Source organism: Pieris rapae, chromosome 10 (genome assembly GCF_905147795.1).
Source record: "Pieris rapae chromosome 10, ilPieRapa1.1, whole genome shotgun sequence".
In the NCBI taxonomy this organism is placed as follows: Eukaryota; Metazoa; Arthropoda; class Insecta; order Lepidoptera; family Pieridae; genus Pieris; species Pieris rapae.
In genome coordinates this window covers 9264601-9403845 of record NC_059518.1, presented here as the reverse complement: position 1 = coordinate 9403845, position 139245 = coordinate 9264601, and the positions used below count along the sequence as shown (strand labels likewise).

Here is a 139245-nt window from a genome sequence, read left to right as displayed (position 1 = left end):
TTATTAAACATATAGTACACCGTCTTATAAAACAGTACAAGCTGCCCCGGCGAACTTTGTTCCGCCTTAATGGCAATAAATAAGCAGTTTGTTTTTTTTATTGGAAAAAATACAAAAAAATTAAATACCTACATTAATCATTCATTATTATTTCTGTATTTTAGTACATAGGTTGTTCTTCACTTAAGTACCTTGTGATACACGACATTTTTTGTTTTATTATCAGGCGCAAAAACAAACAACGCTGATGGTCTTCCGACCCGTGAACATGCCACGTATAATTGACCATGGGAAAAACATGAATGTTCTAGATTTAAACCACAAACTTTTAAGCTTTGGCCTTGTGATTTGTTGATGGTCATGGCAAATGCAAGACGTATCGGAAATTGAAGTCTTTTAAATTCAAACGGCATATCGGTTGGGATCATCGGGATCCTCGGAATAAGAACTTCCTCACCTTTGAGATTTCCTATCATTATCGTAGCGTAAATTACATTGTTCTTCAATTTTCTAACCACCAAACGCATACCGTTGCAAAACTGTGCAACGGTTGGTTTATGTTTCGAAGCATGATTACTACGGAGCCAACCTTTAGGCGTAAATTGTGCGGTGGTAAGCCAGGCACGTCCAAAGAGTTTAAAAATTCAATGGGATAGTTGGTGGCTTCATCTTCATTTGTGACGCAGTCAATAGATTTGAATGAAGCATTGTTCCAATGATCTTATTTTGAATTATGTAGTTCAGGTCATCTACATCTTTATTCTTAGCCGCTAAAATTGCTCGCTCACTCAACCATTCATTATTTTTGTAGTTAGAAATAATGTTTGGAAACACATTGTTAATAAGTTCGTCTTTTGATTCCATTCATCGACAGGTACTTGACCATTACCGATAGTCAGCAATTGCTCCGAGAAATCTTCAGCAGATGTATCATTAAGCAATGTAACTCTCATGTTTGTTGTCAGCTGCAGTTTCTTCACATAGCGCCATAGGTTTGACGATTTGAGGCAAGTGTTTATTTCGTCGACAGCCGTAGATCTTGGAATTACTGGCAGTATTTGGCGGAAATCGCCAGACAGTAAAATCATTGCTCCTCCAAAACATCTTGAGTCATTGCGTAAATCTTTTAATGTTCGGTTAAGTGCTTCTAATGCACGTTTATGCGCCATTGTGCATTCGTCCCAGATGATGATTTTCGATGCCGCTAAAACTTTTGCCATTGCTGAGTGTTTTGCAATATTACACGTTGGTTCTTCAATAGTTTGAAGATTTAACGGTAATTTTAATTCTGAATGAGCCGTACGGCATCCTTCTAACAATGTGACTGCTATTTCAGAAGAAGCAACTGCAACCGCTATGTTGGATCTCGCCCGAACAGTTGCTAAAACTAATGACATGAGGAATGTCTTGCCATTTTCATCATCGTTTGCCTTCATTAAAGTATCATAAACTTGCTGGTAATTCAACAGGGTTACATTCGTTTGAACTACTAAGTCTAATTCCTGGTGATCATATTCACGTTCCCGCTCCAATACTCGATTAAATGCGTCTTTCGACAACAACAACAAATAGAAACATTAATCATTATTTGGATGAACTGAATACAAACGACCATGTCGAGTTTTATAGTTCTCTTCACTGTTTATACGAATGGGCAATGGCACTATCATTACATTTAATTATTTATTTAATAGAAATATTTTGAATATTGATTTCTTACAAATATCAAATTGTCATATATACGTCATTACATAGCTGTCATTATACGTCAATTACATAGCTATCATTTGCGTTTTATTATTCTTTTTTGTTATACCACGTTTTATAGTGACTGACGTTTCATGTCAAGTCCCACGGGAACGCTGCCGAACGGGATAAAAAGTATCCTATGTCCGTCTCCTGGCTCTAAGCTACCTCCATTCCAATTTTCACCCAAATCTGTTCTTCCGTTCTTGAGTTATAAGTGGTGTAACTAACACGACTTTCTTTTATATATATATAAGATTAATCAAACGGAACGCCATAGTTTCATACAAGGTAACCCCAAACGCGCTTTTATGGCTAACTAGCTAAAAAAAGTTTTTTTTAAATCAATTTTGACATTCGCACGTGAGTCACGCGCTTAGCCCGCATTCCACCGTTCACCCTTGAAACATTATCACTTAAAGTTATTACATGAAATCCTTGTATAAATAATCATTAAAACAAGAATTACTTGATAGGCATTTTGTCTGCGACTTTGCCCTAAGCGACGCCAAATTAATATCGTTAAATTACAAGTCCATTAAATACACATAGAGTATAAGCTCGGTTATGTAAATTAATTATATGCTAAACATAGTAATAAAAAATATTGGTTCCTGTGGCAGTGTACCTTTAATGCTGGCAGCATTTCCGCATAAAACGAGGAAAACACCAGTTATGGGGTCAACGATACTATCTACAAAGTTCCAACTTAAATCTTTAATTAGTGTGCACTTTAACTGATAGCACAGCCCAATAGTCTCTACTCCAAATATCAAAATTGGAAGAAAGACGAGACGAGAAGTTATGATTGAGCCGTTTATTACTTTCCGTCTTACTGACTCTGCTTCTGAGCTTGCCCGAGATACCCGTCTCACCCGAGACTAATAGCATCCCATAAAAAAGGCCCACCCCATCAGTTTTTATTTAAGTGGACGCCTGGTGGAAAGTACTGATGACTACAGCATGGAATGCCTGGGAACCCTGACAGAGGTATCTTTTACTTAAAAGGTACCTGTACCTACTACTACCCAAATCTTATAAATTAAAAATAACACCTGAAACTTCCTGTTTCCATTATAACTATTATGACAAGATTCTTTGTTTAACAGTTGTACTCATAACAATTATCAGTAAGACCGAATAATGAAGTGAGGTATACCAAAGGTTCACTTTAATTAATATTAATCATCTAGTTCATTATATAATAAAGAAGCGAGAAGAGTTGGTTCTTCGTAACTATAAACTGTACTGGTTGCTCGGAAGGATATGAGTCTACACTAAATTGATAATCAACGAACAAGTCCCGATACCTGCATGGGTTTATGGTTGCCAGCTGTCTTACTGGTTACAGTAAGAGTCACATCCAAAAAATCCATCGATTAGTACTGTATTAGACAGTACTCACCGAGTCACTGCTCCCTGGTACATTCGTAATAATGATCTCCATCGTCAGATTAACATAAAAGATTGCTGGAGCCCACAAACAAAGGCTTTACTATCACGTGAATTACCAGGCTATTTAACTTCTTGACACCAAGGTTCTAGAGAGAAGATTGAAAAAGACAAAACGATTTGATTTAGCAAATGTTTTTTTTAAGTTGTAATTAGAATTAAAAATTTATCCCATTTAATTTATCACTTTTTTCAAATTTAAATCAATTATCCAGTAGTATTACAATTGCATACGGGAAGTAGTGTCAAACAGAGAGAGACACCTTCAAGTTAAATGTATATCAAGGTCCAAATATTGCACACGCTGATGCGGAAGCGCATTCTGACCGCCCTTGAATTACTACTTTCACATTGACGGCATGAAGCTATATGGATTAACTACGTGATTTATAAATCAAGTAAACCCGTCAGGTTAGCCGAAGAAAGGGCAAGCAATTTTTAGTAGATATTTTTTTGCACCATCGGTTAAGAGGGAATATCCAAAATGGCGACCAAAGACCACATTAGCAGCCATCTTGAATTAGCTCGCAATTTATTTTTATAACCATATCTGTATTTAATTTTTTTGACCTTCCTAGTAATGATAATAATTAAAAAATGATAAATGTTTTTTTTTTTAATTTGGTATTTGGACCTTAGCAACCTTAATAATTAATGCATAATAAAGGTAATAAATTTTTGTGTTGCTTTTAAATGATTGGTTTACAAAATAAAAGGTGGAAAACAATTGATAGTTCACATGCAAAGTCACTGTTATTACGGTTATTAAATTATAACTATCTGTGATATAACTCTAGCTTAACATTTTAGTTAGTACCTGGTTTATACCAGTCCGCCTCCAAACCACATTCTTCATCACAAAGGAATCATAGCAATAAGTTCAAGAGTCACTGTATTATTTACGCCCAACAGATCTGGACAAGTTTTATTTATATAGTATGATCTATATTAAATTTCTATGGCGCATGGGTCATATGCATTTCTGTTGTGTGTAAAGGCAATAGGTAAATTATATTTTAAGTTGTTAAAAAAATGTCCTATAAAATTTAGATTTGTTATAGATATTATATTTATTTGATCTAAATATTATAGTATTTCCTATTCTTAACCTACATAGTTATAATAATTATTAAAACTTTATGTATATAAAATTAACACAACATTAAAAAGTATGGCCAATGTGTTGTTTTAATGCTGGCAACATTACCTCTCTGTATTGCGATATTTATTCATTGAACAAGGAAAGCACCAACTCTGTTAGTTTTTTTTATAATAACTATATTGAAGTTATATGGAGCGGTTTTTTAGGATGCGCGCGCACACCAACACCTAAATTCGACATCGTAAAGTAAGGTCTAGGTGGCGTGGAAATCGATAACTATGTTCAAATTGTTTATTCTAGTATTTTTATATTTAGAACACGAGTTTCGTAACAGTACAATTAAACAGTGTGAATAAATAAATATTATTTTGGTGTTTTTAAATCAATTTCATATACGAGGGTGATCGTATTTACTAATAATTTATTTATTTAATTAAAATCTTTGTCGATTAATTTTAATATTTACCGTTAATCAATACTGCATTTTAGTAATTTTTTTCCATATGCCAAAGAACTATAACTTCTAACGCATGTACCAATAAAATGTACACAAACTTTTTTTTAGATTATGTACATTGCATAGAAATTATAATAAAAAAAATTAAATGATGGTGCGTTTCATTTTACAACAACCTAGCTAATCATAGACATAAAAAATGGCGTCTTTAAAAAAAACAGTAAATACTGCAATTGCAAACTTAGAAAAAACCGGATAGTTAATTAATTCAATTAAATAACAACTTCCTTTAAGTGGTTTCAATTTCCGTATCCTATTACCTGATATGCCTTTGCAAATTACCTTTCCCCATATGATCAGTACGCATTCTTTGAAAGGGCTTAAACTATAATCAAGTGCTAACCAGTTGTTCTTTAAAAGCTGTTGAAAGACATAAAAACCTAAGCCTTTTTCTAGAGATGACCATTAAAGCAACTTTTATGTTCCTATGAATTATGATGAGTTGGTGTTAGGTTTTTATAGGTAAGGTGCTTTTATAGCGTGGGCGAGTATCTAGATTATAAGTTTAACACCAATTCTAATTAACTTAACATTCCTATTATTACGACATTATGTAAATGCTTCTATTATGTTACATAATAAAATTAATGACATTTGCATGCCGATTTATATAAGGAGGATTGTGCGGATTTTTGTAATAATTGTATTTAATTGTACCACTATCTTAGCAAATAAACGATTTCATTTCATTTTAAAGTATAGTTTAATGCATGAATATGTCGTTGTCATGTTATGCGATTGCGATTATTCTGTACTCTCTGAATCTGACATATTTAGGCCATTTTAGTCTAAAGAAATATTTGAAAAGGACTCCTTTAAGATCTTAACTCTACCCTTGAAACAATTAATAATTCCTGTCACAATTCACAAATACCTCGACCGCAATGGTCTGCGGCTAGGATACTGTTACTTTTATTAAGATTGTGTTATCATATGTCACTTGTCACAGTATTGTGCCTGCTGAATTTATAATAGCCTTGTTACGCAAAAAATGCAAAATGCAGTAAAGTAAGCATATTAATGAGTTGGTTGATTTGTTCTATAGTGAAAATACTTCTTCGTTTTGTGAGAAATGTAATAAGAGACTTAATAAAAACGACCTTTTTTGTAGTTTTACTTTAACATTAAAAGAATTTGAAGGGTTATGTTCATATTTTTATAGAGATATTATTTTCTTATATAATAACGATACATCTAATTAAAATAAATATCATCTTCTACTTAAAGTTATCGGCCACTTCGACACAGTTACTTTCAAATGTAATATTTTACAACTATTATAATATGTGCACTGTGAATTATATAAATGTAAAAAGCAGATCATTATAGGTCGCCATCTATTGTAGTTTCAAAGTTATATCACCGCTCTATACAGTTGCATTAGGATGTATGAAGTTTCCAATCAATAGCAATTTAGTTAATGAGAATGTTCCAATACATATATCACAATTAGTCTGCACGCTGCGCTTAGATTATGTTATTTCATGGATTTAATTATATAAACAATAACGTTTGCGGTTCATAATAAATATTTTACATAATATATACATACAAACAGTGGCGCTTCAAGCTTTTCCTAATGTAGTAAGATAAGTATAGATAAGTCGGTGATCAACTTTCTATAACCAAAACACGCCGTCGCCTACTAATAAGAATAATAATTTATTAGTTTAAGCCAATTCTTTTACATTTTTTTACTTACAACATTGTCCAATATATGTACTATATACCTAATATTTTATTTAGATTAGTTTCAAAGTATATCAAGGTTTTTAGGTTGTCACGATGTTTTCATTCAATGTATGAGCGAAATTCAAATGCGAAGAGCGTCTGTTAGTGCACAGGGTTCGAACCTACGACTTCAGTTATAAGAGTCGTACGCTCAAGCCACGAGGTCAACACTGCTACAATTTATTAACAAAAAATCTCATAATTTATAGGGAAAAAATAAAAAAATTCCAAATGTAGTAATGATTTAGTTGTAATACATGAAAAACAAAACTAATAATCAGCTCCAAAGTACGTTTTTTCAAAATCATAAATGGAATTAAATTACTAAATTTTGTCTATTATTGCTGAAAAGTGCATTTCTATGTTGCAAAATTCGTGGCCTCGCTGATTTTTATCAGTCAACTGTCAGACAAATAGATAACAACAGATAATAGTGGTAATAATGTTTTTAATTAGGTTTTTATGCTGACATTTAAGTGTTTATAAGCAATTAACGTTGGTTAACAAAGTATATTTCGTTTATCGCGCATACCTAAAATGATTTTAAAAAAATCTGTACGTAAGTAGAGATTACTTATTCGTATGCCTTTGTATATGTAATTAAAATGGACAAATAAATATATGTAAAAATCGGTATAATAGTGTCAGAAATTACTGCCTAAAAAGTCACCGCTTTATATATTTTTCTTAATTTTATAGTAGGGGAGCCCAAGAGGGGATTTCGGGATTTACTCAAGCGCGGCAGATTAATATACAGGGGGATACCTTGTACCCGGTTAAGTACCTCCACCAAATATGAGGCCCATTTATAAGGCCGCCCGTGAAGGATACAGGATCAGATTAGTAAAAAAAAATTGATCATCAGACATTCTCGAGCGCGTCAGATTAAGGTAGTGTGAGTTAATCACATCCTAAAAAGTGTATATTCCACTAATCTGACAATTTGAGAGTGACGTAAAGAGAGGGGAGGGCAGCAAAGTTGTAAAAAAAAATCGTCATCTTGACATTCTCGAGCGTAGCTAATTTTTTTTTTATTTTGAATAAAATAATTCAAGAATATTGAAAAATATATAATCTGACGATTTCCGCAAGCCGAAATAACAAAATTTCGTTGATAAAGTTCGTGCGATAAACGCGTGCAGCTGCGTGATGCCTACATTTCCTTCTCCGCATTTCCCTCAAAATTAGATTTCATGTGAATTTGAACCGATTCGGACCGATAGATTTTGAGAAATTTTGAAAAATCTAAAAAAATAACAATTTGTTTTTTTGAAAGTGTTTTTTTGCAATAACTTTTAAACGGCTTTATCCATCAACTTCAAAAAACTAATCCACCTTTAAGCTTGAAAAACGACGTCGATTGCCACCAAACTGGTCAAAATCGGTTGATTCGTTCGAGAGATATCGTGAACGAAAGAAAACCGAAAAAAGGGTTTCTATCACATAACTTCGACATTTCATATCGGATTATCGTTTTTGATGAAATTAAATAATTAGAGATTAAAAAATGCGTCGATCGCCTTCAACCGCGGGAAAATTGCTTGATCCATTCAAAAGTTATTGGGGTTTGAAAATTTCAAAAATAGTGTTCTATGAAACTTCTATCAGACTTTCGAGCTGGGAGAACTCAAACGCATAGAAATATTATTTCTTTGAACTCAGCGAGCTCATAAGAACAATTTTAAGTGCCCAGGAATGGAATTGCAGGGATGGCCTTTAGGGTGAACCGTTTTTCTAATATTTTTTTTGTCAGATCAGGCAAATCCCTCTAGATAATCGTCAGATTATGAGACAGTACGTTTAGAATATAAATCTGAACCATATATATCTTAATCTGACGCGCTCGAGTATTTCAAAATGGCGAATTTTTTTTGCACATTATAATAATGGCTGCGAGTTTGCGTCAGATCGAAATCGTCAGATTATTGAATGAGAGCTTTTTTTTTGGTGCACTTAACACCCCCTTAGAAAATCTGACGCGCTCGATTAAATTTTTTTTTTTTTCATTTTTAACCCTTACGTACAACCACCCCCATCATGCAAATGATCAGATTAACATACGTACATTATTAAAAATACGTAGGACATTGATGCTATCAATATCTGACGCGCTCGAGTATGTCCATGCAACAGTTTTTTTTTACATATTTAAACATCTATAGCCGCTTTCCCCACCGATGAAAAGGTATATATCATATAACATTTTTTTCTTCTTATCATCTAAGCTTTGCAACCCAACAGGTCTCCACGACGCTCGAGTAAATCCCCATTTAGCATCGTGGGCTCCCCTACCATATAGAACAGACGGCAAACTTACAGGAATCTTATTCTAATTGATACCGTCGCACTGCCGAAGGCTCGCAAGTGCGCTGTAGGCATTGCAATTTCAATAATAATACCGAATAAAAATAAAAATTTATTTATTATAATATTTATGGATTTGGAAGTAATATACATACAAAGATCCTTTTATGCATTTAAAAGGCAATATAAATGTTGCATACAGTCTGCCAAGTAAAAAATGGCGGGCAATAAAAAGGTAAATTTTTACAAAGATAGATATTTGAAGAATCATTCAGTGTGTTCAACAAGCATAATTTTAAACTCACTTTAAAAAATTATATGTTCAAGGAACCTTTTAAAAGATATGAGTGAGTAAAACAGAGTATAGGAGGTGCTGCACTAGAATGCCAATACTTTTTAGCACGTAAAGATTGTGTTTTCTTTTAGGAGATTCCTGTTTTTTTCATTACACATTTATTGACTTAGGCAAATAAATGTGGTTAACAATTTCTCTCTCACACATTTAAATGTTGAAATAATGAAACACGATCGAATGTATAGATGAATTTAAATTAGATATTTGAATTTGGAACATGTTGCATACAGAAACAGCCCGCCATCAATGCAATCAGTTGTCTATACAGACCATAGATACTAATGCGCTTTCTATGGAAAAAATGAATGACTTTAAGAACACAGATAAGTACGTAATATCTAGATATATCGTAAATGTGATATCTAATAATGATGGACCCTTGATGTCCAGTTACAAAAGTTCTAGTTTAATAACATTGCAGATAATATATGAAACAATGGGTTACAGGTTTCCTTCGCTAAGTCCTTCATGGACATGAACGCATGTATTTAACATAAATTTAATAATTAACTGTAGCATATTTTTTCGAATACAAACACATATTCGTTAAAAGAAATCATTAAAATGCCCTTGAGAGTTACGGGTTTTCAAATAAACTTCAACTTTTATCGGACGAATTGTGAATTGTAAACAAATATTTATAGTGAAAAATAAAAGCATTTGGCTGCTCTATAAATTCAGTTATTTATAGGTTATTATTTTTATAAACTATAATAAAACGATACCGAGGAAGTTGATAAATTGTATATTTTAAAATTATATATTGAATTCTTTGACAATCCTTTTTTATTCCACCTTGAAACCTGCAGAATGCAAGAGCAATGTTTCATAATTTATCAACGACATTTCTTTCATTTCTTGGAGTCGACAAATTAGGTATTTATGTTGGCAACACTTTCAGCTAAACTTCATGAGGGTTCATGTATAGGAAGGAGGCTCATAATGAAAATATGGACATTACATTTCTAGAATCTTTGCGAGAGCGTTATATATAATCGATATTATTTTAGGAGAATAGTATAGTTTAGAAATTATGACAATAAATTATTTATGATAAAAATTATTTAATATTTTCATCTAACTTAATAGATTATCTAATTTAGATCAATTTAATCATAAATCAAAATATTTCCTATTAGAAACGATTTAACTTACCTATATTTACTCATAAATTAATAAAACAAATGAAAGCAGTTCATTTGTTTCTTAATAAGTGAGGTAGCCACAGAATAAATGATTTCCTTACGTCTGAGACAATTATCAACGATGGAGAATCATTATAGTAACCTACGATTAAAGGCATTGACCGTAAACGCATCCATGGCATTTAAGAAATTATGTCGTTAACTTCTGCCAATTTATTATCTTGAACTTTTAATAATTCAGTTTTACAAAATAGTGTCTCACATTACGGAGGCCATTTTATTTTTTGTATTTTTGAACGATTCTGTGAACTGTGGCATCGATTCCATTAGGCTTAAATCCATAAGGTTTTTAATATAAAGGAAATAAAATATGGCAAATAATACAGGAGATAACAGGCTTGTTAATTTAGTGGTTGAGCATGTGATTTTGAACCTTGGTGGTGCATTATCATAGTCATAATCAGTCAATAAATTTATCTAAAACGATGTATGAAGTGTCAAATGTTCTCTTCAACAATTTCTTGCTTCATTTGCAGAAAATTAAGATAATTTAACCCAAAACACTGGTTTATCAATAAGACCTTAGAAATGTAGACGTCCAAATTATGTGAGTGTATAGATTGCCAGCTAGATGTGTTTTTAAATTTCACCTTCTCCAACCCTTCGCCAATGCGAGAGTAAACGAAAAATGAATAGTGATGATACTTTGGCTTAGAATGATTACAAAGTAACAATAATATATTATAAAAATATATAAATTTTATATCGGTTATATTATGATTGTGCTGTATTGTAAATTTTAAGGGTTTTAAGTTTGTAGTTTTTACGACTGAGTTGTCTAAAAAAACTGCTTTTAAAACATAATTTATTTTCATTTTTCTTCTGATTTTTGTAGTTGTGATGTAAATAACATATTATGGTCGCAGAAACTTTGGGTTTAAACTGAAAAATGAGCATATTTTTTGAGGAAGCTAACATCATGCTAAGAATTAACTTGGGTAAAACAGTGTATTCTTATTTAAAAACTATTTTCTGCTAGATACCCCAAAATTCGGTACGATGATTAAAAAGAAAATTACGTGTGGTTTAAAATAAAAAAATCTCTTTGTTCGACATATTCTACATATAAATTTCTCAAAACAGCATTTGTACTTTGGCTGTTGTATATGAACTTATTGAAAATTATTATTTATGATAATATGTATTGTATTGATTGACCTTTACAAGTTGTAATATTAAATGTATCAAATAAAGTATAGTTATTATGACCTAGGCTACACATTAGGTAAAAGGTTGGTGGACTCAATTTCCTCACTCAGCCTCTCTCTGGGTCTATCCTAGCTCTTTTTAGAAGCACAGAAGTATCCTGGGTACACTCCATCACTGCTCCAAGGATTTCTGTACTTTGATTAGCCACAGTTGCATTCCAGGTGACTGATTCCTCTGCGCTGAAACAGTCTCTGCACATGGCGCTGTCTGTCGGATCTAGGCTAAATATTTGCTGACCTTACCTTAAAAATTCTTACATGAGCTAATGCTACAGTTTACGTATTTCTCATTACTTACTCCTTTTTAAAGTACCAAATTAATTGATCTTTTTTCTAAGGATTTAAGAAACGACCTAGACTATTTAGTATATTTTCCTCTTCCCCTCGGACCGCCGTATGGTGTAGACGTTCACACGAGCTGTTATTGAATTTAAAGAAAAAGTGATAAAAATCAAATTTCAATTAAAATTAAAATCAGTGAGATAATAGAAGTGCATGAAGCGAAAGAGGTGTTAAAGAAGTTGACAAATACTACGTGAGTTACGGGAAGATACACTCATTTCATTAGCTTCTGCTGCCCTAGTAAATCAGACTACGGACAACCAATAAGCATACATACTCGTTGGTCACGCCCTTGAATTCTAATTGGCCGCTTCTTCTAACAAATCAAGGTCGCGCGCCGCTTCTAACAAGTAACGCCTCCTAAAGTGTCATTGGTCGCTAGACCTGCGCTTGCGCCGCCTATCAGCTGTGATTGGCAGGTAACGCTACAGACCATAAGTGACCGATTGTAGTGACAAACTGACTCCTTGTTTGCATCACAACCTAGTACTCACGGGTTGAAATGGATAGGTCTAGCTCTGACTCAAATATTAGTGAAATGATGAATAACACACCCCCTAATTTCATGTCCTCGCGTAGTAAAAGAATGAGGGATGAGGATCTTCCTGGGGAATTTCTTACATTTAAGGATGAAATAAAAGAGTTATTTACTTCATTCATGAAAACCCAACAAAAGGAACTAAAAGCTATCTCTACTAATCTCAAAGAAATTCAACAAACTAACAATAATATTGAGAGTTCTATTGCATTTCTAACGAGTCAGAATGAAGAATTTCGTCAGAAGATAGAATTGCTTGAGTTGCAAAGAAAAAAAGACCACGAGCATATTGCTGTATTGGAAGACAAGCTTGAAGACCTGCAGAGGAGTGCTAGGAAAACCTGTATCGAGCTGAAAAACGTTCCTAAGATGCCTAAGGAAAGCAGTGAAGACTTGACTAACATGGCATTGTGCCTCAGTAAACATTTAAATGTTAATATGGACCGTCGAGATGTCAAGGACATTTACAGAATACCAGTTAAGAAGGATGGGTCTTCAAACACCCCTATAATTGTGGATCTAGGTTCTACTATTTTAAAGAACAACCTACTAAAGAGCTCGAAGTCTTATAATATCAGGAACAAGACCAAACTTCAAGCAAAACACCTCGGAATAACGACAAAGAACCCGGACGCTCCTGTATTTTTATCTGAACAATTGACGTCTAAAGGCGCTCGCCTATTCTTTCTAGCCCGAGATTTGTCAAAATCTAAGCAATATAAATTTTGCTGGACATCATATGGTCGCATCCTAATAAAAAAAGACGAAAATTCCCGTGCTATTGTCATCAGGAGCGAGGCACAAATACACCATTTGCTGCAGAACGCATGACTAATACGTCTTTTGATTTTTATCGCTTTGTTTTTAGTACATTTAATTACATTGTATATTTTAAGTTTAATTAATAGTTTCTACACAAAACACTTACACAAAATACTTACAGAATATCTCAACCGCACTCATTCTCAGCTCGTCATTAGAATAATTCAAGTCTTAAATTTTGAAATAATCGTGGTCTGTAAGCGTGATCACGTAAATATAGTCAAGTGCAGCTGTACGCAGGTGTACATTTCTGTCGATCGTCACAACCAGGTGAATTTGGTGAAGCGCTATTCGCTTGCTCTTTTCAGTAATGGATGGTAACGTAACTACTTGTCAGGAGTTGGACAATGCTGAAATTGGTAAGTCTGTTACCTTAGACATTGAACACTTGCCTACATACCTGCAGCAATATAACAATAACTTGACAGTATTGACTCAAAATATAAGAAGTATCTACAGCAATTTTGACGATTTTGTGGCAACATTGTCTCGAATAGATGTTGAGGTTGATGTTTTGATCCTGACCGAGTGCAGACTTAACTCTAAGAAACCGGTACCAGTGTTGAATAGTTATTCTGCATTTCATACCACTAGACACATAAATCAAAATGACGGCATTGTGGTTTATATTAAAAATTGTCACTTACCCCAGGTAAAGGAAATAAATGTTAGGCACGCTTCCGCTTTACAAATTACGATCTCTAACTTCACGATAATTGGAATATATCGGTCTCCATCTAACGTTTCCGCGGATAATTTTATTAATTCACTAGATCAACATCTTCAAACTATTCAATCGCATAAAAACATAATCGTTACAGGAGACATCAATATAAACCTAATTGAAAGACCATCGGATTCGGCACGTTTGCGGGCAAATAGGTTATCTTATTTAAATATGTCGGCTGTTCACGGTTTTCTTCCGGGACACTGCCTGCCTACCAGGGAGGACAGCTGCCTTGATCATATGCTCTTAAAGTTGGATAAAACTAAAAACTCTGCATTAGTCGCAATTCTGAATACATCCATAACTGATCACTTAACGGTACTATTGACCATATCCCACACATACCAAGCTACATCCAATAAAAAAACTATTACTATTACTAACTTTGAAAAAGCATATCAATACCTAGAGAGTGCAGATATATCTTTCTTCAACACATACGTTGACCCAAATACTCTTGCTGACAGGATAATAGATGTGATAAAAACAGCTCTCCTTCTTAACACTAAAACCAAATCAGTTACCAGCTCCAAGCGTACTTTAAAACCCTGGATATCTACAGGGGCCCTGAGATGTATCAGGCTTAGAAATAGAATGCAGTTGCAAGCCAGAAAGGATCCATTTAATATTATAATAAGAGTAACCTATAAGCGCTTTCGTACGTTTTGCTCTAACCTGATTAAGAAATTAAAAAGAGATTATCATAAAAAACTAATTGCATGTTCTATAAAAAATCCGAAAAAGCTCTGGCAAAATATCAATAGTATAACTCATTTTAAAAAACCGAAATCATCTAATGTACGTCTTCTTCAAATCACACCACATCCTCCAGATTCCTTAAACCGTGTCAATAATTTTTTTGTCACAATTGGTAAAACACTAGCAGAAGACATAATGACTTCGACTGGGTTTCGTCCTAGTTCAGTTATGATTTCTAATTCTGGCTCACAGAACTCCTCTTTTGTATTGTTGGAGACTGATCCAGTGGAAGTGGACTGCATACTCATGGCTCTTGATTCGGGAAGTGCATCCGGATGGGACGATATACCTATAGGCTTCCTTAAATTGTCTAGGGACGTCGTAGTTCCTCTTATATGTCAACTGGCCAATTTATGTTTCGAATCGGGAATATTTCCGAAAGCATTGAAGCGTTCCATCATTACGCCCGTGCACAAGGGGGGGGACACGGGTGATGTCAACACTTACAGACCCATATCTGTCTTACCTGCTATTTCTAAAATTATAGAAAAACTATTAAATAAAAGACTTATTAGCTACTTGAACAAATATAATATACTTTCTGACTCGCAATATGGATTTAGACAAGGACGCTCGACACAGGACGCTATTACAGCACTGACAACTGAGATTGTAGGTAGGGTAGACAAAGGATATAAATGCTTGACAGTATTCCTGGATTTAAAGAAAGCTTTTGACACCGTTTCGATCCCCATCCTTGTGCAGAGACTTGAGGCGATGGGTATAAGAGGCACAGCTCTGTGTCTTTTTGACAGCTATCTTCGAGATCGGACTCAACAAGTTAAAATAGGAAACCTTTACAGTGAAGAAGAAAATGTTTTATTTGGTGTGCCGCAGGGGAGTGTGCTTGGCCCAACGCTGTTCCTGGTGTACATTAACGAACTATGTAACCTGCTGGGCAGCGGAGGGAAAATATTCTCCTATGCGGACGATACAGCTATTGTCTTCCATGGAGAAACTTGGGAATCCGTACGCCAGAATGCTGAACGAGGTCTTGCCGTTATATTTGACTGGCTAAAGGCTAATTTGCTGACCCTAAATATTCCAAAAACCAACTTCATTTGTTTTTCTCCAAGTCGGAGATCTAAACCGGGTGCTACTTTTGGGCTTGGGATACATGAGTGTGCGGACCACTATACACAGAAGTGCAACTGTCAAATTATTCAGAAAGTTACCTCTACAAGATACTTGGGCATCATTATTGATGAATGTCTATCATGGCACTCACACATTTCTACTATTATATCACGAGTCAGGAAATTGATATGGATTTTCAAGACGCTACGCCATGTGATGTCTCCTGTGATACTGAGTAATGTTTACGTTGCATTAGCTCAATCAGTAATTACGTATTGCATACCAGTATGGGGTGGTGCCACAAAAACTAAACTTCTTGAGCTGGAAAGAGCGCAGCGGTCTCTAATAAAAGTGATGTATTTTAAACCATATCGATATCCCACAGTTAACTTGTACAGATCAAGTGGATTGTTATCGGTAAGGCAATTATATCTTTTAAATGTCACCTTATATCTGCATAAATGTGTTCCTTTTAATTCTGCTAGCCAGGATACAAGACGGAGTGGTAATGTGGCCCGCTCCGTAATGGTCCATTCAAATTTTGCCAGCCGTCAGTACGTGAGTCAGTCTGCATATATTTACAACCAATTGAACTCTAAACTCCGACTTCATCATAGAGTTTTGTATGATTGTAAAAAGGTTGTAGTAGGGTGGCTGAGAACTCTAACATACGAGGAAACTGAGCACATTTTGGTGCGAGTTCGCTAGTTTGAGACGGGCCGTATTATGAACTTGACAGCGTGCACACTCGCTCACACACAGCACACACATGCACACATACACACACATTCACACACATGCACACATACACACACATTCACACATTCATAGATTAAGTTAATTTAGATTTAGATTTAGTTAAAGTTTGTTTAGTTAAGGGAAGTAGCGAGCCAACCCCAACACAAGTGTCTCTTGACTACTTACGGGGGTTGTCTCATACTCATTTAATGATGTTAAAAATTTGAGAAACAATAAAAATTTTATTATTATTATTATTATTTATTATTGAATAATGACATTGACCACTGCAAGCTACCGTGCAATAGTGAATTCAATTAAAGTACTTTACGTCATTAGCACTAACTGTATTGAAAGTGCTTCATCATTCAATTATTATTTATTAATGTAACTAAACATAACAATGAAATTTACAGTATTTACAATTTTATCAACCTACATTTTTATTAAGTTTTGTTTTTATCAGGGATAACATAGGATACAAGTCAATAATAAGAATTAAGATGTATTTGGGTAAGCCAAAGCAGTATTGGCGTCCGCTGCGATTGTTATCCCTGAGATCGTAGGTTCGATCCCCGGCTATGCAACAATAGACTTTCTTTCTATGTGCGCATTTAACATTCGCTCGTACGGAGAAGGAAAACATCCTTAGGAAGCCGGCTTTCTTGAGACCCTAAAAGCCGACGGCGTGTCAGGCACAGGAGGCTGATCACCTACTTTGACAAATTATCGTTAAACAGATACAGAAATCTGAGGCCCAGACCAAAAATAGTAGCACCACTGATTTTTTTTCATTTAGACAACCCAAAGCCGTAATATTGCCCAAATGTAACTGAAAATTTTTTTGTCGACTTTGACATATTTTTACTGTTTCGAATACTTATCAAATGTCAAACGAAATAGATCTTGGAATTAGATCAGTTTGTCTAAGGGTGCCCAGCACCCCTTGTATTGCCGAATTAAGTGAAAGGTGTAAAGATATAAAAGTAGCCTGCGCCGGCGCCGAGCCTCCGACTCGACAACATGACAACGGTAGTGCGACTGGTATGTTCATTTTTGGCTAATTTATTTAATAATAATTTTATATAAACTTAAGATATTTTTCTTAAATTTCATAGATTATTTTTAATAATTTAAAAACATAGATATATATTCTCTCTTATCTCTTTAGATATATTTTGGTAATGTGCAGTGATAATAGTGCAGTGAACTTAATCAACTACAAAGTGTACAGTGATGTGTTATTGTGGACTTTTGAGGAAATTTAGTTAATCTACAGCCGCCATTAATTCGTTATATAAGAAAGAGACCGTGAGAAAATATGCTGATTAATAGAGGTTCAGAAGAATTTTATTACACGTGTGTTTCGTTCTTTAACGATACTTTTTACCCAATTATTTTTTGCTTTGTGAGGCTATGATCAAACTCCTTTTTGCAGTGAATAACAGAAGAATATGATCAGCCTGACATTTATACATTCTGGTTTCGAAATTTATTCTAATAATAATAATACGTCTTTTATAGTTTATCCTAAGTAGAACAATCAAAATATATTATACTTTAATTTTAATTGAACTGTATATTCGAACAGTAATATACCACAGATAGAAAAAAATATAGCTAAAATATCTAACAATAAAATGTTATATCTTTTTTGCATAATCATAAATATATAATTTTTCCTTTCCCATCCATAAAAGGTGCCTTGCTCTATTTTTCCGTTCTCTCAAGTAAATGGACATGACCATGAATTGATAATAATTATGATTGAAAGCTACTTTTCAAGCTTTTGCGTAGAGCTTACAATCGTTAACCTTGGACTTTTTTCAAGATTTGTAGTTATTTTATACTTCTTAGGCTTACTTAGGCCTTTCTTATTCGAGCTTATATCACATGGTGACGCATTTTATTTAATTCATTATTGTATAAAGTAATTTGGTACGTCCGTGGCAGATAAGAGAATATACAATGACATTTTCGTATACCTATTACTCTGCTACTCTCTGATTTATTACAATATTATGAACGTTAATTTTTTAATGTATGTTTAAATTGATTCATAAATGTTTTCTTTACAACAAATAACAATTTAGTGACATTTATCTCCCACTTAAAACCAATATCGTTGATTTTCCTGAACCCTAATATTCTATGACATATTCTTTTTGTCAAAAAGTTTAAAGCCATAATAATATAATATAAATAAATACATTTTGAAAATATTTATATAAGAATTTAGCTTAGAACGCAACAATTGTATCACTTTTCGAAATAATCATGTCGTTAGTAATAGCTTCTATAAAATAACAGTTGAATGTCGTGTCACTTTTACCCAATGACCTTATACGCAACAATCTTGTTATTTATTCGTTCCGGACTATTTCCCTAATGCATTTTACTCAATAATATATACCTTCATGTAAAGTGTTCGTCCATTCCCTTTAGTCGCAATTCATATTCAGTAAAATAATTTTTAAAAGCATTTATACGAACTGTGTACCATATGCTTACAGCAAATCGTATCTTATATCGACAATTCACAGAGGCGATGAGAACTTGGAGAATCTGATCGTGTTTGGTAACACAGAGAGCAAAAAATCACGTGGCTGTTTACCAACCAGATGGACCGATCAAGTTGGAAGACTCATGGTCCTCTATCATAAGAGAGGGCCTGGACAGAAACCGACTCAGAAATGAATAACAGTGTGTTTAAAGAAATGTTTAAAGCAAGGCACATGACTAGAGTTAGCTGGTTGAATTGGAGAAAAATTATTACAGAATGGCATGATGGAAAAATGGATAGACGAAGAAAAAGATGGGCAGACGATGTAAAGAGAGTAGGAGGTACAACATTGACAAAAGAGATTACATTAGAAAATAATGGGATCAGCTGGAAAAAGCACCAAAATCAGCACATCTGTATTAGATTAAGTTAGGTTATGTAAATTAAACAAGAGGCTGTATAATATACTACCCAGTATATTCAGTCAGTCTATACCCAGTATCGGCTCTAGGGATAGTTGTTAATTATGGAATTATATGTACGACGTATTTTTACTGGTGACGAAGCGAAATCATACTTTTCTAATAATCAAAAGACCAACATTATTACTTTAAGAAAATCTATATGGTAAATTAATCTGATATCATCAGCCTCTTATTTGGTACTTTTTTCGGTCTTCTAGTACGCCCTGAACTGGCCTCTGCATCCACTGAGAGCCAACCCAGTTTTTTTTTAACTTTTTGTAAAGACTAGGAGGAAACTGGGTATGCCTAGGAACGCTTAGGAAACTCGTTAAACGTTTTGTTTACTCACTTGACTGACGGACTTTTAGCGACTTGATTGAATATCGATCTTTATTTAACTGTCTAGAGATTCAATAAATTCACTGATTTAACTACATTACCGAGTATATATATTGTTACACAATTGTTACTGTTAGAATACAGATTTAAATCGGTAATTTAAAATGTGAAATGTTAAAATTTAATCAGCGAGAGTGTGCTAGATTCAACCTTGCACATTACTCATAAATGCGAGTTCAAATTAATTAAGAATTTATTGTGTCAGTAATTAATATAATAGAAATATTTTGTGAACGACATTGAGACATATCCGAGTCTCGTGCGGCACGTGCCGGGTTTACATTCACTTTAAATACCGTCAGCAACTTGGTAATACATTATATTAGAAGATAGTATACATTTGGTTTTTATATAGGTACAAAATCATTTTAAAAAATCTATGAATTAATTTAATTGAGTAATGCATTGTCCCGGATTATTTCTCTTCAATAGCTGATATTTTTTATCCTTTTTTGTATTATAAGATACTAGATAGTATATACATTTGGTTTTTATATATGTACAAAAGCATTTAAAAAATGAATTAATTTAATTGAGTAATATAATGCATTGTCCCGAATTATTTCTCTTCAATAGCTGATATTTCTTATGATTTTGACATCGCAATTCATGAATCCGTGATATTGGTGTTTTGTATTTTTTTGCATTATTCTAGATTTAGATCGGTTTTATAAGATTTGGTTATCAACTGCACTTTACGCATCATATTTCTTTTTTTAGTTTTTTCCTTACTAAGGTGGAAGGGAAAGAAAGGCCGCCCGTTGCATTCCTTATAATTCTTAACTATTATTTCATTTGTTTTTTTTCTATAAATGTAACGAAGTGAAAATAAATAATTTAGAACAAAGCAAACCGACTTAGTGTTAAATGGATTTGCTGACGTTACAGGGTGGAGAACTAACAAGAGCTGCCTATGAGAATCTAGTACACAATTATTTATTGATTGCCTGCGATTTCTTCATATAACGCTTTTATCGTTAATGCATTATTGGGAAAAAATATGTGATTTATTATGTTAGTGTATATACCCATTGAATACGGCTCACTCGTTTTATAGTACTGCAGGTATAATAGTTCTGCTGAATTTTGAAAATTCCTATTTCGCGAATGCTTATCAAACGGTCACTTTACGGAAAAACCTGTTTTTAAGTAATTTAATAATAAACAATTTCTTATATTAAATTGTCCAATTATATAAAAAAATAATGTACACTTTTGAACATCAAAAAGTAAATTATATGAAATGCTTCTAATTTTATAAATACTGCCAGTTCTAAAATCAAGGGGTAGAATGAAAGAAATGTAGAGGTAATAAACCTGCTACTCTTTTAAATTGCCTAGTTTTTTGTTTAACACAACGTTTGTAGGGAGCTGCAGCCCTTACACCACATGACATCTTGAGTAATTAATAATAATAATATATTTTCCTGAGGCCTCGTGAAAGAGGAGCACACACTTACATTCTACTAAGAACAACACGTATTTTTTTTTTACTTAGGTTGAAGTTAATTTTTGTGTCATCCCTAATAGTCCAGTTTTTAGTGTAATTACTTAATTATCAGTACAGTATATGTACTAACGTTTATTTCATATTAATATTACGACTCGTTGCGTTTATCACTAGTATTTTGGATATAAGGCCCGGTGAACAACATATTTCCTAGGTGAAGTGAGTGGTGGTCAAACCGGCTCTGTCCTCTAAGCAAACGCCCTTTGTGCGAACAAGTTGTTTTAAAAATATAACTATAATTCAGCCTATAACTTGTATGCGATTTATTGTGACAACACTTCTTCAATTTTAATGTATATTGAATAAGTCCGTTGCTTATTATTTAATAGTATGGGAGCTAGCAACGTCTTCGAGAAAGAATTTCAGCTCAGCTGATTTGTGATATGTCGTCCTTCTTGCACTGTCGGTTAGAGTCTGGACTATATGGCTGGCGGTAAAGGTTGCGTTCATTAGTGCGAATCCTACCTGTCCAGGTACTATATATTAAATAGTACTGCTTTTAAAATCATTTCCTTTTTAATTTTTTGTTGACTTGACATACTTTTTTTATTGACATACATTTTTGACTATGCTATGTGCCATACGCGACTTTTACTATAACCGGAAGAGGAGGGCTCAAATTCAATATGAGATGGATTCATGTTAGCTTTTAAAAACTTATAATACAGTAAATTATATTAGTAATGATTATTTACCTAAGATACACCTTAAGCTACATTTTTCGAGGATAATTTACATATTTGTCACAAAATTAACTCCGGTTATTAAATTGCAACTTACTGAATATATTTCTTCATGCAAGTATGACCTAACTCCACTACAGATTAAGTATTATATATAGTATAAGTATTATATGTCAAAATGTACTTTCGACTTTTAAGTGTACACCGTTTAGTGACGATTTAAGATATAGATCCAGCTAAAAATATGCCTTACATCATTTTAATCCTAAGTACATAAATTGTTAACTTTAAAATGGTTCACAGTTTTGTAATTTACAAACAATTTATAACTATACAAGTTAACACTTGCACCACGCAGTCACGGAACGTGGAAAAGTGGTATTTTTTTAAATTACGTTAATAGACAAGGTTAAATTTCACTATTCTGTCATTATATGGTAGGCTGAGCACGCGTTAGTTAACTTTTCGACTATTTCTAAATATGTTTGAAGATATATTTTCCTTATTATGTTGACACCTCACTTTGTGTGCAAATTAAGTAAGGGCCAGTAGTAAATCCCAAATTTGTGCTATTTAATTATAAAAACACTCCTGCCTTGACGGGTGACCAGAATTGACAATACTGAAGAATACGTGAATAAAATTTACAGACAAAAAAAAAAGTAATTACATAATAAAAAATACAAGAATTTAACTAAGTACTATGGGCACTAACAAATAATAGAACTTTTCACTCAGGTTCAAAAAGGTTTACCCATATATTTCGTTAAGTAAAGTAATACACCAAATCATATGTGCCCTTTTCAGAAGGTTACTCCTAGCTGTGGGCACATGAAGTAACGCGACTGTATGATATGTTTGCAACACGTGAAGATAATCTGCTGTTTCTCGTTTTCAGGTTATATTAGCGTTATGCGCATGCGCACAGGCGCAGTACGCAGAGGAGCGTGCGCCACGCTACATAGCATCGGAGTCCAAAACTGACCCACCACCACCAGTCGCCATTCTTAAACAAATAAACCGGTACGTACATCATTATAAATAATAAATTAAAATATATAATATATATCTTTCGATGAACAAAAAGGTTCTCTAATAAATGAAAAAGAAATCTATCCTAGTGTATTATCTAATAAAATGACAATTAGTTACACAAATAAAACAGACAATCTTTTTCTAAAACAGCGATTTAGCTCCTCTTCTCATACATCAACAATTTTCGTCATCAATTTGACAATAAAGTTACAGTACTGCACTTTCACAGTACTATAACTTTAATTATTTTTTATGAGTAAGTCATGTAAGTATATATAAAATAATGTGTGTATACTTATAAAGATGCGTTAGCACTTCTTTGGCGTAACAAGATAAAAATCTTTTGAATTTTTTGTCGTTGTTTTTGTTTGTTGTTAACAAACTACACTAACTCTAGAAAAAGGTACTAAATACATTGTAATAAGGCAAGTTTAAGTTTAATTATAAGGCATTTATCTAGATAATCGTTTTTTTAATAAATAATATCACAAAAAGTAGCCTACATAATTAAAGAAATTGTTGCTTTTTTATTTTAAAAATGAATTTTATTATTCAAAACAAATAACATAATACATAAAAATATACCTAATAACTAACCTTAACATTTAATAATTAAAGAATATTATTAAAAGGAGTCCCTTTCGGCAAGGTTCCGAAGATACTGGCAGCGTTGACCCTTTGAATAGCTAGACTAATTCTTTGTGCGAGGTAGCTGCCAGCTCTTCGTTCTCCTGTGATGTCGACTAACCTTTTTGATAATTCCCTAAAAAGCCTTAACGCGCTAGGACCCTACAGACCAAGGGTCTGGACACCGAATGAGGCAAAATCATATTCAGAGCCTAGACCCCTGTATTTGCAGGCTTTAGCTTTATCTATTTTAAAATGTTTACTATATTAATGTTTAAAGCAAATCGGTAAGATTCTGAATTTTAGTTTAAACGACAAACCATAAATGTGTTTTTAATTAAGAAATATCTTCATATTTCAGACACAACGAAGATGGATCATACACTTACGGCTACGAAGGAGGTGATGGGTCATTCAAAATCGAGACCAAATCAGTTAGCGGAGAAGTCAAGGGAAAGTACGGGTACAAAGATGATACCGGAAAGGTAAATATTAATATAATGAGCCAAATATTTAAACTGGTATCTAAAATACCATGGTGAAGATAAATGACCACAGTTAATCTAACTAAATAAACTCAAAACTCTCGTTAAACGTTAATTATTTAATAAAGCTTTTTTATAAATTTGACGATTATTTAAATGATCCCAATCTTTGGGATTGATTTGCTCAAGTTCAAATATTTATACCTACAAACATATGACTCAAAACTTGGCGTTTAAAAAGAGAGGTAACTAAGTTTAAATTTAAAATAAATTTAACATCACGATGTCTTGAACGATGAATTTGATTTGAACATATCTGTGTTAATATTATCTGTAATAAGATCGATTGCCCTATAGTCTGTGCAGACAGAAAACCGCTGTGGGTACTAATCTCCATGGACTAATTTGTTATATTGCTAAGATGTCAACATAATTCGACAGTAATTATGATATTACCACAGCCTTTTTCTAATGTAACAGATTGTAATATACTACATTATTTTGTAAAATATAGAGAGATTTTAAATGTGAACACATAATAAGAATAAATTAATGTATGAACTAATATTCCATCGGATATTTGTTATGCTCTTTATGGGAACAGACTCTCTTATATACGTAGTAAACCAATTAAAATGATGTGATGATTAGTATCGAACTGTTTCTCATATCTTATTTTCCTAAGAGTGAATATAGATAAAAAAAAATTTATTCCTAATTTTTTTTAATCTTTCAGTTAAGAGTAATCGAGTACGGAGCAAACAAATATGGTTTCCAACCAGCTGGTGAAGGTATCACTGTAGCCCCACCCACACTTGTCGATGAGTCCACACGCCAGGAGGGACTTAGACCTAACAAGCAACAGGTATACATTTGAGCATAGATCTATATTAAGAGCAGTATTGACCTATTGGCTTTACCGTGCGACTCTCATACCAGCGAGCGTAGGTTCGAACCCCGACTGTGCACCGATGGATTTTCTTTCTATGTGCGCATTTAAAGTCGACAGCGTATGTCAGGCACAGGAGGCCTCCTAATTGTTAGATTGACTAATTATCATGAAACAGAAAACAGGCCAGCCCTAATGTAGTTGCGCCACTGATTTATTTATTTATACGTCTAGATTTAATGTTAAGTGGCAATAATGTATCGCAAACATACCACCTCCAGAATGGTTTGATTAAAAGTTTAGTAAAATTTTTACAATAAAAAAAAATTAAGGAGCAAAAATTAAGTAAGTTAGATAATACAAGTAGGCTAATAGTAAGTTGTATACACCAGAATTTTATTATTTCTAAGAAAAACGCAAATCAAGTATACGCGGTGCAGTCGTTAATAAAATAAATAAAATATGTGAAATTTGTTTTCTATGCTTATTTCTTTTTAATTTATATTGTAGTGACAAAAAGAGACTATACAGATTCCTCTGTTTAAACCAATCCTTAAACAAACTATTTATTTACAGCAAGGACGTTCTCAGTACCGCGAACCCCAAGAACAGTCCATAGACTATGACTACGAGGAGCCAGCACCACGGCCAGCACCCAGACCTTCACCGCAGCCAGCATACCGGGCGCCTTCACCCCAGCCCCAATACCGCCCAACACCAGCTCCATACAGGCCGGCACCTCAACCTCAACCTCAGTATAGACCGGCTCAACAATCTGCACCAACACCACCCAAGGTATGATTAAAATAATCAGAATTGTCGTTAAGTTTTTAGGAACTTTTCTATGCGTGTTATGAAGAAAATAATCTTTTCAAAACTGGCTTCGTTTAAGACCTATAATGTGGACAACATGTTAGATATTGAATCACCGACTCGTTTATAAGAAAAAAATATTAATGAATTTCATTCGATTTCTTTTACAACAATATTTGTTTTAGATAAGTACACTAACAGAACACATACATACAATTAGAAAGAACATATAGAACACAATACATGTGCATCAATGACTAGTGTGAACTTTTAGTCTTCAAAACCTGTAAAATTTGTAAAACTATATTGATAACTTTCACCTGCCGACATATAAAAATTAGTACTGAACTTTGTTGTTTATTTTAGCCACAATTTTTCGCTGGTGCCGCCCCAGCACCACCAGCAGACAACTTCTTCAACCCTGAGCCTCAGCCCAAACAGCAATACCGACCAGCACCTCAACCTCAACAATACACACCAAGACACACCGAGGTCAGTATTTTATAACGATGGACACTTTTTATTCTAGAAGGTTCGCCGTAGTGCATTGTAATCTTTTCCTAATAACATTTCAATTTAAATTGATTTCCTACACACAAATATCCATTAAAATAATATTAAACTACACTGTAATAATAATTAAAATCTACACAAATTTATAAAGTCCTGTCCTCATTGTCTAAAGCACAGTTCTGGGGTACTGTCTAGCTGTTTATGATTTTTCTTAATAGTTAAAAGTTCTTACTTGTGTAGAGAGTTGTGTTCATATAAATAAAAGTATGATCGTTAAAACATAATAATTATATAAATTATTATAGTTAAATTAATAATTATATATTTAATATTTAGATCAAAATTAAAGTATAAAATCTCCAAACTCCAGTTCAAAGGCAACTCTCATCTAAAAAATCACAAGTTAACTTATATGTAATGTCTATATGTATATATCTTGAATTGAGAGTATTATTTTGAATTGTGTAACTTATTCCAGGTTAATTTCAACCAGAACTTCGCCCCAGCTGCTCCGCAACCCCGTTACCAGCAGAACCAATTCCAGCAGAGTCCAAGCAAACCCTACTCCATGCTTGACCAGCTCCTGAAAGAATACGCCCTACCCGAGGGCGGCTCTGCAGCCGTTCACGACATCACGTTTGGATCCTACTAGATATAAACAAATTTGTATATAGTCTGTAATTAAATCAAATTTAGTTCCCGTTCTTGTGTTATTTTATTTTATGTCTGTGTCTGTAATAGTTTAATACATTATAGACAGAATCAATTAATACATTTCATGAAAATTTTACTAAAATATACACATTAAACGGAATGAATGTTTGTTTGTTAGGGTAGGTCGTCTATTAATCAAAACTCTATTTTAGTTCAGAATGTCTGAAGTTGATAACGAATATACATATCGATTTATTAATCATATTTTTAATTCATACCGTACTATATAATATAATCATCGCATCGTGTCGTAATAGTCTACTGTACGGTCGATAGTGATTCTTGATTTAATTCAGTAAAAATTTATATTAGGATCAATTTATTTATTACTAGTGACCCGCCCCAGCTTCGCACGGGTGCAATGCTGATGAAAAGCAGGTTTTTATTATTTATTGTTACTTCCGTCACTGGAAAGCTCCGATAATATACGTGACATATACCATCACGGACGGAGGATTTTCTGTAGACCTTTTCAATGTGTACAATACTTAATACATTATTTTGATAAAACTCGTAATCGGATAAGGGTTCAGCCTGCGTTTGCAATGTAAGCGGAAAAAATTTAATTATTTACGACATCACATTAGAAACCTCAAAAATAACAGTACTTTTCCACTATTTAATGGATGTTATTATACATATAAACCTTCCTCTTGAATCACTCATATCAATCATATTAAAAAAAAATCGTATCAAAATCCGTTGCGTAGTTTCAAAGATTTAAGCATACAAAGGGACATAAGGACAGAAAAGCGACTTTGTTTTATACTATGTAGTGATTATATAATTATGATTGAGTTTAAAAATATATAATTCATCTTACAAAGCATTATAACCCTCACTTCGAGTAATAAATATAAATGGTTTCTGAGATAGTCAAACTATCCAGATATTACCTCAAAATACGCATAAAAATTATGCTAGCCAAATTTCGATTATACAGAGGCCTTGCTACATATTTTGGCGTTACTCTAGGGTTCAAAAAACTAACACAGATACAATCCTAATAACAATGATGACTGCGCTTTTTCTTCGTTTGCCTCCCTATTATATATAAAAAAACAAAGGAGCTGTTGCGTACATGGGCGACGCAACATGTCGCCCGACCGACTTTATCAATTAATTATAATAGGTAAATCCAGGGTAAACGGAGTGTTGGTAAAAGGTAAAAATAATGGCTTCGTTATTATGTATGTAATAAACGTTACGGATTGGATGGGTATAAAGACAGCCGAAGAGATACTGCATCTGTCCCAGGACAAGACTCGCTACACGAGAATGAAGACCAACCTCCAGTAATGGAGAGCAACAAAAGAAAAAGAAGAAAGCCTTATTAATTTAATACCTCTAATTATTGAATTTTTTAATACAGATAAAAATTATTACTTTATCAATGTCATGTTTCATATTTTACATGTTAACTATTATATGATTACAACACGCTACTATACATTGTTATATTTAGCCGAGGTCGTGGGATTAATTCCCAGGGATTCAGACTGTAACAATATATGCCTCTTACTTGACACGTATGTACTCATAGAATTGAGTAATAGTCGATTTATGTACTTAGCATGTAACATACAAGTTATTGATGTTCCTCGTAGCCTTGCAGTTTCTTAATCGGATTGTGACGCCTATCTTCTTGAGTCTCTGTTTTTTCAGTATACATTAGACAGATTATATAGAATGTTAACTATGAAACTATTTAAAGCAATTCAGTCGTTTTTGACTATTTCCTACAAACATACACCAGTACTTATCATTATCATTATATAGATTTTAATTTATAATTTATGTTCTTTATTCTTAAATTTTAAATCCAATTGGATAAAAAGTAAAATGATTTTGCGTATTTTTTATATGGTGGATGCTTTACCATTGCAAATATTCTAGTAATTTGAACAATTCTACTAAACTCCACCATAGTCAACCTTCTAACCAGAGAGGAAAGAGTAGGTTTATTACTTATTTTGCTGAGCAATAATCATAGAAAACCGTCTCGGTCTTAAAACAGTATATTATCAGGTTATAACTAAACGTGATGTAAAGAAAAGAAACTAGTTGTTTATATGAAATAATAAACCTAAGTTTAATTTTAATATATTTTAAATCTTTACTAAAATGAAGTTCGTTCTGTCTATACCTACTATGATTTCATCTTGAAAGTAATTATATTACAGGAAGTTAGCAAGACTTTATAAAACTAATCTCGTTATATTTTTCACGATAAAAATAAAACCTACCAATCCATTGATAACATAGTTTGAAGAATCGTAATGTATTATCAGTTTTCTGTTTTGTCTCTTACAATTTTCCCATAAAGATGGCATCCGTGTGAGATTTTACGCTGCGATTTGTCACATAATAGGCTTTAAGGAGGAAACAACTAGTTGTTATAACATAGCAGATAACATTACAGACAAAAGGTTCTTTAAACCTAAATCTAAACTCTCACCAATTTGATTTCTGGAAATAAAAAAAGATCTTGTTTTGTTCCTTATTCCGTAATACACAATAAATATGTAATACTATTATGAATTTTTTAAATAATTGTATTTAAGTAATTGTTGGTTTTGAAGTGCGACTCTCATAACTGAAGTCGAAGGTTCGATCCCGGCTGTACACCAATGGACTTTTTGTCTATGTGCGCTTTTTACTCTCGCTCGTACAGTGAAGGAAAACATCGTGAGGAAACCGGCATGACTCAAAAGTCAACGGTATGTCAGACACAGGTGGTTGATCACATGCCAATTAGAAATTATCACGGAACAGATTGAGAAATCTGGGGCCTAGACCTAATTGGTTCTACTGCTATTGATATGTCAATTTGTAATTAAAAATCTTCGGTACTCGAAGGTTCTAGAATATTGATCTATTTCTTCTACTAACTTCGTCAAATTTATTTATTTATAGCCTTATATCAGAATCAATATATACATTATAGCTATTGTTTTTGATAATCTTCGCTAACTGATTCTGTGTGCCCACGGCCAAAGGCCTCTCCCATTTTTTTAGAGTTAAAATTTGAATTTGAAAGGACGTTACATTTATTTAATATTAATTCTTAGGCACTGTATATAGTACATTGTTAATAAACAAACAGATATGATTGACCCAGATAGATAGAGCAATGCAACATGCGTGGGATAGATGATTTTATGACATATCGCCTGGCTTTTAAACAATGGATGCGACCGTTTTTATTGCGATACGTTACGATTATATTACGACAGAATTGTAGTTTGTTTTTGTCTAGTTCTTAAATTATATAATTATATCAATGCAAGCGTCTGAGTTTTTACATAGATGACATGATGTTAACCAGACAAAAATAATGGTGTGTATTTTGTGTTCAAAAGGAAAATAAAATATGAAATATTTAGAAAATATGTATTAAAAAACTTAATTTTAACTTATTTACAAATGGTTAACTAACGAGTATTCATTATATATTGTTATTTTAGATACTATTTTTGTTTGATGTCGCTGGATCCTTCTTCTCCCAGTATTTGTATATTTCTAACCTGTTTACGGGCTGGTGCAGCCGTAGTAAGCTCTGTGGACGGCGCCGGAGTTGGCATGTAGTCGGGGCTAATGGCTAATATCAACATCTTTAACAGCAGCGCTTCTCTTACTTCTACAGGAAGGTATTCTGAATCATCAATGTTGTTCGAAGCTGAGCCCACAGAATCATAGGGCCTATACCTTCGCCTAGGTACGTATCTTTGACTTTCGTACTGGTTGTCGTAACTGTAATCCTGCCTGTATTGGTCGTAATCATATCTCTCATCATCATAACGCCTTTGATAATCTTGGTTGTACTGGACGTTATGGTAAGGGTTCGGCATCAATTGATCCATTATCGCTTGCAGACGATTCTGGCGCAGCATCAGAATATGAAGCAAGCGTCTAAAGTTCCTGGTACTTACAGGAGCTGTGATGGAACTCATGTCGTCATACGGATCATATCTTTGAATTGGCTGTGGTCGATAGTTGACGAAACGCGCTTGGTATCCAGGAATCGGCACCCCCCTATCGTCAACTGGTATGGGGATTAATCGTACCGGCCTTCCGTCGTATTGTACTGTTGCTGGATCATGTACAGTTGCTTTTGATTGAGGCGTATCTTTTACAGTATGAGGCTCCAATACTTTGTCCTCATATTCGTATTGGAGAAACGGCCGCGTATTGCCTATAGGGATTGGGGATCCAGGGTTATCCCTTAAATATTGATCAGTTCTGAAATGAACAGCTGCAGGTCGTCTATATATTGGCTGATTATATTGGGCATATTGATTGGTTGCTTCATGGTGATCTCTAGGGCCTCCAATGCGCACTACGGGACCAGCGTTTGTTGTCACCACATTTTGTTGTTCAAAAACCTGCCTGCCTGTACTGGATTCTACTGTAGTTTCTTGGTCTCTCTGGTCTTGCAATTGGACTTCTTGATACGGATTTGATACTTGTTGACGAGTGGATATGATTGAATGTAAAGGAACCAATCTTGATCGAGGTGTAGTCGTAGTAAATAAGGGGCGAATGGTACCATGAGATGAATGACCGCCATAAACATCAGTTGAATCATCGCCCATAGATTGCTGCAGACTTACCATGTGATGATTGTGGCTAGTTCCTGATAGCTGTCGACGTATTGCGTTAGATTTAGTATCTTTTTCCTTTTCAGTCACTTCTTCGTATACCGGTTTTAAAGTATGTGGTGGGTTCGTTGTAGTCGATTTTGGAATAAGATCATCTGATGAAGCTGACATAGGATTTAATATCTGAGTTCGATGTTTCATAATATCTTCTTTAGGTTTATATATATGTAAAATATTAGCAGTAGTTTCTTCATGTTTAATTTTTTCCGTCGTTGGATCGAGCATAGGTGGTGGTCTAGCAGACGTTACAGGCCTTCTTCTCGGTATTGGTTGAATAACTGTCCCTCTTGTTGTTGCACTACTCCGAGTAGGATAAACAAGAGTTGCCAAGGGCCGTCGCGTAGTTGATGAAACAGTTTTATTCACTCTCACTATCATGGGTGGTGTACTTGTTGTTGTAGTTGTCGATACGGGAATCGGTGTACTTTCTCCATTAGATGTATATGTTACACGCTTTATTTCACCATCATCAGAAATATAACCGAACGTACCTTTGACATTCCCTAACACGTCCCTGCTTTCAATTTTAAACGTGCCATCATTTGCTTCGTAGCCAATTGTGTAGGATCCATCTTCGTTAAGTCGGCGTATTTGTTTCACTATTTCCACTTTAGTAGGGTCTCCTGTTTCACTGGCCTTAAGGATTTCTTTTGTTGAGTTAGATGGCGGCTCAATATTAGTATCATTTTTACTGTCCACGGGTAATGCAATATTTGTTGTTATACAAGTGAGTAATATGAGGAGAATCATCTCGATACAGCGATGGTAGCCACATGACGGCTCTACGGCGTCGGCCGCGAGCAATACTCCCCTATTTATAAAATATAATAAGACCCCACTCGTGAGCCAAGCGTGCGAACGTCTTACGCAAATAATTCCATTGTTGTCACTACATTATCTAAAGCGGGAAATCTTTTTTCTTTGAAGTGCTGTAAGGTTCCAATTGTTTAATTGTCCATTCCATATGTCCCTTGTATATAGTATTGAATCACTGTTATGTTCAAGTCATCGTTCATTTATGTAAAAATTTGGAATGTATAACATTCTAATTAACCAATTGTTGCAGTTATTGTAGCATTTTCTCACGATGTTAGAGTCAATGTCAGTATTTAATAACCGGCTTATGGTCTGGCAGAATTAGGTTTAGCTTTGCGTTACATTTAAGCGGTACAAATTTTAAATTGTTTTAGCACAAAAGGGCATTGAGAATTATGAGAAATCCCTTAATTATGAAATCCTTTGTGTTTAATTTGCTTGAAACTACCTTAATTCGATTCAGTACTGCATAATATAGCCTTACTGTGAGAACACCTATTCTTCCATTTACGATAAAAGTATTTGAATTATGATGTCATTGTTTACATACCCTATGGGATAATAACTCAACATAAAATATATAACATTGCAAATATCATTAATAATTTCATATATATTATTTTAATAGTTCACGGTACAGATTTTATACATAATACATTATCCATCTGAAACTGAATCTTATTATACAAGGTCAAAGTCTTCAATATAAATCTAAATCAATGCTTTTGTTGATTGAAAGTGTGATTTAGATGTAATCAAATGACTACATCTAAATCACAATTTTTTTGAGTGGAATTAACAATGCAGTCTTGGTATAACATATTTATTATATATGATATATGATTTGTGAAGTGTTTTTGTTGGTTACACTAACTGGTTAAATAGTGTCAAATTGTGCTCACTCGGTGTGATTAAGACACTACACTTTATTACAAGTAACTTAGGATAAAGTATAATCTGGACTTGTAAGAAAGAAAACAGACGAACGAAAACCAGCCCCGAGTTGCCAGTTTGTATATAATTATATTAAGTTTTATTTTAATTACAATAGTTTATAGAATTTGGATAATTGAGACCTCCGAGAACAACATAATTAAGACATAGACATAACATATATTACAAACTAAAGAAACAAAATAAAAATAATCAAACAAAAAAAAATCAAATGAGATATAACATTGTTTTAAAGGTTTAAGTATGTAATGCGTGTGTGCTGTGGCTGTAAATGGCCCTGGCTCAGCATTATGCTGAGGAGAAGAATGTTCCACAGCACTAGTCATTGTGCCAAGAATGTAATAATACTAAGACTGAGTAGAAAATAATAATAATAATATTAGTGTAAGTTAATCAGTGTAAGTATATGAAGTCATGTGTAAAAATGTATAGTAAATAAAATTAAACAATTTTAAATAAGAATAATTGTTAAGAAATAGATAAATAAATATTTTTGGGCGGATAAAAAACTATATTTACTGTTAACATGTTGATAGATTAGCACGCGTTCTTTCAAACATCTTCACACTTCGCACGGTTGTACGATAAATATCATATAATTTTGTAGGTTTGCAATTATTAAAACTTCAGTAGCTTATTTTGCTTAATAATTTACATCAATACCGACATAATTATTTTGGACATGGTCATTTTAAACATTTTTTTAAGCAAAGGGGTAAAAATTATATATTTCTCTTACTATGATATATTGAACAAGACCTAATTCAGCGTCCCAAAGTTCTAGGAAGGTTTCACACTGTATTATTATTTTTAGTCAGGTACGATATGTTTATGTACTTTACTGCCACCTAGTGTTATAGTTTGGTACTCTATTATAACACGCATCAGTAAGGCCGAATGGATTTCAGTCTCCTTTCTAAAGGCGTATATAAGTAACGTGTAAAAAGCCAGAGTGCACTGCTGTATATGTTTTAATAGCAGTAATATGTAAATACCTTGTAAAGCCATTGGGATAATACATAGGGAACGCGATGGAAAAAATATTAGTTACTTACTGCCCCCGTGAATATATTTTTTTCTTAGATTTTTTCCAATTTCTCTCCCCATGAAAATCTTCCTCAGACTTCAATTTATAAATATGAAAATAAAACGTCCAGTCGTCTCCAAGTGTTGGGCTTAGCAACATATTTTGCAATTCGTGTTTATTTTCTTTATTAAATAAAATAATTATTAATAATAATGTTGATTTTTTTATATATAAGAAATATGTTTTTAAGAATATGAAGTGTTAAAATAAGTAATTGAATCTATAATTAAATATTATTTATTTATTAGAAACTATTATTTTTCGGCTTCGGACGGCCAGAATTTTTTTAATATTTGGGAAACTTAATTATATCATTTTATACAAAACATTTTTCTATACTTTGCCGACACTTTCAAACTTTATGTGCGTAAGCAAGCTTGCTTTATTATGTTCATCTAAATCATTAATAATATAATTATTATAACTGTCATTTGACTACTTTACATTTTGCACAAAGAATAATACGCCTAGTTTTTCTGGTAATTTTGTCATGTATTTATTTATTTATTTCACTACATTTTTTTATCTTAACAGTAACTACTAATACGATAGAATTCCAAAATAACTCCCACACCAACTATTCTACATAAAAACAGTAAAAAATTAAACTTATATTCCTAAATCTCAAAACTAACAATATAGCAAGCAACTATTTATATAATAATAGTCGTAGGTTAGTCTGTTTTTTGACTACATTAATAGAAGTTATGATATAAAAAGTAAAAGTTTCTACTAATAATTTACTATAAGGAAAACCACATCTTTCAATTAGAATTATTTATCCCACATTTGACAAAGTCGATAAATTTAAGTTGTTAAAGCAATTGTAAAAAAGTTTTCGTTAATATATTATCATTAAAATTCGACGCATTCCTTAGATTACAATTGTTTAAAAATATCAACATGCAGATATTTTTAAACAATTCCGTCTATTATTTTTGAATCAATAAAAATCAACTGTCAGGTGTAGTTAATTAAAATTGGGTATAATTTAAGGTATATGACAATAATGTTAATAATTATTGCGTACCTTCCTTATGCCCCTTTGCCCATATCTGTCACTCTACTATTATCTGACTCACCTTGACAAACTATTTATGAAGAGAAAAAAGGGTATTGAAAATGAGAAATTATATTTGCGGTATTCAGAACTTATTACGTATTCCAATTTCAAACGAATTGAACCTAATATATAAGAGCATCGTACCGATTTTATTCATACCAACAATGCTATACAAGTATCAGTAGTAGGCTCCTTACAGGTTTATTGCTATTATTATATTTTAATTAAACTAAATTTGCACTTTGCGAATAGAAGTAACAAAAAAATCCTTATAGAAAATGAATATGCATTATTAAAAATATTTACAACTTATAAGCATATTCCTTTAAAGCTGCTAAAGGGATTAAACATTAATTTATTACGCTATAGAATGCGGAAGTGTACAAGCTGCGCTCTTTATGGAATTACTGGGCCATATCTTTGTGTAATACGCAATTACGCATCGTTCCGTTCTATATAATTTTGCATCGAGTTATTAAAATATATTTGACAGCTATTTCACAGCATGTAACACCTAATTTCGTTGGCGTAATTATATAATGTTGAGTTAAAATGGCAACATTGAAGTATGGTGCCATTCACGAGTACAATAATTGACGTCGTTTTTATTATTAAAAAAAATACAAAAATTTCTACTGTTGACAACATTATTCCTAGTAGCTCCAATATTTAATTAGATCAACACTATGTTAGAGTTGTATGTACGTATTAATTTAATACACTAATATTCTTAAATCTAGTTATATAGCAAAAATAATAAATTATTCTCAACCGCTTTGGTCAGATTGTCTGTCGACATGGGCCTATAATATAATATAATATAATATAATATAATATAATATAATATAATATAATATAATATAATATAATATAATATAATATAATATAATATAATATAATATAATATAATATAATATAATATAATATAATATAATATAATATAATATAATATAATATAATATATAAGATAGCATTTAGTGGCTGCATTGCGATATCTATTCTTTGAGCAAGAGAAACACCAGCTCTGGGAGCACCGGCATTATCTACCAGGCGCCAACTTAAATTTTTAATAAGCACGAACCCCACGGACCAAGAGTTTCATCTCCAAAGGAAACAAAACTAATGTTAGCAGGAAAGGAGCCATTAAACTATATAACTAAGCAGATTTACTGTAATATCTCCCCCCTTCCTCCTTCCTGTTGTTGGCAAAAGAAAGCAAAACTCTCAAAAATAACAGTACAAAACTGTATTAATTTTTAGTACGAATACTCCAAATGCATTTCGGTTTCAAACATAGATAATGTGTAGGTAATAGTTAAAAAGTAAATAATTACTGTTGACGTAATCACCAAAGAAGAAAATCAAAGATCTTTCGTAGTAGTTGATATTTTATTTATTTTCTCATTACAATATATTTAAACAAGCCCTTTATTACATTGCGTTTTCATTTTTATATTATTATTGTGTATGCAGGTTAATTGTAAATACCGTACAAAGTACAATTAACGCAAAAAGGTAAATACAATTTAAAGATGGGTAAACCAGATTAAGGAAACAGAAGGTGTGATGTGCAGACAGGAATGGCAGGATTTGGACGAGGTAGTTGCCAAAAAAGGACACATATAATGTATTGTCAATATAAATGTATTTAAATATAAAGTGTGTAAAACCAAAAGCTTTTATAAGTTAAGTTAATCGGTGTAAAAAAACAACATTTATGTATAAAAAGTATAATTTATTATAAAAACAAAATATTACAAAATTGCTACATTTACAGACTGGCCCCAGTCGGGGTTCGTTCGTATCGTATCTTATAACTATCTATGTTAAGTACTGATAGACACAGCATTATGTACACGCGACCTCAAGTCCAATGAACTAGATATTTCGCCACTTTGCGACCGCAAAAACTTGTACACTGTATTATGGCCAGACGGACTCAAATCGGTTGACAGTGTTACCTAGCTCTATATGTTTACTACTTTCTATATTTGGATGCCATGTCCTCTCAGGAATGCGTCGATTTGGCCTGACGATATAGATTCTCCTCCTCTGGGCACGTAGTAGTATTGCGGAGATTGGGCTCTTTGGGCTTGGTGTTGTGGTTGGATTGACAGCCTCTGAGCTTGAGCGCGCGCTGCGGCTCTGTCCCTCTGCAACTGACTCTGCTGGATTTGCTGTTGCTGAGCGAACAGTTGCGCTGAATTTTGGAATTGCGACTCGGACTGCTGTCTCTGGTAGGCCTCTTGATTCGTTTGCTGAATTGGCTGCCTGTATTGATTGGGAATCGCTGCGGCTGGAATCTGGGGTGATGGAATAAACGGTCTCTGCGCCTGTGGCTGTTGTTGTGCTACGTAGGGTTGCAGTCTTTGATTTAGGTTCAATTCTCCCTTAGTTTGGGGCAAGCTTTGGAATAGTTGGGTGTTGTATTGGCCGCTGGTTGGATCGTAGACGAGTTCGGTGGAATACAGAGGGTTACTAGGCGAAGGACTAGCGGCGACTGTTGTTCTCGTTGGGCCACTAAGGGCACTTGGTGTGGTCGATTGGACTTGGTTCTCGTGGTGGAATTTAGCAAACTCAGCAGCAAAGTCAATTTGGCTGGGTCTGGTCGGTTGGGCAGCGGGAGAGTGAGATGGGTAGTTAGGTGAAGGTGATTGAGCGTAGTTAGGTTCGGGGCTGTATTGGATCTGAGGTCTTGCAGTAACTTGGACGAGTTGAGGTCTGAAGGTGGTTGCAGGAGGAAGAGCTCTAGCAGTGGTCACTGGGACGGGTCGGGGCGTAATGGCAATGGGTTGAGGTTGGTAGGTTGGTCTATGCACGGGCCTTGCAGGTTGTGGGCGCTGCACAACTCGTGGTCTCAGGTTCTGTAGGGGCTCTTCTTCGGGCTCTTCGTCGGCATCCCTGAAGTCGTTTTGGAAGTAAGTTGTCGGAGGTCGAGCAGTAGTGGGTCGTAGAGCGGGTCTGGTCGGGTAGTTAGGGACGCCATCGTCGCGTTCTGCAGATTCTGGAGCAGCTGGCCCTTCTGGTTCGTCTTCTTCATTTGGCTTGTTAGGGTCACATGGGTTGCCAGACACATAGGTGAATTCACGTTTGTTGCCATCTGGGTCGACGTATCCGTACTTTCCACGGACGACGCAGTCAGTGCCTCTAGTCTCCTCCTTGAACGAGCCATCAGCTGCTTCGTAGCCGAAAGTAAAGCTGCCATCGTCGTTTACCTGTAATTTAATAAATTTGAATTTCGAAACAAATGAATACATATAATATGCAACCTACGTAGGGATGTTAAAGGCTACCTTATTGTAGTTTCGGATTGTTTGAACGGGCGGCTGCTTCGGGCTCTCCTGTATCTGGTTCTGCTTCAGACGTTGGGGCGCCCTGTGAACGGCACGTGGTTCATACTCCTCGTCAACTCGATCTTGTGCCTGGTAGAGGTCGTATGCGTCTGGAGATACCAGGACAACCTGAAAGGAAAGAATATAAATATAATCTTAAAAACTTACAATAACAACTACACTGAGATATTAAGGACACATTTCAGCGACCGTTTTGCCGAAAATATAACCAAGGATCCCAAAAGGAAAGTATATAAATTTATCATTATTCAAAATATTTCATTGATTAATTGTATTTTCCTGTAAATGCCTGGAGTGAAATAGAAGGATGTAAAATGGCAGGTGAGAAATAATAAAATATTTAAAACATGTTTAAACTAGAACATTCATTCCACAGAGCCACAAATAGAAATACTGCATACCACTAAACGGAAACCTCAAAAAATATTCTAGTCAAAACATTCTGCAATATTTAAAATATTTGTAACATTATTACATTTTAAATGTCAGGATATAATCAAAGTAATTTATATTGAATCTGACAGTATTAAAAAAATTTAAATTGTAATATTTTGCAATTTTATTACATTATTCACTTAAGTCTTATTGATATCATTCAATCTGATTTTGAAATAAAAAATTAAAAGAAGCACTAAATGAACAATTTTGGTCTAGTTTATCAGACAGAGAAAGCTTACTACGTGCCCTCAGAAAATGAATAAAAGTAACGAATCAATGTCCAGCTCCACTGTATTAATATTATTACCTACAATAAAAAAATTCTCTAACTTCAACATAAAGTGTCAGAAATATAAATGTTGAACTAACCCTTTCGCCTGCCCGATCCTGTGCCTCCGGTTCATACTCATACGCATCGATGGGCTGCTGCTGCTGTAGCCGGTGCCTTGGCCTTGCAGCCATCCCCGTCGCCAGCACCAGACATAGCACCTGTAAAAAATATGGTTTAGAATGTCTATAGAACTTCCTTTTACTATATCTGCGTTCATACAGTACTTATTGTAAAATTATATAATAGTATTTTTTAGTATATGGGGAAAACGGCAGTAGGCTCATCTGTTAATGTCAAAGGATTGGTGATTGCGTTGAATTGTAAGACAAAGTAAACGTTGTTTCATATATTGAAGTCAATCAAAACATATTTAATTTCTAATCAGTTTTCACTCACTGCGAGTAGAAGATGATTAAAGTACTAAAAATATATAAAGAATCTATAAAAAAAGATGATGAAAGTTAAGGTAATACTGTAAGAGTTTTATATAAATACATGTTACTAATAAATTTACAAGGATAATTCTCAATTTATTAACTAGCTTTAAGTAAGTAAGAATATTTAGCATCTATAAATATAACTAAAGTCTAGGTATTAGCTGAGCTAAAAAAATCGTGGGCTACTATAGAAAAATATTTATTTCGTAGAATTTGATTTGATTATAATACAGTTGTCTTTGAGAGTGATACAATAGTTATAGCGGTTATATATTTTTTATGTTTTGGCAATTACCTCTTCAACAGCACAAAATATCTATCAAGCGCGCATTCTCTTGAAGTCTGAGAACTTTAAAAGGTCGCTGGTTACTTAAAGAGAACAAATCTAATTATTTATATAAATTAACCAATTGCTACGTTTACCACAGAACTTCAACTGTTAGTGAATTGCCAGATAATAAAACAATTAACGCATTATAAGCATAAGTAATAAAAATACTGAGAACGCAAAATAATGAGTAATTACCACATGCCGCCCCAGTTTTATATGACGTAAGCGTGGAGTGACCACGCCGCAGGGAAAAGTGGCAAATTCCGCAGTAAAAACTAGTCTAGTCACGTAACCAGTAAAATAATACTAGTTCGATTGGAATGTAGGTACTTGTTAATATTGTAATTACACAATGTACTACGCTCCATTTGGTTAGTGTGCACTTACAATGGGTGACTCAAGTAAGTACACAAAACTAGTAAGTATAGTAAGTTCGCTTCTGTTTCTTAAAAAAGTTAGTGAGGCTGTTGTTAATAGGTTTTTAGTAATAATAATATAGCAGTGTAACAAGGTTTTGACACATGTTGAAGGGTTTATGACATGTCGATTTCTTTCCGATATTTTCCTACACTGTGCGACCCTGAATCTTTGCATGTAGAAGAATATTGTAGTGCAAAGCTTAAGCTAGACACAACTTCTCTCTTCTTCTTCTTTCTTCTTTTAGGAAATCAACATTATCATAGTTAGAACAACGGTCGTTAACTAATACAAACATTATTGAATTTATATTCATAGTAATATTATCAAAGATTTAGTCATGACGATTTCCTTGTACATATGATAACACTAGTATAAGAAACGAGGGAAAGTGAGAATAATTTTGTACAATGACGATTATATTTTAAGACAATTCTCGCCTGTGTACAATTTTTGTGAAAGTTTATGTTGTATTGTGTATGCGAAAATATCTAATTTACGTAATTTTAACTTTTTCCTGTTATTTATTACTCTTTATAGTCTGCAGAAAATTCTGTGTTAAGAGCTATTAAAGTTGTTTATATTTAACATAAGTCTTTATATTATTTAATTTAAGATATAATACGACCCAGTTGCTTTTCATTTTCATAATCAACATATAGTTTTCTGCTAAAATTTCCTGTTTTCCTAAAACAGTTTTAAACTTAAAGGAAATGTATAAAATTTTATACAAAAAAGTACATATAAGTATTATTATGGTAAGCATTACTGTACATCGAAATTTATTACTTTTCTAGAAATAGATTTTTTCACTTTTTTTATTGGCAAGAGATAACCCGATAGTCCGAGGCTGCGTTGATGGAGTTGTCAAGAACCTCTAAATAGGGGTTTGAAGTTCAACTCCGGAAGGACTGTAAAAATTGATTGATGAAGAAGTGTACTTGACGAGGTCAGTGCCCACAAGGTGCTACATATCAATTGATGATGATGGTTACAAAATAACAACATATTATAATTTTACTATGCACGTATAATATTTCAATATTAAAACTTTGCATATACAAGTAAATATTTCAGTACCCATTGATAATTTGATTTATCGAAAACCGTTTAGACAACTGAAACTATCGAACCACCAGTTTCCTCTGGAGACTAAATTCTAGATTCATAACATATATCCTCGTATTGTTACTCAACCTAGAAAGTGCACGACGCGAGCGCAATGTGAGATGTGTTGAATAGACAAGCGTAACAGCGCCATATAGAGTCAGTATCAAGTGCAATTGTGACATCACATACAGTCATTCATACGTGTCTCAATCAAACAATCATGCCTATGCAATAGATTTTAGGACGCTTCTGTAACGAAAATTTCTTCACACATGTATGTCTAAGATTATTTTTTTGTCGTTTACAGTTTTGTGTGTCGTCTCTGTAGACAGGGGTACGACTCTCAACAATAACAGGCGTTGGAAACTCGGCTATGTAACTATGTTCTGTCTGTTCTCTGGAGGTATGGAATGAGCGCTACCTGGGGGGTGAAACAGCTGGAACTACAAAATTATTTATAGGCAATGTTAAAACTGCGTATAAATTGGTAAAAGAGAAGCGTTTCACACCCCAGACGGCGCAAATTCTAACAGGGCACGGAGCCTTTGCATATTACCTGCACAGATTTAAAATTAGGACAAGCCCAACATGTGCCTGCAGTAATGAAGAGCAAACAGTGGAACATGTGCTTCTACACTGCCCTATATTCGCATCGTCCAGGCACGACCTGGAGCAACAAATACAGATGACTGTAGACCGTAACGGCCTACAGGACATATTAATAAAGCACAGACCGTGCCTGGAACGGTTCTGTGAAAAAATAGTTGTATATATAAAGGCGGCAAATAAAACAGAAAGAGCGGGTCTCGCGGGGAATTGCGCCCCGGCTCGCCCATGAATATTGTTAATAAAAATATTACCGATGTAGTCGGGGCGTAATTCCCGACGCGTTAAATAATATCAGTGAAATATAAAGTCCCTGGACACTATGGCAGGGGAGTAGAGTGAAAATTATTAAAAAAAAAAAAAAAAAAAAAAAAACTATGTTCTGTTCTACGTATAAAATAAAATTAATAAAAAATAAAAGGCCTATTTATTTTTTACAAAGAACAAAGTAAACTTAATTCTATTTATCACATATTATATTTTTAAATGTTAATGATGTTCTACGTAAATGAAAAAAGTATTAACTGCTACGGGAACCCAAAAAATGAACGAACGAAGGCAAAATTTACGGGCTATTGAATATATTATATTCTAAAATCTGTGTTCCATATGTGTTACGTATTATCGGACTCTATACTAGATTATTACATGACAAAAGCACTTTTTTATCCACTTATATATATATCTGACATTTTAAATTGCAACGAATTGCTAAAAGTTTACACAATATACAGTACGAAGAATCCATCGACATGATTCTAAATTCGAATCTCGTACATTCCATTCCAGACATATTTCTAAATACCTCCGTACTCGTTAATTTCGCACAAAAGCTGCATTAGTTTTGCAACGCATGCAACCTGCACCAACAATGTTACCTCGTTAACCACAATCTGTCAGTATTGACATCTATCAATCTAACTTGACGATTGCATTACTGGGAACCTTTGTATGAGTATTTGGGCTGGTATGTGCTGCTTATTAAGATGTTTACACATAATAATCAGTTACTAAAGGTTAAACTAACTATGAATCCAAAGGAATCTGTAGATCATTTTTTTTCTATTTAGGTAGATAAATATAATTCTGTAAATGAGTTTATTTATTTTTTAATTAAAAATGTAATTCTTTTAAATATTTGGAAGACATTTTAGTTACTTTAGCTTGAATTTGGTTCATGCCTAATGTATATACATACACCCACAGAAACGCACACACATTTAAAAAAATTGTAAAGATATGATTTAAAATGTTTTTTATACATTTATATAAATATTAGAAGTTTAAATTAAATGAGGTTAATTATTTTTTAATTACACATTCGTAAAGTTTTTCAAATCGAACATTGCTAGCCTAGTGGTTTAGCGTGCACCCACATCTGTCAAATCATCGTGCGTTCAAATGACAGTGCATATCGTTTTATTTTTGTAAGAGCTCAGTTAATACAGTAAATGAAAAATGAGGAAACCGCCATGTCTTAGACCGACAAAATAAAAATTGAGACGCAAAAGGCTGATCACATACTATTAAAAACTCATCAACAAAACGTATACAGAAACTTGACTTTAAGTTTATAGCATCTAGATAACCAAATAGTACATTTGATTTAGTTCGACACATTTGAGGCATCGACATTGGTATCGTGACTTCACATGACATACTCAATAGATTAATTGATATGTGACAAGTGAACTTAAAACAACTCGTTTATATCTGATATTTTGATCTTGGCCTAGTTCATGTCAAATGGCAGAACAACTTGTGTTCCGTTTTTTTAAGTATTGACTTTTATGATCTTAATAAATTAGATGTGTAATTTATAATACCAATTAAGACACAATTTCAATTTTTATCTATCGTGACTTAAAACCTCTTAGGGCAAGTTTATTTATTTCGTAATACTACAGCTAACATAAATTTTATATAATTACAAACAAATACACTGAAAATATAGCTATAAATATAGCTAAAATAAAACATTAAATAAATTGTACAATAATTAATTAATAATAATAGATTGCGACCAAACATCGTTCATTCAAGTTATACTTCTTTTGGCGCGAAGGAGAAAAATGATGAGAGTGAATTTTTACGATGCGCGCGCACACCAACACCTAAATTCGACATCGTAAAGTTAGGTCTAGCTGACATGGAAATCTATAACTATGTTCAAGTTGTATATTCTAGTATTTTTATATTTAGAACGTGGGTTTCGTAACAATACAATTAAACGGTGTGAATAAACAAATATTACTTTGTTTTTTTAAATCAATTTCATGTACGACGGTGATAGTATTTACTAAATATTTATTTCTTTAAATAAAATATTTTTGATTAATTTGAATATTTATCGTTAATCATTGCTGCATTTTAGTTATTTATATACTCTAAAGAAGTATAACTTATAACATAAGTACATACACTGTTTTTTTGTATACAAAACACGCATTAACATTATTTAATTGTTCGGCATTAGAAATATTGATAAAATAAATGGTGTAATGGCCGCGGGCGGTGACATTGCGAGAATTAAACTCGGACAATCGTGAGTTTCGCAAAACTAGTTTATCATAACCGCGGGGTGCTGAAGTTAAATGCCGTATGGAACACGAATTTTGCAAAGGGTGCGGCTGAACTTACAGCGGTAATCAAATCGGATTAAAAAGTGCCTGTTACATATGAGCATAAGATATATACTGAATAACAAATACAAAAGTCTACAAATATATCAATCTATATATATAAAAGAAAGTCGTGTTAGTTACACCACTTATAACTCAAGAACGGCACTACAGATTTGGGTGAAAATTGGTATGGAGGTAGCTTAGAGCCCGGAGACGGACATAGAATACTTTTTATCCCGTTCGACAGCGTTCCCGTGTGACTTGACATGAAACGTCAGTCACTATAAAACGTGGTATAAAAAAAAAAGAATCAGAATTGGATTAGCAAAACGCAAATGATAGCTATGTAATTGACGTATAATGACAGCTATGTAATGACGTATAGATGACAATTTGATATTTGTAAGCAATCAATATTCAAACTATTTCTATTAAATAAATAATTAACAATTATAATGTAATGATAGTGCCATTGCCCATTTGTATAATGAATGATTAATGTAGGTATTTAATTTTTTTGTATTTTTCCAATTAAAAAAAACTGCTTATTAATTGCCATTAAGGCGGAACAAAGTTCGCCGGGTCAGCTTGTTAGGAATAAATTATAGATGTTGGATGAGGAGTGAGACAGATAGACTGTCTGTCTCTGTCTCTAAAGGGCCTGGGACTATTGCTGGACAGGCTACTTCTAATTAATTTGCTATATTGGTTTTAAATATTGTAGTATAGTTTGATGATTTGCTTTTTTAAAAGAGTACCGAGAGTTTACACCGGCTTTTTCTCTCGGCCCTTTGTCTTCTTTGCCGATGAGTAGGGATGCCTACAGGTTCGAATTTAATGACGTGGAATAAGTGATACCTTGATGATCGTATGTTCCAAGATAAACGTATTATATTTTAAAGCTGTTATTGGCAGTTCTGAACGAATCATTCAGAAAGCTAAAGTCTAATGGAAAGAAATTGGAATCGTATTAATTTACTTTCAATATAAAATGTATATTTAGATTACTTCATATATTTAGTATGCATAAAAGTAATTTTTGTTTACATCGGAAAAATACTGCAAGGTGTGGGAAAGTCCTTGCGATGTAAGTACATATTTAAAAGCGAAAAGACTTTTATCAAGTTAAAAGAAACAAGTCGTTATTAATTATTTACATAATTAATTTTATTGATTGTAAATGTTGAGATTCGTTATTTTATCTCCCAGACTTTATTATTATTATTGATTTAATTAGGTTTACGGTTCAAGGTCGTTATTATTTAAATAATTATTATCTAACGTTAACAAAACAAGATTTTAGAATTAAAAATTTTAATTTTAACAGTCTTAACTTTTATATATGTATGAGTTCATAGGTTATTACAGTTATTTTATATTTATTCTTATTGTTGTTTGTATTTTTGATATAGTATGTTGATATAGCATTTTTAGACTTGTAGGATCCGGAAGAAACAATCAGATCTACGATCGTTGGTTGTCTTCATCTTTGATAAATGAAGCTTATAATAACTTGATGTAACCAATCCAATGTGAGAATTATAAATGCACAAAGTAATTAAAAAGCGATCAACGCATCTTGTCGTTGCAAAGCATTAGAAAAAATATTGCTTCATATAATCGAGTGGGTACATTTTATATAGTACATCAAGTATTTCATGATTTAATACCCACAGCACTATTAAAGGTAATTAGAAGATATTCCCTTTCTGTAGTATAACATCTATTCCTAGTTTTTATTTTAGTGGTTATATTATTGCATGATTATTATTTTTTATGTTGAATGAATTGGAATTTGATGTTGTAGTTATGCTTTCTTTATTCATAATTCTTTGTATTTATTCTTTCTAATTATATAACCACCATATAAATATATTTGCATTAAATACGTGTATAAGGTACCGCGCATTCTATTACGAAATTTATATATAATATAAAAAAAAACAATTTAGTCCAGTGTAAACAGTAAGCATTTTGTCTTATATGATACACTTAATAATCTTATAATAAATCAAGTAAAAACAATGAATGCTTCTTCTTCTTTAAAAAAATATGGATATGGACAATGTAAAAACACTTTATTTTATTACATACAATCTATTTTTTTAACGTAGCATCGTGGACACCATAGGTTTATTTTATTTTATTTTTATTTTCACATTTAGGTACAAAAACAGAAAACAGATTGATTACATACATAAAATTATTACACACTAAACAACATTTAAAAATCTGACTTCCAGTTATATCTGTACACAGCATTTACACTAAATATCAACTAAACAACATACACATATCAAACCGAATGACAAAAAATAAAAAATAAAAGAAAAAATATACATATACATACACACACACACACATGCATATATACATATACATTAATCAATTAAATTAGTAATTAAGGCTGCAAGTATTTACTATGAACTATCTTTTTAAATTTACAAATATTATTGTGAAAAATATCAACCTCAGCACACACAGCATTATAATATTTGCACATTCTTACGAGCGGAGCATTCTGGGAAAGATTGTTAAATGGTTATATATAGATATTGACAGTTTCGCAATAGTCAATTCCAGACTCGTAAAAATTATTTGTCTTTGGACCCTGGGCGTGAGTGTGTACCGGCCAAAGACTATCACAGTAAAAGTAATCGTCCTTGAAATTCAAGAATCCAATTACGTTAATATCAGTAACGGTTCCACTTGGCTGCAGTATTTGCCAATGTAGGTTACGAATTCTTCTCATATTCGGATATCCATATCGATATGTGATACTTATGAAATACGTGCGTAATTCGACTATATCTACTAATAATATATGTGACATTATTAAATGTATGTGCGGTCTGCATATAAAAAACCAGTGACTATTTTAAGGTCTAGGCCTCAGATTTCTGTGTCATTTCGTGGTTTCTTTTTTTCTAATAGGCAAGTAGGTGACCAGCCCTGTACTGTCGAATTTTTGAGTCTAAAGCTCTCTGCTTGCTTTTCAATGCTTCCTTTCATCGCGTTGAATGAGCAATTCGACAGAAAGTCCATTGGTGCACCCGGGGTTCGAAACTATGAACTCTAATGGAATAGAGTCGCTCGCTACAGCCACTAAGCAAACCCTGCTTTCATATATGCACATAATTTAATGTTTTTTGAACAATCATAGCTAGGATATTCCTCACACCACACATAAACAAAACGAGACGAGGAGAGAGTGAGGAAATTCTCCAAGAAGGTTTCGTAGGAATGTCCAGAAACGCCTACTTAAATAGATTAATTAAAAAAATTGTTTGGTTGTTTATGTTAATTTTTTTTTCTACATTAGTGCTTTGTATTATCCTTAATTACTGAGGTCATACAAACACTTCTAAAGTGGTTGTTTTGTAAAAAGTGATTCTAAACCATTATGTTGCATCTAATTAGATAATTTAACAAACAATTAACTGTGTTTAACACAGCCTTCTAAGCACCAAAGAAGGTCAAACAGATTAATTAATTTACATAAATATGCATTTATAAAAACTGAAACAATTTTTGCTCTAGTAAACTTCAGTCAAGGTAATGTTTGCGCAATTTATACAAAAATAATGCTGATCTTTCAACTTCGCCGAACTTTTATACTTTTTTGATAATATCAAGGACATTATATTATTAGTTATATTGTTTCATTAATATTTTATCCCTAATTGGTAACATATAGCATGTGTAATACAGATCTTGAACGACTTTGAAAATTAGTTATTTTTATTTAAATTGTATCCCACTCCGTTTTAGTTTTATATTTTTTTAATGACTTGTTTTATGTCTAATCACATTTTTTGTCAACCTCTATACCTTTATATATCCCTATTCTCACTAAAACCAAAAGATTTATAATTTCAAACTCAAATACAGCACCACCATGTTCACGAGAGAAGTATTTGTAATATCATGGAAACATGTAGTTTTATGACGAAGTCATGTAGTTAATAACAAATATTATTTTTAATCGTAAACTTAAAGAAAACCATGATTATATATTAGCTATTAGTAATACAACTCGGTGTGGTCAATAGGGCGCTGTTAATGTCACTATATCATCATTGTAATTCTATTAAAATTTTCTGGCAAATTACCGACATTACAAGCCAAGTATTTTCACAACTTGATGATGAAAGCTGAAAGTGCATCGGTTCACGACAAATGACAAATAAATAGCTCTAATCAAATGCCTATTTGTGGGGTACTTTCGAAATTGTGTAGTAACTGCCTACCTTCTAACTCATTAAGTGCCGTGATATGTTCACCCCGTTATAGCAGGAATGAACACACACCCTAACATCTACGACATTAAAAATCTGGTTATAACACAGCCTTTAAAATACAAAACCTACTTTGTAGTTCAATAATATCTATTTATCATATTGCGACACATATATATTATGAAACGACTTCTAGGGTAAAGACATAGTTAACGAGTCATTTATTCCTGACAATATTGACAAAGAAAAAATACTGGGAAACTATTTCAAATACCTCGGGTTTACAGTATATTTACGTAACTTCGTCATATTGTATCGTATACCATCAGATTATAACACAAATTATGAGCAAATAGATACATTTAATATAAGTAAAAATGCCTAAAAATTATATTTAAAAATTCTGGTATCCTTTATTAGACATATAGGCTTTGTTATTCCTCTTAATGATCATCTTACAATTGATTATAAATATTTTTTGTATGAGTAGGTAATGATTGTTAACTCTGTTTTATGATTATGTTTGAATGTGTATTCTGTTTTTGCCTTTTCTTTGTTACTAGCTATAGGATTTCTAATAATTAAATTTAAAAAAAAATTAACTAACTTAAATTATAATATAATTTGTGCTTTTCAACAACCGCTTGTTTTTTTTTATTATATTTTAATTCATACTATATTTACTAGATAGACAGACAATTTCTTATATTATTCGTTCTGTGCCGTCTGTATACAATTATTTTCCGCAAACGTTATCCATAAACGTTCTCAACACTAAAAAAAGTCTTCTATTAAAGGCAGTTTTGAAGGGTTTTAATTGAGAAATTAGCACACAAAGATTTTGCTATCAATTGAAATGTCGTGAGCTATTTCCGTGGCACAGACCATTTGAAAGTATCGCAAATTAATATATTATAATAATAGACCTTTTTTTTATAGAACAGGGGGCAAACGGGCAGGAGGCTCACCTGATGTTAAGTGATGCTGCCGCCCATGGACACTCTCACCTGTGTTCGAATTAATAATTCGCTTTGAAGTCGGTAATAATAAAGACCGTGTATGTAGCTAAACGTTAACTTGAACTTGAGTAACCCGTTAATTGAACTTTGCATTTCTTAGGAAAAAAGATCCACATATAGAAAAACTACCTAATCACTTTCGCTTGCGCGTCCGGCATTACGCATGCGTAGAAAGTTTACGTTTTCACCCATCTCGATACATTTTGTTTATCCGCTAAGGATTAATGAACTGTGTTTTAACTAACGTTTAAATCCTTTAATATCGTAAGTGATTATTAGAAAAGCTTACGTGCAACATTATACAGAGCGTATTTAATAATAAGAATATTATTTTTTACGAACTTATGTTTTGAAGTTTTAGTTTAAAATGATAGTTACATCTTTATAAAAAATGTAAAAAAAACTTATGACATAACTATATTAGGTGGACCGACAAGTTCGTAGGCTAATATAGAAAAATCTTGTTTTTGAAAAATTTATTCTGTAGAAGTTGCCTTCGAAACAACGATCATAGTGGTCATAACATTTTCATCATAATCGATACCATTTTATAGCTCGATTTGTCTTAAGCCTCAAAAGGCTTCAGTTTTGGCAATTACCTCTTCATCAGCGCAAAATTTCTTTCCAGCGACAATTCTCTTGAGGTCTGAGAATAGAAAACAGTCGCTAAAGGCCTAATTTGGAAAAGAGGCCTCTTTGGACAAATCTGAGGCCAAATTCGAAAGCAATTCAAGCCCAATTCGTGGATTATTTTATATGTATAAAAGTTAATATGTGTAAAAGAAAGCTTATATCATTAATATTTCATGGCAATTTCGACTATAATGTTTGCAATAATGATCTATTGATTGCACACATCCCCCAGGGCATACCTACTTGAGTATGATCGAAATACCGATATTGATTACAAAAATCGATGAATCAATTTGAATTTAATGATATAATGGTCACGTGACATTTAATTGGTATGAATTATTTATGCCAAATCCGGTTTCGATACGTTTTGCTAATTAGGAAAATGGTTACTTATTTATTTAAATAAGGCCTTTTATTGTATCATAAATCAGATTCCTGTTATATGTATTTGAAATGTATAACAAGTTCTTGTTTATTAAAGTTATTTATTACATGTTTTGTTGAATTATAACACATAACCTCACTAAAAGGCCGGCAACGCACTCACTAAAAATGGATGTCTATGGGCTGCGATGACTAGCCTTTTTGGACGTCCCGCAGGCTCGTTTGCCCCTGTATTATATTAAAAAATCATATAGTATATAAATTACGCATCACGCTGTTTGTCCGCTATGGACTCTTTAACTACTTTACCGATTTCAATCAAATTTGCACACCGTGTGCAGTTTGATATATATATCAATCAATCGCTCATCGGTCTCAATCGCTCTCTTCTTTTCTTTGACAAAAACGCTGCACATCTTCCTGACGTTGCAAGAAACCCTCATGCGCCTAAAGAAGTTACACTTCAAAAAGATTATATTATTTTGCTAGCTACGAACTTTTGAGCCCAGGTAATATAATATAGCATTATCGATATTTCTGACTATACATGACATAGCCTTAAGTGAAGTGATTGTACTCTTTATGTACTAGTAGCACCCAACGAGCAATAGTATTGTAACAATGTATTGGTTAACTTTTTCTTGCAATTTCTAGTAAGTTCAAGGCGCTGTGAAGATGCTACGCTCGCCAGTCCCACAGTGGCGCTTGCGTCACTCTTTTGCAACGAATCGATGGACAGTCACATTTTTGTTTTAGTACCTAGCTGCGAAAACGTTATGAAATTTTGTTCAATTGTAATAAGACCCTGCTATTATTTTCGATGAAAATATATTATTAAAGGTCTTGTTATTTCTGTTTTTTTTTTTAAATAAATATGAGTACAGATAAACAATTCATATAGCAGAAAAAAACGTTAGTTTAGCTTGGTCTTAGAACTTGAATATATATCATGAAATAAACATATAAAAATTTGCCGCTGGTGAACTGGAGTTGTGAAGTTTGTATATGACTTAATACTTAATGACATCTTCTTATTCTCTATCCTCTTGATGGAGCGGTCATGATCGCTATGCTGAAGTGGTCCGCCATCGTTGCCTATTAGAGGTCATCTTTTCTATTCTACCATAATATTAATCATTGTTTCCCAAGATCACTCAAGGGCCATAGCAATTTAAACAACCTCGACCTTTTCACAAGCACTTATGATTTAATCGTGGTAATCTATTATTGCTTTCACTTCACCTTGGCAATCAAGGCACGATATGACTGGACATGCAATTTCGGCAAATCAAAATATCATTTATATTAAAAAGTAGTCAATACTTCCGAATTTACATTTTTTAAAGATGCCGCATGGACTCTCTCAATGCCAGCGAGTGTGCCTTGCCAGCCTTTTAGGATTTTTTTTTTAATATAGAACAGGGGGCAAACGGACAGGAGGCTCACCTGATTTTAAGTGATACCGCCGCCCATGGACACTCTCAATGCCAGAGGGCTCGCGAGTGCATTGCCGGCCTTTTAGGATTTGCACGCTCTTTCATTAAAGGAGCCTAAGTGGAATTGGTTCGGAAATCTGAGATACGCGGCAAAAATATCCTTAACGCACAGTTGCGCAATAAACTGAGGATGACAATAAATTGTATTATTTTTAACGCCATTTTTTTAAAATAATTTATTTATAAAACGTGTCCATGTTGGAATGAATGAGTGTTTGAGTGAATGTGCAATGATTTTTATGGGTTTTTAACCAAATTTTGATTTGAGCTACAAAGGCTTTTTATTGTTGACTGTATAGATTTCGTGAAATAAATGTAAAGAAAATAGCAGGACAATTCAAGAATTCTTAAAAAGTTCCTTAATAAGAGCTTTCACAGTACACTTAATTCTAAGAACCGACCAATCTATCTATGAATGGTATATGTATTATAAACGTAGAGTGTATTGACTCTTGCTAACCGGTCAGATGAGAGGGTCAAGATTAGAGAAAGTAACGTTTAGTCTATATGATCTTATATCTGATACACAATCTTTATACTTTAAGGAATATGTTAGGTAGACGAGTGGTTTTATGCCTTAGCTATTTTTGTTAATCGGGAAGCAATGCTATGCTAATCTTTTATATATTTAATGATTTTTTAAGTCAAGATTAAAATATATACTATTCAAAACTTCTATAAATGAGTCCAAGTAAAAAACTTACCAATGATAACATGTAAGCAGATTTTTTAAAGTAATAAAGTAGAAATTGTTTTTCTTAGGCTCGACTATAATATTTTCATAACTAAAAATGTGTTGAATAACTAAAAATTCGATTGAGTTAAACATATATATCTATATTAGTTAATAATAAGCGCCAACAAAAGGTTAAATATCATCTTACACTCGTTGCCAATAAATTGTACAAAGTCAGTTTTGGTAATAAATGAACCCTTTAGTTTCCAAAATGTCCAATAGGTGGACATGACTTATATTATTTGTGTCCCTTATTTTTAACAACCCATAATAGCGGCACAGTTTTTATTATTCCAGCGTCACCTTATTCGATATACCTAACTTTGTTTTTTTTAATGGCTTTAATTTGTGCCAACTGGGCACAATGTTCTTCGCTAGAATCGTGTAGATAACTTGCTAGTTAGTTATAAGCTTGTCTTAAACGATTTAAAACAATTGACAATGCTTCGAGCAAAGTGTATAATTTATTTGAACATTCATTCAACAACCACCACCGAAGTTAACTCTCTCATTCATCGAATTGTTATTCACTCTTTAGCTTACTTGTAAGACAGTGATCACAAATTAACAAGACTGGAATATCGACGTCTAAGCTAAAGACCGTGTGTAACATTAATTATGTGCACCTAAACTGTAATTTTCTATTGTTTGGTAACATTGTTTAATAGTTATTAGTGCATTACATAATTATATTACGTGTAAGCATCGCGTGATGTTCTACATTACTACACGGATGTCTGAACACCTGTCTTGTCCATCTGAATTTTAACGCACGCCGCCACACCAACTTCTTGTTTGTCTTATGAATGACACAATTGAATAGCAATAAAACTGGGTAGGCTAAAACGGGATCATCTCACGAATGTACTGTATGAAAATATGTTTATAACTTGGCTAGTTGAATGTTTCGTTGTTATTAAAAACAATATAGTGTAATATACCATGGAGCAAGTGTACTTATTGATTTATTTGGAAATAAAACAGATACATCTATACAATAAAACAGTTAATATAATTGTTACATATATAATTTTACATTAAATAAGAATAAATAACTGTTAGAGAAAATTGAGAATATGGGTTACGTAATGTCCTTTGTTTTTTTAAAGTTATTATTATAATGTATTATAGCATTAAGTAAGAACTAATATAATCAAAAACAGTTAAAGAAATATCGTTAACTAAACATAGATTGTTCGCCTATAAAAGATAGCTGCAAACCCGCCGGTTGTTTTCTTAATTCTACTCTATTGCTTATTATAATTTATTGAATTTTATTTAATAAGTAGTGAAACCACTTTAAAATATTCGTCTGGTGCTTAATCAAGTTGATGAGTAAAATGATAAATTATAGATACCAATTTCCTGCATAAATTAAATATTCAAATAAGCTTAAAGATTTACCATTTAGATGAGGAAGCAATTTGTTTCCAATAAATCATTTTAAAGGTTTCACTTATGCACTTTACGAAAATATCATGATTTTCTTTTTAAATCAATAACCATGTTTGCTGAATCAAACAGGCAAATAATATTTATACGTTATTAAAAAGTTGAATGTGTCTTTAATTTTTCAAAATTCATATTCATTATCACATACAATCACCTTACTCAAAAGGTCCGAAACTAAAATCTTCCCTCGCTCTGACACAACTTGTTATAACTTTCGTTAATTTTTCAAAAACTAAAATACAACATATAGTGTTTAAATATCAATCCGTCAGTTTTTTTTCTTTGACTATTGTTATTTTGTGTGTCAAAGTCGAAGGCTCATCATTTATTTCAATTAGACCGCCTAAAATGGCACTTTTAAACGTTTAATAAAAAATAAACACGTTGCACCTTCCAAAAGGTAGTTTCATATGGAGAAGAATGCGCAAGAAACTCCACACTTACTCTTTTAAAATATAATTTACAATATTTGTTGTATAGAATATAATAAAACTACTATTGTTTGCTTTGAAAGTAATAAATATTATGTCTAATGTCTTTTTATACTAAAACATAAGCAAATCATACGCAATACAAAAAGCTAGAAGTAATATCGAACGCAAGCCAAGTGAACTATTACTAAAGGTTAGTATAGTTAGAAAGGCTCTCAAGGTCCAGACAATGGCCGGTGGCTGTAGAGTTTCATTCACAAGGCATCCGATATCTGTGTCTAGTTAACAGGTAAAGTTACATATGATATGATATTACAGCACATATTCAATTCTTGGTTCACATAAAAGTTGTCTAGTAATAAATGAGTGTAGATACCATTATAAAATCTGTTAATATTGGTTGGGATGTCTATTTTGTGCTTGTGATAATATATGTTTATTAATACTTATAAAGTTTAAAAGCTGTTTTGCATATTATATTGATTACCGTTAGCCACGTACGTAGAATAGAAAATTAAATGCATAAAGCTGGCTAACAAAGAAAAGGTTTCAAACACAATATTTAAAAAAAAAATTCTTGTACTTATATTAGGTTGATGGGTTTTTTATAGATAAGTGCAAACGGGCTGAATGAAGGCTCACATTATGTGAGTGTCCATGGGCACTGGCAGTGACCAGAGGGCTCTGGCATTGAGAGTGTCCAGTGCGTTGCCGGCCAGTATAATAAAAGCAGCTAATTAGAACATTCAAACAAAAAAATTAACATGAACAAAATGCAACATTTACCTTGATTTATACAATACCTTTACATCTTATTAAAATCAGTAAATAGATACTGGATTACTTACCTGTAAAAATAAAAACTACATTAAATACATTGTTTCGATACAAAAGACTTTAACGCGCTTTTCACACTATTTTAATTACATTAATTAAATTTTCACATTGTAAATATTTTAACAAAAGTATAACGAAATTAGACGCTAAGATGGCAATTATGACAATTTTTGCGAAGCCGTTTCGTAAGAGTTCAAATGAAGAGTCGTGGGAGAATTTGTTGTAATTGAATTGTTTTGAGGCACAGGGCTTATAGTTTAACTGCTGTAGTAATGATAACACTCATCCCAAGGCCGTGTAATTACTGATGATAAAGATATGTATGGGTGTTATGAATATTTAAGTTATATTTCGCTAAATATGAAGCAAGAGATAACAATCATTAGTGGTATGATTTTTTAACAGAAATGGTTGAATTTAGAATACAATGTGCATAGACAATTTGTGTGTTTTTAGTCGTATTTTAGGTGTTATATATTTGATAAAGGATAGCAATTTCATTTCATAATATCTGTTCACTTCGACGTCCTTTGTTCCACAACTGAGCGTTTTTTAAAGCAGTTGTTGTCGCACTTTGTGAAACCAGCAGAAGTATTTTCGAGCCAATTCAATCAATCAATTCCTAATAGTACGGCAACGCACTCGCGAGTGGCATTCAGTGTGTCAATGGACGCCGGTATTAGGGCCCATATTAGTTTAATTTAGTTTGTTTTTGTTAATTTTTATCTATATAATCAAAAATATAATAATGTACCAATTCTCAAAAGGCCGGCAACGTCTGCCATTAATTGTCAATGGGCTTATCACTTAATATCAGGCGATCCCTCTATCCGTTTGCAGATTGTACTACAAGAAAAATTACCAATATGGCCAATTAAATTTTTTTTCTAAAATAACACAATACTTTGGTAAAAGTGAAACAATTTCCTTCACTCATAAGAGTGAAAATCAATGTTAGAACTTTCCTCAGTTCGGTAACACAGATAACTTATGTTACGTAAGCACAGCGTAACCAACCGGTTCGAAGGGCAGAATGTAGAGCAAACATGTACAATGCGGCTAGACTGTTTGTCAACACTCGTTTAAGTATTACATTATTATAAGGCCTTGGTATTTATAATTGTTCTAGTTTTACTTAATTTATTCTGGCGCTAAATATAGTTGCTGTTAAGCGTCTAAAAAAATTTGGTTGGAGAAATATTTCGATTTTATAACTACTACTAAGGTAACATAAATTTCTTGTATTCATCATTTAAGAAATGTTATTCTTTCCGAAATACTAAAATAGAATTGAAGAAACATGAGACAACACATCTACAATTAATAGTTATTTTCCATAGCGCGTTTCTATTTAATACGAGTATTTATAAAACATTATATGATCTAGTTTGATTTAGTCAAATTCATTGTAAATATGAAAATTATTTATGTGAAATTTTTTAAGAAAAGTTTTAAACAAGGAAATCCAATCTTGTTTGCGAATATAACTTTATAAGAGATTGAAGGTACTTTCGAAAAGAGAATAAATAATTCTGCGCGTTCTAGTATCATTGTATAGAACTTAGAAGTATCGAAGCAACATCAACGCTAGTATTACTTAGTAGTTGTAAGTACCTATTAATTCATAATTTAATTGCCAATTAATATTCATAGTCTAGTGAGCAAAAAGCTGAAACCATTTAATCATTTGTTACGTTATGAATATTATGTAAAGTACGTTTAGAATTGCTAGGTAATCGTTTTTTCACTTTAATTTAAGTAATATAAAAGGTTTTTGATTGGAACTCGAATGAAACAGAGCGAAGAAATCTTTGAGTGTGAGGGACTTATTCACTAGATTGAGGCATACTATACATAATGTATAAAATAGTCTAATACATTTTTGAGTTTTATATTTGTACAATTTTGATATATTTTAAACGCTATAAGGGTTTAGTATAGATAAAAATAAACAGAAATAGTAAAGGTTTCTTAAGGACTGATGCTTCTACGATCGCTGCATCCACAGAAACAAAAACCATCCACTCAACAAGAGGAATGATACAACTATTGTGTATGTCACCAATTAATGATTATAATATATATAGTTATTTTAAAGATATTATACTTTTTATTAAATAATAATTAATTACAGAAAGAGTACTGTTTTAGGGACTGACAGGATCACTAAATGATCAGGCACTATCTAACGAAACTACTCAACACGAGGGTCGCAATATGAATATGCAACAATTATTATAATTAATTAAAAGGTATTTATTTAAACACGGTTTTGGGAGTTCAAATATATCCATCATTAATAACTACATGCTTAGAATCTCTTAACAAACCCGGACAATAGGTTAATTGTAATACCACACACATTGAGCGCTTTCTAAAATCGATTTATTCGATTAATGCGAAGCCATTAATCGGACATTATAACCATTCACCCGCCAGTTACAGTTTTGATTTAGAGTTACTTGACTTTTACATAATGTTAATTGACTGTATAAAATATAAAGCAATTACAATGTATAAAAACAAGTTATAACGTAGGACGGATCAATTCTATATTTTCGTTTATTTTTAATAGTGTACTTACTTTTTTTATAAAGTTTGCCAACACTCGGCACACTGATACATTGGTAAAAACAAACACAAAATATAATTTTTAATGTGACAAGACAGAGGCAAACATGACATGCATTTAGAGCACATACAAATATAAATCAAAACAATAAACAAAACAAACCTTACAAATTCTTATGAACTGAAAGATATTCTTAATGTCTTAAGAAGAAAATCGAAAGTTTTCCTAAGGTAACAATAGCACCCAGACAGGCAGAAAATTACATAGTTATTATAATGTAAAAATATAGTTTCACCAATAAAACATTTCTCTTACATTGTTTTATGTAACGAAATTTCGGTATTTATATTTTGTTATAAAAAGTTCTTTTTTGTAACAAATTACTGTAGAATATATAAACTAAAATACAAGTAATTAACTGTTTTTTTAACAAAGCATATGGCCTACCTGATAGCGACAGTTTTAGGAATAAATTTTTATTTAACATTATAACTTCTCACAGGACACAAAATTCTCTGACGATACATTGTGTATATACAGCTAAGTAGGAAGATATCTGCAATAATGACCTATAAATTGCGTCGACTTTGCATATTTAATGTAAATAGTGGGCACAAACGGCTATTGTAGTAAGATCCTTTGTTATGCAGACAGACTGTTATCAGCAGACCTTGCATTTTTACTGTGCGAATACAGAGTTCATACTTTTTGTGAGGGTTTTGACAAGGCAGATCTTTAAAGTAAATCATCCTTCTTGATATTGTCATATGTTTTCTTGGTGATGTTAAGTCCCTTTTTAGGACGAGCAGGTGAAGAGCTTTCTGAATCCTTTTAACCATTTAAGTGGAGGCACAATTGACAGAAGAGTTTTCTAACAATATAAAAATTACACTTCGGTATACAAAAGAAAATATTAGTAATAATACGTTTTAATATAGAAAATTTGTAAGCTAAACCTGAAAAGCTTTAAGTTCCCATAGACTGGAACCCAAAAAAATGCATCTATAGATCTACACAGTCGTTGCATTTTTTGAAAACCAAATAATATTATATGTAAAAACACGGAAGAGACCGATGGCGACCTCTGACAGGTGCTGAAACAAACGTGACCAACGTTCTTTGTTAATCGTTTAATTGTTAATAAACAATACGTCGTTAATAATATCTTACAAATTCTAAGGCCGGAATATGAAGGTGCCTATACAAAGCTAATGCTTAGGAAGCTTTGTGGTAAAAAATTGTTTATCAATTGTTTTACAGGTGTTTTTGTTTAGAGAATTCATTTTGACGTGATTGGTGATTGTTATTGAACTACGTTGATATCGATATAACTTTTGTGTTGCCTTGACCTTTTATTCATTTTACAACTATTCAATTAAAACACCGACTGCTTATATGATATATGACATATATGTAGTTAACTAGTTACTGACGTCGTTTTCGATTACTAATAAGTGTTTAACTTTGACTGTTTCAAGGAAACTGTTTACTTAAAAATTATCAAACATATTTGAATATGAATTGAATGCTATCTTAATTTATTTACTCTTAAACTGCTAATAAGGTTATAATTTGGATAAACACATAATCCATTAGAAACAATAACCTCGCCTATTATGTGCCAGGTTTTGCGCCTTATTTTTTTGTTACAAATGAAGCAATGTATACTATAATACTACATAATAAGCATTATAGAAAAGATAATATAACTTTGCATTATAATGTGAAACATTTGGAGACCCTTTGAGTAAAAATACCTGTTTCCAATCCCAGCTCCTCCATAACCAACTGGATTGTTCATTCCATAACTATTTTTTTTCTTCTTCCATTTTTTAGCAAAAATCATAACATGATGTGTAAGTGCATGAGTGAGTGAGTGTGTAACTGTGTGAGAGTGTAACAAAGTTGCAGGAGCATCTCTATCACTGTGTAAGGTGTGTTCAGAACCAGTCCTTTAACAGTTTCTTTTTAATTGTAAACGATGAGTAGGTTGTTATAAAGCAGCCTATTTAATAATTGCGTCTAACAAATTAAGTCCAAACTGTTTGGCTAACATCCCCATTTCTTTTAATACCCGCTCTACGCCCTTGACTTGCGAACTGGTGGTAAATGTAAATTTACGATTAATTTAATTTGTTTTTCTTGACGTTCATAAGTGTACATGTTTACCTAAATGAATAAAGATATTATGATGAATAAAAAGCCTACATTCAAATGTTACTAAAGTTTATGAGTTTGGGTTATTATCTCCAACAAGGTAATGTTAGATTCAATAAGTAAGGATTACGAAATGGAGGTTGAACAATACATAATTATTGTACACGTTCAATATCCAATTATATAGTTGTTTAATGATTTTTAAAGAAAAGTGGCTTATTATTTTGAAGGCTCTATTGAATCATACTTGCCTTAGTAAAAATTGTGTTTTTAATAAGTAAAAATTTAATACAGTTTTTGTGATAATATGAAGTCTGGTCAACACAAAAATGCATCTGTTTTGAAAGTTTTCTTTTCTTCCTCTTTTATAATATTTTATAATCATTTAATTTATAGCCGATTAAATAAAATTAGCGCAAATAATTACAAAATCCATTATATATGCAGTTTATACATTTCACAGGCACTGGTTTATAATATCTGTTCAACAGAGCTAGGGATTCAATAGACAACATCGCGGTTTAGAATTGCCCGCTTAACCAGTAGTCCTATCATTTGAAGGATAATTTTGGTATTTATCTATTGTTCTATGTTCAAAATATTTTTCTTACTTTAGTAGTATGAAAAATTAAATACTTACGGCCCATTAAGATTCGTAAGTTAACGTATTAATAAAACCCGAACGAAGTTACACATAGATAAATGTAACATTTTCTAATTTTCCCTTTTCACAGTAAAACGCAAAGTATTGTATAATAAGTTAAAAAAGCACATGTAACTGTCCGTTCACACCATGATACGTTAATAATGGATAATTATACGAGATAAATTTACGGGAAAAACGCAAAGAAAGTTTTGTTTTATTATAAACGTATTTGTCGAGTCGAATGTATACTGTTAAGAACTAAAGGCTTTCATTAACTTCTCTTTATTAAAATACACCCAGTGCAAATACAATACTAGTTTTGAGTACATCTGCGACCAATAATCTAGTCAGCAGATGTCAGGTTCATAGAACTTCTCTTCTCGGTCTGCTTGGCGTCTCCTACCGGGCCCGAGTGATAACTACTCCGGATTTATCCTCATGATATCCGCGAGTTGGAGACCGCTGGATGGCCCACGTCACCACCCCTTGTGCTATTGATCATACCGACATATATCCATAAAATATGGACCTTTGAAACCTTACACTCAATTTTGATTCATATCTTCTTGGTCTTACTTATGTGGTCATCCATTTGATTACCACATCATTCAAAAATAAAAAACGTTAGAAGTTATACTTCTTTGGCATAACAATATAAAAATAAATCGAAATTTATTCTACGTTGTTAGAAAAAAATGACACTAACAATATAAAAAAATGTCTATAGCTAACTTCAGAGAGTCGGTTTTTTGTGATGGTGTGAGCGCGCTTCGTAAAAATGTAATAAAATAAATAAAAATAAAAATAGCCTTTATTACTGATTAACCTGATACAAATATACATTAAATTTATTTCAATTTTCGGTATCAGTTTGCCTTTTGGCATAGGCCTCCCCTAGGCTTTCCCATCCATGTCTATCTGCGGCTTTTCTTTGCCATGTTGTTCCAGCTATGTTTCTAATATCGTCCTCCCATCTTGTTTTTGGCCTTCCTTTCTTTCTTTTCCCAAATTCGTAAAAATGTACTCTCATCATATTTCCCTAACACCTAAAAGAAGTATAACTTCAAAACTACTTGCACCAAAAAAGGCACATATGCCTTGCTATAATAGTATATTGCATTTAGTAATAAAATAATGTATTATTCTATTCTCATGCTATGTGACGTTGAAAGACTTATCGCTATATTGTCTGGCCTAAGATCACACGGTGAATATTTGCATAAAGACACTAATGAAACATTTCAATGTTAATTAACAATCGTATAATTAAAGACAGCTTAGAGCAGGCAAATATACAGCATTTATAATATTCTTTCCCTACATAGTAAAAATAATAATTAAAAATAGATCCCTGTGGATATGTTTATTAGTGCACCTTTATAAGGGCAGCATTTCCTAATCGTATCTTATAAGCAACGAGATGAACAACCTTCTTCAACCGGGGAGCGAATTCCAACATAATCACCCAGGGCTGGGAGTCACACGTTGAAACTACTATACCAGCACTATTCACAATTTAATAGTTCATAGTTATAGCACTATTAAATTGATTATCCTAACAACTGTTACTGTCTATACGGAAGTCAAATACTTGATCAACTGACCCACTTATCAAGTACTGTTATACTTACGATATTGGGACTGTATGAATGTTAAAAAAACTATTTATTAACATTTGCACACATAACAAGAACACACAAAAATTTAATAATATTAAAAAAGAACACGCCTGAGCTAATAAACTATGTTGGAGCAGAACCAGTGAAGTAAACTAGGTATTAAGTATTCAATACTAGATAAAATACTAAAAAAACAAATTTATAATAAAAAACGAATCTTAAAAACAAATACGAACCTATCGTTGAATAGATTCATAATCTAAAGCAATAAAATAGATAACGTATAACAGAAAATCATTGAAGTCTATCGAATTGCACCATAAATTGTAGAATCAACACTGTAATAGCTCTATATTTCAACTGATTTTGGTCCCACGCCTACACTGTAAAGGCACAATTTCTATAGCTTTTACTACGAATATATATTATAAATATCCTGTTTACTACATTACTGTTCACATATGCACTTTGCATATAAATTCATAATTAATTTATAAATCAATAGAAAGTGAATAAAAAATAAAAAATGTAATATAACTAACATTCATGTTTTGGCTGTTTGGCCATTTACTATCGAAAATTAAATGAATATATTAATATTTTAGCTACTATATTTTAAGGTTAGTTTTTAGTATTTTTTTTTTGTTATATTCATTTTGCTATAATTATAATAGTTCCATAAATACACACAATAATGCACAATAAAATGTATTAAATATCACTTATGATAAAATACTATTCAGGCAAATGTATAAAAATCAATTAGTGGAATAATTCTTTACAACAAACATTGTCTAGTGTTTTAATCAAAGTTAAAAGTTCCGATGCAAGTAAATTATATCTGCGGAGTGGTTTTACATAAGTTATTAAGATTGGGCGTTAGGACCGATTAATTACGTAAAAGCTGGCACTGATTAATTTTAATACCCACGATTAGGCCGACTGTAATACATTTTAAGGACACTGACCATCTGTTGCAGTTTTACTTTCTTATTTTTTTTAAATTATGTAACTCCTGTCTTTCAAGATTTATTTGAATAAATTTTGTTAATAGTTTCCTCTTACATAAGTTGTGGAGTAGTGCAGTGGTGTTATTTCCCGACGTGTTATCGTCTTAAATGTATAATTTTTTTTATTGTGAGATATAAAATGTCCTTGGACACGTAGGCAGGGGTAGTAGAGTAAATAATAAATTTAAAAAAACTTCCACCTCTGAAGTGTGTGGCTATTTTTTTTTTCAATATTTGCCTACATCAGTGTCTTAAATAAAGTTTATAGTATATCCTTTTGAACTTCTTGCCCCTTTACGATAGACTTCATTGGTGGGAAGGGATTGCTTGTTAGCCATAAAGCCGTTTAGTTATATTATTATTGTTTTTTTATTTCATATCCATTACTGTTAGTAAATTTACCTTTCATATAACATAAGTTATTTTTGCGCAATATTTTGTGCATTCATTGAAATTCTTTAGGCCCTAGAATTTTAACGAATACTAGTATTAGTCAATTCATTTTTTAATTAACCGCATCTTCGTAATATTAATTGAAAAAGCCTGCAGAAAATGTGGCCTTGTTTTTCGGATTTCTGAACTTTCAATTCTGCCCGCACCAATTACTTTTTTATCGGTTTTCGGTGTAGATTTTCTATTAATAACAGCTTTGACGCTTTTTTATTACAAAACGATTGGTAAAAATTCAAGTTGAAGTTTCGACTTTAAATAGAAATAAAGCACTGATGTACCGACTATTAAAAGAAATGGCGCTACCTTTTAGGCCTGAATATCAGATGTCTGTGTGGTTTTTTTGGCATTAATATATTTTTCCTAACAGGCAAGTAGGTAGCCTTTGATACCTGGCATACGCCGTCGACTACTTACACTTACGTACACTTCATATTATTAATATTAACTTTCTGTATGAAAATTTCCTTTTTTTCTTGTGGTCTGAATGAACTTTCTACTTATATTTTATATTATATTAACTTAAAATATCAAAGCTTAAAGTATTGTATTTTGAGATTCGTGGTAAAATAAAGATCTCTGGACTCAATAGCTATGATGGTGAAAACTTTGTTTTATTCAATCTTGTGCGAAAATGTGCTTATATAAATTTTTTTTAAATTCCGTTTGACAAATTCGTTGTTTAAGGTAAGGTGTGATTTTCCTTAAATCATTTCAAATTCAGTAAACCAATACAGTTTACTTATAAATGTCTAACTCTATATTAAAACATTACATAAATGTATCAGGAAGGTGCGCAAGCGCATTATTATCGATGTTTATAAACAAGTTATCAATATTTGGTCCGCGGTGCGACGTTACGTTTCCGCTGGTTTCACTTTCGTCGTCGAAAGAGAAATTACTTCTAATGCCATACACTTATGTTTTATTTAACATATAATTCCGTATATCGAGGAATTAAATAAACATGACTTTTATATATCCGGATAACTGAGGATATGGAATAAAATAATATATATAAATGTTTTTTTTTAAAGATTTTTTAAATAAAATTTGAATTCGAAATTCTCTTTTGTGGTGAAACCTGAAGATTTGTATGATATAGATTTTTTCATATTTTGCAGAAATCTTTATATTTAAGAAAAGAAAAGGACAGGAACTTTCTAGAATTTTAAGTCAAAGTTGTCTAATAGCAATCAGAAAGGGTCTCAATCCCTATAATTTATAAATTAGTTAGCGCTAAATAAAGCTCGTTTATGGATTCTTTTTACTTAGAAGGGAAATGGAGGAACTAAATGTAAAACGGTGCTACTCTGTGGCATAAAATATTTTACTTATACAACGTATAAAATACCAGTATTGCTTCACACGACCTAAGATCAACAAGGTGCTGCTCAACTCGATAAAGGTCTTATTAGACGAACCTGCGACCTGCATTTATGACCTTTCTATTTTTAGGAATCTATAAAATATATATTATTGCTCGAAGAAAATTCTACTAATAAATATCATTTTTTATTCTATGATATTTAGGCAACTGATAAAATTTAACAAGAGTTTTTAAAAGCTCAATAAAATCACATGCGACAATGGACATAGAAATGCGGTTCAGAACCACCTCTCACAATCAACAATCACAATTATTGACACAAACACAAAAAATCACATCCGAATATCCTGGGTGCGTTCTCAAACCGAAATTCTATGCACAATTATTATTGACACTTACGTAAATTTTGGCGGTCATTTTGTAGGTTAACTGTCACTGTCAAATGTCACTCGCGTACACATGCGCGGGATATCGCGCAACGAATGGCGCCCGAGGTCCCGCGCGGGCTATATACCCGCCCCCCCAACTATTATTATATTAATTACGTTTGAGTTTCCACTGAAAAGGCTCGCTTGATCTGGATCTAATACTTCCTGCTTCGATAATCCCAAATTATTGATATCCGTCTACAGTTTCAAAAACCTTGGTTGTATCATTACGCGTCAATCTTTATATCTTATTTTGAATTATCTTTAAAAAAACGTTTTCATTTGACCTTGATTGAAACTATAGCTGGATATTACGTGGGCTATCGTTTCATTACACATGAGATATGTTCGTCGAATTTTTTTTGAGTGTTTATATGTTATCGTCGAAAGTTTTTTGCTATTTTTATTACTAATTTAACTAAGCTACCTTTCTAGACAAAAATTTAAATATATATTATTTGCAATAATATGGTACAAAAATGTTATGGTTGTACAATCTAAAGTTGGCATTCTCCCACACATAATGGCGTGTAATTACAACAATTCCTCTTATTCAACAGGATAAAATATACTGAATACTGTTCGCATTAAAATATATTACGATCTTCCCTATTCGTAAGTTATGGTATACGATTGTAATCATATTTCTCTTTCACATTTCTATCAAAATTCAACGTCGCGTCGTAGCTTAATTAATTTGCAATGCGCAGTTTTGATCCTAGGAAATATGGAGTCCGGTGCAGGAATAAATAATAACATTAACATTTTTAGGTTTGTTACAAGCCTATTCAGGATATAATAATGGTTAAGAGTACATTCTGGCTTCGGTCCCCATGCTCCTAAGTTCCTTTAAAGTTTAAAAAACCTATCGATAAAAGCCAGCATTCACTTTTCGGCGCACTCTGAATAATATATCAAATGATCACTACTGCCAGATCAATATTTATTTGTGAGATTCAGCTACAAATTTTAATGACCCTTTATACTCAAAAAACCTTTTAGGGAAATTTTAGCATCTAAAAACTTCTAATCTACTACTTAAAGACTTTATTTCTCAAGGCAAAAATGGCACAATATGAGAATAATACTTTATGGTAAACATTATACTTATTGTAGTTCCCAAAATAATCACAATACAACGATATCCGATAATAAACTTAAAAGTTAAAGTAACCATATGAATAAAAATTAATTATAAGAAATTAAATTGAAAGTAATTTTGTTTAACATATTCACTTAGCTTCGATTTGAATACCTATATATAATATATTAAAAGAAGAAATATTTTTCTACTCTTGATATGAAGCGTGTTTTTTTTTCTACTCTTGATTTGAAACGTGAATTCACGGTGTTACGTTTGTCCACTATTTAGAACAAGTTAACCCGGTCAACCCTGTTTTGGCATCATTACGGAACAATGTCATACATTATTCATTGAACAATACAACGTTGCCTTTGATTTCAATGATTCGTCGGTTACGCAATGTATAGCATTGCAGTGTAGATAACGTCAGGACGATTGTATCTTAAAGATAACTTATTTGAAACGCATATTATATTTGTAATCGCAGAGACTAGTTTGAAAATTACTTTTTTATTAAGGCTCCTCTAAGAGACATACAATTTAATTCGTACACGGATCACATGTATTTACAATGTTTAAATTATTTTTAAGTTCAGCAGTTAACGTAGTGTATATTTTGTTCTATTATTGACTAAAAATACTAAATTACTTCTTAGTTTATCAAACAAAAGACTTCCTTTTTTCCCCCTTTTTTTCAGTTTAAAAGTCAATGACAATTATCATCAGGTGAGTCTCCTGCCAAACCCATTTCTAATTCAGGAATACGCAAAAATCACTCATATCAGAACCCAAGCAAATAAGCACGAACATTTTCATTTTATAGCAATTAAAATAAAAATGTTTTAATTTTTTTTGCCCCCTATTCTATAAAATAAAAGTCCAAACGAAAGTTCTGACAATTTAAATAATATACTTATTATCTGCTATTAGTATTTTTTCAAAGTTTTAACATTAAATGTATCTCGTGCAATGAAACAGATAAACTTTTATTGTTTTTATAAGTTATATCCTAAAAGATTGAATTGTCTTCACCTTCAATTAAAACTTCTACGCGTAATTTTTTACAATGGCGATTTATTATTAAGTATTTATAGATTGGTTCAATGGCACATAATGTCCTGGATTCTTGATTAAACAACACCATACGAAACTACGAATTGGTGTTGAAGAACGCCCTTGTATAAAAAAAGGAACTTGTTCTACTTACTGCAGGGACAAGTGACTATGCACCCGGTGTCTTAAACGTAAAGAGTTTTGGGATCTTTAATTTCAATAAACATGTACTTCGATAAATTACTAGATGTGTACAGTTTACAAAGAGATTTAACCGAAATATTAAATTGAATTAACCAAACATCAAATCATTTCGTTTAAAAGCAAAGTTTATTCAAATCATGCAGAATGTAATGGCGCATGCAATACACTTAAGAATACAATTTTTTTTAAATAATACGCAATAAAGGCAAGGTTGCAAAGGTTTCTCCTTTTTTATGCGTGATCTTGTATGAATGTGCAGGATCATTGTGTAAAAAAAAATAAGAAAACTTAATGCTATTTTAAATAAACATCAAACATATAAATCTCAAGTTACTTTTGAAATGGCAATGGTCGAGCTCTTACAAAAAATATGTGGCATTTACTTTTCTCTAGTGGTATCTCGAAAAATACATACGAAACCAGGCTAGTACATTTTAAGATGTTGCCATTGGGGAAACGTAGAAAATTAATTAAAATATTGCTGAATTTTAAATATTCACCAATCAATTTGATTGCGCTAACCTTGTTACTATATATCCTGCTTCTTTTAAAAAAATTACAGATCCTAAGCATCCCCTCATCCCATTTATCCCTTCGCCTGTATAAATCCATAGTTTTCCACCCACTCCACACTTCATCCGCTTTAAAATCCATTTTCGTTTGGTGTTTATAACTTTTTTAAATATTGTATACGTTTTGTTTCAAATTATATTTTGCTTTTCTTATACCCAACGTATCAGTGTGCCGATTGTAGGCAAGCTTTTATATATACATATATATTATATACATAAACATTAATGTTTTTATCGTTCCTATTAATATGTGTCACACATTGATATATGCAAGGTATAGGTGAAAAATTTTTTTATTCTAATTCTGAACAATTATTCTTATTTTTAACCTTTAATTTTATTTTATTTACTTTACGCCATATTACACAAGACTTCATTACCGATATTGCTAACCTACACTAATATTATTATTTTCATTTCCTACTAAGTGTTAATTTACATTTTTTTTGCGACTGAGGCGCATACTAGCTGATGGGGCCTCTGGTAGAATGACCAGCGCTGTGGAACATTCTGCTCCTCAGCATAATGCTGAGCAGAACCGAACCGAATGGGAAAAGGAAAAAAAAATACTTCTCATTATATATTTTACTTCACTATTTCTCTTTGATAATTGTTATTTTGTGTGTTTTGTTAGTAATAAATAATAGTCTTTTAGGTATCAAAAGTTATGTTAATTTAAAGAAGCTATAAATAAAGTATATTATCTATCTAGTAGATATCCTCTTATATAGATTAACCGGATGTAAGGTTCTAGACGCACGTCCATTGTTACATTTATTTTCACTTTCGAACTGTGACATGTCAAGGAAACATAACTTTTATCTTTTTCAATCGAATCAGCACTCAAAAGATCTTTAATAATAAGTTATCGCTATGTCCGTTTCAAAGTTAAGTGCATATAGTAGAAAAATATTTATTTGAGTATACCTTAACGGGATCGGGTCGGTAAAGAACGGGTAGGTTAACAATCTTATCGTCTCTTACATCAGTCTTCTACCCACGTAATCTACAGTAAAATAAAGATCTGTGCCTGAGATGCGATGGTGGATACTTCAAAGGTACATTTAGGTCAAGATTATAGCATAATTCCGCCTCTTGAATAGAAGATAAAAAAGCTCTGAAAGAAGAAACTAAATATTTTAAAAAATTTAAAACTTTTGCTCTTTGGTGATTTGCAAAACAACTTTATATAATATGTACTATACTTTTGGGTACTTGTAATTGTTTTATACAAAAGCCCACTACTACAGATGTGCAATCAGCCTCTTGGTTTTTATCAGTTTTTAATACTTGTACCTACTGTTTGTATTATTGCTTCACAATGTAAACATGGTATTATACATAAAAGGAGCATATCTGAAATTTTATATCCCGCAAAATGTCTACATAAATACTCTTAAACAAATAAAAATACCTTAAATACTTTGCTTTCCAACATTGTTCTGCGCATGCCTGATATCTTAACAATTTGCGCGAATCAACATCGACAATGCAAGGTCGGCTCACGTCCGGCTGTCTGTCCGCTGTCAATTTTGTACGTCATTGGACAATACTACCGCAATTAGCGGTGGGAAATAAAAAAGGTTTCGAGTGGAGGGCTTAAAAGAGAACTAACTAAAGTGTCCAGTTTATATGAATCATGTGGCACGTTGATGTTCGCAGTGATCTAAATCTTGTTAAGCGGTCAACGTAAAGTAATCATTTATTCATATAGGTAATACAATGTACACTTATGAACGTCAAAAAAAAGAAATATAGATACATTTAATGCTTCTAATTTAATATTTACAGCCAGTTCTCAAATCAAGGACGTAGAACGGAAGAGTACTGGCAATACAATAATAATCTCTCCGCCACTCTTTTTAATCGTATAGTGTATAATTGTATATAAAAGTTGTTGCACCAAATTAAAATAATTTCTTAATCCCCCCGCACTTAAGTACGTCTAAAACTACTGTTATTTACTTATGAACTTCAAAAACATCTCTAACTTCACATTTACTCTCAGTTTTCAAATCAAGGAAAGAACAGACTAGAATAACTGGGAAGAACTTTCCACCACTCCTTTAATTCACCAACGCTTTATAAAATATTATTATTGTATAAGAAAGTAGATATTTCTGACAAAATAGGCAACACAAGATAGAGAAATAAATTACGCCCTTTATGACCTCGTGTGGTCGCTTTTGGTGGTCTACGAATGACCGGCACTAATATAATAAAACTTAAATGTAAAAGTCAACTATAATAATGATAATTAACAAATACTTTGTCACGACATAGCGTAGATTCGTTACGGTCGTGTCTTATGGAAAAAACCTTCGAGCGTGAGAAATAAGATAAGGATAGTAAACCTAACGATATAAAGGCCAGGAATAGTTGAAAAAATATTGATATTGACTTAATTTAACAATTTATTTACAAGTAATCTTATATATATTAAACATATTATAAAAGAAATTACTAAGACAATACTCGTACAAAGCCAAAACGGGTGACATTGTTAAACAAAATATACGAAACAGAAAACATAAGTCAATTAAGTAACTAAATAGCTAGTAAAAAGAAAACTGATATTAAACATTATGATAATAAACTATTACTTTTCATTTTAAACAAATGAAAACTTTTGACAACCATTCCTGAAAAAGCACTGAAGCAACATAATTCTGCCGCGCACCACCACTATGTGGAGCCAGCTGCCATCTGAAGTATTTCCGGACCAATTTGACGCAGGGTCATTTAAGAAAAGACCAATTCAAACGTACCAATTCTTAAAATGCCAGCAACGTTTTGCGAGCCTTTTGATAATGTTATTGTCCATGGTGAGCCTACAGCCCGTTTGCCTCCTATTACACAAACAAAGTTGCCACTCATTGCAAATCCCAAATTAGCAACATCGATGACAGATGTCAAAGTACTCAACCAAGGCAACATGTCTGAATAATTCAGTCCGCGACTAAGTTACAATACAGTTACCGAAACGAATAACTTTAGTGCGGCTTGAATTACACATAATATATTATGTATAGAATTATAACCCTTATGTTCCAACAGTAAAAGTCATTTTTGTTGAGCCGCAGGTATTGCTTCAATGTGTGGAAGGTCCAGGTATGTCAAGGACTGTAAGTAATCCGAGTAAAATCACTTTCTTTGAGAATTACTTGTTACAGTAGCAAAGAAGAATAAAGTATTTATTTCCAAATCAAAACAGTTTTAAACTTACTTCTTTTTTAATAGTAAAAAGAGAAAGAGTAAGAGCTGGATTAGCTGCATGATTAAACAGCTAGTTCTCAACCTTAAGCTCGTCATTTAAACACATAATAATTTTTAAATGCGCAGTTAGTTCGTTGGAGGGAAATGCACGACAAATAATGTCTATGAAACAGAAGGAAAAACTGCGAATAAAAGTCTCTACTCTATTCTCGTATCGTAATTATTCAACAAAGTAAAACAACTTAAATTCATGTGAGTAATCACATTTCATTTACGATCTCTGTCCTAATAGTTAAAAATGTTTGAAATTCTCTGACCGCACCATCAAGATAATTTTACATTTGAACATGAACGCCCACACTAGATCTAGTCGGCTGAGACAATGCCCATATATTTTCACTTATCTTACAAAACACACCGACGTAAATTCTTTACTCTGTAGGTGTACAGACAAAAAATAAAATATGCAGACTGTCGATTAAAAGAGTTCAATGTATATTAAGGGTCTATTTCACAATGCCCGGATAAGTTCTAAATAAGCTATTTATTACTTATTGGTAGGATAAATACTATTGTTGTGTTTCACGACTGTCAGATAGTGCTATTCGTCATGAAAAGTGAAGTTTCTTATTTGCAACTTCCTTCCGAATAATGTATGTGTTGCATAGCTATTTGGCTATTTCCATACATTGTGAAACAGACCCTAAATATTAAAGAATTAAGAATAAAAATTAGCCGTGATAGCCCTGTGGCTTCAGCGTACGACTCTCATCCCTGAGGTCGTAGGTTCGATCCCCGGATATGCACCAATGGACTTTCATTTTTTCACTCGATTGGTGAAGGAAAACATCGTGAGGAAACCGGGTTGCCTTAGACCCAAATCGACGCACGCCGTCGATTTGGGTCTAAGGCAATCCGGTCAGGCACAGGAGGCTGATTACCAAGGAACGACCATTGTGACACAAGTATTTTGTATATCAGGTTTTTAAGCTATTGCAAAGATTTTATCGCGGGCCTTGAGCTTGGGGACCGAATACAGCAATTCCGTAACGAAAAAAACCTAACACCCCCCACTCCAAAAGAAAAAAAATACTGCATAAATAAAAAATTTATAAACAATTATAATTGCATAGGTTGATAAAAAATGCTATGCAATAGCTTTATCGCGGCAGTCCAGTGCCACACGTTTCTTTATTATTTATTTTTATTTTATGGCAAAAGTTATAACTTTATACCAGATTTAAGTAAAAGTGTATTAGATTATATTATATTTGATTATTATAAAAACCTCATTAAGCAGAACCTGAAAAAAAACGTCTGTTATGTCATTTATTATGACGTTAACATCTTTCAACACATCAAGTTTATTTACTGTAGATACACTTTTATCTCTCAATATAACAAAATGCCATAGTTAAAACTAAAACTGAGGAAAACCATCCATACATTCACTTGAATAATGTGTAAATAATTATTACATAGGAACTGAATCCAGTTAAAGTATGAATGACAAAGCTAGCGGTCAGCCAAAAAATTTCGCCCGCACGGCCTACGCTAAAACACTGTCGAAGGTAAAAAGATACCAAAAAGGGTCTAGCAGCAGCAGTAAATCAGGCACCTGGAGTTACGAAATAGACATACCTAACATCGTAGCATCCATCGGAGCTCTGGTCGTAACTATAGTAATTTTTCGTTCCCTGTACTTGTTGTATACGAAGCCAGAAGGAACCTAATCAGGTAATTTATACCACGAAATATTAGGATATCTGTCGCCCTGGCAGTTTCAGTAATTTGAGAATCGTGCTATTAGTATTATGTTCAATATTTCTATATTATATGTAATGTACATTTGGCACGATTATAGTCTAAAATATATGAAACTTATCAAAGTAAAAGCAGAATATGTCCCTAAGTCTGTAACATCTATCTTGAATTTGGTATTTCCCTTAATAATAGTTCCCTGGTTCATATTATTACTTCTATTTTCAGAATGCCCGTAAAATAATAAACACAGATGTTTTTTAAAAAAGAAACTAAAATGGCACGATTGAAAAGAGCTATTTATATGAAAACACATAATGGCGCGAAAAATGTATACCTGGCGCAGTTGGCGAATCTTGTAGGGGGGACGTGTTTTCTTTTTGTCGTAATGATTATCCTAAGACTTATATATTTAAAATATGTAAAGACCCAACCAGATAGTGAATATTAAAGATAACATTAAAGCTTATCAAGAAACTCAGAAACCTTTACCAAAAAAAATTGTTGTTGTGCAACGACATATTACAATCAAAAACAATGTATTGGTTGATTACGATATGAAATTGGTATTGTCAGTTATCTGTGCTCCTAAAACATTTACTGTGCAATCAAATTTGGAATTGATCAGATTATTTAGTACTTGAGTAGAGCCAAGCGTTTTTGTAATTATTAGGTGTATTTGACCTATTTGATTATTTCTTTTAAATTTTTTGTATAATAATTGATTTACGTTTAGAAACTGAAGCATGAGGTTATCAATTTAAAAAAAAAGTGCTTGTTCAAGAATGGTTAACATGACTTTTTCAATGAAAATTTATTATTTAAACATTCGTTATTACATTGAAAATTCATAATAGAATTTAAAATATACACAAATCTCCAAAATGTTCACTTTAATGAAATAAGTATGTACTATAAAGTTTTTTCTCGAACTTTGAATGTCAGTGATGATATCAAGGTTTATGTCAACCAGTTTTACATCCTATGTCGTTCTTAATTACACATTAATTCATGTTATAATTATTTAACGGAAATAGAATGCCATCCACTTTTCAAGTTCAAATGTTAACTGAAGATATTTTTTATTTTTATCAACAGGATATAATTAGTTCACACAGTCACGTGGTGCGTTAATTGTCACTTTGACATTTTACTTTCTTAATTGGCAAACGTTTTAAATCTATCATATATAACTAATAATATTAAAAAAAACACAATCTAACAGTACTGTTTTATAAATTAAAATTATTATATTTAAAATAATTTACAAAACTAAAAATTACCCAAAATTATGTCAATTTTCTTCGTTGTATCATGAAGATCCTACGAAATAAATTTATTTGTAATTATAATGTAATAAATTTATATTAAAACACAATTGTAAAGTGTTTTTTTATTCAGTTATAAGATTTTTAACGAACAAATGATCTGTGACTTATGTAATATTATTATTTATTATTATTTTTCTTTAAGATAAAAAACTTTTTCCATATATCCTTCGTTGTGGCCTGTCTTCACTATTTATAATTGTGAAACATCAATCATAATGTTTTGCTTCATGTACATATTATTAATAAGTACGCTTGTCGAAAGCCGTTGATTTATAATAGAGCACTTTACAATACCTTGATTTGCCTTGACCTGACCAGTGACTACAATTCTGTATTATCGTGTATCGGATCATTTATTTCGTTAAATGCGTAGGTAGACAAATAAACACTATATGAAATCTTTCGTAAGCATGATTTAAATGCTTGACTAGTTTGTTATGATATTCTAAACAATTCTATGTAATTATGATTTCAGCTAATAAAATAAGAATAAGGACTAGGATCTATGCCATACATAAACTATACGGTGCAAGCCATAGCGCTTATAATTTAAATTATACGATATTTGAGTGTACTCCTATATTCGTATGGTGTTTAGTAAGGTAAAAATAACATGACAATTACAAATTTGACATCCCTCATTCTGTAGGTAAATCTTGATCGACTGAGTGGTCGGTTCCACGTCTAAGTGGAAAAAAATTATTTGATTACCTATCGATATTTACTATTATTGTAATGAGAATTCACTCATACAATCGCCTTAAAGATTTTATACCTTCCAACTTTGGGAAGCTCCTAAATTTACTTACTCCACTAGTCTAAGGACCCAAAGTGAGATTTTGCCTCCGGGACTAGAAAACGCCACATTCGACGAACTCGCGCTGCTGCTTGCCAAACGGCCATTCCTATTCTATCCTAAATTTGATTGACGATAAAATGCAATAAATTCACTCTTGTATAATTGTATAATTAGGAATAAACACGTAATTCATGTAACGATCGCGTAATTACCTGAAAATAGGATTGAATAATAAATAATATGTTTCAAGCGTAAACATTAATTAAATGTTATAGAGTTGTATTTAGCGTATGTAGTTTAATACGAATATGGACTATATAACATATATCTAAGTTGATAACTAGGAAAAGGGATTATTTACCGGGATATCAGAATATCATATTAAAAAAGTCAATGTAGTTTATGAGTCATAACTTAAAATCTAGAGCTATTAAATAGAACCTTGCTTAGCACTCATAGCATTTGCGTTAACATGGTTATAATTTGACTTGGAATTAATCTAATCTTGAAATTCGTTAAATTTAAATTGTTTAAAATTATCAGTAAGGTTATGCTTTCGGAATTCTTTTTCTTCTACCACCACCGACTCCTACATATTTTTTTATAATTTTATGGTCCAAATATTATATTACATTATTTATACTAACTATTTTATAAACCTAAGCGTTTCAGTTCATAAAGTTAATCACAGAGTTAGTGGTCCGTAAAATGCTCGATCAATATACCCAATGCATATAATGGTCAATTTATCGTAATTAGTGGAGGCGTAAAGGTTGTGGGTGAAGGTTCGACTCCCGTCACGATCATTGTTTCCTGGTAATTGTAAGGTCTTTGAATGATTATTTAACTTAGCAAAAATATATTATTGTTATTCAATTAAACAAAAACAGCATTACAGCATTAAATAGTTTGGGTATATGAAATACTTGCAGGTAAAAGTAATTAATAAAAATGCAAGACAACATTGCAACCGAAAATGAATTAATAATGAAACATTTGCAAATCGTGTTCCTATACATAAAAAGACATGAAGGATCTAAAGCTCTATTACTCAATGTAACTACATAGTTTTAATATTAATCAGTCAGCAAGAAAGTAGAAATAGCTTTATAATGGACTAAATAAAACGTGGTTTGCATTGTAAGGTCGAGATACTAAACTGTGAGTCATGACTATTACCGGATCTAATATTTTATTAAAACCAGTTGGTGGCATTATAATATTTGCAAGGATTGTTGGCATTAGAAGCCAAGATATATTAACAGTAGTTAGGCAAGATACCGAAGGTAAGGTAGGCAAATAACCGAATGACAGTAGAGCAGATCGCTTTTTGAGTAATGGGAATAAGGATTTGTGGTACAATACATAAAACTACATATTGTATGTGACTTCGTCTGGTTATTTATCTAATTTATTTGTAAACTTCACGTATCCCAAGAAAACTGCGGCAAAATTTAAATAATGAATGAATAGTTTAGTATAAACTACAGACTCAGCTACTCTTTATTGTTCCATATTATACGAGTGACAGGCGGTGACGGATTGAATATGGAGTGATTAATCATAGGACATAGGATTACCATTTAAATGTATATTGAGAAATTTGACAATGACCTCCTCACCCAATATCAGGTGAGCGTCCTGCCCGTTTGCCCTGCCGAGACTTAATTATTACAAACATAACAACAAAACCGAACCTTTGGGTTAGACAATATGTCTGTATCCTCGTAGAAGTTGTCAGATGCAGAATTTGTGAAATCTCATATTTTCTATTAACATACAAGTACATATTCAAGTGTGATTTAGTTCAGAAAGAATACGATCAATTCAAAAAGCAGTACTAAACGATGGCAGCAGGCAGTTGTCAATTGATGTGACAATTTATAAAAGCAAAACCTGAAGTCTCAAAAGTCAAACGATAAAATACAATATAGTCTGTAATGTGCATGTGCATTGTGCATATAAATATTTGTAATTCATAAGTTATTTATTGAAATTACACCTTATTCTTACTGAACCCGTATCAAATTGAAAAAATATTAACTTTGAAAGTACTTCCGACGATCCGTTTTGTAAGTAACTTCACATTCGTATCACGCCATTCCTGGAAGGAATATCGATTAATAACACGAACCTATTACCGCTATAATTATAATATTGAAATAATAATGTGAAATTTTTAAACAATTAATTTTAGTTCAGTTATATATTATATTGTATACATTTAAAACATTTTCTACAGCCAAAAGGTAATTATATTTGCTCAAGAACAATGTCGATGCCACATAGTAGTTCAAGTACAACAAGCTCAAGTACAAAGCGAAAGGAAATCTATAAGTGAGTGTTTTGTTTTATTTTACGAATAAGTTATCTTATACTATTCTCTATCTAATGTTTTACATGTATATTTCAGATATCAGGCACCATGGCCTCTTTACTCGATGAACTGGTCAGTTCGCCCAGATAAACGATTTAGATTGGCTCTCGGAAGTTTTGTTGAAGAGTACAATAATAAGGTAAATATAAAAGTTATAGCTGACAATTTTCGCATCTATTTATGGACTAAAAATTTAAATGTTTATGCCTGTTTTCCAGGCGTAAACATTAAATTTATTTATTTATTCTATTTTAATCTTAGATAACATTAAATGTTTAAATGATAACAAAATTAATTTGACAGGTACAAATAATATCGCTTGATGAAGAGACAAGTGAATTTAGTGCTAAAAGCACTTTTGATCACCCTTACCCAACTACCAAAATCATGTGGATACCAGATAGTAAGGGCGTATACCCTGACTTGCTTGCAACAAGTGGTAAGTTGAAACCTAGATAGACAAAAGGTAGAAAATATATCAATATTCCTCCATATAAAGTGTTTTGGTTATCTTCACTAATTTAAAATATAAAATTTTAATATGCAGTCGACTTTTGTTACTTCAAACCTGCAATAAATTCAAACTTCTTATATTTCAATGTTATCACGAGTTCCCTACAAAATCTCTATATTTTGAACTCATTTAATAAATTTTTATGTACAAGTATGTACTATTAAAAGGTTTTTATATATTATAAAGTCGTAAGGAAGTATAAAATAAAAAGGAATAATGTCTAAAAATTACCCAAAAACCAATTTAAATTTAATTGTATTTAAGTTGCTATTTCTTATCCTTGACCTATAGAAACTATAACTAGACTTAAGGTCTTTTGTAATGTCTATAGTTTGGATATTTATTAAAGACATAGGACAAGGAAATGTAGCACACATTTCCTTGACATTTCTCTTAATTTTTTGTAACAGCAAAAGTTATATCCAATGTATTTAGTCTAGATGTCACTTCCACAATAAATAATAATTATTTGGTAGGAAATAAATAGAGATGACTTGCATACTGAATGATAGATTGTATGCATAGTTAATACTAGTATCAATAGTCATTTTGTGGTTATATTGACAGAATGCTAATGCACCTATAAGTGTGATACGGAATGTGTCAGCTTTAACTTTAACTGTTAACATAAGAAGCAATCATAGTATAATAAAAGTCAAATTCATCAAATCCAGAAACTCGGAAGACTTAGTGTTTGTGGAAAGAGTTAGGCTGCCTTTACTAGCCAAGACATATTGTACAACAGACCAAATGTGTGTCTAAACGTAAAAATTGAGTATCCAACTTCATTTAAGGATTGATCTATCAGGTTTTTGAGATTTTTTTAAATGAAATTTGTTGCGATTCGATAGATTATTTAAAGAAAACACTATTTCAACAAATTGAACAATATAATACATACCATACCAATTTAAAATTATGTAAAATAAATGTTTCGCGTGCTTTACAACTTTTTAAAGTTATGTAAAATAATTATAAGTTTATAATAATACATAGCTCCAATCCGTTGAAGTGTTTTCTTTGTATGTGTAAAAGTTATGTTAATAAAAGACTATACTAGATTTTATATTATTTCAGGTGATTACCTTAGAATCTGGCGTGCTGGTGAACCTTACACACTATTTGAATGTGTCCTAAACAACAACAAGAATTCAGACTTTTGTGCTCCCCTTACTTCTTTTGACTGGAATGAAGTAGACCCTAACCTGATTGGAACGAGTAGTATTGACACAACTTGTACTATTTGGGGCCTGGAGACTGGTCAAGTCCTGGGAAGGGTCAACGAGGTGTCAGGACATGTGAAGACACAGCTTATTGCTCATGATAAGGTACTAAATAAATATATTGTTGTATTAAGTCTGCCCTTATTATGCTTTTGTATGTGGTGATTACATTATAAAATGTTTAAGATGAATTATTCACCACATATTCTTTTTTATATGAAGTTGTATATTTCAGGAAGTATATGACATAGCATTTAGTCGTGCTGGTGGTGGCCGAGATATGTTTGCGTCCGTAGGAGCTGATGGCTCTGTGAGAATGTTTGACCTGCGGCATTTAGAGCACTCAACTATTATATACGAGGTAATCATTTTTCCCAAAGTGGTTTCTTTCTTTATCTTAACTTGTAAATGACTTAAAAGGAGTTTGTTGCTTGGAACACTTTATGGTGTTGTTGCTTATAACTGGAGCATTTTTAAAGTGGTTTGAAAGTTCAATTATTGTAACTTAGCTTCTGTTTTGCTTTGCTGTTATTTTTTTCAAATATTGAAAACTTTGCCAGATTGACAACCATATCTTATAAGATGACACATGTGTTTTGTGTATTTTAAATATTTTTAGACTGTATTATACAAATTAAAACGTCATACATATTTACTAAGTCGAACAAACTAATATAAAAATCTTAATTTTTTAATTTGTTAAGCATTCATGTGTCATACAAGTATATTGTAAAAGTCGGTTTATTCTCAGTTAACAAACTTCTCATTTAACTAAAAAATTTCACTTCCCATTTAGGGCCTGGTGTAATGATATTATTTTGATTTTCAGGATCCCCAACACACCCCACTGCTACGATTGGCATGGAACAAACAAGACCCTAACTACTTAGCAACTATTGCTATGGACGCATGTGAGGTCATTATTTTGGATGTACGGGTCCCTTGTACCCCCGTTGCCAGATTGAACAACCATAGAGCCTGTGTCAATGGAATTGCTTGGGCACCCCACAGGTAATTGTTATAATTATTTAAATACTTTTACATTGCACAAATATTATATTGGGCTTATTAGTTTTACATACTATGTTATATTTTTAAATTGATTAATTGTGTTCATAGTATATCTTTTTACATGGTATCCAAAGTTTAACTCTTACATTATTAATATTAGCAAGTAGAATTTTTTTAAATATTTTATTATAAAGAAGATTAACTATTATAGGTTTTGTTATTTTGCTGGCAATATACCAAATATTTTTTTATATGTTATACAAATTTGAATTAATAATTATGGACGTCACCTATTTATTTACATACAAACTACTTCTTGTCATAAGGAAACATTTCTGTGGTCTTATAATATATTATTTTACACTTTTCTGTACACTTAGTTACATGGGAAATAGTTATTTATACACATAATAAACAAACTACAATTAAAAAATAATTGTCTTTGCTTGGTATTAAATATGTCAAATTTATTCTTCTTTCAGCTCCTGTCACATCTGCACAGCCGGTGATGACCACCAAGCATTGATCTGGGATATTCAGCAAATGCCAAGAGCTATAGAGGACCCCATTTTGGCCTACACCGCTGCTGAAGGGGAAGTAAATCAAATACAATGGGGCGCAACACAACCTGACTGGATAGCAATATGCTACAACCGACATACTGAAATACTCAGGGTATAAGGTGGTCAAAAAAATTCAACCCATGCATTAATTAATTTAATTTGTTAAGATTGAAATCACATATTTAACTGTCGACTTTATGATTGGAAGTTAGTCATGTGTGGAAACATACCAGGTGTGAATGGGTTTATGGATGGATTTCATAGAAAATAATTAAAAATAGCTTGATTTTATAAGTATTAATTTATATTGGTTTTTGGAACTGGTCTTATTATGGTAAAATTTTCAATCAGCATCAAAGCCAAGGTTATATTGATTTTGTCCATTTAACAGATAATGTCTGAAGACTCAGTATTTCTGACTTAACTAATATTAAAAAAGAGTTTGTGTACTTATGTACACGTGTTAGAAGTTATATTTCTTTGGCGAATGAAAAAAAATAACTAAAATGCAGTAGTGATTAACGATAAATATTAAATTAATCGAAAAGATTTTATTTCAATAAATAAAAAATTAGGAAATACTATCACCGTCTTATATGAAATTGGATTAAAAACACCAAAATAATATTCACACTGTTTAATTGTACTGTTACGAAATTATCAATATAAAAATACTATATACAACTTGAATATAGTTATCGATTTCCACGCCACCTAGACCTAACTTTACGTTGTCGAATTCAGGTGTCGGTGTGCGCGCTCCTTGTAAAAATTCACTCTCATTATTTTCCGCCATCGCGCCAAAACAAGTATTATTTCAAAAATATTTCAGTAAAAAGATATTTCTGATTGATGTAACTGCTAAAAAGATTTTCAATAAAACAATTCAATATTGAAAATAATATAAGACCTAAATCATCAGAGCCTAAAATACTAATTTTTTTTTATAAATGCAAGGAAATGCTTCATTGATTACCCAGTATGAAGTATATAAAATGTAATATGTTTAGGTCTACATTTTGTTAAGATTAGAATTAACCAACTTATTAAGTTGTGTGGTGTGTTGTGTATCAATTATGGGCATAACAAATATTAATGATATTTCTGTTTCTATATTGCAAGGGGGTATGAAGTTTGACACACAAGACGCACATTTTATGTAAATAAAAGTAGAATGTTTATCCAATAATAACAATTCCACATAATTGAAGAAAAGTAATGTTTAAGACTGATTTTGGTGTGTTATAAATTTTGGAAATAACAATGTATCAGTAAAATTGTAGTACTAAATCTCAGCTTATAAATATTTAATCATGTTGCAATTAGATTTTTTGGTATGATATTGTTGTATACTTAAGGGATGATCGATATTAGAAAAACATTGATGTCATAATGTGCGATATTATCGAAAATCGATTTTTGTATTGATAATTAATTGACGAAGATAAAAAATATACTGAGGGGTTCAAAGCTTATTAAGAGGAGAATAATAATTTTGATAAAGAAGAACATTTTAATCTATTTCTTTGTTGATAAAGAGTAGTGAGGAAGTGTGAGAGAATGAACGAGACTACAAAGAACGAAAGAAGGGCGTTCCCTTCGACTCATGCGCAGTGAATGAATACGCGTCCAAAATTTTAATAAACCTGTTTTGTGGATGCGTTCACAGAAGACAAAATTTGTTTCGTTAGTTACATTGGCCGTGAGCTAATATCCGTTAACATTGATGTTATGATGATTTGCTTTTAACATAGATGATTATCGAACATCCATGATAATCAAGCATCCCTAGTCTACATTCAGGTCGAAGATTATTATATTTGATCTTCAACAAATTTGTAGTTTGTTTTTAAAACAAAATTATTTTTTGGCCAATTCTGCATAACTTATCTAATGGAAAATAATTCTGTATTATAAGCAACAGAATTTTTCACTGTTTATAAGTAATTGAACAGTATTCTTATGTAGACCTGGTCTATTTGGTTATCCAATCTTTGTTAAAATTCTTGATGACTAGGTTTGACATAATAATAAATTTTTGTTTAGTAAATTATAGGTATAAGATAGATTAAGTTATTTATATTAATTACCAGAGGGAGACATTTCTTACTGATTACTATTATGCAATAAAAAGTACCAAAATAGTTAGTCATTTATTTTCATTGATTACCATTGCTTTAATTCATTTGTTGACCCAAAGAGAATTCTTCATAAATTTTAAGCAGGGACTGGGGTGTCCGTGGCCTAAAGTCTTTTAGTACATTTTGAAAATGTTCCATTCTCACAGCGGGACAATCCAAATTGTTCTCTAATGCCTGTAGTGCTGCTTCTTGACATAGAGCATGTAATTCTGCACCTGAGAATCCCTCGGTTTTGGTGGCCACATAATGAGAATTAACATCATCACTGATGCTCATCTTAGACAATTTTATTTCAACTATTTGCAATCTAGTTTCAAAGTCTGGTAATGGTACATAAATAAGTCTGTCTAATCTACCTGGCCGCAACAAGGCCCTATCCATCCTGTCTGGTCGATTTGTGGCTGCAAGTATGGTGACTGACTTGAGGGGCACCACACCATCTAGTTCTGTTAAAAGCTGTGCCAACACTCGCTCATGTACACTGGCTTCTCCTGCTCCTCTTTCACCTCCAATTGCATCCATCTCATCAAAAAATATAATTGATGGTGCCACCTGTCGCGCTTTGGTAAATAAATCTCTGACAGCTCTTTCTGATTCACCAACAAATTTTGAGAACAGCTCTGGTCCTTTGATTGAAAGAAAATTGAGTCCACTTTCTGTGGCTAATGCTTTGGCAATCATAGTTTTCGAACAACCAGGAGGACCATAAAGTAGTACTCCAGCAGGGGCCTTAACACCAAGTCTGTGAAAACTTTCTGAATGTTTAAGAGGCCACTCTACTGCCTGACGCAGTTTAAGCTTTAATTGATCAAGCCCACCTATATCTGTCCAGCGGACATTGGGGATTTCTATCAATAGTTCTCTCATTGCACTCGGCCGAACAATTGTCAATGCACTAATGATATCTTCCATTTCAATTATCTTGCTTCCTCGCTTAATACATTTTAATGAAGCCTGAGTACACAGGTTCACTAAATCCGCTGCCACATACCCATGAGCCATGTCAGCTATTGAATCAATTTCATCTGAAGGCACTTTAGTAGGAAGTCCTTTAAGAAGGACATACAATATATCTTTTCTTCGTAACCTGTCAGGTACTGGAACCTCTATTTCTTTATCTAATCTTCCAAATCTTCGAAGCATGGGATCTATTGCATCTGGTTTTCGTGTTGTTGCTAATATAAACACTCTATTGTTTTCTTCATGTAAGCTGTCCAATAGAGAAACAAATGCTGATGTCACTCTTCTTTCTTGCTCTGTACTGCCTGATGATCGCCTAGGACATATTGTCTCTATTTCATCAACAATTACAATGCAAGGTTCACTGTTTATAGCCTTTGCAAAAAGATTTTTCATAGAAGCTTCAGTTTCACCAAAATATTTACTGAAAATTGTGGGTCCATTGATTTCAATATGGTTACATTTTAAATTATCTATTAAATATCTGCAAATTGCAGTTTTACCAATACCTGAATGTCCATAAAGCAGAAGTCCTCTTGTTGGTTGAAAATGAGCAGCTATTCCTTCTATATTAAATGATATTTGAATTAATGTTTTTATGTCATCAATAATATCATCATATCCTCCAACCATCTGTGGTTTCTTACATTTATCTACAGTATTCTTATCTATTTTCCAAATAGTATTTTCAGATAAACTAAACCAAACATGTGCATCAGATAAGGTTTCTGCTTTTATATTTACAAATTCTATTTCTATTTTTTTACCAAAATAGTAGTAAACTAGTATACTGCCAATGCACACAAAATAATTTTTGAAATGTTCTTGCAATAGATCAATAATATGACTATCAATTTTCTGATTGTTTATTTTAATATTAACAGTAATTGCTGATGGAAGCTCTTGTTCTAATACAGATACAATAACACTTTTATTATCACTGCACCAACTTGCGGACAGATCTAGGAGTAAAAGAAAAAAGTATTTAGAAATAAACAGTAAACAGAAAAGTACTAAGAGGGGAGTAAGTGTCAAATTGTACAAACCTGCTGCTTGTATGATTACAGCTGCCGGTGAAGATGTTTTAGAAGGCCACATTCGTCTGAGTATTGCTGGAGAACCCTTCTTTTTTATCTCTAAAGGGCATCCAATAACTGCCCCAATTAATGTTCCTGCAGAGGGATGTATTAAAACAGCATTGCTAGGGGCATTCTCAGGTAGAGAACCACATCTCTCAAGCCACGAATACAATTTACTACCTTCTACATATGGACATTTCACTTGGTCTTTGCCACAATTCAATTCTATGTGAATATTTTTATCATTTGTTGGTATAGTGCAGTTACATTTCTCACATTCCACCCATAATGTTTTCTTTCCCTGCTTCGGTGGCATTTTGGTATAAAATATTTTCAAAACTTAAAAATACTATTAACATATTATCTTATTTATTTCAAGCTAAAAAGCTTTTAATGTATAACGTCGATTAAATCATTGCAATTTCATGTATTTATCAGTTATCACTACAACTTGTATAACCTTATAATTATTTAAGCAAGCAATAGTAGATTAAAAATTTTATAACTTAAATCTAAAGTGTCAGATGTCAATAGTCAGCAAATAAATTGTAATTCAAATTTTACAATTATAATATTGCATATTTCATTACAAATGCGGAAACAGTATCAATGCAAAGAGTTCCGACGAATGGCTACAAGAAAAATAAATTAATAGAATGAAAACATAACTCGTCTATTTTTGACGACATGGTATTAAAAAACGATGCATCTGAGTTGTAGCTTAAAAAATATGCCAAGGCGCTTTTTACTTTGTCAATTGTCATTTGTTAATTGTTAGTCATCAATCAAAATTTAAAATACTCAAATATTAAAAACATGCAATATATCAATGTTGACCAATAATCAATACCAAAAGTTATATATTATAAGTAGTTTCTAAAGTAAAACTTAGTTACAAATTACAATTCATTAAAGTATTAGAAACGTCCAGTATTTGGTGATCAAGTAAGATGACACTCGCAGAGTTTTTTAGTTGTACTTTACTTGCTTTCGGTCCCCCGTTTTCAATGTTCGCAATGACTATAGCTAAAGATCCAGTAAGAATTATAATCATGATCGCAGCAGCATTTTTCTGGCTTCTATCGTTTTTAGTATCCTCTTTGGTATGGTTCATTGTTGTCCCACTTCGAAGCTATTTAGCTTTTGGTATGGTGTTCGCAGTGGCATTTCAGGTATATTTCAAAGCTCCTTTGATTAATAAGTAAAGAAGGTAATATTTGATTTACATTTGTATTATATTTTTATTTTAGGAAATTTTCAGATACTTTATATACTTGCTACTTAGAAAAACTGAGGCAGGTCTTAAAGAAATATCGGAGAATAATGAAATTAGTAGTCACAAATTAGAGATGGCCTATGTTTCTGGTCTAGGATTTGGTATTATGAGTGGCGCATTTGCCTTGGTTAATGTTCTAGCAGATTCTGTAAGTGTATATCAACTAATATTTAATATTTATTTTAATATATCAAGGAAAATCACTTTTACTGGATAACATTTGTTTATTTGCAATTATTTATTTGTGTTTTAAAAACAAATTAAATGAAGGCCAGCAGCAAATCCCAAACAAAAAATTATTTTAAATAATTACTGCTACAATAATTTTAAGACTTAACTAAATATGAAAATTGATTCAACCCAGTATGAGGTGCACAATAAATACTCTATATTATAGATTTATCAAAAGTTATCTCATGTATATAAAATGTGTTGCATAAGTGGGGTACAGGTATTGCTTATGTGGGGCAAAGGGAGTGCAAGGGATATGTAACAAACCATTCAATTGTTTTGCATGTTGTACAGCTGCAGATTGAGCACAAGTTGGACATTTAATTTAGTTATTATTATATGTATGATTTATTACTTTAAATATTTTCAGGTCGGACCAGGTACTCTAGGTCTTCAAAATGGAACTGAGTTCTTCTTTGTCTCGAGCGCTGCTATGACTCTTTGTATGATTTTACTTAATACATTTTGGAGTGTTATTTTCTTCAATGGAATGGATGAAAAGAACTACAAGAAGATATGTTGGGTTGTTGGTTCACACTTTTTAGTATCTGGCATAAGTTTAATGAACTCAAAAGGGCTATATTTATTTACCATTTTACCCTCCTATATTATTTTAGTAATCACAGCAATTACCGCATTTAAGTGTGCTGGAGGAAACATTGCTTCTTTATTAAACTCTTGCTTTTCCAAGGCCTAAGAAATAAGCAACCCCTAATTATAATTGTATTTACATGATAACCACTGTAAGTCTCCAAGACTTGATTAATAAAAAATAATATAGATCTCTCTTTAGATTTTATTTATTTAGTACATAAGACATAATAATTATGCTGATGTTTGTGTACTATACACTATGTTATAGTAATTCAATTAAATAAATAACAAAAATCTTAAGAATTGAAATTTGTTTTTACTTATACATATCAAAATTGGAACATATGTACAAGTTTAGTCCTATAATTTTCTCTAGTTTATTTATTAAGGAAAACTTACTAATCCTGGCAGGCGGCAAATAAAGTCAAAATCTAAGACAAGGCAGGTGCTATGTAAATATTTTAAGCGAGTCTACAAAATATTAGTTATCATCAATTTCTTCATTGAGTTGCATTAATAAAGAGTCGATTGTCCAAATAGTGTCCGGTGAATCTGAATCGTGAGGAATATATGTTTTGAGAACATCTAATGCTGCATCAATACCTTCAACTGAAGATGTAATCCCACCACTGACCTCAGCTAAAGTATTAGCTGTTTCAGTATCCTTTCTCTCAGTCCTGGAATGTTAATCATGATTACAAAATTGTAACTTAAAGGATTTCCATTATGACCATATTTCAATGTGTTTTAGTATGTCTTTACAACATTAGATTATACAATTTTTGAAGATAATTAGATCTTAAAAAAGTGAAACCATGAATATAGCAGTAACTATAACCATATAACTTACATAGGAGGCTTTGATATTTCCTTTTCTAGGATATCTTGAAAATCATCTATATCAGGTAATGTAGGTATATCATCCAATGATTCTAGTGATTTTTTTGGAATTATAAGTTCTCTGAAAGTAAATTTCAATAGTTTGCTTACCTAAGTATTGTATTCATGATTGCAAATGGGAAATAAAATTTACCATATTCTTACTATAAAATCTAAAAATGGTTATCTTTCTGATCAAACATCAAAAATATATATTTTTATTGTATTGTTTAAAGAATGCCAATGTAGCCAGGTACCTACAAAGAACCTACTTTGTTTGTAATGGAGCACCTTCTGTCCAAACACCAACCTTACGAGGCTCTGGCATTTTTGAATTCTGATCATTCATGTAACTTGTTATGTGCTGCTCCTATTATTTCTTTTAACAAAAATGAGACTGGTTATAATTAAGTTTGTATTTTATACTTTTGCAAACAGTTGTACATTTATGAATAAATTACTTTAAAAACAACAATGTACTGATTAGGATATACTGTAAATAATCCTATTTGCTCTAGAATCTTGATGCTGAAAATACAAATTAATTTAAAATAACATGTTTGTTTTTCACATATAAAGTAGTAATCCATTTACCATGAACGTGCCATAAAATAAAAAGATGTGGTATTGAGTATTAATACTTAAATTATAAGCGTATAAGTCTAAAATTATATTGGACTGACACTTGATTCTGATATATATAGCTGTCGTTTAATTTAACTTCGAAGTTCGGTATAGTATACACTATACCTATTACCTTTCAAAATTTGATGTCTTTGTTTATTTTTTTTCACGTGTAGTTTAAAGTTTTACTTGAATCTGGCATAAAGTTAAAACTATTGCCATAAAAAATTACTTTAAAACGATATAAAATTACTAGAAAACATTCTAATATTCAATAGGTTTATAAAATATTTTTATTTTTACCAAAAAATCAATATATTTATAGATTGTTGATTTACTTATATATAATTTAATTTGTGTTTGGATTCAGTGCCTATTTTCTAATGAAATCATTTACAAATAGACTATAGAGCTGACGTTAGGCTAGTGAACAAAACTAAAACCATTAGGGTTTCACATGAATTAACTTTAATGTAAACTTTAAGGTAGGTTGGTTGGCCATATTGTAAAAATTAATGTTCTTTTATCTATGTTCACGTACATTAATAAAAACTAAGTGAACAATCCTGCGAGCAACTAAGAGATGTCTTAAATTTCGACTAGATGTCGCTATTTTGGAAAAACTATTTAGAAAACGGGTAAAATATTTTTTTTGAGATTTATATTTAATCGTTTACAAATTACAGCTCATTGAAAATTTCTTCATTTAAAAAAATAATGTCGTACTATTTTTAATTTGTTACCATGTTGACGTAGTTTGAATTTCTATACATTATTTATATTTCGTCGATTTAACCTTAGGAATTCTTTATTATCACAAATAAAATTCCCCTCCTTTTTATTTAATTATCTTCAATTTTTATATCGTAATGAAGTGTTAATAATAAATAAATAATTAAAACAAGTTTACATAATATAGCTAAGTTATAAATAAAATAAAGATTCTATAAAATAGTCTAATATCAAGAACTTAACGTAGGTAGGTAGTTTAAATTATAAAACGTCACAAATAATTTAATAAACACTACAAAGTCGCAATTAAGCCATAAACTCAAAGCTGCAAAGTTATTTCATCGCCTTCTCACAATTATCGTTTCACGTCGATAAGATTTGCATACGACGCATTAGAATCACGATTATGTCAATTTTACACGTTGGATGCGTATAGACCAGAGTTTAGGTGAAAGCAAACGACAGACGGTTGGAGGTGGTAGGTACCCAATGATCACTTCAAACTTGTCAGTGTCCACACGATGGTGAAAGGTGCTATGTCGCGACACACGAACCTTGATCGGACGATGATCATGCGATCATTTATTTTGTGTGCCATATTATTTGTGAACGGTTAGTTGTGTTTAGTTATTTACGTAGCGGTAGGTACAGCTTTTCAACTTGTTATACAAGTGCTTCAATGAAGTCGTAATGGGGAAGGTGAAAGCTATATATATATAGTTACATAGGTTTTGGCGAATTTGGTGCGAAAGGCGCGTTATTCAATCTATTTAGCAATGGGTCGCTAATTACGCTACTTCGTATAATTGCTTTAGAAAGTGCCAGTTACACGAACATCCCTTTGAGGATGTGGACCTCTGTGCACGTTCTTTCACTTGACATTGGAACGTGACCAGTTATATTAACGATATTTGACATTAACCAATGGAACTCAAAATGTGATTCACTATTTCCTTGAAATGTATTGACGATTTACGAACAATAGAAATAAATCCTACGCGAAATGAACCTTTATAAGCTTATTTTCTTGACCCTATGCCTGCCAAAAGATAATCTGATATCAAAATATTTTCGTTGTATCGTGTATTAAAAGTACCAACGTATCAAAGTTTTTGTAAGTATTTGTATGGCAAAATGTACAAGTGTAGGTAGTTACTGACAGGTTTATTGAACAAGTTCGTGTGCAACACATTTCAATCATTACTCGACACTCGTGGCACCTGCTAAAAACACATCGTCCTTGCAAATCATCCTACCTTCAAACGAAATGGTAATTAATACATCATGCGTGATTAATTGTTGATAGTTGTTAAGATAAATCTAATATATTTGGGCATAATTAATATGTATAAAACGTTGCTCCTGTGTTGTCTGGAATAAATTACAATAACATCGGTATTTCAATGTCTGGGCCATTATATGTATGGCAGAACTCGACTCTGGCTCGACCAATATTTATTCATAAAGTGCAATGTTAAAAATGAAAGAATTTTAATATTATTTCAGACTAGTTGGAAGATTTTATTTTATGCATATGCAAGAATATTTAAATATCCTTTTTACCTTTTTAAACCGTTAACAAGCGCGCACAGTCCACACATTGCTTTTCAGTTAACTGAGTTATGGTATAAGTAATTCTTTCATTTGTTGATTATCAATTACAACAAATTACAAGTATTTCTGCTGCCAAGACCTTGATTCTTCTCTGATCTGTTGAACTATCTATCTAAGCTAAGCCTCTGTGACAGATAAATGAAATAATTATTTTTTAACACATATCATAACTAGATTCGAGAGATATCGAAACTAAAACTCTGTCTATTAAGTGCGAAGTCTTAGTCAAGCATTTGCAATAGACAATTTCATGTATTTTTTACTAGTTAGTAAACTATTTTGTTCTAAGGTCTTGTAAATATTTTTGACATTATCTCTGCCTTTCATTTGATTTAAAACTCTGTGATCAACCCAGCTATGAATTCGGTACTATAAGTGCCTGTACATATTTATTTAGCGGCATAATTTCCAGTTATGCGGAATGGATTTTATTGCGTTTAAGTAAATAGTACTAATACGCGCGTTAAAATTATAAATTCTACGAATTGTATCACGCGGTATTTTTTAGTTTTAAATTTTGATATTTTAATATCACCGAAAAGGATAAGCTTTTAACCATTTTTTTTGTTAGATCCGTTGAAATTTTGATAAGTTATTATGCGTTTCCAGTAGGGACTTTTAAAAAAAAAGGCCCATCCAAATTGCTCAATTTTTTGGCTGGAATTGGTAACAAAGGATTCCAATAACCATGTCGTCAACTAAAGACGATCTGCCATCATAAAGAACATAGCTTATTTGATATGGCAGATTCAATACTGAAATCCGAAAGACTTAATAATTCCGATCTACTTCGTTTTTATAGTCAGTTAAAAACAGTTTATATTTGTAACATTTTATTTTGAAGTTATAATTTAACGTGTTGCATGAACCACCTTTTATAATATCGAATACGTTTTAGTTCCGTGAAATCGCTTCAGTGGTCATACGTAATGTAAATAAGTAGAAAAAATGTTGAAATTTTTTTACTGTAGTCATAGATAAATCATTTATCTATAGGTAATAGGTATCAACATAGTTACAACACAAATATTAGCTATAACATAATAAAAGTGTTGATCTGGCCAAAGAGTGCTCCCCATATGTTGTCCAAATTGATAAGAAAAGCGTCCGTCGCGTGAACCCTCTACCATTGAGAGTGTCCATGGGCGGGGCGGTATCATCGGGTGAGCCTTCTGCTCGTTTGCGCTTGTTCTATACAAAAATAATAATAATTTGTTATGTGTGTTTTTGTATAAGGCGATAAACGATAAATAAATATATAAATAATAAAAAATATGTATATCACTATTGGAAATAGTAAACATAAGTTTTCATTACTGGTAGAAAATAAAACACAATATTATTTTAATTAGATTACACTTCCGTATTTACTTTTCCTCTTGTATCATTCTTGTTCTTGAGAAGTAAACTTACATTATTAATAGTGTTTTTTATTGTAGAATCATATCATAATATAAATTTACGATATATATAATAAACGGTTATAATAATATAATAGTCTTTCCTCAAATTTTGTTCCCATTAAAATATAAAATCTTGGGTTGTATCTTAACACTGCACAGGCCCTAATTACAGATTTAAGTTGGCGCCAGGTAGTTAGTACCAGCGATCCTAGAACTGGTGCTATCCTCACTCGAATAAGTATCGCAATATAGCTAGTAATGGTACCAGCAGTAAAGTACACTGCCGCTGGACACAAGCTTTTAAATTTTTATTTTCTATAAATCCATTATTAATTATTATTCTTATGTAGGTGAGGAATATTATAAATGTTCTATATTTGTGTGTTAGAAATAATATAAATAACTCAAACTTTTAATCTTTTATGTATGATATTATAATATAAAGCTTGGTCCCTAAGTGTGTATTATTTTTATTGTATTGTGTTAAAACATTTACAGTTCAATGTCAAAAAGACAAGGAAGGCGCGGAGTACGTGTGCCCGGAAGGCACGCAAGGCAATGGAAATTTCGCAGACCCTGCGACGTGTAGAAGGTTTTATCAGGTAAGAAGCTTAATAATAAATTGACAATTGCACTTTAATTGCATTCATTAGTCATCTGTCAGCATGGTGAAAAAATGGTGCACAGCTAGGTTCAAATACATAACCCTAGGTTTGATTACTCCGCCGTAGATAATATATTCTATAATTAACATATATAATAATAACAATTACAATTACTCCAAAGAAGAATGACAATTATTTAGATACTTTACTGTAACATATCATGTTATGAAGTTTTGTAAGTTTTTGTGAGAAATAAATAAATATTATAAGTAGTATATATTAATGCAGAAAAAGACAAAAGATGATTTATTTAAAATCGCGGCCACAACGTTTATCATACTGAATATATAAAACATATATGTATAATAATAAATGAATATTATAATATTTATGGAGGGTTAGGGGAGGTTAATTAGACCGAAACCCTCCAAAATATTAAACCCAAATAAAAAACCAAATAAAAAACAAAATTATAAAGAAAACAGTAAACAAACTCTACCCAGGTTAGAGAACAACATGGGGTAGAGTGGCCTTAGAAAGGCCAGAATGGAGTAGATTGGAGGAGGCCTTTGCCACCTGGCAAGCGGACAAGCAGAAATGGAAGAAAGAATCAATCTACGAAAAATAAAAATAAAGAATACGCCGAAATGTCCGATAAAAAAAGGCTATTATTATAATATTTATGTTATATATAAATGAATTTGTAAGTTTTTTAATCTACGACTATTAAAAATAATTCGAAAAATTATAAAGTTTTGTCATTTTATAATTTAAATTTTTGTATAATTGGAATAAAATACTGTTGATTAACAGATGCGGAAATAATATTCTTCCAATATTATGTAAAATTGACATTTTATAACAAAACTGGTTTCAGACAGGTTTATTAGTTCCAGTTTATAAGGAAATATAAATTATGGACACCTTCTGAAGGCCATACGTCCTAGTTTATTTTGTTTTTTAGTTTTCTAAATTAAAAGAATATCAATAGTTTATTATTTATTTACGTATAAAGGGATTAATATTACATAATTTTACCGTGTCCCTGAACAGTTTTAGCTTAGTGAATTAAGAAATGTAAAAAAATTTGGTAATTCAGAAATGAATTCCGCGAAAAAATGGTGGTAGGTTCGTAAATATACGCGTTTAAAACCTTTTTATTTTTATCAGATCATAAAAGTCAATTACATACTTTTATGATACATGTGGTACATGTAAAAACATAATATATTTGTTCTCAGATTAATTCATACTAATTTCGTTGTATGATTCAAATATCATTATTTAAAAATAGCTTACAAAAGGTCTATTGTATGCCTTTGATCCTTTTCAAAACCTATAAATATAAGGGCTCACTGAAAATCAAGTTTTGCTAAGTTAAGCCCATTTTTGGGTATGATAATTTAGTGCCCTTTTTCTGTATTGCTATACATAAATATTCCACAGGAATATTTAAGCTTAAAATTCTGGTTTTACATAACATTTGCTCGAACGATGAAAACATATATTGTTAATAAGGTCGCAAAAATCTTACCAAAATACCACGATATGCACCCAAAAAAGGTTCTATAAATAATAATAAACTTATTTTAATTGTTATTTCAGTGCGTCGACGGTTATCCATACTTAAACAGATGCCCGTCGGGGCTGTATTTTGATGACATCAGCAAATATTGTACTTTTAAAGTTGAAGCAAGATGTGGTCCAATTGCGACAAGTAAGTAACTAATCATTACTAATTATATATATAGAGAGAAGAGAGTATTAAATTATTTATAAAAATCATAGTTTTTATATGAAAAACAAAACACGTACGACTAACTATACATTGTAAAAAAAATCTACTTTAATCATCTCAAATTCAATGTTCAAAAATCACATTTAAATATCACAAAGAATAAACCAGATAGTTCTAGTATGTATACGATGATATACCTCAGCTCAGCAGATGCCTTCTATAATATGGAATAGGGAATGAATCAAATGCATGATGCTTGTTCCGGTGTAAGCAAGGAACTGCCGAGATGGCACGAATACCAAACACATTGCGCCTCGCTTTGTTTAACTATTCGTACCTACAACATCAAACATTCGTATACCGTACGTTCTTGAATTAAATATGTGTACATTCCGAGTCATTCGTCGGTATTTACAAATGGTGCCTATTAAAGTGTCAATATTGGAGGCGATTGAGCAAGTAAATTTTTAATGTAATTTCAAAAAGTACACGTATGAGTTGATGGCAATTTTACGTGAACAAAACGTTATGATATTTATATAGATTTAGTAGCAGTTTGACAAGTACATTTTTTATTTTGTTTACGTATCAATATAAGATTACATTTTATAACTGCATAAATGTTTAAAATATATCGCGATTGATCTCCAGCTGAGCGTTTTTGAAGTATTTTCCTGTGCACCACCGCATGTGGAACTTGCCCGTTGAGGGTTTCCTGGCCGGATATGACGTCACAAACCTTATGGCATTGTGAATGTCGATATCATTAAAGATCAGATGAGCATTTTGACGTTTGCTCTATACTATAAAAAATATGTTTATTATGGAATATAAGATACAGGTATCACTTATTCCACGTCATGAAATTTGTATCGCAGACATCCCAAGTCATAGGCAAAGAAGACAGAAGGTGTAAGACAAAAGTAAAAACCGGCATCGGTGCTCTTTTTAAATAGCAAATCATCATACAAAATGACTATCTCAAAGAAAGAAAGAATCGTTAACTTTATAGTAAGCATTTGTACACAGCTTTTCTTTAATACTTTTCTTAAATTTATTACAAAGCTATCAGCTAAAAGAGCCTCAGGGATTATATTAAAGAAAAGTATCTCTATTCCAAAAAAGAAAATTACTAACTTTAGATTGTGACGGGGAAATTTCAGACTGCGTTTGTTCCGAGTGCACATCGTGCGTTTAAAATCTGTAAATCTTACAGAGATTTCCTTATTTTCCTGAATAGGTGATCATTCAGACTATATATATGTGATATTTCTAGCCCCAGCACCCATAACAGAAGCTCCAACCGATCTAGCCACGCGCTGCGAGCCGGCTGATTGTCAGCTGCCTTATTGTTTCTGCTCAAAAGACGGTACACTCATTCCAGGTGGACTGGAGCCAGAAGATGTAAGTTTAAATAAAATAACTCTTTTGACTTCTTTAGGCGCCTGATGGTAAATTTTTTACGGATCTTCACGAAGATGTGCAGCGTTTTTGTCAAAGAAAAGGGAGAGATTGATTGTGACTGATTGAGAGAGAGAGAGAGAGAGAGTGATCTAAAAAAAATACATTCCTCGTATAATCTAATCAAAATTAATAATTTACGTAAATTTTAAAAATACTGATTCTTAAACATAGTACGACCGTAAGAATGATCCCGTATAAGATATATATTAAATGGAGAATTTTAATTAAATTTCTCTTAAATCGTGAAAGGTTTGTGATAAAATGTGACTACCCTCTCTGCTTAATTAATCTTGTCAGTGCTGGCACTGCAGTGAAATACCCGTGCACTCCATTCAATAATTACATAGACTCTTTGACATTCTCGTTGCCTCTGTAAACATAGATAACTAATAAAAATTTCGTTTGGGGCATAAGCAAAACACTCCGTATGATTATTTTGTACTTTTTGATTTTATTTTGTACCGTAAATTTTATTTAAGGTTCTGATTTCAAAGTATGACTAAATAATAAGTTTCATAATAACATGTCACTATTGAATGCTGTATACGAATCGTACTAATTACGACTCGTTTGTATATTGTATAATCGACCTGCTAGAGAAAAAGAAAAGGATATTTAGGTCAAAAGAAAGTGCACTAGCCCCCACACTAGACACCCCTTTTGACATGTTAACTGTACTTGATAATAATTTCTACTGTTGCACAATAAGAATATAAAAACTATGAAACCCAAGAAAATATATTATCATCAAAGTAATCTTTACATGCAGAATTTCAAACACATTATAAATCTACACAAAGTAAAAGTCTTGTAAAAATGCAGTGAGTTATACAATTATACACATTTGCGATTATGAAACAACAGCGTTACATAATAAAACATTCCTTCACTTTCTATTTTTACTGAGTTATCGTTTTCAATGGCAAATATCGCTTGGTTGATAAGGAATAGTGACTTTTCATAGAAGGATCGTTAACATGTAAGCAGTGCATGGAAAGCTTTCATGCGTTAAAAAGGCCGGCAACACACTCGTAAGCCTTCACGTCGTTTCCCAACTGAACGTAGCATTTTTTGCGACGCCATGTGCAACGAGAAACGATTATACTAATTCTCAAAAAGTCGGCAACGCATTCGCGAGCCCTCTGGCATTGAGTGTCCGTGGGTAGCGGTGTAAATTACATTACATGTGCCCTCTCCTCACCTGTTCTATAGAAAAACGAATCTGTAAGCATGTTAGAATGCAATAATTAAATTATTGCATTCTCTTAAAGATATTTATTTTGTGACATTTTGTTTGATTCTATTCTCTGTTTTTGTGTTATTTTTTAATTTTTATGTTACATATTGTTACCATGGAGAATGCTGATGGGACTTTATACTGTAACAAAATCTCTTAACAATGCTTTTAGTATATTCTTTATAGATCTAGGCCTCAGATTTCTGTATATATTTCATGATGATTTGTCAATCCAATAGGCAAGTGGTTAGCCTTCTGTGCCTGACATACGCCGACTTTCCTATCTTAGGCAATCCAGTTCCCTCGCGACGTTTTCCTTTACCGTGCGAGAGAATGTATGCGCACATAGAAAGAAAGTCCATTGGTGCACAGCTGTGTATTGAACCTACGACCATGTTGAGAGTCGTACGCTAAAACCATTGGTTTGTTACCATCATAACTTTTTTTTTATTAGGAAATAACATCGTTACCATAGCAACAAGCACAGTCTGGTAGAGTCAAGATTATAGGCACATAAACCCTATTTGAAAACCGTATTAAAGAACAATTATGAATATTAACATTTTTAATTGCAGACACCACAGATGATTATGCTGACATTTGACGGTGCGGTCAATTTGAATAATTTCGACCTATACAAGAAAGTTTTCAACGGAAAGTTGCGCAATCCCAACGGTTGCCCTATTCGGGGCACTTTCTTCTTATCTCACGAATACAGGTTAGTTACTGAATAGTTATTTGGTTTGTATATACTTATTAAGGAAATTATTCTTTACTAGCTAACGATTTTTACTCATGACGGTTCTGTTGATGTTTTCAATCGGGAATCGAACGGACTCGAGAATTGAGTTTTGATATAGATGTATTCTGTTTCTAATAAATTAGCTTTTTAGTTTTAGTTAGATATTTATATTTGTTTGTATTACTTTAGATTAAGGTTCTATACATTTTTTGAATAAAACATTTGGTTCTGCACTTCTTGCAGTCATCATGTTTCTTTTATTAGTTTTTTTCTCTAAGGTTGCCTGGAAGATATCGCTTATAAGCGTTAAAGCCGCCCGCATCCCTTGTAATTTTTATGCATTGCGTAATTCGTGTTTCTTTTATGTGCTCAACGATGTTTGAATAACAATAAATATAAAAATTTAAAAGGTAAATAAAAACTAATCGATGCCAAAATTTATATAGGAACTTCACAAAAATATTTTTTCTTCAACCCCAAAAATATGTCCGCCTAACCACAAAGGAACTTTACTATTATATTGATGTCGTAAATAATATAATAATATAAACATATTTCAAAAGATCCATTATTTCGTCTCCCACTCCAAAAATAGCTTTTAACATATTCTCTAAAAGTAAGATCCTTTGTGAATGTAATCGAATAAGACGTAAGAGATGTTAAATTGGTTTATATAAAGCCGATTAGGCCTTCTTGACACCATTTGCGTCGCGATCTTAAGAGCTCCTGTTTTATGTACATACACTTTGTATCAATGTATGTAATAAAATGGTTGGGTTACTTAAACAATAGGAATAGGTATTATCATTTGTACATATAAGTATTACTACCTTTTTATTATTCGAAAGCAGTGTTGGTCTAGTGATTCTCATCCCAAAGATCGAAGGTTTGATGTCTGTGCATCAAAACTTTCAGACCGTTGTTTCAAGGAAAACATCGTACGGAAATACGTCTCAAATCCTGTTCTCTATTGTTAGACAGAAGGCCGATAAACTATTTGTCTATGAAATGATAAAAAAAAACTGATGCCATCTGAGGGCAAGACCCATAGGGTTAGTAGTACGCTACTGTATTATTATTATTACCTTATACTTTTTCCTTGAGGTTCTCTATCTATTTTGAGGTTCTACGTTCAACGTATTATTTATAACATAGAAATTATCTTTCAAGGAAAACATCGGGAGATATAGAATAAACTAAGTGTCGTAACCGTCGACTTATAAATTTAAGAGTATTCAGAGTTAGATATCACATAGTAATCGACATTTATCATACTGATATTCTTGCTTAATTTCCCTTTCTTTGTTATCCTAGAGTTACTAGAACTAAATGTGTTCTATAGGTACCTACGGCTCGTTTATTTGCTACTATGAATGAAAATATTGATATATTTTGCAACAATCTTCCTACTTACCGTAATTTTGTGTATCTATTTAGTTTTTTTTAAATTTTGTCCTTCCTAGTTTCATTTGTTTGCTGTTCTAACTGCCCCTGCGTCCCCAGGGACTGTTCGGTTTTCCGGAATTAAATCTTTTTAGGTTGTTCTGTGAATTTTTCTCTATATAATCCTCAAAGTTTAAGTCATAAGTTTTTAATTTACAAATAAAAAATAGGGGCTGATTATAGAAGGGTGAAAATTAAGAGTTTTATGTATTTTTGTATGCTGTAACATAAAAAAATTGTTTTAAAAAATTGTTTTGGCGTGGACTGGACCAACCTTAGGATAGTAGATGAGATGAAAGATATATGTTGTCCGATTCGCAGACCTAACCGATATGCACACAAAATTTGTGAAATCATATTTTCTTGTATATTTGAGCATACATATCTGAGACTTTAAATAAATTTGACTTTTATCAAGTTCGTTGTCGTACAAAATAATTCCTAATTTCTTGCTAAAGTTCGAAATGTCATTGTATCACATTCACGATATAAATCAGGCAATTTTAGTAAATCAGCCGTACTTACATTGTAGGATAAACGACTCGAACTAAATTGGGATTTATTGCGTCTGCAGAGTGAAAATATACTGTTTACGATACAATTCACATTCAAAGTTGTACAATGTTAAAGCCCTATATTTTACCACAGATCTCTTACAAGTCTGATTAGTCTTTTGTCTATGTTTTCATTTGTTTCAGTAACTACGCTATGGTACAGAAACTCGCCCACGATGGACACGAAGTAAGTTTTTTCTGTTTTAGTTCTCTTGTGTTTTATATTTGTAATTATGGTGATTGAACGTGAAAAGAATTATATCATTTACATGATTTTAATTGTGTCGCTTGACTAAGCGATATTCTGTATTATTAGTGTTTGCATTAAGAGTAATAAATTGCAGACGAGAGATGTTCCATTATTAAATAACTAGCAGACTCGGCCAAGCGTTGCTGTGGCTAAGGTTTTTGTTATATTACATAGTAGTAAATTAATCAAGGGAAACCGTAGGAGAACTTATGTGAAACGTTGGTACCACGACACGGACCTAAACTAAACTACCTTTAACTCAGCGCCATCTGTTAGAATTGTATCAAATAATAAACAAATGTTAATGTTATCGTAATTTTAGTAAGGATGCCTATTTTTTTTGAAAATGAAATATAGCCTATGTCGCTCAGGAATGATGTAGCTTTCCAACAGTGAAAGAATTTTTCAAATCTCCCAAGTAGTTTCGGAGCCTATTCAATTCATACAAACAAACAAACAAACAAACAAAAAATCAAACCTTTCCTCTTTATAATATTATAGTATAGATAATAAATCGCTTTTTTGCAAAGAAAGTGGTACATTTAGATTGATTAATTATAATAAATACACCGCACATGTACAATTTACTAAGCCTTTTCTAGAATTCTTCTCACTAAGCCCGTGGTATTGGTTGAACAGCCAGTTAAAATTATATATTACAAAAAATTAATCTATCTCAGAGTCATACCAAGAAATATGTTTCGATTTTACAATCTTTTTATGTTAAATAAGCTCAAATAACATTTAAAATCATAACTTATATTTTATTTAAAATAAGCCATTTATCCATAGGTTCTTCATCTACATAGATGTTCCTACATCTTAAATAGGTTTTAAAAACAGCGTATTTATAGCGAAAAGGGAAATACAAAATCAAGATATTTACGTACCTACCAACGCCCTTGTATATAACGGAGAATATAACTTGTGTAGCAATAAAGGCTTTCATATCATCCCTACAACTCCCTCATTCTTCAAAGTTATGGTAATGGAAATAAAATATACCAACCGATTTTTTTTTTAGATGGCTACAGGCACGATATCACAGCAGCAGGGCTTACAAGACAAAGGCTACGAAGAATGGGCGGGTGAAATGATCGGTATGCGGGAAATACTGCGCAAGTTTTCAAATGTATCAAGGTCAGAGGTGGTTGGTGCGAGGGCACCGTTTCTCAAGCCAGGAAGGAATACGCAGTTCAAGGTATTTGTTATTAGTCGAGTTTTGATTGTTCAGATTTTTTATATCATATAGTGCTGGCCTAGTTTCCTCGGGCTCTCATACCTGGGTTCGTATGTTCCATCTGGACTGTGTATCGATGGACTATGTGCGCTTTTAAGACTCGGTTGGACGGTGAAGAAAAATACCGTGAGGAAACCGTCCTTAGAACCAAAATAGTTGACGTTGTTTGTCAGGTACAGAAGGTGGATAGATAAATTTGGAGCAAAGATCTAGAAGGTTGTAGCGTAGTATATATAAAGGAATCTACGGAGCCCTAAAGAATAGCTACTGCAGCCCTAATCTAAGAGAATTCACCCACCCTTACATGAAAAGAAAAAGTATTTTTATTTTGAATAGTGAAGGTATGGTTTCTACTGTGAGCCAGCCAATTTTTAAGTTTTATTAGGGTTCATCCACATCTGGCGAATGTGCCGCGAATTTGAAGCTCGCGAGCTGTTTACGAGCTGCGTGCATTTGTGTAAAAGAACTGAGCCAGTAAATGGCACTGTAAGCGCGAGAATTGAGTGCGGGCAAGTCGCGCGCCGCGCGAGCCTTGTATGAGTTGCGCTAAAGAGGTACACCAAACCATAGCCGTGACTGGTTGTAAACGGTAATTAAACGTTCTGCAAATTCGCGGCACATTTGCCAGATGTGGACACACCCTTAGAAACACTGGTTACAGTAAGCACTAGGGCACTTTTCATGTTATTATAAAATAAAAACAGTCCATTTAAACATTTCTATAAAATTATTTACGATTCCAAAAGTACACCAATTGGAAACAAACAAAATATTACAATTCGTACCTGAGATAACTACGTGCAAAACAAATAAAAAAGCCTTATAATAATAGTATTATCGGTACGAAACGATATAAATATTTCATAGGATCAGCGGTCGTAAATACAAATTTTGTAATTTTCACATTATTTATCGTTCGAGGAGCTCGATCTCGTTTATTCTTCGGATTTATTTAAAAATTTACTGCTGCAATTATTTGTGTTAACTGAAGTTGAAATTAAATACTGATTTTCACAATAAATTGTGTTAATTTTTAGAGTTGTTGAGTATAATATCAAAATGGGTAGTTAATAAATAATTGTATCGAAAAAGAATACTAATAATTCAAGCATTCCAGATTTCTATATCTGATTCGGGATCAATAATTTTTATTAATAAACGAGATAATGTATTTACGGATAATTCGCTATATTTTTTTAAATATTGTAGTATTGTTTGATGATTTGGTTTTTTAAAAGAGTACCGAGAGTTTTTTACGCCGGCTTTTTCTCTCGGCCTACACCCTCTGTCTTCTTTGCCGATGAGTAGGGATGCCTACAAGTTCGAAATTAATAACGTGGAATAAGTGATACCTTGATGATCTTATGTTACTAAATAAACGTATTTTATTTTATTTTTGTAATGGGCCTTCTGTGCCTGACACACGCCGTACATTTTTGAGTCTCAGGCATGCTGATTTTGTTTGATCCTGCCTAGTTTCTAAATTCAGTTAGATTTTTTATATTTATAGGTCTTGGAAGATTTCGGCTACATATATGACAGTTCAGTAGGCGTTCCACCACTGCCGATACCAGTATGGCCGTACACGCTCGACTATAAAATCGCTCATGAATGCAAGGCTGGTACCTGTCCCACTAAGTCCTTCCCTGGTAAGTAATTTAATAAACTATCTGCGAAACGTAAAATGCTCTTTAGCATCCGACATTCCAGGTTAGAAGTCCCCTAGACATATTTTGTTTTATAAGTTTTTAACTTAACTCAAACTTTGGACCATAAGTATGTTATCTCTATGTAATATAGGTTTCAATAAAATCAATAATTTCAATTAGACCACGTAAAATGGCAAAAAAATACAAAAATTCTAATATAATTAATTAGATAATTCATTGTAGTTGCCCTTTCCAAAAGGTAGTTTCGTGTGGAGAGGAGTGGGCAAGAAACTCCACACAAGTCTGAAATATCCAGCTAAATGCTATACATATACACTATATAGGATACTAAAAATGTTTTTTTTAATAAATATGTAATTTTCTTAACAATACTGGTATATATTACACGAAGAAGCTTTTTTTTAACAGTTTTATCTCTAAAATAAAATAACTATAAGCTAAGCATCATTTATATATTGCATAGTTAAATATTCTAATTTTGTTTATGAGTTACTTTATCATGAGCTTATTTTTGAAAATTCCCTTTTTAAACTATTTATTCACTATTAACGAGCCATGTTCTATAAACGATCCAAACATTCTGCTTCAAATGAAGGCATGCTATACGCGGTAATTTAGAAAGTGCGACAGAGATCTTGATGCAAAATTGTATGCAAAAAATCGAGGTCACGCCATTCAATATTAAGGCAATTTCATATGAATAAGTTCATACTTGCATTTCTTAGATGCCTTATTTTAAATGTTCATTTACTAAGCCTTTTTAGCGTAAAGTTTTGCAATTAAGCGACGAAATCCGAATTATCTGGGTCATGGATAAAATAAGTATTAAGTATTTCGCTTTCTGCATAAAGTGAAATATACATAGATAGATATATAAGTAAAACCTTTTACGAATTAAAAGTGTATTTTTCCACAGGTTTACGATCAAACTCAGAATAACTTTAGTCATATAGTTATTATATATCACTTTGAACATCAACAGAAAATTTGTTAAATTGATTCCAAATTACATTTACTACCAGTTTGCAAGTTAAGGGCGGCATGAAGAACTGGCAAGAAAGTTTACCGCCACTCTTTTAAATCGCCAAGTTTTGAGTCATACAAATTGTTTGAATTGGAGCAAATCAATCCCAAGGATTAGGATCATTTTAATAACCGTTAAAGCTCTATTGATTAATTTACGTTTAACAAGAGTTTGAGGAATTTATTTTGTAATAATTCTCTAATTTTACTTGAGAGTTTACTCTGCCTTATATACTCGAAGTAAAGTAGTCATTCTGCCTATACCTATCTAGTTATAGGCAGGAACCTGTCCTCTTATGTAAGTGTACAATAATGTAGCGTCCAAATTTGCTTTGTAATAGAATAGATTGGTACTTTGCTGATATGTTTAAATATTCAAGTAACTTTTACTCCTGTATTCTAAATTATGCACAATTACATTCGTATCGAGATTTTAGCATTAATATTAAGACGTATATTAGGACTAAGTTCCTTTGTCTATATAAGGGATCGGTAACAGAGTCAAGACTTGAAGACTCCCGTATGTCAAAAACATACTGGCGTACTTAAGGCTGTCTTCGTTGTTATTAGCCAAGATGTTACGTGATTAGGACTATGGTGGTGAAGTATAAAGTAATCGGAGTTGTCTAATTAATAATGCACAATCCTAGGTCTATGGGAGGTGCCGTTTAATGCTCACTACGTGGCGACATACGAAGGAGGTCATTGCCCTTACTTGGATCAATGTGTCCTGCACAATCACGACTCTGATGATGTAAGTCAATTGTCATTATGTCAACTTTTGAATTTGCATGTAGAATACATTAACAGATCCTTTCGAAAGTTACGATGTATGTGTTTATTTATGCATTTTCTTATTTGTTGTAAAATGCACACATAAAAGTGTTTGTTTCTGTATTACTTTGTAAGGCAAAGGTACATAATCAGATTCGATGCCTTTACAAAATAATTTGAACACATTTGGAAAAATCACGATATATTAAGCCTGTTAACATTAAGTTTTTAAATTTACAACGTTGAAATACATATAATATGTATAACAAAATTATCTACACCAGTATCAAACTATCTAGTTTCACGAACATAACATTTTTTCCATCTACAAGGCGAGATCGACTTGAGATACGAACTAAATATTTCCTAATACAGGTATTGGACTGGCTTCAAGAGGACTTCAGACGATACTACGAACAAAATCGTGCGCCTTATATGATGCCATTCCATACAAATTGGTTCCAAATTAAAGAACTTGAACGCGGTCTTCACAAATTCCTTCAATGGGCGAGCAATCAGTAAGTTAATTTTGATATACAGAAAATTTTTTATAGGATCAATTACTTCATAAGTATATAGAATGAATTGGTCAATTTCGTATATAAATATGGAAATTAACCTGAAAATATGTAGGTCACATTGATTTCATATTATAAAAATACAACATATTTTTTTCTTATATTTCATTAGATTTTCGCTAATAAATAAAATCAATATAATGATTTCATTATAATAATAGTTATGATAAACTCAAAAGATATTTGCTTGATTTGGCCATTGACGCACGACTTGGTTGAAGAATCTTAGACAATGGTTTGGTCTAATTAGCCATGGTGATAGCCAACCTTCAAAACAAGTTGGTATACCATCCATTACATTTTTTTTATTACATACCATTAGAAGAAGTTAAATTAGTTAATTAATGAACATTTGAGACCACTTCTATGTTGTGTTAAAGAATTCATCAAACATTAGTGTTAAAAATGACAGATATTATAAATACATTTTTGATGTATTAATGTTAAAATTTCGTTTCATTATTCGAAATTAGAAATTATATTTACTTAGGTGCCCGATTTATTGCAAACGAGTTTGTTATTTTAAATAATACATTTTTATTAACCAAAAAGTCTATAAAACGTTATACTATATCACAATATATATACATATAAATCTTTCCCGATTATTAAGAATAAAATCATCCCATCTATTACGTAATAGGCTTACTGTATCAAATACTCTGCAAATTTCGATAAAGAAAAAAATATTGCCAATGATTACTCAGTACAAAAATAATCCTCTCAACAATTCAATGGAATAAGGGATAACTCTACTAATAAATAGAACGTAGCAAATTGGAGGCTTCCGAAATTTTATTGAAATATCGATATTTAAGACCGGCTTTTACTTCATGTAATTTTCGGATAGATCAGTGTTGGCCTAGTATAGTTCGTTTCATCCCTGAGATCGTAGGTTTGATCCCCGGCTGTGCACAAATGGCCTTTCTTCCTATGTGTGCATTTAAAATTCGCTCAAACAGTGAAGGAAAACATCCTAAGGAAGCTTACAGATTGACAAATGATCATGAAACAGATACAGAAATCTGAGGCCGAGACCTAAAAACCTTTTACTTATGTACCTATAATTAATATCTCAAACGGAGAAGACTATCCATGACAAAGGAAATCCTAGTTACTAATTCTAGATACACTTAAGTGCACTTTCTCTTTTAACTATACATCCGTTTTTATAGTTAATATATTTTTTCTTTCTTATTTATGGAGTCCATGCATCATCATCAGCCATTATTTTCTGTCCATCTTTGGACTATGTTAATTTTGTTTTAACCGGCATTGTTTCTTTTGCATCTATTTGAATGCCTGCCTGTGATGTCATCTAAAGGTCTCATTTCAAGGTGCCTTCGGGTCTATCTGGTCTTGTCCATGCGCACTATATGGCCCGCCCATCAGGTGGGTCACGATCAAAGTGACATCTAGAGAGTCAATATGTCCAAGAATAAACCTGTTTTTAAATGTAGCATAAATCACTTAATGAAAACTAAATTTGTTTAGAATTTTTGTAATAAGTCTATAATTTTTCTATCAGCGTCTTAAGCATATCTAATTTTTTTTATATAAGCTATTATTTACATTTATTTCGAAAAGAAACGACCAAATTTCTTCACTTTATTTAATTTGAAGCGACTTTCATAATTGATTTTCCGTAATTACATGCCGTAATTTCAAGTAATTAATCCGTAGGAGCGTTGACATCTGAATATTCCCTCTTTCATTTTAAATTACAAAAGAGGTTATGTTTCGAATTTCAGTTGAGATACAGAGCATGTATTACTAATATACTAATTATATTATTGAGTAAAATAATATTACTATTAACCTTTCCAATAACCTTTAAAACAAAATTATATCAATAATGTAACGATGATGATGTTATATATATATAATATGTATTTATGTGTTTTTTTTATGAATTAAATTTTATATAAAAAAAATCGTTTCGTTTATCGTTTCAAAGGCTTCCGGCACTTGGTTAAAAGAAACAACCATCAAAAGACCGACAACTTTCATATGTAAACGTAAAATTTCAGAGAAGACGTATGGTTCGTAACTGTAACGCAAGCCTTAACATGGATAACGGAGCCTCGTCCGGCGTCAACCCTGAACAATTACGAGGCGTGGAAGTGTGATAAAAAGGATTTTCCACCAGCAGCCTGCAACATCTCCAATAAGTGCGCGTTGCCTTTCAAGCACCCAGACACAAATTTCACAGACACGAGATATATGGAGACCTGTACTGAATGCCCGAATCAGTAAGTTTATATAATTATTAGTAACATCTGCGGGTGCCTGCATGTTGCACCGCGCTATATTTCAAAAATTGTTACGCCATGGCTATAAGAATATTTAATGACCTTCCTAGAAGGTATAGATCTAGAGAATGTTTTCAAGGGGAAGGTGATTAGGTTTATAAGTCAAGGTGCTTTTAAATGCAGAATAAAGGCTTTTATGCAATTTATGTATTTGTAACGCGACATATATATTCACGGAAAAAACTTTTAAGTAAGATGATTGATTAGTATCGCACTATAATGACGAAACAATAATTATATTAGCATATGTTAAAGTGCAAGTAAGCATACACATACGTTCAATTATTATTTCCGCGCTCAATAAGAGCACAACGAACTATTCGCGGAACAAACATCGAACCGAATTACGTAACGTACTGAATGTTTTTTGTACTGGTTTACATTGGCCTGCGGGCATGGATAATTCTGCTGTAAAAGAACCGAGGAACTGAATTTTTGCGATTTTAAACCGGTTAAAAATTCCTTTGTCTCTGACATGCGAGATCAAACAATCCAATTTTAATTTTGCTCTTTGGATTTTCAATTGTTTAATGGTTAACCTGGTATAAAAAGGAATGTTAGACTGTTTTGTATTTATGTATGGGTTCGTAATTGTTCTTTATACAGTTGTAAGAAATCTTTTGTTAAACTCGAAAATAATTATACCTGTTGTTGTCTCGTCCTCGATGATGAACTGTTTACTAATGTAGTATATTTCTCAGTTACCTGAGGGCGTCACATAAGTTTAAATCTTAATCTAAAATTCTTTTTTTTTAAATACGAACGCTCCCAATCATAGCTTAGTGATCTGTGGTCTATGATCTTCATTCGTTTTTTATGTCACTTGAGGCGTCAGTATCGCTCCTGAAAAATTAACGAATTTAGTGATTTTTACTTACAGTTTAGTGTTTTAATCATGGGAAAACGTAAAAGAAAAGATGATTTGGAAAGACAGTTACGAAAGCTAAGAAGGAAAATTGATAAATTAGAATTAATTTTTCTCGCTTGACAATGTTGTCAAAGTAATTATAATAATAATTGTAAGGAGCAGTGTTGGCCTAGTGGCTTCAGCGTTTGACTCTTATACCTGAGGTCGTAGGTTCGATCCCTGGCTGTGCACCAATGGAAGACTCCATTTTTCTATGTGCGCATTTTAACATTTTCTCGAACGGTGAAGGGAAACATCGTGAGGAAACCATCATGTCTTAGACCCAAATAGTCGACGGCGTGTGTCAGGTACTGGAGGCTGATCACCTACTTGCCTATTAGATTAAAAAAAAATGATCATGAAACAGATTCAGAAATCTGAGGCCAAGACCTAAGGAGGTTGTAGCGCCATTGATTTTTTATGTATAAAGTAAATCTTAATGTTTTACCTAAACTTTTCAATGTAACGATCAAATGCTAAGACATAACTGGACAGACGCAACCCATTAACGCCAAACGAATCTGCATGGGAATGGTCACGTGACACGCGTGAATCTTTGCCATGAAAGTATCCTATCAATATCTATATGGTAGAACTTACCTACCTATATCAATGGTAGAACTATCTACCATGACATAATGCAAAGCATTTTACATTTTTTTAGCTTTGTCGTGGATCTATTTAACATGTTATTCTATGTATTATTTCGACTACTGCTAAAGCTTTGGTTACTTAGTGCATAGAAATCTTCAAACATATAATTTTAGAATAATTCTTTAATGAAACAGTACTTACGTATTAACGGCACCAGGACAAAAATGCTAGTAACGATTTAGAAATCCGACCCCCGGATTTGATGATATTATTATTTATTGTTTGCTTTGGTTACGTTAGTATATTAATATTTTATTTAAATAACTGTTTCGGGCGCGTGAAAGAGTTAGGGGTAATTATTCTATAACTTGCTAACCATTAAATTTTAACGTTAGTCCAATGAAACTTCTAAAATATGATGAATATTTCGTTTACCACCAGGGAGTAGTGGTGTTTCTATATAATGTTTGTATTGTTTCAAATATATTGTACGCATCGTAGCAATCTCGTAGCAAATTTTGTGTAACCTTACTGAATCTCTTTTATTATTTTTACAAACCCGAACCCTTTCCAGCCCATTTATATTAAGAGTGCTTTCAGATACCCGTGGCTCGGCGACTCAGGTGGAACAGGCATACCCGGGAAGGACAATTACATACCCGATAATCTTAAGTGAAACTTTGTCGACAGTTTGTTTATGACCATTTTTTCTCTTCCAGTTTTTTAGGGTCACATCTCTGTTCTATATATTAAAAATATTTTATTTATATACACGACAATACTATAGAAAAATGCACATTTTATAACGGCGTGTACTTTACAGTTTAAAATGTAATATCACTTGCAATATATGTACTTTGACACTCTGTATATGAAAGTCTAGGCTTTCATGCCTTGGCAAACATAAAGGTACATATATAGTAACCTCTTTTAATAGACCTTACCTTCTCTATTGATTTTAAATATTATTAATGAAATGTGTATATAGCCTAGTTGTAGCAGTGACTAGTCATTGCATTATTTGACAAGCGTTTGTTGATGTTTTTTGATGGATATTGAATGCGTAAATTGAAGAGATTACCGTCTAGCCATATATGTAAGAAATTTAGACATAATTATCAATTTTTGGTGCTTTATTTGGTGCTATGTAAATTCGTTACGTGAACTGAAATCCAGTAATAAAATAATTTGAAACAGTGTTGTTTTTTTAATTAAATTATTTTATTTTTATTTATTTATTCACGCTTCGTTAAATTTATACAAAAACTAATAACAGAGTAAGTAACATAACAATTATAAGGGATGAAACAAATTATAATAAGGATTGAGTTGTGAGATGGAACTTCCAAGCAAGCAGGATAGCATGGATAATTTGAAATTATTAAGAAATTTAGACATATGGTCAACAAATTAATACATGTAATTTAAATATGTTTTTTAGTTATTTTGCTTGCTGAAGTCTAATTTATTTTGGGTTTTTTATTGATAAAAACTTGCCAACGCTCGGCACACTGATACGATGGTCAAAGAACCACAAAATACAATTATCAATGCGACTAGCACTTATAGACAAACGTGGCATACACGAAGATATCATACAAATATTTAACAAAACAAACATTAAACAAAACAAAAAAATAATTACAAAAAACTAACCCTGAACATTTAGGATATCTGTTTGATTTGGAATTGGATATTTTTTTTTTATAGAAGAGGGGGCAAACGGGCAGGAGGCTCACCTGATGTTAAGTGATACCGCCGCCCATGGACACTCAATGCCAGAGGGCTGGCGAGTGCGTTGCCGGCCTTTTAAGAATTGGTACGCTCTTTTCTTGAAGGACCCTAAGTCGAATTGAGCACGATGATCTATTAACACATGAACCCGAGACCCCTAGCTCATCTCCACCAAGCGGACACTGACTACAATATTAATTCCAACCATATACAAGAATCCTAATTAATTATGATCTGAGTTTCCGAGATACGGCTTATGCACTTAAGCACTAGAAGCCCACAGTATCTGTTCTGAGACGCTAAAAGCTTTCCAATAATGCTTGTAATACCCTCCATCGGAGCTGTGGTTCAATTGAAGACAGCTTAAACTATTATGGCTGAATATTCGATCCCAGTCGCGCGTTTTTTTATTTATTTTCAATAAATTGTCTCTGCACAAAGACATCGTATAACATTACGATCTAAACTAACTTAACATTCTACATTAGGGGTCTCTTCTATGGTATTTGCGTACGCTTTCACCGTAGCTTCAATAAATGAAAGTTGCAGGGCGCCAGGTTAGCACTGTATGGCGGATGACCCATTATATCTAGATGGGACTTTATTAAGAAATGCTAATCGTAGCCTATATAAATAATTGATCAAAAACGTTCTCACATTAGGTTTATTTTCACGTGTATTAGATTCATTTTCACGTGAGTTTAAGATTTCCCGCCAATTCATAAAAACAAATGACAAATGAATGGAATACACTTCATTATTTAGATTCAAGATTACCAAAGCGTTCTAAAATTGAAATTCAAAAAAGTTTTCATTAGCAATGTTTCTAACTGGCCAGTACTTAACAATTTCAATGTTATCCACGTATTTTTGATAAATGCGGTAAAGTCCTCAACATAATAAATAAGCGTGTGAATAAAAATTTATTTACTATCAAACTTTAAAATTTTAAGGAGGCATTACCTTGCCACTTGGCAAAACTACTAAATAAATAAATACTTATTATAGTTATATAAGTATATATATGTGCTACACTCGCAGAATGGTGAGGTATAACATCCTGATGAAATCGAAAACTACGCGTGGCTTAGAAAACTCATAAATTACTTATTTAAATAAAATCTTTTTGAATAATTTTAATATTTATCGTTAATTACTACAATGCATTTTAGTTATTTTTTTCCATACGCCAAAGAAGTATAACTTCTAACACGTGTACATAAGTACACACACTCTTTTTTATTTATTGCTCTTGGAAGTTACAGAGTACGGACGCTGATTACAGACTAAAGATCAACAAAAAGTCCTCCTACATACCTTTACATATTAAGTTAGTAAATTTTTGGGTACCTTCAAAGTTTGATTTAAATAACAGACAAATTTCAGTGTAGTGGTGACCGTTATAACAAAGGATTATTACATTTCTCAAGTAAACAGTCAAAAACGTCCCTAAATAAATATCAACCAGGTAGGTTGTGGTGTGTTCTAATAAGGTCCAGAGATATTTTCAGGATAACGGCGCCCTCGAGCTTCATAAAATATAATAAGACTATTACGACCGTGATGAAAGCGATGTAAACATACCTATGTTGTATGCTAATCTTATTAAAACCCTTATTACTTTTTGGTTGATGTGATTTTGTATATGCGCGTAATAAAAGGACCTTTTGTCCAAGCAAAGATAAAAAACTGACTTCATAATGCACTAAAAGTATTAAATAATAATATTTATTATTTGTTTTTACTGCATCAAGACCATTGGCATCTACTGATCTTCTCGCTAGAGCTACTGTCTGCCTTCTCGTTCTTGAATATAGCGACATTTTAGTTCTATGTTTGGGTGATAGATTAACAATTGCCAAATTAATTAAATTTACTGTAATTAAAGGAAGTACAAACGGGGTATGAAGAAGCTAGTAGGTTTTTGATGTGTTAGTATGATGGAGAACGCGAATACATAGAGGCGATTTCGTGCGTCAATCTTCTTTTTTTTTCGTTTAGAAGACAACTGTTGTAGTCATTACAATATGTAATTTTTTGAAAAATTAACCTAATGTGTACCTCCTATGTCTATAGGTACTCATCTTCAAGAGAGGAAAGATTTGTATGTAAGTATGTTTATAATGAAATGGCTCAAAATGTACTGGACCGATTTTAAAAATTATTTTACCATTTGAATGCTACATTATCACTGATTAACATATGTTTTAATTGTAAGAATAAAATAAGGATTCTTGCCAAAATTACAATAATATTACCCAAAATGTAAAGAAATGCTTATAAAATATCTTTATCGCTTATATGATGAAAAAAAATGTTCCACAATATTAAATAACATATCAATAGCTATAAATTCTTTTCACAGATAAATACTCGTGCGAAGTCGCGATGGGCCGCTAGTTAAAAAAACAAAATGGAAATGATTTATATATAATTGGAATAAATGTATCTATAGATTTGTTACGATTGTAACGAATCTTTATATAGCATATGAAAAATAATATTATTATAAAACTGCTGGGTTAAGTAGATCTACATAGAAGCAGACGTCTAACGAATTACATTGTCAAAGAGAGTTATTTAGTTTTAATTAATTCACGCTTCAGAGAAACGTAACTATATGCGAAGTTCAAAGATAAGTATAATTTGCGAGAGGGTTTGCAAACATTCGTGAATGTATTCAGTAAAGTTCCAAAGTTGGAACCTTAGATATAACTCTTTAGTTAGTTCCTTTGAAGCATATTTGACGATCAACTTAGAATTGCTCGGATTAATAATGTTCTATCAATGAACAAATTGGGATACAAGTCTTCAATATCACATAAACATTGAGTTAGTCAAGTATATTCAGTCATTTGTTTCTAGTAATTTCAAAATATAAAAATGGCCTGTTTACAAAATTAAAGCTACACACACTGAACTATTAAGTTAATTAGGGATCCAATTGATATCTATAGACGTACCGACATAGTATGCACATAGGGAGATAACAAACCTGACAACTTTATATATACATTGAAAAAATCTTTGCGAGTTTTTTGAAGAAAGCCAGTTGCTGGCACATATCCATATCTTCCAATAAGCTACCCACAGAACTATTTCGGCTTAGGGAAGACTCCTTCAAGAAAAGAACCTACGAATTTTTAAATGGGCCGGAAGCACACCCGCGAGCCCTCTTGGGTTGAGAATGTCCATGGGCGTCGGTATCACTTAACATCAGATGAGCCTCTACCCGTTTACCAACTGTTGTATAAAAATCCGCAAAATCACATTCATAGTTTTACCAATCAAAGTTTTCCAAACACACACATATATATTTGGTAATCATACATCCCGTACACAACCTCCTACAATAACAATTTAATTACAATGAGAATGAGTCCCCTCATTATTTTCCCTTATCAGAGCTGAGATAAAGGCTGGTTGTTCTGGACGATGTTTTTATGCTTTCAGAATAGGGAAATAACGAACTCATAAATGTGACGATAAACAAAGTGTAGCCGACGATAAGAGTCTGCGAAGTAATATCAGTGGCTCGAGTTTTGTCTATATTGTAATAACATGCATTTGCCAAACTTAAAGAGTATCGGCCCCAACTTTGTTTGCCTTATCAGTATATTATTGTGTTTGTTTTCAGACAATATTGAATAGATTGATCCTATGGGGCTTAGAATTGTTTATTAGTTTGTCTTCAATTGTTCAGCGTTTGATTCATCAATACCGAACGTTAACACTAAGTCGTACGTACGTCGTCGTTTAAGGCATGCGTTTTAAATCTGTAAAGTCGATTGTTTCAGGTACTGATACTTGCCTATTACAAAACACATATCACGAAACAAATACAGATAATAAAAAAGTAGTTTTTTTTGACTTTATAACTAGTGGCTAAGCAATGTTAGGTACACCTGGCGGTGAGAGCCGCTGAAGTCGTAGGTTCAATTCCCGGCGGTGTACTCATGGACTTTCTGGCATTATTTATATGTGTGCATTAAAGATTCGCTTGAAGGGTAAAAGAAAAGTTGTTAGAAATCTGACTTGAGTTAAAAAAAGTCGATGGCATGTGTCAGGCACAGGAGGCTGATCACTTACGCATTAGATTGACACATAATCATGAAACACAAACATAAAACTCGGGCCCAAACTACTAATAAGGTAGTAGCGCCATTGTTCCTTTTCCTTTTAACTTCGCTTCGTATAGTTTCAAGTGTGTGTATTTAACATTATATATTGTATTTTTGGAAACAAATAAAAATTTGAAACGATTCAGTTTTAAGGCTTTTCCTGTTCTTGTTTTGATTCTAGACAAAACAATAATTGGTTACAAATGGAACACGAGTCGAATTATATATCTAAAAGAACTGTCGAAACGAGAGTGGCTGATTAATAAATAGGACCACAAAATTGCGTCTATCTCATCCCAGTAATATCCAAGATTTAATGAAGATAAAATATTTGTGACATTCTTTAATAATTCTCTAGAAATTTAAATAGTTCGCTTAACTTTCTAGGCATTTCATGAAATATTCTCAACAAACTCCGGCTTGTTACCTTGCTATGTAATCACATAGTATGGAGGTTACATCTGGAATTTTAATGGACTTACGTGAGGTATTTCTAACACCGAAATAGTAGTCAGTGTAAAAATGTAGTAGGTATTTTCTCAATAAACCTTCTGGGAAATGTCTTCTAATTAATTCTCGTACAAAATATAGACTACAATGGAAAAAAATGTTGTGTGATTTTATGAAACCACGGTAAAAGATAAACTTTTTTCGCATAATGGAAATTTAACTAAATTTTTTTAGAATAATATTCCTTTAAGGGTATAAAATCGCTTTATCCATCTTAATTTTATACTTGAAAAATTGGAATGATAATGGGACTAATAAAACACAAAAGTCTCCAACTAAAATTTTTATTGAATTCTGTGTCTTCGAGAGTACGACGTACAATATAATACTTAATTATTCGATTATATACACATATTAAAGTAGCGTGCAGCACTGGCACAAATGAATAATAGTGTTAGTTAAAAGCCGGCAACATACTCGCGATCCCTCTGGCATTAAGAGTGTCCATTGGGTGGTATCACTGATGTTAAGTGTGGTGCGTACTGCCCGTTTGCTCCCTGTTCTATAAAAAATCAATTATTTATTTAATTATTAACACAAATATAATACAATTGATAATTGTAATTAAATGAAAAGGAGGGAGGAGGGCTTTCGAGCGATCTCTTCTAGGCCACCACTGTAAGAGAGAAAAAAAATTGGATAACGTCAGAAAAAAGTGCAAAAATACATAAGCCATTTAGCATTTAAAGCAATAAAACCCTATTAAAACAGTGATCAATATAAAAAAAGGACAAATGAAAAAGAAAAAGTACACAAGAATCATATTAATTTACCCCAGATTTGACCAAGCGAAATTGACAAAGCTGCAAAACTATAGAAATCATGAAAAAGATTCACAAAGAGAAAGGTAACTAAGTTAGGAACTCGTTTTGAACAAAGGAAGCTAGAAGTGCGGTGGGATGATGCAGTCAGCGTAATTCGGTTATGACGATCCGGAGTAGTGTATTTCAAGCGTCCTATTTATGTCTTGCCCTTAAGACAGTAATGCTATTTTGAAAGAAGTTATATTCCAATTTGATGCTCTTTTTATTTACTTCGTAATTCGACAGCGAATAATAATTATATACAATACCAAAAAATTACACTAGAAATATAGCCAATGGAATTGTTAAATATCTACTCCCCCCTTTGCCCCGCGTAAGCAATAACCGCACCCCTCTGACGCAATATCATTATAAGAGAGTTTTACTTATCGGATCGGTCAAATTCTCAAATTAGTAATAAGTATAAAATATAGATCATTGATCGCGCACCTTATATATGGCCGATAACTATTAAATTAATAGTCATAATATATGTAATAGTTTTTATTAAAGTAATTTAAAAATATTTTGTTTTTTTTTGTTGGCCTTAACTTAATTGAAAACATAATATTTACAACGAGGTTTAAACATTTACAAAATTGGAAAAACAATAAAAAATATATAATAGTTTTACTATGTAATTCCTAATACATTTAACTAAGTAATTCCTAATTTGGCTTAGTTGTGTGATGCTGTAAAAGTGAAGGTGTGTATCTGGGGTGTGATTGATGCAGGAGATTTTGTGCTATGCCATCCATATTTTACCATATTCTGCAATAGCTTAAATATTGGTCGTTGTATGTACGGGCTGCGCGATACAAAACTGAGTTTAAAAGCTTAAAACGGGAATTTCAATGTAGACAAATTGAAGAAGAAAGTATGTGTGTTCTTTTTCTTTGATCATACGATTATCATGTGTTTGATTATCTCCACTCCCGAGTTCAATGAATGATGAACGACTGTCTTATCTTGAATTATTAACTTGTTCAGTGTAGGAGGCTAAAAAATTGCTCTGAATAACTTATTGAGTTGCTTTGCTGTACGTCTTAAATCTTTTACACGACAAAATTATTGTTAGAATTTTAATAAGGTTTTTGAGTCTTGCAAAAAATATAAAACAGCGTTATTTAGTACTAGTAGTTTCATGATCATTTTTAAATCTAATAGGCAAGTAGGTGATCAGCCTCCAGTGCCTGACACACGTCGTCGACATTTTGGGTCTAAGACATGTCGGTTTCCTCACGATGTTTTCCTTCACCGTTAGAAAAATTTTTAAATGCGCATATAGAAAGAAACGCCATTGGTGCACAGCCCGGGATCGAACCTACGACCTCAGGTATGAGAGTCGCACGCTGAAGCCACTAGGCCGACACAGCTATTTATCACATATAACATAAACATATTTGTTTTATGTTTAAAATCTAAATGACTAAGCATTCTGCCCACGACTCAAGAGACAGGACAAAACCTTCGTGTCCCCAATCTATTTGTATTGAGTATGAAAAAGAGCAAAATAAATTGTAATTATGTACATTGTTGCAACAGAATATCCAGTAAAAAGTTAGTAATGAGTGTGTAGATACGAGTGTCCTTTGTTAGAAAATAAAAGAAGCGTATGTTGTTTTATTTTGTGTTAGCATTGAGTCTGCGGCAGTAATCGTCGCGGGCCGTTCGTGTATTGCAATATGAATTTGTACTCTTTTGTTCACAGTTTTTAATTCCACCGGTAAAATGTATTGTTCGTAGAACAAAAGTCCGTGGTGTCATTGTTGTTGGCCAAAGTTCATTTAAATTCTGTGCCCGTGAGAGGGAACAGTAGCAAATATGAATTTCTTTAGCCCTATTGTCACACTGGTCTTGCTCGTGGTGGAATAATGCTTTCAAAGCCGCATTGTGCGGACCTCTATTCGCTGTATTAATATTTGAGGTAGCACTGTGAGAGAAATTTAGTGGAAACGGTACTTATGCCTTTATTAATATCAACCTTCGAGTTGATTTAGAGGTTGGCAATTTTGGAAAATATACCCACATAGAATTTCTGGATCAAACAAAGCTTTGAGTGCTATTTAATTACTGGAATGCCTTTGAGGAGGCTTTTAGTACGTATTTTTGTTACGTAATTAATGACGTGTGTCGTATATATGTTCGTATTGATTCTATGATATATTAGTATTACAGTTAGTAGAAGTAGTTTACAGTTTATACTATATAAACTATATATGAGGATGTTTTAAGTGAAAATAATAAATAAGAAGACAGTTAAGTTGTATAGGTATAGTATATACTCGTATAATATTAATTCGTGCTATTTTGTACCTTTTAAAAATAAAATTAAGATAATTCATAAAAATTTCAACCCATGCTTCCCTTAATAGACAATCCATAGATACTAATATTATATACAGGAATGTTTAGTATGTCTGTAATGAAGAATCTGAGACACTACCGGTAACTTTTCGAAAAATTATTTTTAGCAGAGTAACAAAGGAATCATTTTCAAAATATTATAAAAAATATATAAAATGTCAAAGACTGGACACTATATACCCTATACATTCCTAGAAAAAATGATACTTTGGATACTGATACTGATAGGGACAATCGCGGGCCACCATCTTCTTAATTAACATCTGTTTGTCCTAGGCGTGACAGACAGTCCCTTGTGCAGAAGCTGTTTCAGCGCAGAGGAATTTTAACGAACAGAAATACTTAGAACACTGAAGTTACTCCGAAAAGCCTGCAAAGAGAGTTTCAGAGCTTCTGAAAGGAGCTAGGCTTTCTTCAGTAGCCAGGACTTAAAACTCAAGAAACCATATGGGCGTCTAAGTGCGGAAACTAAGACACTATATATATATATCTCTATAATAAAATATAATCCAGACAACATTTAAAGGCGACTTTGAACAGAGTACACATCAATCAATACGACAGTCGATCTAAATATTCCAGCCATTAGAATGGACGCAACCCATTTCTAACGGCGGTTCGTTAAATCGAATCTTGCCAGTTTTGCTACAGCCAAAGAAAAAACAGTGACCGCTCGCTGTGGCGCGAAGCCAAAAATGTCGGTTTTCATCAGGGCTTACAGGCGTCGCAACAAGTTATTTCCCTCGTTTTTCCAATCGATTTTTAATATATTCGTGTGTGGTTTAAATTATTCTCTTACAGTATTACTACCAATTAAAGGCTTACCTCATATTTCACACATTGATCATTTTTATATGTCAATTTCTCAGCCTCGACCTATTATGTCTTCCAAACGCTGAGATCTAAGACATGCAGGTTACTTCACAGTGCATTTCTTTAAAAGTGTGTGGGAAAAGATATATACGGGTATCTTTCGCAACATTTCAGACTATTAAATACACACACACATAAGGCTAACTGTTCCAATAACTAGAAAATTATATTACTTTGACGTTTAAACGCCCACTTAAAACACAATTACAAGGGACTCTCGAAAGAAATAAATTACACGACACGAAATTATTGTTGTGAAGACCATTTTCATGACTTCTGTAATGGCGAGGAGCGAGGCCAAAGCAATTTCATAAGACTCTTAAGAAATTTGAAAAAAGGAAAAATTATACAATTTGCTAATGGGCTCGGATAATTTCTGTACCGTATTTATAGTACTCAAATGCTGATGTTAATGAGAATCGAAATTAATATTTACGAGTCGCGATGAGCATAAATCATTTCGTTCATAAATTGTTTGTGCAATTTACAAAGATGAATATTTCGGGCGGCTTGGGGTTTCTCGTTTTCGTGTTTTTCTTTTTTGTCGTTCTTAATAAGCTCTCTTCTCAATAAGCCACGAAGGCTTTTGAAATACTCATTATTTATATTTCGTTATTAATACGCGTAACATAACGTAACGCAACGGACTTCATTTATTATTTTAAGGTCTAGTAACTTCTATCATAACATACATACATAACATATAGCTATTAACTGTCTTTGTGGAACCAGCTATCATTAAAGGTATTTCCAAACTATACGACTTACTGAAAGGTGGGCAACACACCCTCTAGGACCCGGCGTTCCATTGGTCCAAGGGTGACAATTATAACTTTATTCAAGCTGTATAGTGTCTCATACAAAGAACATTTTAAATAACATAGATAAATAAAAAAATTATTTTATTTTTTTAAATCTAAATTTATTATATAACCTATAAATGAAAGTACTGGTTCTTTGCCTATTCTTTTCTTCTACTTTCTTTTATGTTATAAAATTGTATATACGCTGTGAAAAGAGAGGAACTAGTCCGGTACTTCAATTGCAATATTTGCAGAATCCATTTTTAACAGCCGGCAACGCACTTACGAACTTTCTGGTATTGTGAGTGTCAATGGGTATCAGTTAACATTAGCCTACTGCCTTCGATTACAATAAAGAAATAGGCAATATCAGAGAGCAATTATAATAAGGATTAATAAAGGTATTAGGAAAAACATAAAATTGACGCCTATGAAAAAAAAAAGCGTAAATAAACATTGCTTCCAAACAATACGTTATAAAGAACCGAGTTCAAAGATTGCTCATATATATAGAGCACATATAGCAAATCAAACATTAAATGTCACTCTTTAAAGTTTCTTAAATTGCTAATAGACCAGTGCCGAAGCCTTCAAAAATAGTAAAAAACGAAACAAAATTACAGTAGGATGAAACCCATTAGAAATGCAGGGGAATATGATCAAAATGAAAGGAAAAATAAATTACGGTCGATCCGAGTTCGGGAAGTGGGAGGGGGGTGACTTTTAAGGGGGAAAAATGGTTTATCTTGATTTCCGGCGAAACTACCAGTCCTATGGAAAAAAGTTAAATGGCAAAGTTGTAGGTCATAAAAAGATCTACAACTTTGGTATTTACAATTTTTTCACATAACCTCAAAACTTAGGTGAAAAATTCAAAAAACCAAGTTTTTGGTTTTTTATTAATATCTTTTTTTAAAAAGTTTTTTTTTCTACGAAATTTGGTGAAAACTTACCTTATTATGTCCCAAATATACTGTAATTTATTTGATTAAAAATATTTATTTTTTCGCCTCATTTTAACTTAATATCAAAAAAGCACCCTAATTTTCAATCGAAAATTCTGACGTCAAAATTTCAGCTTTTTTCAAAAAGTTTGGGGGCTTTTTGTTCGTTGAAATATCTACTTTCTGATGGTGTAAAAAAAAATATACATTACTATAGGAAATATTATTAGAAAATGCAAAAAATTGAAAAAACCTCAAATTCGAAAATTTTCTTTTAATTATGTACAATTTTGAGGTATTTATTAAAATTTACACTTTAATTACTCAAAAAACGTAAGATTTCATGCTTCATTGATAAACGAAAAAATTGCAAATTAAAATATACTTCTATAATTAACAAACAAATAAGTTAATAAAGTTAATATTTAATAAGACATCTACAATATTTTGAAAAAGTTGTAGAATCTTCTGTAAATAATATTTGTAGATGCCTATTTATTGCTGTTTTAAGATAATTTATATACCTGAGTGACCTTCGGTGAATTTTGAATTTTTCTTTGAATAAAGTAAATTTCTCACAAATCACTTAGAGTAACTCAGCCTGCAGGTGTATTTTTAAAAACGATGTTGTACACTACTCTGTATCTCGAATACTGGCTAACGGTTTTTACAGCTGCTACGAAATAGCAGGTAGCAGTAAGGCCCAGACCCTCCTAGGTCCATCCCCACTTCTCAATGAAATAACTTACACTGGGCTAAAATTCACCGAAGGTCACTCAGGTATATAAATTATCTTAAAACAGCAATAAATAGGCATCTACAAATATTATTTACAGAAGATTCTACAACTTTTTCAAAATATTGTAGATGTCTTATTAAATATTAACTTTATTAACTTATTTGTTTGTTAATTATAGAAGTATATTTTAATTTGCAATTTTTTCGTTTATCAATGAAGCATGAAATCTTACGTTTTTTGAGTAATTAAAGTGTAAATTTTAATAAATACCTCAAAATTGTACATAATTAAAAGAAAATTTTCGAATTTGAGGTTTTTTCAATTTTTTGCATTTTCTAATAATATTTCCTATAGTAATGTATATTTTTTTTTACACCATCAGAAAGTAGATATTTCAACGAACAAAAAGCCCCCAAACTTTTTGAAAAACGCTGAAATTTTGACGTCAGAATTTTCGATTGAAAATTAGGGTGCTTTTTTGATATTAAGTTAAAATGAGGCGAAAAAATAAATATTTTTAATCAAATAAATTACAGTATATTTGGGACATAATAAGGTAAGTTTTCACCAAATTTCGTAGAAAAAAAAAACTTTTTAAAAAAAGATATTAATAAAAAACCAAAAACTTGGTTTTTTGAATTTTTCACCTAAATTTTGAGGTTATGTGAAAAAATTGTAAATACCAAAGTTGTAGATCTTTTTATGACCTACAACTTTGCCATTTAACTTTTTTCCATAGGACTGGTAGTTTCGCCGGAAATCAAGATAAACCATTTTTCCCCCTTAAAAGTCACCCCCCTCCCACTTCCCGAACTCGGATCGACCGTAATTTATTTTTCCTTTCATTTTGATCATATTCCCCTGCATTTCTAATGGGTTTCATCCTACTGTAATTTTTTTTGGTTTCAAAAATTATCGACACTGGTCTATAAAAGGAAAATAATAATTAAAATCTTATTAATTTCAACAAGCTTGTCCAGCTGAGCCAGATGGATTCGGATCGAAATAAAAATTGATGTTCCATTCCAAATGGTCAATCGCAAGACAAAGGGATGATCTTATTCCACCTTAGTAGGGTACAAGGTGGGCCCAATTTCTTCATTTCGGATTACAGGTCATAAGGGCCGGGGTCAACTCGAATAAATTCACGATTTTGCGGAAAATTTACAAGTTTTCCTCGAGACTGGGTAGTAAAGTTCGAAGCAATCTTACCGCTGAAGTTATTTCGCCGAATATTGCGGGGCCCGTGGCTAATAAAATGACAAATAGAGGTCTCGCTTGCTGCACATAGGGGGAAAGTTAATTTTATTTCACATACGGCTACATTAATTTAATATATAAAACTTTGACGAACAAATCTTATTCCAGACGGTGGATAAAGTTCAAATTATTGAATAGTTCACTAGTTTAATAATTAATTTCATTCCACAATTTGCACAAAATTGTACCTAACCCGATGTTTTAAAGGCGCAGTCGTGGTAAATGTCTCTCACTGTGTATGGCTGTTAAAAAACATTATTTTAATATAATAGCAGACAAAGGGGCTTATCTGATGTTAAGTTATCCGCCGATTTATCTGTATTATGATTTATATTTTCAAATTAATTAATTAAATCTAAAAACGTAATTTTTCAACGTTAGCAAATTATTCGTTAAAATCATTATTACAACCGTTCTAAAATCGTTTCATTAACATCAAAACAACAAGGAAATCAACACAGATTAATCTTCCGAATCAAAACAATAACAATTTCAGTTGTTCGTCAAGTTAATCGCAAATTAGACGTCAACAATAAAAAGAAACAGGCTATCACAAGCAGACGCGCCTGTCACTGGTGACATTGACAAATACGCTGAAAGATTCCGTTCACTTAACCACAGATATCCACTTAAATAAAATGTTTTACTATACATGAAGATACAGTCAAGATAAATCGTTTAAAAAGCAGTCAATGTGTGTTAGGTTTGAATTATTTAATAATCATGATGAAGAAATGATAATAATGTAGCACAAACAGTAGCCATTCTTCAGCTTTTAAATTATTTATGTGTCCTTGTTAATCTTTCTTTGTAGACAAATTAGGTGATTAGCCTGACTGTGACTTTTGAAACGTGGCACTGTCAATTATTGAGTCTTAAAAGTAGTTTTCTCCATATGCGTTAATAGCCAACATAGAAAAATACATACACGCCTCATATCTAAGTAGACGTCCAACGCTTAAAAACTGGACTCACATGCAGTATTGTAAAAAATAAAAAAATACTTTTGATAATCTCAGTGAATACAGATATGAGCCAAACAGGCGGCATTACGAATTTAATCTCGCAGAAATGCGGTGCAGCTGGTATGACACAACTCTGTTTATACGATTGTCTCGTGTTCTTGGGAAAAATTGAAAACAATTGACATCTTTTGCTTACAATTTTATAAAATGGGTTGCGTCATATTCTTCAATTTCAGTTTCAGTTCATTTACTACGTAATCCTACAACTAAGATAGGTTATATATAACAAAAAATATTTATACTAATTATATACCAAAGAAATCGTTCAAATATTCACAAATGGAAATTATCAATGAAAAATATTAATACATTTAACTAATTAATATCTAATTTGGCTGTGTTGTGATATGGTGTGGATGTGGGGCTCATGATGCAGGTGATTTAGCGCTATGGATATTCTTAATACTCATTTTAAGCATATTCCTTGATACGTTAGATGTGAGAGGTATTAAAAAAGAAAAGAAATACTTTTAAGTATAACTTTTCTATATTATTCGAATGTTCATAAAACAAATAAAACATACTGTCAAGATTTAATTAAATGATATAATGATTGTGATGAATTTTTCAATGATCTTTGAGATTTTGCTCCAAGAGATAACGTGGAGATTGGCTTTGTATTCCTCGCAAGATTCAATTTCAACACAAAGGATTGATCTTGCTGCCGCATCTATTTATCGTTCACATCGACATCACAAGCTTTCTGTCAATATGGGTTTGCGCGAAACAGTAAATTCGGTAAGTTTATTGCAAGATTTAGCGGAAACTGTTAATTAATTTACTCATTTCTGGGGATAGGTGTAGGATATTTTTTTATAAAACTACTGGCCTAATATACTATATGTATATAAAAGTTTTAAATATTCAATAATACAGTTAAGTACATACCTAGAAAACCGAGTTTAAATACGCATTAGTTGTTGGCAGATGTTAAATAAATTTTTTATATCGTCATCATAATGTTATATGTGTTTGTGTTGCAAGCTATTCCAGCTAGCTAAAATATAAGATCGTTCAAGAAAAGTCCGTTTTAGTTGTTGTGAATTGTGCTTTTATTTTATTATTTTCTTTTTTTGCGCCTAAGGTTCAAACAAACGGAATGACCGCCGCTGTGAAACACGTACAACGTACACGTACACGCACAACCACAACGTACACACATTACACACTTAAAATGTACCTTTTTCCTGTTATTTTTTATTTTTAATTATTATTATTTGTGTATTTCGTTAGGAATAAATTATTTATTAATTACAAAAATTCAAACATTCCTTACAGAGTATACCAATACGATAATATCGAGAATCATTTAATAAAATATAATAAAATTAAACACAAAATATACACAATATCGCTACTGTGAATTCACTCTGCGAACATACAAATATGTCGATAGTGTCGACAGCATCCAGTATGTTATGTATGAAATAAGCTTCATCATCTTTCATAAAATCTATTTTACGAATCAGTCAATAACCCGAAAACTTCGATACACAAATCGTTGGATTATGCACTCCCGTAATGCTACTTACAGTGTGCTTTAATGTGTTGCAGAACTACACAGAAACAACACATTGCACAAGTTTTCCAATCTAACTTTATTGTACATAAAGAATTGCTCGCTACTTACTATACGTTGAATAATAAGCGTAGTTTCGGGGCATAATGCACTGTTCACTCACGTGAAGTACTGAATAATTTGAACACAAATTTTTAATGGATTTATTCCTGTGATCACTAAATCTTTTATTTAAAAGTGACTTTTCATTTGCTTTCGGAGACTTTAATTAGCTATTAACAGTTATACTTATTTTAGGGAGATGGAGAAAAAAGACGGGAGTGAATTTTTACGATGCGCGCGTACACCGACACCTGAACTTGACATCGTAAAGTTAGGTCTAGGCGGCATGAAAATCGATAACTATGTCCAAGTTGTATATTCTTGTAATTTTATATTTAGTGTTTCGTAACAGTACAATTAAACAGTATGAATAGATAAATATTATTTTGGTGTTTTTAAATCGTATTTACTAATAATTTATATACAGTCCTGTTGAATAATTTTATTATTTATCGTTAATCATTACGGCATTTTATTTATTTTTAGACATGCCAAAGAAGTATAACATAGAAAATGTCTGAAAAATGAATAAAGCGAAACAGCCAGTTCTGTTAATGGTATATACATTTCTAATAACTTCAACACGTCTTTGAACGAAGCCCACTTAAGAAATGTGAGAAAAACAAGGTATTCACTCTGTCTATGTAAACGTAAATAAAGACGCTACACAAACGTGAGATTTATATCGTTGAATGTAATCTTGCGGATGGCGGAAAGAGCAGTTTCTATAAAAAAATTGTCTCAATGTTTGTGTAGCAGAAACAAATTCGCTTTTGTCTACGAAAAACTCATTGAGTCGAGATGAATTAAAGTTCTATTCTTAGGAAGGAAATACTCGCGATGAGAAACGTTATTACAAATGCTTACTCATTGTATCTTATAACATTGTAAGCGTACTTTACCGACTTCTCACTTTAATGTTCATCTCAGGTATATATTTATAAGTAGTTCTAGTGCAGATCGTGAGTTCTCGTTCAAAAAAAAAGTATTGAATTAAGTAATGTAAGTAGGGACTATTTTTTTCCAAGAACATTCCTCTATACCTCTGGAAACGTGTGAACAATCAAAATTCGGTTTTGTTAAACTACATTGATACCAGATATTAAAAAGGATCATCTTGTATTATCTTTTAGTCTTTCAAGAAATTCGTTAACACAAATCCTTTAATAACTTTAAGCTCCATTGTAAAAAGTAAAATAAACAAAATTAAGAGAAAAGACTCATAAAATAATCCAAACGATATAATATAAAAACGTAGAACCAGTCTCCAAGAATACACAGATAAATTACAATTTTCCCGCCAAGATTAAAACAAAGGATAGACAAAATGAGGCTAGACAATAAACCGCTCAGCGCACGTATGGAGCACTAACTCTCTAATCTACCGGTCCTGAGAAAAGCTCACTCAAACATTCTTTAACAAGCCCCGGCTTCACGTGCCTGACTTTCGTAGATTTGCTCGGCAAACTGCTTCAACCTTGCTATATTTTACAATTTCCTTTCGAAAAGATAAATTAAAGACGAAATAGCTTACATAGCTGGTAAATGAACTATGTAATAAAAATACTCAAATGTATCATTGTATATATGATGATACAAATGGATTCAATTTTAAAGTAAAACATTTAGGAAGAAAAAACTTTATTACACATAATCAAAAGGATATTTAGTAAGAGAAAGTGCACTAGGATTCCCTGTGTCGTGGACAACTAGTCTCTTCTATTTTACATTTTAACGGTACTTGACGCAATTATTTCTATTTAAAAATAACAATTTTATAGTTTAACTACTGCAAAATAAGAATACTTTTCTCAATTAATTAAAATAAACGTCAAGTAAATCTTTACCTAAATACCATGTTTGTTTGTACCTTACATTTAGAATTTGTCTGATTATAATTTATTATATTTGTAACTGAAATTATGATTTGCATGATCTTAAACGAGTAAAAACTTACACGTTCTTTTTCAGATGCAGACGTCGCGGTCACCAGTGTAATATATTTCGTATAAGTAGAAGTAAGGGCCAAAACGCTCCATTATACTCAATCAAAATGGCTGCATCAGAACCCTAAAGCCCCTTTGATTACGTCTCCCATAAGCGTTGATTGATAGCTGTGACAAAATTACCCTGAGAGAAATCGTTATGGTACACTGTCAAATTTTGTTGATTTTATAAAGCCACCCCTTTTGTCGCTAATACAAAATATCTTGCTGAAAGCCTTTATTAAATTTGTAATTGATACTTTGTAACCAATTTAAGTATTACTGGCGTTTGGTAATATTATGTTAGTCTCGAGATTATCGTAAGGTTTACTTAGAGGTTTTTACTCGTATTTAGAGTTTGTGTACAAGAAAGAATGAAATTTTTGTATGAAAATAAGCATGAAACTACGTTGTTTTATTATTTTGGAATTGTTATGTATTCTCTTGTTATAAAGTATATATAATAAGTGTGTTGCTTATAAATAAATATTCATTTGTAAAACACGGTTCCTTGGTATTTTTTAATAAAGATGTTGGTACAATCCTACTTAATGGTTCGTGAGATGCGGCGTGTCAGGCACACTTTAAATGATTAAAAAGCCGTTCCGGTGTGAAAAATTTACCGACTTTTATTAATATACAAAATTTTTCGGTTGCCTGGACCTTAGAATGAACTATACACCCAAAGCCTAACGAAACATCCCGGAAAGTGGGATGATGAATGCTGAATAAAAAACTACTATATTACAACTCAATAAACAGGCTTAGGTTTTATTTCTGTTAAATTGCCTGTAAAATTCTTCAATGAATTCTATCATATAGTAATATTGAAAAACATACATGTCGAAATAATATAGTTCTTCAGTTTTATACAAATTTTTCATATAAACAGTTGTGAAAAACTAGATCTCAGTGATATTAAAACCACTCATTTGTCGTTAAAGTTGAAATCTATACTGCGAAGAATATCAGATATTTTCGTTAAACACTTATATTAAATCGATTTGGTTTTGCTGAATAAGATGAAACCGATGGAAAATTAGTAATGAACAGGTAAATCACTAGCTTTGTACTTTAACTCCACGTACGTAAACAATTGAAGGTATTTGGTCACGTAACGTAAGCTCACTTGGAAAGTTCTTATTGAACTTTTCTCTTACTACGGTAAACATTTACAAGCAAATTCGTTTGGCAAACAATCAACATTGAATTTGAAGAATTGCACAAAATCTGTTTTACGATATAATATTCTAAGTTTCAGAGATATATTAACTAAATTTTGTTTAGCATGATGTCACTAGGTGATAATATTGAGGTCGGGTATTTGAAACCGCATTGCCATTGGCAATCATTAGTGATTGGGATTTGGACAGGTCACGCACTCTTTGTGAAGAAAAGAATTCCCATCGCATTTGCTTGAATAACTACAACTTCAACAGATGCTGCATGCCGAAATGGTGGTAACTAAACAACGAGGCTTGCCTAAATAAGGCGTTTGGAAAGCTAAAACATGAGTTTACTATTTACTCTTAGGAATACATATTGCTGCAATGTGTTTTCGACTTTATGGTTAAAAAAATCGTGAAGAAACCGATAGATAGTATATTTGACATTTATATCTGACATAAGTGCCTATAGATAACAAATTAATAGCGAAACAGATGTCTGTGGTTTTGTAGCCGTTGCGATCATTGCTCTGACCAATTGTCATTCATTTATTCATTTCCTTCAATGAGACAGTAATGGTTTGTTTCAATTTAACATTAATTTGAGAATCCAATTTTAGGTTTATTGAAAAAAATAATTCAAGTGACGAATTAGAACGAAATTCTCCATTTTAATCATGAGTTTCGAGAGAAAAATTGAGAAATCGAATCACGATTGCGAACGTGAGAAAGTAATCAAAATTTATTATTCTTTTCTTCGATTCCAGCGACACGAGAAGTTATTTTAATAAAAATTCGATTTCAATTCGAGCACTCGGTTCATTTTTAGCTTAGGTTTCATACTTAAATGCCAATCGTTTTAACTTGAAAGCTTTATCGGAAAAATAATGGCAGATAAGAAGTCTTACTTTGCTACTTTTTGAGTTACATTTATCAATATTCGATTACTCGCAGTATTCCGGAAGGTTATTTCAAATTGCCGAATAAACATTTTAAGGATAATGTTTGATTGGAAATGTATTATTTGTTTGTATGGTGAAAGTGTAATAAAGTTAAAAATATATTACACAACATAACTATTCCAACAGTCTCATCTCGATAACCAGAAATAACGATGCATTTAGTCTTTAAGAACCGATCGTTTAATTAATCCCATTCACAAATAAATTATGCTTGATCAGTATTTATTAATAGAAGCACGATAGATTTATTATTCACGAACGCTGTCACCGAGTGTACTAATTATATTCTCCCGAGATTCTCGGTAAATATTTTGGTGTCGTTTGATATGCAATCGGGTTGTGCTTATGAATAAAATTACACAAGTTGAGAATATTGCACGTTATCCGTCGTCACACTGGAGTTCTATTGCTCTACTGGGTGCAGTTACTTTCATTTTAACTTCCACAACGATGTGAAAATATTTCCTAGCGAGTTTATTGCTAGCCGGAGAGTTGGGCGAACGATGTCTGAATATAGTATTCAGTTTTGATATTAAATGTGGCCACCGAGCGCCCTCGCGAACTTTCGAAACAATTTTATACTGGTTTAAACTGATGCTTCGAATAACTTTAAATCATAAAAGTCAATATCTTTTCCTGGGATATAGTTTTACTCACGTTAATTATAATCTATAAGTTTTAAGTCTGCAGCCGTTTGGCGTGATTTATTTATATAACTTTCGCAAAGTTAATATTTATAGGTTAAATTGAATGTATGGTCTACATGGATTTATAAACAAAGACAATGGAAAATGAAGTCGATGTGTTGTGTGAGGGAATAACTTTTAAATGATGTTAAAAATTAATTCAATTTGCTTTTTCCTGATACCGGTTTGGAGATAATATGAAATAAGTCTATTTCCTTAGCCTAGTGTAGAGGACACCTACATAGATATTTGTTAAGTCAATTTATAATTAATATAATTTTTAATTTTCAATATTAGAATTGTTTGTATATTGGCAGTTTGAAGAAAAAAAAATAGTTTAAAAAGTTTCTATAAGTTACATTAAGATGTATTTTATCGATAATTAATTTAAATTAAATCCATTGATAACAGTTAATAAGAGTTAATATTAATGAATACTAAAAATTCCTTCACTATTTTTTTATAAAAAAGGTACAAAACATTTCACACACAACTATAAAGTTAAAAGTACGTTTCAATGTTCAAAGTAGCGCAAACAGCTTTTACACACGTAACTCTGTGCAACTGTAACAGTTATTTGTGCTAACAAGACCTCATAATTACAAATTACGCGAGTTAATAACAGAGGAGCCCTACAGCCGACAAGCCCCAAACACATGGATAAGTTCATGCAACACGCAAACATGCACTGCGAATCTCGTTAATCCGAATTTGTTAATACGGATTATTCACCTTTAGCTTAAACTGCAAATATATATATATGTGACTGTATACACTAATATATAACAACTATAACTAACGTAAGATACTATTCCTACTCTTAAGTAGGTAGAGATAAATGTCGTAAATATACAATATAATATATCCGTATTACGTAAGCATATTTACTGCAATTTATCCCCCCCATCCTCTTGTCAACAAAAATAAGGAAAGCTCTTAAAAATAAGTAAGTACCTAACGTTTTCATTAAAATAAAATACGTTTATTTTGGAACATAAGATCATCATGGTATCACTTATTCCACGTCATTAAATTCGAAACTGTTAGCATCCCTACTCATCGGCAAAGAAGAGAGAGGGTGTAGGCCGAGAAAAAAAAAGCCGGCGTAAAAAACTCTCGGTACTCTTTAAAAAAAACTTTTTTTGGTTGGAATCCTGGAAATCCATTTTGTTGTGAAGCATGGACAATGTGTAAAAAAGTGAATGTTGAAGTAATCAATAAATAAGAAAATCAAAATCCCCCCCATAGTGCTTACATAATACTTGAACGAGCCCTTATACAGAGATTAAAACAATACCTATAAAAACTGGTGACTCTGAGAATCTAAACTGCTTAACATAATTTTCTTTATAATACTAATAAAAGCCAAAATCCATTTTCTTTTTCCAATTCCATTTACAAACAGTAAAAATACCACATTTAATTATAGTACACAAAATACTTTATTACTCGAAAGAAGTAATAAATTTGAAATTTCATTATTTGAAGAGGAAGTCGCGAGTGCCAATGCCGATTGGGTTTTCCTATCACGTCTCCATACTATTGGCAAGGATATTCGAGCCACCTGCGCCCGTACTCTATGAGGCTTTAACATGCTCTCGATAAACCGACTGTGAAATATTCGCGGTGTACGCCCGAAGCCGCATTTCCTTATGAATGATACATGCCACACAGCTCTGCCTTTACAGCGTACAACTTCTTGTAGTTGTGGCATAATTTCTAAACGCTGCAGCATAGTTTGACTCGGAATCGGTTTATTGCTATATAACATTATATTGCCAAAGTTTTATAAGTCATGGATTGACGATGGTATTGCAAAATACACTAAACATCTGTATAACATTAGCAAATATTGATTTATATGTTTTAAAACCTGTCAAATTGATAATTCTTCTCAGCTGGCATGGTTGAATTATAATTGCTTTATTTTGTCCTTGCTTGTTTAATTTTTCGCCTTCCTAACTCCTATCTCTATGTGTATGTGTGTAAAATTTGTGATGTCATATTTTCTTGTATAATTGTATGCAAACACAATGTTTTAAAACTTATCAATAAATTAGCCAGGACTTTACGCACAACGGACTAAATGGGCACCTTAAACTGAATTCATATACATACATACATACATACATAAAGACTAATTCAATTGGGTTGTTTTCATAACTTAGTTTTTTTTTAAATTAAAACAACTTCAAACTTACAAGCCAGCTACTACAACTATTGCATATATTATTGAATGTGTTTAGCAAATGTAGTATTTGTAATACACAGCGAAATTTTTAAATTTAAAAACAAATGAACATTCTGCAATCTCAGTCAGTTCCTGACATCTTCTTATTGAAATCGGGACAGATTGTAAAGCCTATGCAAATAAAAGAAATCCATTTCAAGTAATACAGTCTACTCGGTGATTTAGGACAGAGGTACGTCTCGTAAAGTTGGCGACGGTGGAGTATGGCTGTGACCGTATCTCAAATTAAATCTTACCAACAAATCTTCGAAGGAGGATGAACCTCCGCCACTACTATTGCAACTCGAATGCGTCTCAACAGTATTGATGTGGCATCAATACATGCCTATGTTACTAATGATAAAAAAATTCAGTGGGGCTACGACTTTATTTCAGGACCTCAGATTTATGCTGATGAATTATGATTATTATATATTTATTTATCATGATCTAAGCTAAGCAGGTGATCATCATCCTGCGCCTGACACACGTCGTCGATTTTTTGGGTGTAAGGTTTCCTCACGTTGCTTCCCTTCATCGTTCGTTCGAATATTAAATGCGAACATAGAATGTACGTCCATCGGTGCACAGCCATGGATGGAATCTACCACTTCAGGGATGAGATTCGTAACACTGCTTTGCACACGGTAGTAATTATTAGTTACAACAAAGTAATTATGTATGTTTACAACCAAATGAACACTAAACTCCGACTTCATCATAGAGTTTTGTATTATTGTAAAAAGGTAGTAGCAGGGTGGCTGAGAACTCTAACATACGAGGAAACTGAGCAAATTTTGGTGCGAATTTAGTTTGAGAAAGGCCGAAATGTATACTTGACAGCGTGGACACACTCGCTCACACACAGCACACACATGCACAAATACACACACGCATTCATAGATTAAGTTTACAGTTATTCTTGTTAAAGTTTGTTTAGATAAGGGAAGTAGCGAGTCAACCCCAACACAAGTGTCTCTTGATTACTTACGGGGGTTGTCTCATACTCATTTATTGATGTAAAAAATTTGAGAAACATTAAAATTTTATTATTATTATTATTATTAGTAAACTTTAAAATGGCCTACAAGCAGTGTATGTCTCATATAAGACTTTTACCTCTTTCATGGCCCAGATTTATTAAGTTTGTAATTAAATACTTCAAACAATCTTTTTTTTGCCCTCTATTCTTTTTTTTACGTTCATAAGTGTACATTGTGTTGCCTATATAGATAAATAATTAAGATTTGATTTGATAAATTTCGCCATGTATTCTTATACAATGTTAACAATAGGTATAGAATTATTTTGCTGAGGCTGTTTCGATAGTATTATCATCGAAATATTACAATTATTATTATCCCCAACGAGATCAGTAGACGGATCATGATAGCAATCTATTAGTTTACTAAGGTCAAAGAATCCGAATCCGAATTAGTAAATATTTTCCATTGCGATATCTAAGAAAACCGCATATTCTGGACAATACTCCACTGCGATCAGTGCTGATTTATGGTACTGGAACCTGGACCTTTAGCGAGAAGAACGAGCTAGCACTTCTGGAAGAATCTGGAAGGTCCTTCGCTTGTTTAATGAAGAACCTTATACCATCCCTGACGATGGCAACATCTCAGGCACATATGATGAAGATTTAGCCATTTATGATGATCTCTACATATACTACGTTTGGATAATATATATTAGAACAAAGCAAACCTCGATGAAATTTTAACACTATTAATTCCGGAACTTAAGTTTCGTTTACTTTGCTTTAACTAATAAAGTTCCGTCTTTGTTTACGTTAGTTCAAAGTTCTTCGAAAATTGAAGTATAAAAACACAGTGTGGGAACTGATACCCGTAATAGAAGCAGAGAGTTGTTTTTTTTTAAAGTCTCTGATGCAAGTATAATCTTTGAAAAATTTTATGTAACATATACTTTAACGTGTACACAAATTTGTGATATCTTAAAGAAGTTTTATTAAAATATAGTGAGAAACGGAGGACGAGAAAAAATCACGCTATTGTTACGTATATTGTCATATATTACTCGGCAATTCTGTCGCATAACGTCTCGTAGTGATCATATACTGATCATCCATTCGGGCTTTTACCTTAGTAATAATTGATTAACAAAGAAGTTTCGTGTACTTTGTACGCACGCCCTTTTTCCATTATCTAGTGAGATAAACTTTAATTAACGATAAAGTGAACTTTTTAATAATACAACAACAATAGTAGGGGCAAAAAGCTCATCTGATGTTGGAGTCGCGGACGCTGCGAATCGCAATTTGTTACCATACAGCCTTAAAAATCCGCATTTTATTGTTCCTCCTCTCATTTGTACCCGAACGACCCCTCCAAGGGTCACATTTAGCTTTACTATGCAAACGTATTGTGCTTAACAGTGATGGGACATTGTTACAAATGCCGATTTTTCCTTCACGAGTCTTATTGAAAATTGCTTACTTGAAAAGGTATACTATACAGGTGATTGTAAAAGCACTAATAGATAGTTGTTTTTGTATTATAGGAGAGGCAGGAGATCCTTTTATAATGTTATTAAATCTTAAAATAATAGTCATTTCAATTATCTAAATCTAATCTGGCACCTAGCAGTGTAAGAGGGTTATGCACAATTTAATACAAATAAACTTTTGTACGTTTAACATAATTATATACTGTATTTAATATGATATCAAGTTATTTCATTTATGTGCATATATATAAGTGCAGAATAGAATTCATTATATGTTATATGTACGTACCATCAGCATCGATTTCCACTGAGGGGTTTTTGAAAGGCCGGCAACGCACTTGCCAGCCATGGCAATGTAAGTGTTCATAGGTGGCGGTATCAATTAACATCATGTGAGTCTCCTGCCTGTTTGCCTCATATTACATTTAAAAAATATCGTAAATTTGAAGCTGGAAGATAACTACGCTTATTACCAGTGCAGCCGGTTCCCCTGGCTTTACAGCCAACGCCCTTGCATTCCCTCCACCTTCACCAAGTCAACTGAACACTTTTTATCCAGAGGTATTCGATCAACACAATATCTATATATATATCTGTGGACAAGCCTTCTAACTCGACATGAAGAATTGTTTTAATCACAACTCAAAACTTCAATTATACCTCAACCACTAAGCGGATACAGCACCCTCATACGTATAGATATAGTAACATATATGATTTATTTATTGAAAGCAAGCGTACATCACAAAAGTAATATAAAGTTAAACAAAAAGACATCTGTAATTGTTTTTACTAAGTAAGTTATGAAGATAAAAACACCTACGCGCCACATTTAAAAACCAGCAATATATCTATGTGATTCGCGCTAGTACATGAATTTACAGTATTCACTTCAGATTTGTAGTTTCGATTACAATGGTTGGAAGGGTGAGAATAAATTCGTGGGAATCGCACCTTGCTGACACATAAAGTGAAATAAATAGGCGAGCGCCACGGCGCTGTGCGCCACGCGGCATCACAAAATATATTATAATAGAAAAGTTACCACACATTCAATTCTCGCTTATATTTACAGCCGTTTCAATCTCATGATTTTCTACCTTCGATGTACATGTAATGTAATATTCTGGGTGTTGAGGCACCATTAAACCAATACTGATAACAAACGGCTATTTACGACAAAACCCTTTTGATTTAATAATCAATATCTGTATGCGCAAATATGGAATCATTTACAGGAACCAATAATTGGAATCGTTGTTATTATCTGCTGTTGTTCACAATCTTAAAGCTTTGTAGATTTGTAGATACACACTAGTAGGATAAGTAACATGTTCTATTAAGTTTCAATTTTATTTAATATAATACCATAATGTTATATACATTACAATCGCGTTATAAAAGAAAAAAAGTTGTGGAGGCGACTTTGAAAATAAATTGTATTAAATAGTACCTACGTAGAAAAAAAGTGCAACGGTTAAAATAAATATAACTAATGGCTCATAAGTAAAAACATTTTTTATTGCTTTCTTGCATTAGCTTAACACACTTCGTTGGTTGTCAAATTATGTTAAAAGCTTCCGAAAAGTTTTTATCATTATGTACATTCTTTCAACATTTTAATTATTAAGTTACAAAC

General features: G+C 32.2%; 8 protein-coding genes across 11 annotated transcripts; 4 read left to right on the top strand and 4 right to left on the bottom strand.

The window, feature by feature from the left end:
• Positions 1-17568: 17568 nt before the first annotated feature.
• Positions 17569-27248, top strand: LOC110996103 (vegetative cell wall protein gp1-like). Its single transcript, XM_022263630.2, has 7 exons — positions 17569-17667; positions 23081-23205; positions 24206-24329; positions 25066-25194; positions 25795-26013; positions 26398-26523; positions 27023-27248. Exons 1-7 carry the CDS (start codon positions 17647-17649, stop codon positions 27194-27196), a joined length of 918 nt encoding a protein of 305 aa, XP_022119322.2. The 5' UTR covers positions 17569-17646; the 3' UTR covers positions 27197-27248.
• Positions 27249-30692: 3444 nt separating this feature from the next.
• Positions 30693-32731, bottom strand: LOC110996087. Its single transcript, XM_022263604.2, has one exon. The coding sequence runs from the start codon at positions 32667-32669 to the stop codon at positions 30729-30731; it is 1941 nt and encodes a 646-aa protein (XP_022119296.2). The 5' UTR covers positions 32670-32731; the 3' UTR covers positions 30693-30728.
• A 4836-nt stretch (positions 32732-37567) lies between these two features.
• Positions 37568-67008, bottom strand: LOC110996094 (pollen-specific leucine-rich repeat extensin-like protein 2). Its single transcript, XM_022263617.2, has 4 exons — positions 66899-67008; positions 40000-40119; positions 39133-39300; positions 37568-39054 (listed from the first exon to the last, which is right to left on the bottom strand). Exons 1-4 carry the CDS (start codon positions 66914-66916, stop codon positions 37825-37827), a joined length of 1536 nt encoding a protein of 511 aa, XP_022119309.2. The 5' UTR covers positions 66917-67008; the 3' UTR covers positions 37568-37824.
• An 11856-nt stretch (positions 67009-78864) lies between these two features.
• On the top strand, positions 78865-83143 carry LOC110996092 (DDB1- and CUL4-associated factor 7). The gene is made up of 8 exons (XM_022263616.2): positions 78865-79019; positions 79190-79284; positions 79361-79463; positions 79628-79763; positions 80916-81166; positions 81297-81422; positions 81891-82072; positions 82555-83143. The coding sequence occupies exons 2-8, from the start codon at positions 79220-79222 to the stop codon at positions 82751-82753; spliced, it is 1062 nt and encodes a 353-aa protein (XP_022119308.1). The 5' UTR covers positions 78865-79019; positions 79190-79219; the 3' UTR covers positions 82754-83143.
• A 1632-nt stretch (positions 83144-84775) lies between these two features.
• On the bottom strand, positions 84776-87278 carry LOC110996079 (ATPase family protein 2 homolog). Its single transcript, XM_022263590.2, has 2 exons — positions 86783-87278; positions 84776-86698 (listed from the first exon to the last, which is right to left on the bottom strand). Exons 1-2 carry the CDS (start codon positions 87129-87131, stop codon positions 84813-84815), a joined length of 2235 nt encoding a protein of 744 aa, XP_022119282.2. The 5' UTR covers positions 87132-87278; the 3' UTR covers positions 84776-84812.
• Positions 87279-87595: 317 nt separating this feature from the next.
• Positions 87596-89110, top strand: LOC110996088 (gamma-secretase subunit Aph-1). The gene is made up of 3 exons (XM_022263605.2): positions 87596-87987; positions 88066-88239; positions 88693-89110. The coding sequence occupies exons 1-3, from the start codon at positions 87766-87768 to the stop codon at positions 89017-89019; spliced, it is 723 nt and encodes a 240-aa protein (XP_022119297.2). The 5' UTR covers positions 87596-87765; the 3' UTR covers positions 89020-89110.
• LOC110996089 lies at positions 89101-90683 on the bottom strand. 4 transcript variants are annotated; one of them, XM_022263607.2, is made up of 4 exons: positions 90553-90683; positions 90068-90323; positions 89767-89877; positions 89101-89593 (listed from the first exon to the last, which is right to left on the bottom strand). In XM_022263607.2, the coding sequence occupies exons 2-4, from the start codon at positions 90142-90144 to the stop codon at positions 89398-89400; spliced, it is 384 nt and encodes a 127-aa protein (XP_022119299.1). In that variant the 5' UTR covers positions 90145-90323; positions 90553-90683; the 3' UTR covers positions 89101-89397. The 4 variants fall into 4 exon arrangements, with proteins under 4 accessions (XP_022119299.1, XP_022119303.1, XP_022119298.1 ...); XM_022263611.2 differs by having other exon boundaries at positions 90068-90174; positions 90553-90643; XM_022263606.2 differs by lacking the exon at positions 90553-90683 and adding an exon at positions 90390-90541.
• Positions 90684-91609: 926 nt separating this feature from the next.
• On the top strand, positions 91610-112496 carry LOC110996095 (chitin deacetylase 1). Its single transcript, XM_045629928.1, has 12 exons — positions 91610-91763; positions 94667-94770; positions 96379-96490; positions 97788-97915; positions 99788-99930; positions 102096-102138; positions 103226-103402; positions 104952-105090; positions 106785-106888; positions 107284-107426; positions 109517-109738; positions 111900-112496. The coding sequence occupies exons 1-12, from the start codon at positions 91673-91675 to the stop codon at positions 111973-111975; spliced, it is 1482 nt and encodes a 493-aa protein (XP_045485884.1). The 5' UTR covers positions 91610-91672; the 3' UTR covers positions 111976-112496.
• Positions 112497-139245: the final 26749 nt, after the last annotated feature.

Excerpts from the sequence above, each read along its gene's own strand:
- LOC110996103 (XM_022263630.2), top strand. The coding sequence starts at position 17,647 with ATGACAACGGTAGTGCGACTG. Across the intron at positions 25,195-25,794 it reads TTAGACCTAACAAGCAACAG|CAAGGACGTTCTCAGTACCG; the intron begins GTATACATTTGA and ends ATTTATTTACAG. Across the intron at positions 26,524-27,022 it reads ACACACCAAGACACACCGAG|GTTAATTTCAACCAGAACTT; the intron begins GTCAGTATTTTA and ends AACTTATTCCAG.
- LOC110996087 (XM_022263604.2), bottom strand. The coding sequence starts at position 32,669 with ATGATTCTCCTCATATTACTCACTTGTATAACAACAAATATTGCATTA.
- LOC110996094 (XM_022263617.2), bottom strand. Across the intron at positions 39,301-39,999 it reads AGGATCGGGCAGGCGAAAGG|GTTGTCCTGGTATCTCCAGA; the intron begins GTTAGTTCAACA and ends CTTTCCTTTCAG. Across the intron at positions 39,055-39,132 it reads CAATCCGAAACTACAATAAG|GTAAACGACGATGGCAGCTT; the intron begins GTAGCCTTTAAC and ends ATTAAATTACAG.
- LOC110996092 (XM_022263616.2), top strand. The coding sequence starts at position 79,220 with ATGTCGATGCCACATAGTAGTTCAAGTACAACAAGCTCAAGTACAAAG. Across the intron at positions 79,464-79,627 it reads TTGAAGAGTACAATAATAAG|GTACAAATAATATCGCTTGA; the intron begins GTAAATATAAAA and ends TTAATTTGACAG. Across the intron at positions 81,167-81,296 it reads AGCTTATTGCTCATGATAAG|GAAGTATATGACATAGCATT; the intron begins GTACTAAATAAA and ends TGTATATTTCAG.
- LOC110996079 (XM_022263590.2), bottom strand. The coding sequence starts at position 87,131 with ATGCCACCGAAGCAGGGAAAGAAAACATTATGGGTGGAATGTGAGAAA. Across the intron at positions 86,699-86,782 it reads TGTAATCATACAAGCAGCAG|ATCTGTCCGCAAGTTGGTGC; the intron begins GTTTGTACAATT and ends TTTTACTCCTAG.
- LOC110996088 (XM_022263605.2), top strand. The coding sequence starts at position 87,766 with ATGACACTCGCAGAGTTTTTTAGTTGTACTTTACTTGCTTTCGGTCCC. Across the intron at positions 87,988-88,065 it reads TGTTCGCAGTGGCATTTCAG|GAAATTTTCAGATACTTTAT; the intron begins GTATATTTCAAA and ends TTTTTATTTTAG. Across the intron at positions 88,240-88,692 it reads TTAATGTTCTAGCAGATTCT|GTCGGACCAGGTACTCTAGG; the intron begins GTAAGTGTATAT and ends AAATATTTTCAG.
- LOC110996089 (XM_022263607.2), bottom strand. The coding sequence starts at position 90,144 with ATGAATGATCAGAATTCAAAAATGCCAGAGCCTCGTAAGGTTGGTGTT. Across the intron at positions 89,878-90,067 it reads GGTGCTCCATTACAAACAAA|AGAACTTATAATTCCAAAAA; the intron begins GTAGGTTCTTTG and ends ATTTACTTTCAG. Across the intron at positions 89,594-89,766 it reads GAAATATCAAAGCCTCCTAT|GACTGAGAGAAAGGATACTG; the intron begins GTAAGTTATATG and ends TTAACATTCCAG.
- LOC110996095 (XM_045629928.1), top strand. The coding sequence starts at position 91,673 with ATGGTGAAAGGTGCTATGTCGCGACACACGAACCTTGATCGGACGATG. Across the intron at positions 97,916-99,787 it reads GTGGACTGGAGCCAGAAGAT|ACACCACAGATGATTATGCT; the intron begins GTAAGTTTAAAT and ends TTTTAATTGCAG. Across the intron at positions 99,931-102,095 it reads TTCTTATCTCACGAATACAG|TAACTACGCTATGGTACAGA; the intron begins GTTAGTTACTGA and ends CATTTGTTTCAG.